Source organism: Salarias fasciatus, unplaced genomic scaffold (assembly GCF_902148845.1).
Source record: "Salarias fasciatus unplaced genomic scaffold, fSalaFa1.1, whole genome shotgun sequence".
NCBI lineage: Eukaryota > Metazoa > Chordata > Actinopteri > Blenniiformes > Blenniidae > Salarias > Salarias fasciatus.
This window is the reverse complement of record NW_021941373.1, coordinates 30806-174984: the sequence shown is the minus strand read 5'-3', so window position 1 is coordinate 174984 and position 144179 is coordinate 30806. Positions and strand designations below refer to the sequence as shown.

The 144179-nt window shown below is 44.9% G+C and overlaps 1 protein-coding gene, 2 long non-coding RNA genes and 3 other non-coding genes across 6 annotated transcripts; 1 reads left to right on the top strand and 5 right to left on the bottom strand.

The window, feature by feature from the left end:
- The first annotated feature begins 35672 nt into the window (after positions 1-35672).
- Positions 35673-35744, top strand: trnaa-ugc (transfer RNA alanine (anticodon UGC)). The gene has a single exon. It is a non-coding gene; the product is annotated as a tRNA-Ala (tRNA).
- Positions 35745-57945: 22201 nt separating this feature from the next.
- LOC115384902 (NLR family CARD domain-containing protein 3-like) lies at positions 57946-64950 on the bottom strand. Its single transcript, XM_030087075.1, has 3 exons — positions 64802-64950; positions 62131-62535; positions 57946-59902 (listed from the first exon to the last, which is right to left on the bottom strand). The coding sequence occupies exons 2-3, from the start codon at positions 62405-62407 to the stop codon at positions 58047-58049; spliced, it is 2133 nt and encodes a 710-aa protein (XP_029942935.1). The 5' UTR covers positions 62408-62535; positions 64802-64950; the 3' UTR covers positions 57946-58046.
- Positions 64951-66407: 1457 nt separating this feature from the next.
- trnae-uuc (transfer RNA glutamic acid (anticodon UUC)) lies at positions 66408-66479 on the bottom strand. Its single transcript has one exon. It is a non-coding gene; the product is annotated as a tRNA-Glu (tRNA).
- A 5801-nt stretch (positions 66480-72280) lies between these two features.
- On the bottom strand, positions 72281-74900 carry LOC115384908 (uncharacterized). Its single transcript, XR_003930981.1, has 3 exons — positions 74852-74900; positions 73100-73273; positions 72281-72797 (listed from the first exon to the last, which is right to left on the bottom strand). It is a non-coding gene; the product is annotated as an uncharacterized LOC115384908 (long non-coding RNA).
- Positions 74901-87808: 12908 nt separating this feature from the next.
- Positions 87809-87880, bottom strand: trnap-cgg (transfer RNA proline (anticodon CGG)). The gene has a single exon. It is a non-coding gene; the product is annotated as a tRNA-Pro (tRNA).
- Positions 87881-94733: 6853 nt separating this feature from the next.
- LOC115384930 (uncharacterized) lies at positions 94734-95345 on the bottom strand. The gene is made up of 3 exons (XR_003931010.1): positions 95286-95345; positions 94920-95210; positions 94734-94787 (listed from the first exon to the last, which is right to left on the bottom strand). It is a non-coding gene; the product is annotated as an uncharacterized LOC115384930 (long non-coding RNA).
- Positions 95346-144179: the final 48834 nt, after the last annotated feature.

The following is a 144179-nucleotide window of genomic DNA, read 5'->3' as shown; positions in this document are numbered from 1 at the left end:
AGTGGATGCAAGATGCTAACTACTCCATGTTAGTTGACGGGAGATGCTAACAACTCCATGTTAGTGGATGACAGATGCTAACTACTCCATGTTAGTGGATGGGAGATGCTAACTACTCCATGTTAGTGGATGGGACATGCTAACTACTCCATGTTAGTGGATGGGAGATGCTAACTACTCCATGTTAGTGGATGGGAGATGCTAACTACTCCATGTTAATGGATGGGAGATGCTAACAATTCCATGTTAGTAGATGAAAGATGCGAACTTCTCAATGTTAGTGGATGGGAGATGCTAACTACTCCATGTTAGTGGATGGGAGATGCTAACTACTCCATGTTAGTTGATGGGAGATGCTAACTACTCCATGTTAGTGGATGGGAGATGCTAACTACTTCAGTTTAGTGGATGGGACATGCTAACAACTCTATGTTAGTGGATGTGAGATGCTAACTACTCAATTAAAGCCGCAAGCGGCATTGGTCGGGACCGAGCCTCCTTGCCGGCCCACGACTGAGACGTCCACCCACTGACATGGGAGTTGTTGGCATCTGTCGTCATCCACTAACATGGAGTAGTTAGCATCTCCCAACCACGAACATTGAGTAGTTAGTATCTCCCATCCACTAACATGGAGTAGTTAGCGTCTGCCATCCACTTACATGGAGTTGTTAGCATCTCCCATCCACTAACATGTAGCTCTTTGCATCTGTCTTCCACTAACATGGAGTCGTTAGCATCTTCCATCCACTAACATGGAGTAGTGAGCATCTCCCATCCACTAACATGGAGTAGTTAGCATCTCCCATCCACTAACATGGAGTACTTAGCATGTCCCATCCACTAACATGGAGTAGTTAGCATCTCCCATCCACTAACATGGAGTAGTTAGCATCTCCCATCCACTAACATGGAGTAGCTAGCATCTCCCATCCACTAACATGGAGTAGTTAGCATCTCCCATCCACTAACATGGAGTAGTTAGCATATCCCATCCACTAACATGGAGTAGTTAGCATCTCCCATCCACTAACATGGAGTAGCTAGCATCTCCCATCCACTAACATGGAGTTCTTAGCATCTCCCATCCACTAACATGGAGCAGTTAGCATCTCCCATCCACTAACATGGAGCTGTTAGCTTCTCCCATCTGCTTTTGAGAGTGACTGAATGAAGGCACTGAGTGTCAGAGTTTGATTGACAGCTGCTGTCAGCTGTGTAACTGCACTGTATGCCCATATATGGTAATTTCAGTTAGAGTGGAGAGAGGCGAAAATAAAAGTTTCTGTTTGGGAAACAACTGGTCCTTGTTCCTTTGCTGTTTGGCATAACTGAACAAAAAATATCTCGTTTGATAGGAAAATCTGTTGTCTTTCACTTGGTGAGGCTTTCAGAGCAGTCACACTTTTAGTTTGGACCCCAGAGGCCTCAGCTTGTGAGAAGCGCAAGATTTTTCCCCATCCGGCTCCATTATAACTGAGAGGCAAAAAAATGCAGAGCGCACACCTTTTCTTACCTGTGAAAACATACATATAACATGGTATTTTCCCCACTTATGTTACATCATCTTGTTCGGGAGAACCTGCTGCAACTTTGCGTGTGCTCGGTTTGTTGATAGGAGTCACGGTTTAGCCGCAGTCGCCACTTGTTCGAGGTGCTGAAAAAAGGCGACCTTTTTCCTTTTTCCCCCATTATAATGGATGAGGGCCGGAGCAAGGCAGGATTTCAGACTTCCAAATTTGAACGCTAATAAAATCCACACCGTTAGACTTTTGACAAAGTTGTTCACAACTTTTGTAGAGAAAATTGTCCTCTTTCACGTCGCGTGACTCTTATGTTTGTACGACAAACGGTCTCGGAGGAGATAATTTTTATGTGAGGAGTGATTTTGAGCAAAATTTTACTTTGAAAGGGAAATAACCGACTTCCTGTTGGATTTAGGTCAGGGGTGTCAGCGTGTGAAATGTAGATCTCAATGAGACGAACGCGTCAACGTTGGTTTGATCTCTCTACGACATTCCTGTGGGCCGTAGCGACTGTTTTAGACGTTTTTTGGGATCTAGGTGGCGCTAGAGAGCAGATGTTGTTTTTTTTTTCCATTTTATAAAATTTTTCGCCGGTCATGATGTGCGTGCCAAATTTGGTGAGTTTTCGTGCATGTTTAGGGGGTCAAATTCGCGTTTACTTGGGCGTAAGTATAATAATAGAGGAGGAGAACGACAAACGAACGAATAACAATAGAGACCTTGCCCTACGGGCAAGGTGGCCTGCGGCCACCTTGCCCTCCGGGGCTCGGTCCCTAATGATAGTGGATGGGAGATGCTAACTACTCAATGATAGTGGATGGGAGATGCTAACTACTCCATGTTAGTGGATGACAGGTGCTAACAGCTACATATTAATGAATGGGACATGCTCACAACTCCATGTTAGTGGATAAGTGATGCTAACAGCTCCATGTTAGTGGATGGGAGCTGCTTACAACTCCATGTTAGTGGATGACAGAAGCTAACAACTGCATGTTAGTGGATGGGAGATGCTAACTACTCCATGTTAGTGGATGGGAGATGCTAACTACTCCATGTTAATGGATGGGAGATGCTAACAATTCCATGTTAGTAGATGAAAGATGCGAACTTCTCAATGTTAGTGGATGGGAGATGCTAACTACTCCATGTTAGTGGATGGGAGATGCTAACTACTCCATGTTAGTTGATGGGAGATGCTAACTACTCCATGTTAGTGGATGGGAGATGCTAACTACTTCAGTTTAGTGGATGGGACATGCTAACAACTCTATGTTAGTGGATGTGAGATGCTAACTACTCAATTAAAGCCGCAAGCGGCATTGGTCGGGACCGAGCCTCCTTGCCGGCCCACGACTGAGACGTCCACCCACTGACATGGGAGTTGTTGGCATCTGTCGTCATCCACTAACATGGAGTAGTTAGCATCTCCCAACCACGAACATTGAGTAGTTAGTATCTCCCATCCACTAACATGGAGTAGTTAGCGTCTGCCATCCACTTACATGGAGTTGTTAGCATCTCCCATCCACTAACATGTAGCTCTTTGCATCTGTCTTCCACTAACATGGAGTCGTTAGCATCTTCCATCCACTAACATGGAGTAGTGAGCATCTCCCATCCACTAACATGGAGTAGTTAGCATCTCCCATCCACTAACATGGAGTACTTAGCATGTCCCATCCACTAACATGGAGTAGTTAGCATCTCCCATCCACTAACATGGAGTAGTTAGCATCTCCCATCCACTAACATGGAGTAGCTAGCATCTCCCATCCACTAACATGGAGTAGTTAGCATCTCCCATCCACTAACATGGAGTAGTTAGCATATCCCATCCACTAACATGGAGTAGTTAGCATCTCCCATCCACTAACATGGAGTAGCTAGCATCTCCCATCCACTAACATGGAGTTCTTAGCATCTCCCATCCACTAACATGGAGCAGTTAGCATCTCCCATCCACTAACATGGAGCTGTTAGCTTCTCCCATCTGCTTTTGAGAGTGACTGAATGAAGGCACTGAGTGTCAGAGTTTGATTGACAGCTGCTGTCAGCTGTGTAACTGCACTGTATGCCCATATATGGTAATTTCAGTTAGAGTGGAGAGAGGCGAAAATAAAAGTTTCTGTTTGGGAAACAACTGGTCCTTGTTCCTTTGCTGTTTGGCATAACTGAACAAAAAATATCTCGTTTGATAGGAAAATCTGTTGTCTTTCACTTGGTGAGGCTTTCAGAGCAGTCACACTTTTAGTTTGGACCCCAGAGGCCTCAGCTTGTGAGAAGCGCAAGATTTTTCCCCATCCGGCTCCATTATAACTGAGAGGCAAAAAAATGCAGAGCGCACACCTTTTCTTACCTGTGAAAACATACATATAACATGGTATTTTCCCCACTTATGTTACATCATCTTGTTCGGGAGAACCTGCTGCAACTTTGCGTGTGCTCGGTTTGTTGATAGGAGTCACGGTTTAGCCGCAGTCGCCACTTGTTCGAGGTGCTGAAAAAAGGCGACCTTTTTCCTTTTTCCCCCATTATAATGGATGAGGGCCGGAGCAAGGCAGGATTTCAGACTTCCAAATTTGAACGCTAATAAAATCCACACCGTTAGACTTTTGACAAAGTTGTTCACAACTTTTGTAGAGAAAATTGTCCTCTTTCACGTCGCGTGACTCTTATGTTTGTACGACAAACGGTCTCGGAGGAGATAATTTTTATGTGAGGAGTGATTTTGAGCAAAATTTTACTTTGAAAGGGAAATAACCGACTTCCTGTTGGATTTAGGTCAGGGGTGTCAGCGTGTGAAATGTAGATCTCAATGAGACGAACGCGTCAACGTTGGTTTGATCTCTCTACGACATTCCTGTGGGCCGTAGCGACTGTTTTAGACGTTTTTTGGGATCTAGGTGGCGCTAGAGAGCAGATGTTGTTTTTTTTTCCATTTTATAAAATTTTTCGCCGGTCATGATGTGCGTGCCAAATTTGGTGAGTTTTCGTGCATGTTTAGGGGGTCAAATTCGCGTTTACTTGGGCGTAAGTATAATAATAGAGGAGGAGAACGACAAACGAACGAATAACAATAGAGACCTTGCCCTACGGGCAAGGTGGCCTGCGGCCACCTTGCCCTCCGGGGCTCGGTCCCTAATGATAGTGGATGGGAGATGCTAACTACTCAATGATAGTGGATGGGAGATGCTAACTACTCCATGTTAGTGGATGACAGGTGCTAACAGCTACATATTAATGAATGGGACATGCTCACAACTCCATGTTAGTGGATAAGTGATGCTAACAGCTCCATGTTAGTGGATGGGAGCTGCTTACAACTCCATGTTAGTGGATGACAGAAGCTAACAACTGCATGTTAGTGGATGGGACATGCTAACAACTCTGTGTTAATGGAAGACAGATTCTAACACCTTCATGTTAGTGGGTGGACGTCTCAGTCGCTGGCCAGCGGGGAGGCTCGGTCCCGACCAATGCCGCTTGCGGCTTTAATTATTATACTAACGCCCAAATAAACACGAATTTGACCCCCTAAACATGCACGAAAACTCACCAAATTTGGCACGCTCATCGTGACCGGCGAAAAATTTTATAAAATACAAAAACGAAAACCATCAGCTCTCTAGCGCCACCTATATCCTGAAAAACGTCTAAAACAGTCGCTACGGCCCGCAGCAATGTCGTACAGAGATCAAACCAACACTCACGCGTTCGTCTCATCGAGATCTAAAATTCACGCGCTCAGACCCCTGACCTAAATTAAACAGGAAGTCCGCTATTTCCCTTTCAAAGTAAAATTTTGCTCAAAATCACTCCTCACGAAAAAATTATCTCCTCCGAGACCGTTTGTCGTACAAACATAACAGTCACGCGACGTGAAAGAGGACAATTTTCTCTACAAAAGTTGTGAACAACTTTGTCAAAAGTCTAACGGTGTGAATTTTATTAGCGTTCAAAGTTGGAAGTCTGAAATCCTGCCTTGCTCCGGCCCTCATCCGTTGTAATGGGGAAAAAAGGAAAAAAGTCGCCTTATTTCAGCACCTCGAACAAGTGGCGACTGCGGCTAAACCGTGACTCCTATCAACAAACCGAGCACACGCAAAGTTCCAGCAGGTTCTCCCAAACAAGATGATGTAACATAAGTGGGGAAAATATCATGTTATATGTACGTTTACACAGGTAAGAAAAGGTGTGCGCTCTGCATTTTTTTTGCTCTCAGTTATAATGGAGCCGGATGGGGAAAAATCTCGCGCTTCTCACAAGCTGAGGCCTCTGGGGTCCAAACTAAAAGTCTGACCTCTCTGAAAGCCTCACCAACTGAAAGACAACAAATTTTCCTATCAAACGTGATATTTTTTGTTCAGTTATGCCAAACAGCAAAGGAACAACGAGCAGTTGTTTCCCCAAAAAACACTTTTATTTTCGCCTCTCTCCACTCTAGCTCACATTACCATATATGGGCATGCATTGCAGTTACACAGCTGACAGCAGCTGTCAATCAAACTCTGACACTCAATGACTTCATTCAGTGACTGTGGAAAGCAGATGGCAAAAGCTAACTACTCCTTGTTAGTGGATGGGAGATGCTAACTACTCCATGTTAGTGGATGGAAGATGCTAACAACTCCATGTTACTGGATGGGAGATGCTAGCTACTCCATGTTAGTGGATGGGAGATGCTAACTACTCCATGTTAGTGGATGGGAGATGCTAGCTACTCCATGTTAGTGGATGGGAGATGCTAACTACTCCATGTTAGTGGATGGGACATGCTAACAACTACTTGTTAGTGGATGGGAGATGCTAAGAGCTCCATGTTAGTGGAAGACAGATGCTAAGAGCTCCATGTTAGTGGATGGGAGATGCTAACTACTCCATGTTAGTGGATGGGAGATGCTAACTACTCCATGTTAGTGGATGGGAGATGCTAACTACTCCATGTTAGTGGATGGGAGATGCTAACAACTCCATGTTAGTGGATGGGAGATGCTAACTACTCCATGTTAGTGGATGGGCGATGCTAACAACTCCATGTTAGTGGATGGGACATGCTAACTACTCCATGTTAGTGGATGGGAGATGCTAACTACTCCATGTTAGTGGATGGCAGATGCTAACAGCTCCATGTTAGTGGATGTGAGATGCTAACAACTCCATGTTAATGGATGGCAGACGCTAACTACTCCATGTTAGTGGATGGGAGATGCTACCAATTCCATGTTAGTGGATGGAACATGCTAACAACTCCATGCTAGTGGATGACAGATGCTAACAGCTACATGTTAGTGGGTGGACGTCTCAGTCGCTGGCCGGCGGGGAGGCTCGGTCCCGACCAATGCCGCTTGCGGCTTTAATTTTGATTAGGTTTTTAAGATCAACTCCTCTCCTCTTGTGAACATGCTGTCTGCTGGAGATAATAACAGAGAGAGGGGTGTTTGGAGAGTGGGCGGGACTTACCGTTAGTCAGTCAGGTCAGCTGGACTGACAGCTGGAGATGTCTGGACTGCTGGATGTTCCCTGACAGGACGGAGTTGCCAGCCTGCTGGGATGTAATCCATCGTGACGGTAAAGAGCAGGGCGGTTCCAGAGGAGGTTGAAGTTGTCGATGAAGTGAATATTGTGAGCTGAGCAGGATTGTTGAAGCCAGGTGTTCAAGCTGAGGAGCCTGGAGAAGTGCTCAACAACCCGGAAGAGCGTTGGGAGGGGGTGTAGATAATTTTTTCAGAACTTTGTAGCAGACTGAAAAGGTCCTTAAAATGCTTTTTGGTGAGCTCGGAGTGTCACCGCGTCGTGTCGTTGGACCCGATGTGAACAATCACCCAGCGAACGGAGGAGGGGGCGGACCGGAGGAGCTCTGGAAGTTTTTCCAGGATGGTGGGGACTGTGGCGCTGGGAAAACACCGTGTGATGGTGTTGAAGAAGCGAATATTCCGCACGATGCTGGCGCCGATGATTTGTGATGTCAGAGGGAAGAGAGGCCGAGGCGGGGACGGGGCAGTGACATGGGTGTCCTGGGCCAGGGAGCGCTCTGCCGGCGCAGCGGTGCCGCTGGTAGCAGCCTCGTCGCTGGGGCGGCATTCCCGGGTCTCCCTGGGGCGGCAGTAGCTCCCAGAATGCCTCTGCACTGCCTCCATAATCAGCCTCCGGCGCGCCGCGGAGGTCGAAGCCCGGGATGATTGCTGCTTCTCCGGGATCGGCGGGACACGCTGCATCTCCAGGGCCGCGGCGGAGCGGCGAGGCTGGGGCCCAACAGGATGGAGGTCCGTAGCGGCGTTGGGCGGCGTGGTTTCCGGGTTGTTAAAATCCTGGCGGCGGGCCATGGATCCACCGGAGGGTGCGGTAGCGGGCCTTCATCATCCACCGTGTCATTGCCATCATGCTGCATCAGGGCAAGGAAGCAGTTGGAGAGGGGTAGTGGAGGTGAAGCCGCGGTGGGCCGAGGCTTGTGGGTGCGACCTCCACTGGTGAAACATGAAGCCAATGCTGAAGCATGGAAAAGTTTTGAAGTTAATGCTTTATTGTCATCATACTGAGCATGATGAAATGAAGAGCCTGGCCTGGCGTTGCTGCATATGCCCAAATTTACATGTAACATATAAGTTTTCTGCACCGGGCATTAAAATCTGTGGAAGGTCCGTGGATCTGCGGACAGACGTGATTTCTGTGAAAAATTCTGTGATTGCAAAATCGCAGATTTCTGGAGGATCTAATTGATAAGTAAGCACATTATAAAACAATAATAAAACATGACAATAATACAACACACAGTGAGTTAAAAATATCTCTGTGGAATCAGGGTGGTTAGTGAGTTAGCAGGTGCAGACAGTGAGGCCAGGTAACAGTGGACATTATCCTGCATACAAGAATCTGATGGTCCAAGAGTAAAACCTGTTTTTCAGCCTGTTAGTCCTGCTCTGATGGGACCTTAATCTCTTCCCTGATGGTGGCAGGCTGAACAGGTACTGACCAGGGTGGGATCTGTCTGCTGTCACTGTTGCTCTGCTCAGGCAGTGTGAGCCGGGGGTTCACAGCCTAGAGTGCACTCCTCACTTGATGTTCTTGAAGGGTGAGGTATAGATTGTAGCTGTCAATATGACTGTATTGATTGTATTAGGGGGAGTGGGGGGGCCAGCACAACATATATACAAATTCACAATACAAAACAATCTTGTCGAGTGTTGTCATGCAACAGAGGACAATCCCAAACCCCAATCTAAACAGAGCCGACAGCCAACACAGACTGACAAAACCAAAATCGATAGCCAACACAAAGACCGACAGAAGCAGAACCGATTTTTTTTTTTTCCTCCCCCCCCCAAAAAAAAACTGAAAGAAACAAAAAGTCGATGAAACAAACAAGTGAACAGACAAGGCCACAACAACAAAAGGAGGTGTAGCAAAGGAAAGAAGTGCAAGGACACCAGATCAGGGCCGGCCCGGGCTTCAGAGGCGCCCTAGGCGAGCCCGAGACGAGCGCCCCTTGGGAGCGTGTTTTTCGAGCAGTCCCGACATTTGTTGAGCGGGGGGGGGTGCGCGCTGAGGAGCGATGCCGAACAATACCGATCAGTGCCGGGCAGCGCCGAGGACGAGGAGCGCGTTGCGTCGGACCGCTGCACACCGGGGCACACGGAACACAGAGCGTCGTGGCGCCCCTTGAACGACCGCGGCGCCCCCCTCGGGACGTGGCGCCCTAGGCGGTCGCCTAGTTCGCCTATGCCTAGAGCCGGCCCTGCACCAGATCACCATTAGTCTAACCCACCACAAGAAGACAAGGTAACTGAGTCCACAGGTAGACTGTAAAGAGTGATTAAAGCTAGGGTAGACAATGTTGTCCAAAAGCACTTTTTGTCATACTGAGTGAAATGCTCCTTGCCCGCTGGGAGAAGCCAATACATTATGTGTACGGAAAAAGGTGCGGAAAAAATCTGACAACTGTAGCGGCTACAGGAGTGTAAAAACTCCGGCCAATCGTAAGGCGCAGACCGCTCTTAAGAAACCAATCAAATCCCTTCGCCGTTCTACCAGCCCCCTGCGCGTTCATTTCAATGGCGTGCACTGGCCCTGGTTCAGAACGCGTGCGTTGCCAAGGAGCTCTCGGCGCTCGCGGCTCGCGTGAAAAATCGAAGGAAGCGGAGCGGCGCGCTGCACTCCTATGCGCGTTGTGTGCGGCAGTCAGAAAGGTTAATAACATTGGAGGCGATCACAAACTCCGTGCGCGTGGCGCTTCCGCGTCCAGTGCGTTCGCTCCCAACGGGAGCTCCTCCAATGGGGTGGGAGCTGGGGGGAGCCTTGGGGAGATGCTACATTCGTGCTACGTGCTAGTTTTTCAAGATCGTCGGCAAATGTGATAGTGATAGTATTCCATGCATATATGAGCTCTGACCCCTGAGAAAGCCAGAAGCAGGCCAGACAGGCCCTCAGAGCCCAGACAGCCGGTGGCCATCACAGAGCACAGATCCGATCCCTCCCCATGTGCTGATCCAGAAAAGGGGCAGAGGAAAGCCCCGGCCAGGAAACCCAGCTTCCCAGCGGCCTGGGCCCCCGGGAGCCAGGCCCGACAGGAGCCGGCCCACCATAGGCACCGGACGCCCGAGGCGGGCAGGGCTGAGAGCCCAGGAGCCAGCCCCCCCCCCACTCGGGCAGAGGGCCATGACCATACCCAGGAGAGCTGGCCGACACAGGCGGCGACCCACCCCAGGCCAGTACCGCCCCCCCCAGTGCTCCAGTCACGTACTCTGAGATCCAGGGCATCACAAGCCCCCGCCCCCGAAGCCCACCCGCCCCTACCCCCTGTTCTCTTCCGCGTCACTCCCCTCCAACCCGACACTCTCACACACACTCACACACATACACACACACACACACACACACACTCACACACACACACACACACACACACACAAACACATACACTCACACACAAACACATACACTCACACACACACTCACACTAACACACACACTCACACACACACACACAAACACATACACTCAAACACACACACACACAACACACACACACACACACAAACACACACTCACACAACACACACTCACACCCACACACTCACACTAACACACAGACTCACACACACACACACAAACACATACACTCACACACACACACACAACACACACACACACACACAAACACACACTCACACACAAACACACACTCACACAACACACACTCACACACACACACACACACATACACTCAAACACACACACACACAACACACACACACACACACAAACACACACTCACACAACACACACTCACACCCACACACTCACACTAACACACAGACTCACACACACACACACACAAACACATACACTCATACACACACACACAACACACACACACACACACACACACACACACACAAACACACACTCACACACAAACACACACTCACACACACACACACACACACATACACTCAAACACACACACACACAACACACACACACACACACACAAACACACACTCACACAACACACACTCACACCCACACAAACATATTTGTATTTCTATCCTTGTGGCGACCTTCCATTGACTCCCATTCATATCTAACTCCTAACCCTGACCCTTATGGTGCGTTCACACCGGACGCGAATAGTGCCGCGATTCGCGTGATCCGCCCCTGGTTGGCTGCGTGTGCATTTTGTGACCCAACAGCGGCTGCCGCTGAATTCGCATCTCTGCTGCCGGCGGTCTGCTTAATTGCTTGATAAAGCCCGACAACGTCGTCGTCGCAAGTCCAGGCGACGTGTCTGGATTCATAATATTTTACAGAGGCGTTCAGAGCATGGTGAATTTCACCATTTACTCCAGGAGCTGCGCCGGGATGAAAGACGCTTTCAGCGGGACGTCTGTCTCTCCCGGTCCGGTTTGACGAGCTGCTGTCCCGCATCGGCGCTCGCATTCCACGGGGGACCCGACCTCTCAGTGAACTCACGGTTTAACCAACAGTAAACACTGTTTCACCACAATCTCTTTACTCAGTTTACCCGGGGACCCGACCTCCTCACTAATCTTCCTCCAAGCAAGCTCCTTTTTATTCCTGTCCCTATAAAAATACGACGAAGGGAGCTCAGGGCGAGCGCAGACCGCTGTGATCAGTTTCTCATCCATTTCTGGTGTTTCCCAGGGGCTCCTGTACGTCATAAATGACGTCATATAGAGCGGCTCTGTGATTGGTTCGCCGCGCGCGAATTTGCTCGAAAGTTCAACATTCCCAACTTTCAGCGGCGCGAGTAGGGCGACGGAGTGGCCGCCGCTCAATTTGCTGAATTCGCACCGCACTATGTAAATCGGCCGCTCTTGCCGCGCTATTCGCGTCCGGTGTGAACGCACCATTACCCTAACCCACACCAAAACAATGCGTAGCCCTAAAGAAATGTTTTTGCACATTTACTTTTTTCAGTAACAACAACATGGTCAAGAAAACAGTGTTTCCCCTCATGGGGACCCAAAAGATGTCCCCACGAGGCAGGTCGTGCCATAATTTCCTATCCTTGTGGAGACATTTGGTCCCAACAAGGATGGAAAAACGTGTACACACTCTCTCTCTCACACACACACACACACACACACAGTCTTGTATTTCTATCCTTGTGGGGACCGTCCATTGACTCCCATTCATGTCTAGCCCCTAACCCTGACCCTTACCCTAACCCTAACCCACACCACAACAAAGCCCAACCCTAAAGAAATGTTTTTGCACTTTTACTTTTTTCAGTAACAACATGGTCAAGAAAACACTGTTTCTCCTACTTAGGACCGGAAAAAGGTCCCCACAAGGCACGTCGTTCCACGTTTTGCTATTCTTGTGGGGACATTTGGCCCCGACAAGGATAGAAATACAAGAACACACACACACACACACATACACGCACACACCTTCCCAACCCCCTCACCCTCACAGCCCCCAACCCACCACCTCCCCATCCCCCCCAGCCCCCCTGTCCCCCACCACCACAACCACCCACACTGATGCCCTGGATTCCAGGGCAGCCACCAGACACCAGGGTGTGCACCGACCCAGGCTCGCGGCCCGAGCTGACTGGCACCCCAAGCCAGGCCGACCCCCTACCCTTATGGAAGGGGACAGCCTCCAGGCACCAGGGCCCCCAGCCACACCCGCACCAGGACACCCCGGCCACCCGGACATGAGCCGGCACCCAGCGACCCAGGCCCCCCGGAGCCCCCGCCCCACGGCCACCAGACAGCCCAAACAACCGACCCCCCCCCCCCAAAAAAAAAAAAAAAAAATCCAAACCAAACATGAAGACAGCCCCCAGAGAAGCAGCCCAAGCCCCGAACCGAAGACAGCAACAACCCCTTTCAGCCATCAGGCCCCCCACCAACAACCGACCCCAGAGTGGAGAGGCCCTCATCTTCCCGTACATTACAGGTTTTTACAATTGCTTAAACACGATTTTGAAAACAGGGCTCTGAATTTCAAAACACTACACACAATTAGCACAACCCCACATACAATATGGTAAACACTTCAGATCCTGTGCAAAATGAAACACTATTGTAAAAAACACATTTATGAAAACCATACTATGTTACCATATGAAACGTACACATTTCATGAGGCTTAGTTCTGTTTGAACCAGTTACACACTGTAGTGTTTAACCTAAAACACTTTTGGCAGTTCTACCTCTGGACCTCTCGGTGAATAGATTACTGTAAGTGAAGTACACAGAGGAAGTGCAAATATACAACATAGTAAATTCAAATTCATCAAAAGATCAAGGCTGCAGACTTTTGAAAATATGATTTAATTTTTTTCATACAGTGGCGGTTCTAGGCGGCCGCCTAGGGCACCATGTACCGGGGGGACGCTGTGGCCGTACAAGGGGCGCCCCGACGCTCCGTGCTCCATGTGAGCACTGCTCTGCGCAGCTCTGACGGTCCTTGTGAGCGCTGCACTTCACTTCTCGGCACCACTCCGCAACTGTCGGCATTGCTCGGTCGACAATGTAGTGGATCTGGTGATCTGCTGCTCACAGAGGCAGCCCCTCCCATACCCGTGAAAACACTCTGTTTTCCCATATTGACGTCACAAGGAGAAGATGGCTCCCCTGAGCCCCCCCCCTTCCGCAGGCCCTCGGCAATCAGCGTTGCCGCTTTTTGTGTCTCCAATTAAGGAAATAAACTTCAACCATCGTCTGAAAGCAACAATCAAGCATAATCAAGAATAATCAGACATTAGAGAGAATTTGTCAATAAGTATGATTGTCTGGGAGATAAAAAATTAAGAGTTCTGCTGGAAAAGCAATATATCATCTGCATAAAGACTTAATTTATGTTCTATATTGTTGTTGGCCAGGATCCCTCTGATGTCTTTATTTTGTCTTATAGCAGCTGCCAGAGCTTCGATAAAGATGGCAAATAGTGAGGGAGAGAGTGGACAGCCCTGTCTGGTTCCTCGCTGCAGACAGAAGCTTGGAGAAGTCTGCTCGTTAGTCTATACACACATTAAAAATGTTGGGTCATTTTATTAACCCAATCGCTGGGTTATGAAATCAGTAACCCAATTTGGGCTATTATGATACATTTGGAGTTATTTATTGCAACTCATGTGTTGGGTTAAAGTCCATCAGACCCAACATGGATTTTTGAACTCAGCACATGGGTTGTTTTGACCACTGTTGGGTTGTCAACGGGTCAAAAGAAATTCAAAATAAATACTTTAAACATTGTTTACAAGTACTTCATTGCATACTGTATTGTTTGCATGACCAAGTATAGATTGAATTTTAAAAGGGTTCGAAAATTAACCGTTTACAAGATATGCATATTGTACTAATTTATCCATATATCAACATGGCCACACGGTGACACTGTGGTTAGCGCTCTTACCTCACAGCAAGATGGTCCTGGGTTCAAGTACCGGCTGGGACTCGGGGCCTTTCTGTAAGGAGTTTCCATGTTCTACCCGTGTGTGCGTGGGTTCCCTCTGGGGACTCCAGCTTCCTCCCACAAATCTAAAGCATGCATGTCAGGTAAATTGGTCACTCTGAATTGCCTCTAGGTGTGAGTGTGCATGGTTGTTTGTCTGTGTCAGCCCTGTCGACCTGTCCAGGGTGTACCCTGCCCTCGCCCACAGCAGCTGGGATCGGCTCCAGCCATCTGCGGCCCTGAAAAAGAAAAGCAGCTTAGAAAATGGATGACTCAACATTTTTTGAAAGATTAAAGTTTAGTTGAATTAACACAGAATTGTAGTTAATTTGACCCAAAATTTGGGCACATTCAACCAGTACATATGGTCAAATTGACCCAGGGCTGAAATTAATTTGATGCAACAGTTGGGTTAAAAATGAGCACAATATTCAACCCAATCTCATGGTAGAATCGACCCCGGACTAAAATTGATTTGACACAATGATTGGATTAAATCCGTGAACCCATCTGTTGGGTTGAAAAGACCAACCCATTTTGTTGGGTAAAAATAACTACTGTTGGGCTGGTCCAATATTGATTAACTGTTGGGTTAAAAAATAAACCAATTTGGGTTGGTTTTTAACCATTCATTTTTTAGGGTGCACATGCAGCTGGGTTATTATATAAGTTTTTAATCCAGTCTATGAAAGACCTTACAAACCCAAATCTGGGTAATATTCCAAATAAAAATTTCCCGTTTACTCAATCGATGGCTTTTTCAGCATCTAAAGAAATAATTATGGATTCTAGATTATGTATTGTAGAGTAATCTATTATATTTGTCATGGGGCGGAGAGCCCCAGTTTACTTTGGTCACAATGGGGAGTTCCTCTGAATAAATAAAACATGCAACACTAGGAGTAAATGTCTCTAAGACTTGATTTATTGATTTCAAAAAATAGATAAAATAATAAAAAAAAAAGAAGTCCTAAAACGGCACCAACTAAAAACCTAAAATCTAATAAATATATCCGGTGCACGTGGGATCCAGCTCAGTGTCCTTGGTGCTCTGCTCCTTTCTGCCGTGGGCATCAGCCGGGTGGACAGGGGCTGGTGGACACCAGCCGGGTGGACAGGGGCTGGTGGACACCCTCCTCCTTCGACGTGTCTCTCTCTGTCTCTCTCTCTCACACGCAGACAGAGACGGGACCTGTATGAGGGGGCAGGGTAGGGCGGCCGTCACTAAAAAGGGGGGGGCAGCGGCAAGCGTCGAGCAACTACGTTTGGCTCGGGGTTGGTTGGGCCAGAGCCACTGTCAGTACACACTGCAGCACACCACACAAAACATCAATCTGTGTACTCCGACCTACAACCACCAACCAAAGCCATGATGGGAAAACTTAGCTCGAAGGAGGGGGTTTGCACTCTCCCCCCCTCCTGTGTTCCCACGACGCTTCCTGCCACTGCCCGGGAAGCTCTCGCTCTTCCTCTCTTCCTCTTTGGTCCACCGTCCCTCTGGTGCCCTCAGGTCTCCGTCTTCTTCGCTCCTGCCCCAGGTCTCTCCGTCTTCTCTCTTCTCGCTGCCACTGGAGTCATGCACATGCCGCCCACACGCACACACCTGTGCCCAATTTACTGATCCCAGGAGGGAGGCGGGGCTCAGCCACATACACTCCAGCCCAGCCCAGCTCTGACACACCCCCCACAGAATCACCCTGTGACATATTAATTAATCTGCACACGTTAGTGGATGAATGTCTACCTTGAATGAACCCTGTTTGGTCAGGATGTATTATGAGAGGGGTTATCTTTTCTATTCTCCTGGACAGGGCTTTTCTTATTATTTTGAGATCTACATTTATTAATGAAATAGGACGATAACTGGACGGAAGTGTGGGGTCTTTCCCTGGTTTAAGTATTAAAGTTAATTTGGCTAGGTTCATAATTGAGGCTACTGTTCGTCTATTTTTTATTTCCATTACCATGTTATGAAAAGTGGGAGCCAACATGGAATTCTGCTGGATAGCCATCTGGACCTGGAGCTTTATTGTTGGGCATATGCTGTAGAGTTTTATGGAGTTCATCCACTGAAAGAGGAGAATCCAACACTATTCTATTTTCATCTTTCAATTTTGGAAGGTTGATATCATTAAAAAAAAAAAAAAATTAATTTCCTCATCTGTTGTGTCTATTTGTGATCGGTATAATCCTTGATAGAAATCTCTAAAACTGTTATTTATCTTGTCTGGGTCATGGCTGATGTTTTCTTCTGGGTCTTTACCAGCTGAAATCGTGTTTTTCTCCTTGTTCGTTTTTAACTGATTCGACTGGTTTATTTTAGTTAAAGGGCAACTTCGGTTTTTTGACATCTGGACCTTATCTATAGGTGTGTCATGCTCATATACTCACTCAGACAAACATCATGAAGCTCGGAGTTCTTCAGAAGTTATTTAGATCCAACCGATGTAGCCGCACTTAGCGGGGGCCACGGCAAGGGAGCTTCCGCGCGGGACATAATCTCTGCAAAGTCGCTCATTTCGGCTGTATTTCTTCATCCATCGCCAGTGTTATCATAAAGTCAGCACGTCTACTGTCTCGGCCCCTGAAAGTCAGACGCCGGGGCACCGTGACAGCCGAGGCCGACTCAAAGTGCCTCTCTGCTGGGGAGAGGAGTTCCGCCACGTTCCCATCTGAGCTAATTGTGGCTAAGTTAGCGAAAACTGTCAGCCGACTCACCTGAAGACGGTAGACGTGCTGACTTTATGATAACACTGGCGATGGATGAAGAAATACAGCCGAAATGAGCGACTTTGCAGAGATTATGTCCCGCGCTGAAGCTACATTGCCGTGGCCCCCGCTAAGTGCGGCTCCATCGTTTGGATCTAAATAACTTCTGAAGGACTCCGAGCTGCATGATGTTTGTCTGAGTGAGTATATGAGCATGGACACACCTCGAAATAAGGTCCAGATGTCAAAAAACCGAAGTTGCCCTTTAACTCCTGGTTCATTATGGTTAACTCCTCATTAACTGGAGACCCAACATGTTGGCTATTTGCTTGGGTTGATCCCTCAGACTTAATTTAAGAGACCAGGTGAGTAGTGCTGATCTCCATCAGGCAAAGTCTGGGTCTAATGGTGGTCAGGTCCAGTCTTTGTCTATAAGGGAGTCAGGTCCAGTCTGGGTCTAATGGGGATCAGGTCCAGTGTGGTTCGAATTGGGGTCAGGTCACATTAGTTTTCAGTTCTAATCATCAAAAAATAAAATAAACACTTGAAATATATCAGTGTGTGTGGAGTGAATGCATACATTAGGCAAGTTCAACTTTTTAACTGGTATTACTGAAATAAATCAACTTTTTATGATATTCTAATTTTTAGATGAGCACATCTGGATGATGAACATCTAGAGCTCAAAGTTCTCCAGGTTCTCTCCTCCAGGTTCTCCTCCAGGTTCTCTCCTCCAGGTTCTCCCCCAGGTTCTCTCCTCCAGGTTCTCCTCCAGGTTCTCTCCTCCAGGTTCTCCTCCAGGTTCTCCTCCAGGTTCTCTCCTCCAGGTTCTCCTCCAGGTTCTCCTCCAGGTTCTCCTCCAGGTTCTCCTCCAGGTTCTCCTCCAGGTTCTCCTCCAGGTTCTCCTCCAGGTCAACATGAAGCCAAAGTGAAGAAGTGAAGCTCTGATGTCCAACAGTCCATCAAAGTGTCCTCTCTCATAGCGTCCTGTCCTCTCTGGTCTCATTACAGTCTTTCGTACTGTGGACTCTCTGATCCTCACTGTGAAGTGATCTTCTCAGCTCTGACCTCTGACCCCTCCCATCTGAAACATCTGGACCTGAGTGAGAACTTCCTGGAGGATTCCTCAGTGAAGATTGTGTGTTCTGGACTGGAGAGTCCAAACTGTCACCTGGAGACTCTGAGGTCAGTTCACTGTCTGAAGGTAGAATCTGTTGGAGGCAAAGGACCGAGAGGAGATCAGGAGGATTCCAGATGTAGTGTGGACAGAGAGTGGACTGAGCTCTGCAGCATGTTGATGAGAGCTCTTCTCCTCCTGGAGGCTTCAGCTGTTTGGACTTTACATTTCTAAACTCGTCCAGTCTGAACCTTCTTCAGCTCTCAGTCACTTCAGCATCAAACTCTGTCCTCTAATCTCACTTCTTTCTCTCTTTATTCAGGTTGGAAGACTGTGATTTGTCAGAGATCAGCTGTTCTTCTCTGGCCTCAGCTCTGAAGTCCAACCCCTCCCTTCAGAAACATCTCAAACATCTGGACCTGAGCGGGAACTCTCTGCAGGATTCAGCAGTTTCTCAGCTGTGTGGTTTTCTGCAGAGTCCACTCTGTGGTCTGCAGACTCTGAGGTCAGACTCCATGTTTGAGTGTGTTTCAGTAAAGTAGTGTTGACACTAAAGGTCAGACATCAGGCTGATCTGAGAGTGATCCACACTGAGGATCTCCAGGAGAAACGGAGCTTCTTCTCTGCTCTTTAGTCCTGTGAAAACATTCTGAAACAATTGTTGAAGGATTTGAGTTCTGGAGAGAAGAGGCTGCAGATAAATATTCACACTTGAACAGCAAACAAAAAGAGAAAAAAAATGAAGTGAAGTTCATATAGAGTGATGGAGTTTTGTCACGGCTGATAATGATCCTGATTATCGGTAGTCAAGGAGGCCGATAACCGACATTTGCAGCTAATATTCATTTGCAGTAAAAGTAACCAGAAAACCTGGATCAGGTCCACCTGACCCTGACTCAGGTCCATCTGATCCTGGACCAGGTCCACCTGACACAGCAGTGGGTCCAGAAGAGGGAAAATTAAAATTGTCTTAGACTAATCATGATCTAGTATTGTAAAAAAAAAAAAACTTGATCAGGGCAGTAAGATTATGTTAGTCTGGAAGTTTCAATATGCTCCAGCTCAGATATTGACCTGTGGACTTTGACTTTGCTGCGTCTTTTAAAGCTTTTATTTTGGCAGTGAAACATGCTGGAATCATGGGACTGACTGTTATTTGAAGCTCTTGAACTTTTCTGTCCTGTCAGCTGTGGTTTGATATCACCAGCAGGGGGCATCATGATGTGTGGTAAAACTGGATTCACCTGTTTATATCAATTTATTTTGTAAAACTATTCCAGTTCAATCCAAATGAGTGTGTTCCTCATCAGTTCAAACCCTGAAATGTACTGATTTTCATTTTATACTGTACTCTTTTATTTAGGGAAAACAGGTATTTTGAAGAAAAACCTGCAGCTCCCACTCGTGTCACAATGCAGGGTGATTCAAGACGCCATCCTGTGTGTCGTTCTATTTGGGTTTCAAATCTAGAATTTGGATGAATTAATGAGCTCAGATGAACTGAATGAACATCTGGAAATGTGCTGCAGTTCACACGAGTAAAAATACATGTTGTGTGAAGGAAGCATTAGAAAGTACATAGTGTTGTTGTTGTTGTGGAATTTTTGGTGAATCAGAGCTAAAGATGACGAGTCAAGGTGTTGATGCTGCACAAGGAGGATTTATTGAGGATTACAGAGGAAGCACACACAAATCAGCTGATTGAGAGCAAGGCTGTTGCTCCGGGGAGAATCCAACCAGAATCTGGCATGACTTCCAGCCACGTCATCTGATATAGCGAGATCTCACGGGACTAACAGACAACGTTTCTCAGAGAAACAAAACAATACAGAGTGGCCTTCACACTGTGTTCTATTTCATCCCTACTGACTGCCAGAGGCGGTGCTTAAAGCACTGGAATGTTCCCTTCACGCATGCGTAGTTCGAGTATGTATACCAACAATGTCACTCGTGACCCCTGGGTGACCCAGGAACTGCTTAAGTTCAGGGCTAAACCCACCACTCGTCTCCTTTTTTCTTCTCGCGTCTGTTCGTGTACACCTGACGGCACGAGCCTGTATGGCGTTGTGATGCACCGTCGCTGGGAGCCTTGTGACCTTCGAGGTCGGAGCTGCTTTGTGCCCTCCAAAGGCTGTGACGTGTTGCGGTCCCATTCATCTGGTTCGGTGGCGCTGCGCGTCGCCTGTAGTGAGAGATTCATTCATACCTCCGAAGGATGGTAAGGTTGCTGAATCTACTATTCCTCATGGTGAGTGCTTGGGGGAGCGGCTGCTCCCCCCCAGGCTTGTTTACATGACGGTCGCGGCCGTTGCAGCGTGGTCGGTGGTAACTTGGGGCGCAGGGACGCTGCTCGCGTTCCTCGCCCGGCTTCAGGAACCGATTGGCTGGTGTGATGCTGTGCTTCTGACTGTTGTGGAGCCGCATTGAGCCCCCCCGCCGTGCGGGACTCGCTGAGACCACCGGCTCGGCTTCTGATTGCGCCGATGAGCGCGGCGCTACAGCGTGCTGGGTGCTCCCGTCCCCGCCGCCGCGGAGCACGGCGCTAGGCTAGGCTGCTAGTCAGTGAGGTATGTTGTGTGTCGGGGGATCAGCCTCCTCTTCCACCGGCCGCTGCGTTCTTCTGATTGTTACATATCAGCTGCTCAGGCAGGTGATGCCGCTGCTACCAGGCGGGCGGGTCCCGCCGTTCCCGCGGCCGCTGCGGTGGCCTCAGTGATAGCATGCGGTTGCTGGTGCGTGTCTGTGTCACGTGCACCCCCGCTCCGACGGGGGACGCCTTTGCTAGCAGGCGGAGGGAGCCGCCCCGCTCCTTCTCCGCTGGTAGCATTCTCTGGCGTCGATATTGTAGTGTGCAGGCAGGGGTGTGTCTCTATTATTTGAGGCCCGCATGCCCCCGCCCCCGCCGGACCTTGGGCATACATGCTACTAGGATGGGGCTGTGCACGCGCCACCCCCTCCCCCCCACACACTAGCCTGCTGTGATTCTACACTAGCCTGCTGTGGTTCTATACTAGCCTGCTGTGTTTCTACACACGTACATGTCTTGGTGCGTTATGCTGGTTGCGGTGTTCTGCTGTTGCGGCGCTTACGCTGGTTGCGGTGTTTCCGCTGTTGCGGCGCTTACTCTGGTTGCGGTGTTTCCGCTGTTGCGGCGCTTACGCTGGTTGCGGTGTTTCCGCTGTTGCGGCGCTTACGCTGGTTGCGGTGTTTCCGCGGTTGCGGCGCTTACGCAACGCCAGGTTACGGCGTTTCCACCAGGTTGCGGTGTTTCCGCAACGCCAGGCTACTGTGTTTCCACAATGCCAGGTTGCATTGTTTCCGCGACGCCAGGTTACGGTGTTCCCCCAGATTGCGGTGTCTCCGCCAGTTGCAGCGCTTCCGCTGGTGCGGTGTTCGGCTATTGCACTGTCTGCACTCTTTGTGCAGTGGACCGCTCCGTGTTCTGCGCGAGCGGCGGTATAGCCTTCTGTTCTTGGAATGCTAAGTAGCGGACGTTGCTGGGCAGCCGGCGTCCAGCCTGCCGCCCTGTCCTTTTTCCCGCACCTGTTGCTCGGTGTGTGGAGCCGCTCCCGCGGGAGCAGCGGGGCAATTGTCCCCCCCCCGCACCCACTTGGTTTGCCGTGCAGGCTGCGTATAAAGCCCCTTCCCTCGGCTTACTGCACCACCGTCCCGGGCACCTGATACTCTGACTAATGGCACCACTGCGGGGCAGTGAGGAGCAGGTGTCCCTGGTCGACTGTTTTTTTCCATTGTGGTGCTGCCTGGCTGTGAGCTTGACACTCTGCGTTTTCCGTGCAGGCGGCGTGTGCCCCCTTCCCTCGGCTTATCGCACTAGCATCTCCTACTCCGGGCGCCCGGTCCTCCGACGGGCTCAGCTGCAGTTGCTGTGCAGGCGGCGTATGCCCCCTTCCGTCAGCTTCTGCGCTGCTATAATTCTGACCGGCTGCGTGCGCGCGGCAGTGCGGTCAGGCAGGAGGAGAGAGAGCAGTCGCCTGGTGGCCGCTCTCTCTGCTGGTCGTGGATGGTGTCTGGTTTGGTTGTGCGGGCGACGTGCGCCGGCTTCCCTCCACCTCCATGGACAGGATATGATATGAGGTGGGAGAGCTGCGTGCTTGACGACGGACGGCTCTCACCACGATGTTGCCTGGGGAGCCCCCCCTACAGGCTGATGATGGCCACGACCACTGTTCCAGTTGTCTTGGTCTTGTTCACCTCACGGAGGCGCTGTTGTACGACCTGTGCATGGCCAGTGGCTACGTCCCCTGGGCGCAGCGGACCGGCTGCCTGGCGCTGGTCTCTTCTGCTGCTGGGGGTGCCCCCCGCCCTCCCCCCTTCTGAGGGCCGGGGGGTGTACTCTGGGTGCTGTGCCTGGCGCGGCTGCGGCTGGCCTGGAGCATATGCCAGATGTGGGGCCGGCTATAGCGTCCCTCAGCTGATCTCGCTACCGTTGTGCTGGCCTATTGCACGCACCCGCCCTGGCTGTCGGGTGGCGCGGTGGCAAATGGTGGAAGGAGCTGTCGAGCTTCCCTTCCTGGATGGCCTGGTGTTCTGCGTTGCTTCGCTGACGGCACCACGCCCCGCTGCTGTTGGGTGGTGCCACTTTGGAGGCTTTTGAATGAGGGAGCTGCTGGGCAGCCGTTCCCTCTCCTCGACGTGGCTTTAGCTGGGACCCTGGCCGGTGGTTAGCGTTTGCTGTGCAGGCGGCGTGGGCTGCCTTCCTTCAGCTTACTGCATCGTTGTTGTGCGCCCCTGGCGGTGGACCTAGTGGCAGCTGATGGAGGGGGGCTGCCGGGGGCAGCCGTCCCTCTCCAGGGTGTGTTTCTGCCAGCTTGCTGGCCGGTGATTGAGGTTGACTGTGCAGGTGACACACTCCTCCTCCCTCTGCTTCTTGTATGCTGCTGTTTCTTCTGGCCTGGTACCGCTCCAACAGCACAGCAACAGTGGTGCCGCTGTGCAGCTGTCCCCTCTCCCACGTATGGCCTCAGCTGGCTTTCCGGGGCTTGATCACGCGGCGTCCGCTGTGCGGGCGGCGTCCGCCCCTCCCCCAGCATGTCACACTGCCGTTGTATCGACTTGTCGCATGCACCCACCATTGCCTGCGGGTGGAACCGCGGGGCAGGCAGACGGTGCAGGCGGCCGCTGAGAACTCCACCTGGGTTAGCTCTCTGAGCTGCTGGCCCGGTGATTTGTGCTGCGCCCCCACCCTGGTGGGTGGCGCTACTGTGGGGGCTGAAGGAGGAGGGGGCTGCTGAGCAGCTGGTCCCCCTCCTGGACGGAGCTCTGTTTGTGCGCGCCTCGCTTGGCTTGTCGGCATGATCTTTGCTGATTGCGGTAGGACTAACGTTGGCTGGCTCTCAGTTAGGGGTTGCATGCGCTGCTTCCCCTGCTGTAGGACCCCGCGGTGGCAGTCGCCACGCGGTGGGTGTTGCTTGGGCGCTGCCAGTGGAAGCACCGTTGTGTTCTTCCGGCTTAGGGGTGCCTGCTTTGGAGCAGGGCACCTCTGGCGAGGGGGTGGGAGCGAGGGGCCACTGCCGTGCCACTGTTCCCTCCCCTGAGCGTAGGGCGGCTACCCCTTGTTGGCCTTGCCGTCGTGCACTGGCTGTGTAGGCGGCATATGCCCCCTTCTGCAGCGTATTGCACTAACCTTATCTCCTGACCCTCTGACCGACACTGTGGGAGTCGGTTCGGCTGTATCCGCCCCTGCCTCATTCCCAGCAGGTGCTGTCTTGTGAGACAGAGGGGAGTGGGGGCCGCCATGTGGCCGCTCCCTCTCCCGGATGTGGCTCCGCTGCTTTGCTGACGCGGTGAGGTTGCATCGGCTGTAAGGGTGGCGTGCGCTTCCTTCCTGCAGCTTATCGCCCTGGCCCCGTCTTGTCCTACCCAGCTGCGCTCCTGGTGTCGGCCTGGAGCCTCTAGCAGGTGATGGCCGTGCGTCACCTTTTCCTAGGCTTGTACGGACCCTGCTTGTGGTGTTACATGGCCAGCTTAGGGCGGTGGCCGCGGTGCCCGCTGGGGGGTCCATTCCCCTACTGGGCCTAGCATCAGCCAGGCTTCGTTGGCAGGCCGTCTGGTATGGCAGGCCTCCCAGTGGCGTTGTGGCCGGTTGGCGTCCTGTCTGGCCGGCCTGCAGGTCATGTGCCTGCAGGGGCCTCAACGCGCTGACGGACTCCCTCTCCTGTTGGGATCCTACACCGGGGGGGGGGTGCCTCCATGGGGGATATGTGCACTGGGGGGTGCTTAGGAGGTGGCCACTTTCCTCCTAACCCCACGAGAGCCGCTGGCCTCTGGGCCACGAGGCGCTCGTGCACTCTTGGCCGCAAGTCCTTCGGTGGACGTTCCCGCCGGCCCCTCTTCTTGGTCGACGCCCATCAGGGTGCTTCAGAGGGGCTCACACGCACGCAGTGCTGCTGGTGGCCCCCTGCTGGCCGGCACGGGCTTGGTTTCCTCTGCTCTGCCGGTTGTTCTGCAGCAGCCCATGGCGCCTTCTCAGCAGGAGGGTTCTGCTGTCTCGGCGCGGTGGCCGGGTGGGGCACCCCCGTCCTCACCGTCTCTGTCTTGCGCCTGGCGACTGAGGGGCCCGACTTGCTGCTCAGCAGCTGTTTGAAGCCTGTTGGGCGAGCCGCCTCGGATGCTAGGGCGCCCTCTACTGGCGGCTGTCTGTTAGTGGTGGAGGTTGGTTGCACGGTGGTGCAACAGCCATGGGGGCAACCCGGTGCCCTGCCCAGTCCCTGCGGTCCTGGACTTTGGCAGTCTTTGGACGTAGCCCAGTCCCCGTTCACCCGGGGGGTGTATGTGGCGGCGGGCCAGCCCGCCATGCATGGTTGCAGGCGGCGCGATTGGGGACCACACTCTGGTGTGGGCTTTATGCAGGGGGGCTCTGAGGATTACCCCCCCTGGGGGCCACGGGCACCCACCTCAGATCTACGTCTGGTGCTGGAGAGCTTGTCAGCCTACCTTTGCACCTCTGGCAGCCGCAGGGCTGCAGTATGTGTTGCGTAGGACAACGTTATGCTGGCCGTTACCACGGCGTAGCGTGTGGCTGCGCGCTCTGTCTATTTGCCTGGCATGCCTCCGGTGGCGCCCGGATGGAGCGGGTGGCGCGCCGGCCAGGGCTCTTGTGTCCAGTCGGAGCTCTGAGAGGCTACATGGATGCTGTGGCAGATGTGCGGACATCTGACCAGTTTGTTGCCCACTACGGTGGCCCGAGTCGGGGCTCTGCTCTTTCCAGGCAGTGCCTGTCCCGCTGGGTTGTGGACGCCATTTGCCGTTCTATCGGGCCGCTGGGCGGCCTCTGTTCAAGGGTGTGCATTGCCACTCCACCAGGGCGGTGTCCACGCCAGGGGTCGCCCTGATGGGGGTGCTCCTGGGCGGGCTATGGGCTTTCGCCGTTGGGACGATGCCTGACACCTTTTCCAGGTCCTCCAGGTTGGCCATGGTGCCTCCGCGTCCACTGCGGTTGGTATTGGGCCCTGCAGAGGCTTTTCAGTCTCTGGGATTCCTCGTGACCAAGTTGGCATATGTCATTCCAGTGCTTTAAGCACCGCCTCTGGCGGTCAGTAGGGATGAAATAGAACGAAAGTTACGAATGTAACTACGGTTCTATGAATCCCGGATGACCGTCAGAGCACTCTGTCACTCGGAATCCTCGTGGTTACGCGAGAAGATTCCGTAGGAGACGAGTGGTGGGTGTAGCCCTGAACTTAAGCAGTTCCTGGGTCACCCAGGGGTCACGAGTGACTTTGTTGGTATACATACTCGAACTACGCATGCGCGAAGGGAACATTCCAGTGCTTTAAGCACCGCCTCTGGCGGTCATCCGGGATTCATAGAACCGTAGTTACATTCGTAACTTTCGTTCCTGAGAACTTGAAAACAAAGCATTATTCCATATCAGTCCCTTCTGTTGTTAAATTTCAATTTAAACAAAACCAGACACAAAATAAATTCGATTTTTAACAATAATCTAACTCACTATCGGAGACAGTAAAGCCAGAGAAAGTAAAACCACTTTTCATTTGCATCACATGTCATTACCAATGTTCTCCATAAACATCAATAAAATCAGTTCCTCCAAGTGCATTGTCATTTTTTTTATTTTATATGTCCTAAGTTACCTATGTTTCAACGACCATTTCCAACTGATCCACTGTCACAAAAACACCAAGCAGCACTCAGTCATGGATGCACAATTTAAACAAACCAGCATACCATGGGACAGTGACAGCTGGAAATACCTTCGTGCCAAACAATCAGTCCTGGTCCAGGCCAATCAACCAGGAGGGCAAAAGACAATCAGTGGTCGCGATGTATCCAATCAAGCTAAACTAAGAAAAGAAAGAAAAACCATTAAAATCAGCAAAAACATTGAACACAATAAAACACTGATCGTCTGGTCATTCTCAAAGTCAGTCACCAATGCCAATGTTAGTTTGTTAGTAAGTTAGTTTGTCAGTCTTCACACAGTCATAGTCAAATTCACCCATATTCAATTGAGCAGATTTTTTCAAGGTGAAAGTAAAACCACAGAGTAATGGCTTCATACCCCGACCTCCCTGCTGACAGCTGACAGCAGCTGTCAATCAAACTCTGACACTGATTGCCTTCATTCAGTGACTGCCAAAAGCAGATGGGAGAAGTTAACAGCTCCATGTTAGTGGATGGGATGCTAACATTTCCATGGAAATGAATGGAAGATACTAACAGCTACATACTTATAGATGATATTATGGCAATTTTATTTAACAAAGAGCATCAGCCGGTGAGTTCATTTTGGTCTCTTTTATTATGCTGTACAGCCAGAGAAGTCACACAGTCAACAGAGTAACAGAGTGAGTTCTGCCCTCGCAGGGGGGTGCAAGTCTCTAATAACTATCTGCCACCTTCACTCCCAGAGGCCTTGACTGCACCCAGCCGCAGGCTGGACACAGGAAGACTCCCACGAGTGCCCGCAGCTGCTACGCCAAGATTATCAGGAAAAGTAAATTCTAGACAAAGCATTCGCAGTTCCCCACATATCTGAGTCTGTGACAGCTATGGTTATTAGGGACAAGGTCTCTGTTGTTTTTCGTCTGTTTCTCCTTCTTGTTGTACATTATTAGGGACCGAGCCTGGAGGGCAGTGGCCTCTTTTGCTTTTCGTCTGTTTCTTAGATATTATTGTTACGCCCCCCCCACCTTTTGTCCCCAAATTTGACCCCCTAAACATGAACGAAAACTCACCAAATTTGGCATGCACATCATGACCGACGAAAAATTTTATAAAATGGAAAAAATAACCCCATCTGCTCTCTAGCACCACATAGAAACAGTAAAATTTTCACTACGGCCCACAGGAATGTCGTAGAGAGATCAAACCAACGTTGACGCGTTCATCTCATCAAGATCTACATTTCACGCAATGACACCCCTGACCTAAATCCAACAGGAAGTCCGCAATTTCGGTTTCAAAGTAAAATTTTGCTCAAAATCACTCCTCATGAAAAAATTATCTCCTCCGAGACTGTTTGTCGTACCGACATAAGAGTCACGCGACGTGATAGAGGACAAATTTCTCTCATGAAAATTGTGAACAACTTTGTCAAAAGTCTCACGGTGTGGATTTTATTAGCGTTCAAATTTTGAAGTTTGAAATCCTGCCTTGCTCCGGCCCTCATCCGTTTTAATGGGGAAAAAATGAAAAAAGTCGCCTTTTTTCAGCACCTCAAACAAGTGACAACTGTGGTTAAACCGTGACTCCTATCAACAAACCGAGCACACATAAATCCTCACCAGGTTCTCCTGAACAAGATGATGTAACATAAGTGGGGAAAATTTCATGATATATGTACGTTTTCACAGGTATGAAAAGGTGTGCGCTCTGCATTTTTTTTGCTCTCAGTTATAATGGAGCCGAATGGGGAAAAATCTTGCGCTTCTCACAAACTGAGGCCTCTGCAGTCCAAACTAAAAGTCTGACTGCTCTGAAAGCCTCACCAACTGAAAAACAACTCATTTTCCTATTAAACGTGATATTTTTTGTTCAGTTTTGCCAAACAGGAAAGGAACAAGGAGCAGTTGTTTCCCAAACAGAAACTTTAATTTTCTCCTCTCGTCACTCTAACTGATATGACCATATATGGGCATACAGTGCAGTTACACAGCTGACAGCAGCTGTCAATCAAACTCTGACACTCAGTGCCTTCATTCAGTGACTGTAAAAAGCAGATGGGAGAAGCTAACAGCTCCATGTTAGTAGATGTGAAATGCTAACAACTCCATGTTAGTGGATGACAGATGCTAACAACTCCATGTTGGTGGATGGGAAATGCTAACAACTCTATGTTATTGGGTGAGAGATGTGAGTGGTGCTAAAAAAAACCTATGTTAATGGATGACAGTTGCTAACAGCTACATGCTAGTACCTGGCATGCTAACATTTCCATGTAACTGAATGGAGTATGCTAACAGCTACATGCTAATAGATGAGATGCTAACATCTTCATTTTAAAGGATGGGAAATGCTAACAGTGCTACAGAACAATGCTAACGGGTGAGAGATGCTAACAGCTAGTTATTATTCCCTCATGGAAACAAACTCAAATTTGACCCTCTAAACATGCACGAAAACTCACCAAATTTGGCATGCACATCCAGACTGGTGAAAAAATTTGATAAAATGGAAAAATTGACCCAAGCTCATCTCTAGCGCCACCTAGAAAAACTAAAATGGTCGCCACGGCCCGCAGGAATGTCGTAGAAAGATCAAACCAACACTCATGCGTTCATCTCATCGAGGTCTAAAAGGTTGCTGGAGTGCAGAAGAACTGACTGTCAAAATAAGAGCCTCAAACCACTTCAAAATAAAAGCCAAAAATTTGCAAAAAATGAAATTTAAAACAAAACACATTGACAATTTTGGGTTAACCAGAGTTAATAACATCATGTACTACCATTCCAAAATAAAAGCCCAAAATTCCTTTAAATTAAAGTCCTTTTACAACAGAAAATGAGGCAAAATCATGAAAATGGATGTTTACAGAGTAGCGAAAGTCCCGGTGACCGGGACTTCGGTCAACAAGGTACGACATCTCAGTCGCGGGCTGCGGGGAGGCTCAGTCCCAACCAATGCCGCTTGCGGCTTTAATTTTCAAATAGACTGTGTGTGTGTGAGTGTGTGGTGATCCAGATGTAGTTTGGACAGAGAGTGGACTGAGCTCTGCAGCATGTTGATGAGAGATCAAACTCTGTCCTCTAATCTCACTTCTTTCTCTCTTTATTTAGCTTGAGGGACTGCAGGATGTCAAAGATCAACCGTTCTTCTGTGGCCTCAGCTCTGAAGTCCAACCCCTCCCTCCAGAAACATCTGGAACATCTGGACCTGAGCAGGAGCCCTCTGCGAGATTCAGCAGTTTCTCAGCTGTGTGGTTTTCTGCAGAGTCCAGTCTGTGGTCTGCAGACTCTGAGGTCAGACTCCATGTTTGAGTGTGTTTCAGTAAAGTAGTGTTGACACTAAAGGTCAGACATCAGGCTGATCTGAGAGTGAGTCACACTGAGGATCTCCAGGAGAAACGGAGCTTCTTCTCTGCTCTTTAGTCCTGTGACTGTGGCAGAGCCGTGTGCAGCTCCACATTTCAAAGTTTGCTAGAAGAAGAAAGGAGCTGCAGTGGATCATTGACTGTGAACCTCTGACACGCTCCATGTTGACCTTCAGCTTTCAAAGCAGCGTAGCGGCTGGGCTCTTCACTCCTCCATGGCAGAACTAAACAGCTGACTGAGCTTCACAGGGTTCCAGTGTGGATTGGAGGATGAAGAGTTGTGAAAGTGTCCAGTCAGTCCAGTGAGGTCTGGATGGGATGTGGTTTCAGAGTTCAGTCAGAGGAGGAGGAGAGTGAACAGGTTGCAGAGCTTCCTCCAGACCATGTGGGGGCAGCACTTGTTCTCAGGCTCCTGGCCTTGATTGGGAGCTCGCCATCAGGAATTTGATCTCATTGCAGAACACCTGGCTGCACGGACCAAACTATTCCTCTGAGAAAGTTCAAGTCAGCATGAAGCTAAGCTAACACCAAGCTAACAGCTGAAAGACAAATGGCTTCAAAACACATTGACCACATGTAAACACATTAACATGTTAGCATTAGCATTGAAGCACATTAGCATGTTGGCATGTTAACACATTAGCATGTCAGCACATTAGTATGTTAGCATTAGCATGTCAACATATTAGCATGTTAGTATTAGCGAATCAGAACATTAGCATGTCAGCATTAGGGTGTTTTTATTAGCATGTCAGCGCATTAGCATGTTGCATGCTTCCAAAAAATTGGAAATGTTAGTATATTAGCATGGCAGCATTGACATGTCAGCATAAGCAGGTCAGCACATTAGCATATTCGGATTAGCATGAGCAATTCAGGATCTTAACATGTCAGTATGTTAGCATTAACATGTTAGCATGTTAACATTAGCATTAGCATATCAGTGCACTAGTATGTTAGCATACCCATGCCAGCAATTTAGCATTTTAGCACATTTACATAAGCATGTCGGCACATTACCATGTTTTATAATAGCATGAGCATGTTCACACAATAACATGTTCGCAAAAGCATGTCGGCACATTACCATGTCAGCAAAAGTAGGTCCTCACATCAACATGATAGCTTCAGCCTGTCGGCAGACTAGCATGTTAGCTTAAGCATATCGGCAGTTCATCATGTTAGCATAAGCATGTCAGTACATTAGCATGTTACCATTAGCATGTCAGCATCAGCATGTGAACACATTAGCATGTTTGCATGAACGTGTCAGGATATTAGCATGTTAGTGCATTACAATTTTACCACAGCATAAGCATGTTAGCACATTATGTTAGCATCAGTGTGTCAGAACAATAGCACATTAGCAAAATCATGTCAAGATATTGGCATGTTAGCATGATCATTTCAGCACATTATTGGACATTACAAGTCACACTGTCATTCTCCAAGAAACTGATGGGGCACCATGGCATTAGCCTTCCTCATGTTAGCATGTTAGCCAACAACAATTAGCACATGGTTCATGACTGAGACTCAGCAGTTAAGGAGAACCATAAAGGATCCACACAGGAGAGCAGGAACCCAGCCCAACACATTAGTCTGGATTAGAAGTTCCAGAACATCCTGAGAACCAGAGAACAAAAGAAGAATCAGCTGCTGCTGCTGCTGCTGGGCTTCTCTCCCTTACACTGAGAGGAATCAGCTAGGTAAGTCCGACGTCACCCACAAGGATACGCCCACTTCCGTGGCCAAACGTGTCTGTGCTCCGTCGGCACAACGTGTAAAACAGTTCAAAACAAACATGTCAGAACATGTAAATCTCTTTACAATTGCATCTTTTGTTTCCGGGAAAACCTAGGAGAGGATTCAAAAGGGATGAGAGCTCTTCTCCTCCTGGAGGCTTCAGCTGTTTGGACTTTACATTTCTAAACTCTTCCAGTCTGAACCTTCTTCAGCTCTCAGTCTCTTCTGCATCAAACTCTGTCCTCTAATCTCACTTCTTTCTCTCTTTATTCAGGTTGGATGACTGCTGTATGTCAGAGATCAGTTGTTCTTCTCTGGTCTCAGCTCTGAAGTCCAACCCCTCCCTCCAGAAACATCTGAAACATCTGGACCTGAGCGGGAACCTTCTGCATGATTCAGGAGTTTCTCAGCTGTGTGGTTTTCTGCAGAGTCCACTCTGTGGTCTGCAGACTCTGAGGTCAGTTGACTGTCTGTTCCTGTTGTAGAAGGAGAAATGTTTGTCAGCAGCTGTGATCTGAGACTCTGATCCTGCAGTGAGAGAGTGGACTGAGCTCAGCAGCAGCTGACTGCTGTGTGTGGACATGAGGAGGAGTGTGAATGTTGTGTGTGATGAAGATCCACAACAACAGAACAGCTCATTGATCAGGACTCAGTAATGTGGAGCTGCTCATTTCTCCATCAATACATCTGATTGGTTCCTCCTCATTGATTCTGCTGCTTTCTCTCTTTATTCAGGTTGTGGGGCTGCAGTTTGTCAACAATCAGCTGTTCTTCTCTGGCCTCAGCTCTGAAGTCCAACCCCTCCCACCTGAAGGCACTCCACCTGGATCACAACGATCTGCGTTATCCAGATGTGCAGCAGCTTGTTGCTCTTCGGTGGAGTCCAGACTGCAGCCTGAAGACTCTGAGGTCAGTAGATGGTTGGAGTGAGTCCATGCTGCTTTCAGCAGGTTTGGACTAAACACAGTCAGTGTGAGAACAAAGATCCAGTGTTTGACTCTCAGTGAGGCTGTGAGAGGAGAACGCTGAGCAGCTTCAGGATTGGACAGCAGAGGACACACAGTCAGCCAATCAGAGGAGCCACAGGCTTGTTGTGTTGGTCTGACAGTGGTGGTCCTTCATGAGCTCTGAGCTGCTGACTGCTGCTCTGAACAGGACTGAAGTCCTCACTGCTTCACACACTCTGACCTCCACCTCTCATCTCTCTGCAGCTGGGAGGGAACAAGCTACTACACCTTCCGGAGAAGGAGGAATTACCATTTATCTGCTGAGAAGAGGAGACTGTGAGTCCTGAAGATCTACTGAGAGCAGAGCTTCTTCCAGCACTGAGTGACAGAGGAAGCAGCAGAAGAGCTGCTGAGTGTCAGTGGTGCAGTGTGAAGAGCTGTGAGAGTCCAGCATGGAACCATGGAGCATCAGTAGATCTTCAGCGTTCAGCCCTGCTGCTCTCCCTCATTTCACCATCCTGAAGGAGATTTATCCAAAGAACCACTCAGAAAACGTTTTCAGATCAACAACATCTGCTGCTTCTGTGAGACTGGTGTAGAAACAACTGTCCAGATGTTCTCCTCATGCTCTCAGATACAATCTGCTTTGATTTTCAAAGTGATTCCAGACTAAATCTCTTCATTTCTGAGTCATGTGACAGAAAACAGGAGAACTTTTGGACTGACTGCAGAAGAAAAAGGATGAATTGTTCAGTCATGTAATTCTCTGCTCGGTGAAGTTTTTCATTCCTCTGAATCACATTTTAAAGTCAGTCCTCAACTTTCAATGATTTCTATTTGTTTTGCAGCTCAGTAAAAATGATCAAACTACTGAGACACAGATCTTAGACACAATCTTTGAAACAGTCCAGATTCATTTGTCCTCTTTGTTCATAAAAACTCTGTTTTGATCAATATTTAGTGAAGCTGGTTTCTTGTTTCTTCTGTTTTCTTCTCATCTTCTCTGAAGCTTAAACTCCTGATTGAAGTGTTGATGTCAGCTGATAGTCAGAGAACTCTTTTCCTGTCTGAGAGCTTTGTTTCATTGGTTTAGAAGGAAACTCAGAGAATTCCCTCCTGACTGGATTGATTAGGGAACATGTTCAATGTTTGTTCTAATAAAGTCTGTTGAACTATTTCTGGTTCCGTCCTCTTTCCACCACCATGCTGCTCACAGCCTCTGAAAACACAACTTTTAGAGAACTGCTGCCGCTGGTCTCCATGGAAACGGAGGAAACAGTCGCAGTCAGCAGTTATTTGGTGTCACAACAGTAAAGAGAGTTTTCCAGTTGTCATCAGGACTCCACAGGTGGAGCAGCAGTGAACCAACAGAGCAGGAAACAGAGTTTCCAGTCAGGCTAGTTTCTCTTTAGTTGATGGTTTATTTGTTGAAAAGCAGAGGATGAAAATGCGGCTCTTCCTGGACTCTCCTGGATCTTTTCTTAGTGGTCTGTCTGCTGCTCTGTTCCTACTTTTATTTCTTCCTGATCTGTTTCCTGCTCTGTTGACAGCTGTGAAGCAGCAGCAGAGCTTCACTTCCTAAATATATTTATTTTGATCCAGTTGATTTGAAAAGATGTGAAATGATGGAAACGGTGAAGATATATCAAAGATGGAGTTCCTATTTAGTAGTTGACAGCTGTTGTTGTCCTCAGCTGTTTCTCTAGATTCAATACCTGGGCATTTCAGAGCAGCAGCAGACACTGTCCTCCCCCCAGGAGGACTCTCCCTCCCCCATGTTGTTCACCGTCCCTCTCTCCTTGGCATTCTGGAGTGTCTGGATCTCCATCCAGTGTTTGGTGATACACAGCAGGACTTTTCCACAGAGCGGCCGTCTCAGCCAGCCAGAGCCAGCCTCAGAGCTGGCTCTGAGGCTTTTCATTTATCCTCATTTTCAGAAAAAAAATGTCCAGACCATAATTTTCACACTGCCTGAGTTCAGCTGGGAGCCAGAGAGAGAAGTGGAGCCCCGGCCTTGGATTGGTCTTCCCCTTATAGACAGTCCCATCAGCCTCCATCCAATCCGTGGCCAGCCTGAACCTCCTGCTTCACACACAGAACATGAGCAGAGAACCCTGACCCAGGAGGGAGGGGGAACACAGAGATACAGAGAGGAGGGGGGCAGATACACAAACACTCTTTAAAACGATCTGGGGTCATAACAGGACATATGACTCAGACCTGCTGGGTGTTTAAGTTATAACATCAGGGTATTTCAATACAACATACATGTATGTATAAATGTATACATTATACATTTCATGTATGAAGAGAGAGTACATAAACTACAAGAGAAACTATGGTCAAAGACATGCTGTTATGAAACATACCATGAAAGAAAGGTGAGAAGTGAAGCAGAACTGGGAGCCGGTTCCACATGGTGGAGCTTGGGGTAAAGTTAAACTCTTGCAATCACTGGGTCTGGGCTGTCTCAATCAATCAATGGATCAGCTGTTTTGATTGATACCCAGTCAGAAACTGTTTGCAGCCGTTGAGTCCAGGTTGTCTCATCAGATCAATGGATCAACAGCGACTGATGTTCAACCCCCTCTGCAGGCTTTCCTCTGCCTCTGGAGCTGCAGCTGTCAGCCAGAGAGCAGATAAAGCAGGAGATCCCAGCAGAGGAGGATCAGGAGCATCTGGAGCCATGGAGCTCTTTGTGGACAAACTTCTCTGTTTTAATGCAATAAAATGAAGTGAAGAACTCTTCCTGCTTCACTGAGCTCCACAAACCTCCATCCTTCACCGAGGAGCGGCGGCATCGGCACCCTGGTTATTTTGCAGACAGTAACCCTGCCGTCGCTATTCAAATGTAGTCACTGACTGATGATGTTTGAAGCCAGGACCTCCTGCTGATGAGACAGGCTCTCTGAGCAGCTGAGCCACAGCGCCTCCTTCAGCATGGTTTTAGTGCTGCACTACCTGGCTGTCAGATGGACCATCAGCCATCAAACCCCCATGAACAGAAACACCTGACCTGGACCAGTGATGGATCCACTTCCATCAATACTGACCTCCAGCAACCAGCCACACTCCACAGTCCAGACTGTCCTGCTGAGAGAGGAACAGGTTCTCAGGAGTTTTCCTCCTGGACTCACTGAGCTGATTCACTTCAGTCAGAATCAGCAGAGCAGCTGGAGGAAACAGGGGATGTAGCTCAGTGGTAGAGTGCCTGCTTTGCATGTAGGAGGTCCTGGGTTCAATCCCCAACATCTCCAAGCTTTATGCCCAGCATCAATATCATCCAGCTCATGAATAGAGGCTGAGAGTTAAAATCCATCTCTAAACAAAGAGCTCTGAACATCCCAGATAAATAGAACACAGAACTGCTGCCAGCAAAACTGTTGTGGAAATCCTTCTGTTGTTGGCATAAAGAATTTCTGAAAAAATAATATTTCCCTCAACAAATCAACGTAGAAGTTGTTGAAATTCCCTTTCCTTGTCTTCTCTGCCATTATTGGGTTTGTTGGGTTTCCGTTTCTTGGTCTGGTTGTGCTGTCGGTTGGGTCTGGCTGTTGTACATGTCCTGCTGTTCAGGTGTCTCCTGTGGAGCCGTGGGGTGTGCTCTCTTCTTCTTGGGACTTCTTCAGCTCATCTCTGAGTTTTGTCCTCTCCTGTTTCAGTGCATCCTCATTGATCTTGAGCCGGTTCACTTTGGCCTCGAGCTGCTGTATGTCTTGCTTCGAGGACTCTTCTTTCTTTTTCATTCTTTTTATCTCAGCCCAGAGTGCAGATGTGCCCCTCTCTTCCTCTGTGGCACTTCTTCTGGGTGATGATGTGTTTGTCTTTGTGGCTGTTGTCTGCCCAGACTGGAGTGAGGTGATTATGTGCTCCAGCTCCACTTGTCTGACCTCCAGCTGTGTGAACTTCTCCCTCAGCTCCAGGAGAAAGTTGGGCTCTGTGGCGGGGGGCTGGTCTTCAGATGCTTCTGGGATGTTTTCAGCAGACAATTGGATGGTCGTTTGATCTGTGGTGGAGGTGTGAGATTTCTTCGCGTGTGCATTCTCTTTGATTTTGGAGTAGTCCTCTTCAATTGGGCTTAGGTTGGCCTGAATCATTACCGTGCCATTCTTGTAAAGGCGTATGGTGGTTTGTTCGTCATCGGGATTTATTTTCAGGGTCCACCCTCCACTGAAACCACCATTAAGAACAGAGGGGTAGTGGTTTTTGAAGGCTGCATGCCAGGCCTGGGGCTGCTCGGTGTGGAAGATAAAGTTTGTTATGCTCCCGGTTTTGGTATAGTCTGCAAAGAGTGTTTATGGGTTGCTCTTCAGGACATCCTCTTTGAATTTCTTCCTTGCAGAGTCATTTGTGCATTTGTCTGGGTACTCTAACTTGGTGGCTTCTGTGTGGAGGTGTTTGGAGTCTGTTGGGCCATTAGCATGTGTCAATTGGCGGGTTGTGGGGCTCATCTCCCATTGTTAGGGTTGGTTTCTGGGTTAGGGGTCTCAGTCTGATATACTGTAGGCTGTTTATACAAGTCTTTTCTCCAGTTTAGAAATGAAACTGGTGCAAATAACATGTCGGGCCGCTTGTCGGGAGTTCAGGCATGACTAAAGGAGATATGCTCTCAGTTCTTGTATATCCACTACAACAATCACTCTCTGGACCTGGTTCTACAAGAAGTTGCACGTGAGGTGAGCCTAGTTGCAGAGGGGTTAAACTTTGTGCAGGGGGTTGCAGGGGTCATTAAAGAATCAGCAAAACGCAAACAAATTTTTGAAACACTTTTTGGCAGTGATGACATTATTGTCAACATTTTAGGACTATGTCCAACAAGATAGTGTGTGCGCACCAAAGCCATTCAGCGCTGCTGCTCAACATGTGCTGTTGTACTAGCCACACTGGGAAGTTTAAAGGATGACAGGAGCATGAGAGGGGATGCAAGGGCCAAAATTGCCAGACTGCATAAACAAGCACTCAAGGGCAGATCTCTTTTCAGCCTCCTCTGCTGCGAAGCCCTTTTTGGACCTTGTGAGTCTGTGGCAAGGAGCCTACAAAGCAAAAAGTCAAGTGCTCTTGGATCCATTGAGTGTGTGAATCTGCTCAAAGTCAGAGTAGGGGCACTGAGAGATGACAACGTGGTGGCTGAAATGGTACACAAGGTGGAAATGTGTGCAGTCCACAATGGTCTGAAGATGCCAGATGCCGAGCCAAGGGTAAACAGAACACCTGCCCGATAACGCCATGCTGCTGATCCTGGAGTGCTGTCACAGACTGCAGGTGAACTCAATTGGAGAGCTGAGTTTTATGAAGCTGTGGATTTGGTACAGTCTGAACTCACCAGGAGATTTGACCAGAGCGGACTGAAAACAGCATCATTCAGGGAGAAGACCATAGTTAATGCAGCAAACAGCCGACTATCAGCAGAACTTGACTCAGAGTCTCTTCAGCTTCCTAAAGAGCTAGACATGAGCCGACTGCACCTTCAGCTCCAGATTTTGGGGGACGTGTTTCAAGGAGCCAGTTCCCCATGTAACACCGTACAAGAGGTTGCCTCACATCTCTCCAACATGCACCCTCTATTTCGAGAAGTCTAGAATCTAATAAAACTCTGCATGTGCCTACCCATCTCTGTTGCTTCTGCGAAGAGAACTTTCTCAACCCTCGGATGTCTGAAAATGTGGCTGCAGAGCAGCATGTCCCAAAAGAGACTGACGCACCTGACCCTGATGCATGTCCATGGAGACATTGTTGTGCAGTTGGACATTCAAGCTATGATGAAAACATTCATTAGTGCCACCCCAGAGTGCAAAAGCACATTTGGAGTGTTATGACCGCAGGCTGCAGCACAAGGTAAGAACACTGCTTGACTATGATTTTGCTGCCGTGCAGTAAGTAGATATGATTTACCAACTGCTGAATTGTATTGAAATATCAGTTTTACTAAGGCTGTATCATGTGATGCCATCATTAATCCTGTTAGGCCTGATCATGTGTTCAGCATGTTTTTTTTTTATTCTGCCACTTAGCAGTCTGCATTTTTGTGATGATTTTAAAGGGGCTGTATCATGCAAAATTCACTTTTTGTATGTTTTAACCTTGTTATATAGTTATGTACTCACCAAAAACACCCCCAAAGCATTTTTTTTCCTTCGTGCCTGTGTGTTTAAGCTTTCCTTACGTTTCAGCTGCTCAGAGAGGCAGCCCCTCCCGCACCTGTGGAAACGCTCTGTTTCCCATGTTCACGTCACACGGAGAAGATGGCTCCCCTGAGCCCCCCTCCTGCAGGCCCTCGGCAATCAGCGTTGCCGCTTTTTTCTAACTCCCTTTTTTTTTTTTCCCCTGTCCTGTTTGGCAGCTGGGGCGTGCAATATTGTATGATTGTAGCCTTTTACTGTCCAAACAGATTTTAATGTTAGCAGCAGGACGAGACTGAATCTCCCTCTGCTGCTGCCTTTAATTAAAGCTGGCATCTGGCATGGCTGCCGGACAGGACCGGGATGGAAACACTCAGAGAGCGAGAGACAGAAGAGAGAAAGATAGAAAGATAAAGAGAGGGAGAAGCGGGGGGGGGAGGGGGTTCACAACCTATGTACAAATTCACAATGCAAAACAGTGTTGTCAGCGCACCACACGCAACCAAGAATCAATCCCAAACCCCAATCTAGTCAACACCAAAACAGAGCCAACAACCAACACAAAAACTGACAGAACCATACATATACATCTTTTTTGTTTTTTTTTTTTTAACCTCCCCTGACTAACCATAGTTGTGAACAGAACAGGCCAGAAAAACAAAAAGAGGTGTAGGGAAGGAAGAAAATGCAAGGACACCACAAACCTTTTTTTTTTTTTTTTTTTGTGAGAATATAGCGAGTAGTAACTAGTAGTAACTAGTAGTAAACTCGGGGCGTGCATCAAGAGAGGGCTACTACAGATCACCATTATTCTAACCACCACAAGAAGACAAGGTAACCCAGTATGTGAGGAGTGATTAAAGATCAGCGTGATCATGCAAATGTGACGGTGATGGCGATGGTGATCATGCATATATGACCTCTGACCCCTGAGAAGGCCAGAAGCAGGCCAGAGAGGCCCTCAGAGCCCAGACAGCCGGCGGTCATCATAGAGCCCAGATCCAGACCGCTCCCCCAGGCAGACGCCCCCACTCCGGTTCAGAAATGGGGCAGAGGAAAGCCCCGGCCGGGGACCCTGGCAGTCCTGGGGCCCGGGCCCCACGGAGCCACGACCGGCAGGAGCCGGTCCATTCCGGGCGCTGGACGCCTGGGGCGGGCACCCCCCAGCGTTCCGGCCTCGTACCCCGAGATCCAGGGCATACCCCCCCCGCCGCGCCCATCCACCCCCCGACCCACCCCTCTCACCCTGTCCTCTCCCACCTCACTCCCCCCCGCCCCAACCCAACACTCACACCCACTCCCTCACACTGACACACACACACACACACACACACACACACACACACACACACACACACACACACACAAAACCACTCATCCCTAAACCAAACATACTCACATTCTGACACACTCACGCACACACGCTAGCAAGCACATACACTCACACTGTCACGCCCCGTGCCCCCCCAGCCTTGTGGGGGCGCTCTGGACTGGTTTTGGTTTTGTTTTCCCCATTTTTACATGCCCTGTCTCTCCTGCTTGTCTGTTCCTCATGTTCTCCTGCCTGGTCTCCTTCCTCGTTAGCGCCCTAATGTGCCTCACCTGTGTCCACCTTATTTAAAGCTTGTAGCCCTCACTTGTCCTTGTCGGTTTGTCTGAGTGTTGTCCGCGTGTTCCATGTCCCTGCCTGCACCTCAGCTCTCGTTCCTGTTTATGGATCCCTTCAATAAACCACCTGAACTCTGCCTACTGCCTGCGCCTGGGTCCTTCCACCCCGCACCCCGTGACACACACACACACACATGCGCACACACACACACAGTCAACTCGACCCCAAACACACTCACATTCCCACGTCATCCAACCGTCATGCCCCGTGGGAGACCCCCCCGGAAGGCAAGTGAACACCGAACCCCACATCCAGGCCCCCTGGCCACCCACAACCGCCGCCCCCACCCCCAAACCCCACCGCCGCAGACAGGCATGCACCCCCCAGAGCCAGCAGCCCCCCAACCCACAGCCAGTCCAAACCCCAGGCAGGTGGGGAAACAGCCCCCCCACCCCCCACCCCCCCGGCCCCCCACCAGAAGGAATCCGGAAGTGGGGGTGCAGAAGAACCCATTGGACCCAGACCCAGGGCCCACCGCCCCCAGGCCCACCGGGGTTCCCCCCACAGGGCACCGCACTCTCTCCTCACATACATATCGCCCACACATATACACCCACACATACAGACATACACACATACTTACAGATACACACCCACACACACATACAAACATGCTCACAGAAACATACCCACACATACATACACACACATACACAATCACACACATATAGATACATATCCAGATACACACCCACACACTGACATACACATACATACCATTCATGCAAAAACATACATACTCACACATACACACCCACACACATACTGTATACACATTCAAGTACACACACACCCACCTTCCTCAACCCCCTAACCCCCACAGCCCACCACCACCACCCCCCTATCTACCCCCATCCACCCCACCCCCCGCCCACCCCACCCAATCCTGTGTTAAATATAACACAGGATTATAATTTGCATGTATTAGCTTTGTCTGAAACCCACTTGGACTCAAGTATTAATAACTGTGCTTTGAATATAGAGGGATATGATTTGTTTAGATCAGATAGAAATTTATATGGTGGAGGTGTGGCATGCTATGTTCAAAGTCACATTCCGGTAAAAATCAGAAATGATCTCAGTGTTCAAGGGGTAGAGGTGTTGTGGCTTCAGTTACAGTTGCCTCATTTAAAACCTGTACTACTTGGGTGCTGTTACAGACCACCAAATGCTACAGCAGGGTATCTTGACCAAATATGTGAAATGTTAGACAACGTATGTGATAGTGAAAATGAAATTTATTTTTTAGGAGATTTAAATATTGATTTCAAAACAAAAAGTTGTACTTTAAAAGAGAAATTATCTTCCTTTATTAAAACTTGTAATTTATCACAAATTGTCAGAAAATACACAAGGATAAATGTGAGAGCTGATGGTACGCACTCAGCTACTTTAATTGATTTAATTTTCACAAATGTTCCAGAATTATGTACTGAGGCTATTTCTATTCCCGTTGGCTTCAGTGACCATAATTTAATTGCGACGGTAAGAACAACAAAGATACCTAAACCTAGTCAAAAATTTATTAGTAAAAGATCTTTCAAACATTTCAATGAGAATAGCTTTGTTTCCGATGTATGTAGCATTAACTGGTCAGTGGTGACACAAGAACAGGACCCAAGTAGAGCAGTGGAGGTTTTTAATAAAATGATGTCACAAGTCATGGACAAACATGCGCCGATAAGGAAGCAAGCTGTGAGGAATATTTCCGCCCCATGGTTAGATCCAGAGCTTAAGGAGTACATGACACAGAGAGACAACACCAAAAAGGAAGCACTTAAGACTGATAATGTTGAACAGTGGAACAATTACCGTAAACTAAGAAATTATGTGACCAAATTGAATAAAAAGAAAAAATACTTATATTATCATAAGAAGATTGAACACGCAAAATGTGATCCTGCAAAAATTTGGGGAACATTGAATGAAATATTAGGAAGGAGAAAATTAACATCTAAATATTTAGAATCAAACGGGGTTTACCTAACAAAACCAAAGGAAATTGCAAATCATTTGAGCCAGTTTTTTAAAAATAAAATTGAGAAATTAAGAAATTGCATGGAGACAGGACAAAGGCAGAACATTTCCTATGAATTAATAAGTAAGTATATTATGAAAGAGAAGGAATGTAAATTCAAGTTTAATCAAGTAACACAAAATTATATTAAAGAATTAATCAAAACAGGTAAGGATAAACCGGCTGGCATTGATAATCTTGAAAGCAAACTTTTGAAAATGGTGGTTGAGGTTATTGACCTGCCAGCTGCTCACATTATTAATTTATGTCTGACTAAATGTTGTTTTCCCACACAATGGAAAACTGCTAAAACAATTCCTCTGATTAAAAATAGTAAAGAACCGTTGTCAGGTAAAAACAGCAGACCGATTAGCTTATTGCCTGTGTTAAGCAAAATCATGGAAAAGGTGGCATATGATCAAATACAAACATACTTTTCAATGAACGGGTTAAATACAATCTATCAGCATGCATATAAAAAGGGTCATTCCACTTCAACTGCACTCACTCAAATTACTGATGATTGGTTAAATGAAATGGATAACAAAAATCTTATAGGAAGTGTATTTTTAGATCTAAGCGCAGCCTTTGATGTGTTAGATCATAATATATTATTGAATAAATTGTGCTGTTATGGATTTGAATCATCAGCTTTAAAATGGATGGGAAGCTATTTAAATAATCGTATGTACAGCGTTTTCTTTAATGGTAGTTATTCTGTGACTGAGGGAATGAGTTGTGGAGTGCCCCAGGGCAGTTGTTTGGGACCCCTTTTATTTTCTATTTTTACAAATGATTTTCCACTTGTATTAAAACATGCAACCATGGCCATATATGCTGATGACACAACACTGTATGCGTCTGCACCTACTGAACAACAACTCAGCAACATCTTAAATGAGGAGTTGGCAACAGTAGCATGCTGGATTCGAAATAATAAGTTAGTAATCAATGCAGAGAAGACTAAATGTATGTTAATTGGATCACAATACATGTTGAAAACAGTTGAAGACAAATTACACTTAAAATTAGAAGAAACTGAAATTGAACAGATAGAAGAAATGAAGTTATTGGGTGTAATTGTAGATTCCAAATTAACATGGACCAGTCATATAAATTACATGTTGCAGAAAATGGGTAGAAGTATGGGCATGATTAGACACTGTAGAAAATGGATTCCACAACATTTGGCCAAACAACTAGTTCAGTCATTAGTACTTTCTCAAATGGATTATGCATCTGTTGTGTGGTCAAACACTAGTGAAAATAATTTGCACAGGTTACAAGTTGCCCAGAATAAAGCAGCACGCATTGTGTTGGGTTGCCCTTACAGAACCAGTGTAACATTAATACACAGTGAGCTTGCCTGGTTGATGGTAAAGAGTCGGCTGAAATATCATTTGTTGACACTAATTAGAAATCTTATTATAACCAAAACACCAGAAATTATTTATGGTAAATTTTCATTCTTTTCTAATGTTCATAATTATGCAACTCGTCAAAGCAGTAATGTGAGAGGCTTGCTCCCTGTGTGTAGAAGCAGTCAAATGCTGCGCACTGTTGTTTATCGGGCCATGGTTGCATGGAATGCATTACCTCTTTTCTTATTGTCGGAAACAAGCAAAATATTATTTCAGAAAAAGTTGAAACTTTTCCTATTTACACAATGATTTGATGAATTTTGTTATTGTATGTATTTTACTTAGCGCTACATGTATGTATTTACATTACATATTTAAAATGAGCTGTATTATATTTTGTATTTGATGTTTTATGTTTTATATTGTGTGTCCATAGAGTTGAAAATAATGGGATCAGGATTGACATTGGGCTTTCATATTCAGTGTGTGTGTGTGTGTGTGTGTGTGTGTGTGTGTGTGCGTGTGTGTGTGCCTATATTATAATAAAATTTATGTAATGAATTTGGAAAGACCCCAGGAAGAATAGCTACTGTGATTTCAGTGGCTAATGGGGATCTTAATAAACTAAACTAAACTAAACCCCCCACCCATCCACCCCAGCAACTTTGGGGAACTGAGGTTTAAGAAATGCTGTGCTGCTCATTCCATATTGTGAGGTGAGAGTATTGAATGATAGAAAGTTGCCGTTTTCAATGATATGTTCAAGCTGTCTGATTCCTTTATTTCTCCACTGAGTGAAGTTGATCATCTTTTTATTTTGCAGGAAGTCCGGGTTGTTCCAGATGGGTGTGAGTTTACACGGGATCAGAGAAGATTTGGTTAGCTTTAGAAATTCCCACCAAGCCATTAAAGAGGAACTGATGTTAATACTTTTAAAACACCAATGGGATTTGATGGTGGGACTGATGAATGGCAGGTCAGAGATGACTAGATCCTCACATAATGCTTGCTCAACATCCAGCCATGGCTCATCTACATTGTTAGGTTTAACCAATTTGGAGATATATTGCAGCTTGCTGGCTATGAAGTAATTACTGAAGTTAGGCAAGTCTAGTCCACCTCTGTCTTTAGTCTGTTGTAGCATATTTAAACTGATACGTGATGGTTTATTCTTCCAGAGAAATTTAGATATGTATGAGTCCAGTGATTTGAACCAGCCAGACGATGGTTTGGTTGGTATCATTGAAAATAAGTAGTTAACCTTAGGTAAAGTCATCATTTTAATGGTGGCAACCCTCCCCATAAGAGATATAGGTAAGCGTCTCCACCGTAAGAGGTCATCCTCTATTGACTTCAGTAACGGAACATAATTTAGTTTTGAAAGTTCTGATATCTTTGGAGAAATGTTTATGCCTAAATATCTAATGTTTCCAGACTGGATTGTAGCATTGGGTATACTTTGTAAATCACAGTTTATAGGCATGGCTGTAGTCTTAGACCAGTTGATAGAATAGTCAGATATTAGTGAAAATTTGTCAATCAGTGTGATTGTCTGGGAGATAGAAGATGGAGAGTTCTGCAGGAAAAGCAATACATCATCTGCATAAAGACTTATTTTATGTTCTATCTTATTGTTGGCCCCAATCCCTCTGATGTCTTTATTTTGTCTTATAGCAGTTGCCAAAGGTTCGATAAAGATGGCAAACAGTGAGGGAGAGAGTGGACAGCCCTGTCTGGTTCCTCGCTGTACACAGAAGCTTGGAGAAGTCTGCTCGTTAGTCTTCACACATGGAGCTGGGTTGTTATATAAGATTTTAATCCAATCTATGAAAGACGTTCCAAACCCAAATTTGGTTAATATTCCAAATAAAATTTTCCAGTTTACTTGATCAAAGGCTTTTTCAGCATCTAAAGAGATAATTATGGATTCTCGATTATGTATTGTAATCTATTATATTAACTAATCTACGCATGTTAGTGGATGAATGTCTACCTTTAATGAACCCTGTTTGGTCAGGATGTATTATGAGAGGGGTTATCTTTTCTATTCTCCTGGATAGGGCTTTGCTGATAATTTTGAGATCTACATTTATTAATGAAATAGGACGATAACTGGATGGAAGTGTGGGGTCTTTCCCTGGTTTAAGTATGGTTTGAGCTTTTTTCTAACTCCAATTACGGAGATAAACTTTAACCATCGTCTGAAAGCAACAATCAAGCAAGAGCAAGAGTCTGAAGGGTCTGCGCTTGGTGAGTTTCTAACAGGAAAAGACGTTTTCGCGTGTCTTTGTGTGTAGAGAAGCTAGAGCTAAAGAGCTAAAGCTAGCCAGCGTATTTGTTTTGAAGCTCTGATTGGCTGAAGTACGCTGTCAGTCAAAGTCCACAGGGGGAGAGGCGGGATTTTCAGTGAAACAGAGTGTTTTCTCTTCCAGGTTTCAGAATTAGCCCCAGAAAATCTTTTATTTCACACAAAATTACTTTAACTTAGCGCCAAAAATAAGCTATTACCATGTTAATGCCATTTCTAGGGTTTGGACGAGCTAAAAAAGCATGATACAGCCCCTTTAATGTATTGTTGATGGTCAGCAACACGGTCTGTTGTTGGATGTGCACTGATTTGCGATCGTTCGTCAACTGAGTTGTCCTCGGTCAGAAGGAACATTCAAAACTCCAGTGGTGCAGTTCAGTCTTTATTGTAGAGTTGAATGGGAGAAGGTAGATGGAGGTGGAGACATATGATGATGAAGGCTATTGCAAGCTTTCAGGTTTGTTGTTTACATTTGTGTGAATCAGTGTGTGTCTGTGTGAATGTGTGTTCATCTGCAGCAGAACAGAAACAACTCTGTGTCCACAAAATGCAGCACAGAAGGACTGCAGTGCCATACAATTCCCCTAGAGGGAGCTCCAACAAAGCAAAAGGGATCTACGCATGGCAAGCTACCACAAATAGCCAGAACAGGCAGATCATGTAAAATATAGTGTATACATGCAGAAAGGGGAACATAAGGGGTTACTCTCAACATATAGTGATACAATGAACACAGGATGGTGCGTTATTGCAGCTACGGCCCATATAAATAAAGAACAGTGGGTAACACGAGGATAACTATTATGGCACACAGGTAATAACGGCAAATACACACTTATATTACAGATCCCAATACTTACATCTTATGGACGCACACAGTACAAGGATACACACGTTAAACACCCGACGCAAAGTGGATGGCCGTCTTTCATTTTGAGGATGCTGTGCACATGTTGACCACCAAAACGAAACCTAAGTGGAGCCACAAAGAACCCAGTGAATTATGGGTAATGTAGTCACTGAGGGCATGGACTTTTAACACAGTCAGCACAAGTGCATCTCATGACGTTGGGCCTGGTAACTGTGTGTGTGTGCGTGTGCGTGTGCACGCCCTCACACTCATTGCATTAAGCCTAGCGCTTGTACATGTTTGTGGGGTGTATTGTACCTTTGCAGTAGCTCATTTTGTATTCTAGTAATTTGACAGTGTTTTACTCAGCTGTAGTTCTACAGGCATTGCACATTCAGTGTCCATCCTGGCTAACTGTGGCCCCACCCCCCATTTTTTTCAGCACCCCCTGTTGAAAATAAGTTCCCTCGGTCATGGAAGACTTTCTCACTATCCACCATGCTGTGAGTCCAGTCTGGAGCAGATGAATCAATAATCATCAATAAATGATGAACTTCTTTTCCAGTATACTCACTCTTACACACACACACACACACACACACACACACACACACACATTCTTCTCTTACATACATATAGTTTTCTCTTACATACATATATTTTCTTTGTACATAAGCATATGCCTATTAGGAGAATGTGTGCATGCGAGAGGGTAAAGTGTGTGTGTGTGTGTGTGTGTGAAAATAAAAACATGTATGTGCAAGAAGGTGTGTGGAAGCGTGACAATATATATGTGCAAGGAGCACATATGCATGTGCAAGAGGATGTGCAAGAAGAATGTGTGTGTGTGTGTGTGTGTGTGTGTGTGTGTGTGTGTGTGTGTGTGTGTGTGTGTGTAAAAAGACAGTGGATGTGTGTGAGAGATAAAAATATATGTGAGAGGGCCAGAATGAATTATGTCTTGTGCAGCCCCTCATAGATACACACACACACCAGTTAAGTCCCTCAAAAGTACGTGGTGCTGTCCAAGGTGCTGAATTCAGATATGAATACAGATACTAGATACTTTTGTGTATTTATGCACCTAAAAATACAATTTATACACTTCTCTCTCTCTCTCTCTCTCTCTCTCTCTCACACACACACACACACACACACACACACACACACACACACACACACACACACACACACACACACACACACACACACACACGCATAAATCAATAACTCAATATCATCTCAGCATCATATCAGCATTGTTATCTTTGTGTTAGCATTGACTTAGCATTATGATGGTAATGTATGGTATTAGCAGCTTTTAGCTCCTTGTTGACTGAACAACAAATCTATTTGAAGACAGCAAGTAAAAGAGAGAAAGAGAGTTTGACTTGTCAATGATTTACCTTTATTAATTTATGATGGAACATTTCAAGAAACACCACAACAATGACACAACAACAAACACCAGATGGAACAAAGAAGAAATCACATCTTTAGTGGAGCTAAACTCCTCCCACCTTCTGATAGACCCCTCCCACCTTCTGATAGGCCCCTCCCACCTTCTGATAGGCCCCTCTCATCTTCTGATCGGCCCCTCCCTCCTTCTGACAGGCTCCTCCTCCTCCCTGCTGTCAGAGACAGAGACTGTCCTTCCTACAGAGGACACAGACTCACTGAAGCACCAGAGAACCAGAGGTTAAATCCAGCAGTCAGAGGTTGAGTAAATGTGGTGTTGAAGGTGTAGAGGTGGCTCAGAGAGTCAGAGGAGACTATGAAGAAGGACAGAGAGCCAGCAGGACAGTCCACATACACTCCTACTCTCCCAGACCATGGGGAGGAGGAGGAGAAGGAGGAGGAGGAGATGATTGTCTTTTTGTCATTGTGACAGACCTTGTACTCTCCATCTTCGCACTCCAGACTCCAGGACTGATGATTCCCTCCAAACCAACACTCATCACTGTCTCCTTTCCTTCTGATTCCTCTGTAACTCACTGATATAGAAACAGCTCCGCTATACTCGACCTCCCAGTAACATCGACCACTCAGATCATTTCTACACAGCAGCTGTCTAAAGTAATCAAATCTGTGAGGATGATCAGGATACGGCTGCTCTTCCTCCACTACTGTCACCTTCCTGTTGTTGTTGGACAGTTTGAGGTTTCTGTGCATTGAGTTTTCATCCAGTTGAAGTTGACAAAAATCTGATGGAGAGAAAAAGAGAAAAGTCCTGATGTGACACGTGATGGATTTGTTGTTTGAGAACTTCCTGACATGTTGTTGATGGAGAGAAAGTTTGATGAGGACACTTTTTGTCAGGCTTCTCTTGTCAGTAATGTTTGAATGAATCCAAAGCTTTGATTGAAAGACAAACGGACAGTGATGAGTCCAACTTACACTTCCTCAGACCAGGTTTGAGCCACTGCTGTCCACCATGGTCCACCCTGCAGGGAGAAAGACAGTCAGAAGGGTTTTCTCTCCAACATGAGTCCTCACTGCTGCTCAACATGAAGCAGAGTATCTGCTCAGAGTATCATAATGAGAGAGAGAGGGAGAGGGAGAGAGGGAGATCATTGACTGTTGACCTTTAACCAGCACTTTCTTTGGTCAGTTGTTATAAGCGTGAACCTTTCTTCAGCTGAAATATTTTTGAAAACACAAGAAAGGAAGGAACAAAACAAAAAAACAAAAAAAAAAACAATTAGTCATGATTATTCACATAATTGTCCAGAGTTAACTCTAGATTAATTACAAATTAATCACACATTTTTGATCTGCTCTAAATATCCTTTTAAGGAAAAATGTTCAGGTTCTTAATCCTCTCATCAGCACGGCAGTGGACCAATATGCCCCTTTAAAGCTGGTGTCCGGAGTTTCCGTTCATTTCCAACGTATGAATCATTTTTCAACAGAGCTTAAATGTGTCAGTCTGGTTCGATACTACAATATAATATTAGCATAAAGCAATATAAAAATTTATTTATGAGCCCTGCCTTTGTCTCATAGACCCCCATGTTATCCAAAAAAGCGCTGGTCAGCGTCAGCCAATAGAATGCGAGCTTCCGCATTCTCGTGCTGTCAGTCAAAGTGTGCGCGCAGCCAGAGAGCACGGCCGCTCACCCAGGCAGAGGAGAGTTAGCAACGCAGCAGCTGCCCCACTTACCTCGGATATATCTACTGTCTGCTGAACATCCACCGTAAACAGCTAAACTTGGAGGATGCTGTAGGACTCAGAGGCTCTCATTTTCACCCCACAGATAATTCGCGTGCACAATTAAAGGGGCGTGGCTTGGCCGCTCATGAAAGCAGAGGGAGGGCGGAAAAAACCTCTCTCTTTCAAAACTCCGGACACGAGCTTTAAGTAAATGCATGTTTACTGTTGTTGCCACAATCCAGATCAATATCAAATACTGTCCAGAACAATCTCCACAGAACCTCAAACATTCTGCAGGCTCAGAAAATAGGCTGGAGGGACATTTGGACCTGAATGGAGCATCATTTAGGAATAATCTGGCCATGTAGTGTCCAACCAGCTACATTTCCAGTTTTCAAACATGTTTCAAGTCAAACTGATGGAGCTCATGGATCAATAACAGACTCCTGAAGCAGCAGGTCCTGTTGGTCAGTAATAGAAGAGAATCACCAGGAGCCTTCGGAAAGAAAAGAATGGCTCAGCTGCCTGATTCCTGTCTGCTCCTCATCCAACCTGTTGGCTCCAAAGACATCAGACACAGAGACGCTGCTTCACACTGCGGCGGCCATCTTGTGGAGGGGCCACCCCGACGTACTATCATGTCTGATTTTTCTAAACCGCTGCTTCTTCTTCTTTTGTTTTGTTGGATCAAAATAATGCCATCTACTGTACAAGAGTGTGCAGTATCACATCATGGACCTCTCAGTTTCCCAAACTACGGTGCATGACGAGGGTCACAAAACGTGCGTGAGTTAATATTGCATCAAATAAGTTAGTGGCATTAATAGGAATTTGAAATAACTGGTTATTATGGTGCTAATTTTGACAGCCCTACTATCAATCCATACTACCCAAAACATGTACACCCACACGCGCTCGCACGCGTGCACACACACGCGCACACACACACACACACACACACACACACACACACACACACACACACACACACACACACACACACACACACAGGTTCGTATTTCTATCCTTGTGGGGACCTTCCATTGATGCCCATTCATGTCTAACTCCTAACCCTAACCCTAACCCTAACCCTAACCCACACCAAAACAAAGCCTAACCCTAAAGAAATGTTTTTGCACTTTTACTTTTGTGTGTGTGTACTCGTATTTCTATCCTTGTGGGGGCCAAAAGTCCCCACAAGGATAGGAAAACCTGGAACGATGTGCCTCGTGGGGACCTTTTTCCGGTCCTAATGAGGAGAAACAGTGTTTTCTTGACCATGTTGTTGTTACTAAAACACACATACACACACACACACACACACACACACACACACACACACACACACACACACACACACACACACACACACACACACACACACACAGTTAACACAGTGAAGTTCAGAAGACATTGGTCCAAATGTGTTAATACTGGAGAAAGAGTCCAGGACTGAAACCTTAGGGTTTGAAAGAAAAATGTGAATGTCATCAGCGTATAACACTATCTTCTGGATGATCTTCACTAAACTAACACTGTGAATGTCCTGACTGGCACTGAAATGTTCTGCCAGTGTTTCTAAGGTAAGGTGAGGACGATAAGGAGGCTTGAGGGCATCATTATCTTATCCCTCAACAGAGTGTGTGTGTGTGTGGGGGGGGGGGGGGGAAGCACATGCCATTGATCAACACTCAAACTTCTAGTGAATGATAGAGAAGTTTGTATTTTATTTACTTATTCATTTTTATCACAAATTCCTTTCCTAATCTGAAGAGGTCAAGGACATCACACATGAAGCTTCAATTAACACTATAAAATATATTTTCTCCATCTCATGATCGAGCTAGTGACCAGCGTTTCATCTATGATGACTGATGTTCAACATTAAACAGGTTTCTCATCCAAGAGTATTTACAACCAGTCTGATCTTCAACTGCTGACATTGTGAAGATCATCTCAGTCTCCATGATGAGCTCCTGTTGTGTGTCCATACCTAAAAGTCTCCAGTGAGCAGTGTGGATCCTCCACTGCTGCTGACAGAAGTTTCACTCCTGAGTCACCTGGATGGTTGTAGCTCAGGTCCAGCTCTTTCAGATGGGAGGACTTGGATCTCACAGCTGAGACCAGAGAAGCACAGCCTTCCTCTGAGACCAGACACCCTGACAGACTGGAGGCACAAACATGGCTGCATCAAGTCAAGAAGGAAGAAGAAAGATCCTCCACATGATCAAGCAGCAGCTGGATCCTGACCTGAGAGCTTCCATTTTACAGTGAGGACTCTCCAGTCCAAGAGACAGACGCTTCACTCCTGAATCCTGCAGGTCGTTGTTACTCAGGTCCAGATGTGTCAGACTGGAGGACTGAGAGCTGAGAACTGAGGACAGAGCTCCACAGCTTCTCTCTGACAGACCACAGCCGCTCAACCTGAAGAAGAAGCAACAACGAAAACCACATCAATGCTTATTATGGGAGGTGATGGGTGACAGGATAAAGACGACAAAGCTGTCATTGATCATGGACAAGATCTCCCACCCCCTGCACTTGAGTATAAGTCCCAAATTCCACTGAATGTGTATATGCTCCGCTCCAGTCCACTCTGGTCTACCTCCATCTTGTATTCTAAGCCCAACACACAACGCATTCATGAACTGTGCTCCGACGAGCCATGGAACCCCAGGAGAGCATGCGCTAGATCAGGGATGGGCAACTGGCGGCCCGTAGGCAGTATGTGGCCCGCACCCTCACTCTGTACAGCCCTTAAATTAATTTTTGAAAATTATAAACATGTGTCTTTTGCTGCACTGTTTCAGTTGTAATGACATACTTTGGCCACCAGGTGGCACCATGAATGGAGACGCCCTTCTTTCCAGCAGCATTCTCCACCAGTGAGGAAAAGAGAGACAGAGCCATGGTGAAGAACGAGGAATAAAGAAAACTCGTTCTAGGCCCAATCCCAATTCTCTGCTTAATCCTCACTCCTCAACCTTGATCCTCAATCTCAAATTAAGTGCCTCCTAAAAACAAGTGTCAAGGAATGTAATGTCACTTGGAAATGGGACAACCCTTAAAGACAGTCGTTGGACCACAGGGGGCAGCTCTGCGCAAGAGGGTAGAAGAAAGCTGGAAGTGGAAGAACAGCAGTAATAATGTTGGTCAATGATCAATAACAACGCCCTTTATAACTGTAAGTAATGCGCCCTACATTAGAAATGTTTAACATTTTGCATGTGTGACCTTGTTAATAAATGCATTCAAATGAATTTTCTTGATTTCTTTCTAATAGCCTTTGTAAATATTATCTGTGATAGAAACAATTACTCCCAAAGTAATATACAAAATGTTTTTTTAATAAAATAACAGCAAAACGAACTATTTAACAAGCATTCTGGGTTATCCTTACCTCCAAGGTAGGTCTCGTAGAATCTCAAAATTAAGGGAGATAACGCCCCTCAGTCTCGCTCCTTTCCTCAACTTGTTTAGGAATGGGACAGCATTTAACTTCACAGGAGCGCACATTTTGAGGAATGAGGAGTAAGATTGAGGATTAAGCAGAGAATTGGGATTTGCCCCGAGACTGAGAAAACCGTGTCTTTCAGGTTAAATGGGAAGCATAATATCGGTTTACAGAATGTAAAGGCAAGCCTATGTGCTTGTTCTGCTGAGAGACCCTATCTGCAATGAAAGGTTTTAATTTACAGTTTTTCACAATTGCTAAAACACTAAACCCCATTGCCTGAACCAAATTCTCAGTGGCCTAAACTCATTTTTCGAATCAAACACTCTTTTGGCATAAACTTAAACACTGTTCAGGTCCTACGCTCAATTTGCAAAACCCATCTGCTCTTTTTTGCAAAACCTTAGACACATTCTCAGTCACTAAACACATTTCACAACATTTTTGCAAAATTGTACTCACTGGCAGCAAAATGTGAACACAACTCCAACACAGCTGTCATCTTTTACACACAACAACTCAAAAATGAACACACATATTTCTAATGATGTGATCAGACCAAGTGCGCACAAAGACAAGATGCTGGAGACCGAATCTCCATGACCATGACCATGCAGTAGTGTGCTTTTGTTATGTATTTATTTTTTGTTATGACTGTGAATTTGGATATCACTTTGACTTAGATGCTTTTTTTTTCCTAAATGCATTTTCAATATGTAAAATAAAAATTTTCTGTGCACTACACACTCTGAAAACTGCTGGTTACTGTAAAAATAACCCACATTGGGTGGAATTGCTGACCCAGCGCTGGGCCCAAAAGGGACCGAGCCAATGCAGGGTTATTTCTACCTAGCTGTTTGGGTTGAAGAGTTGACCCTGATGCTGGGTCAAGATTTACTTTAGATTTACTTTACTGTGAAAATGTAAACCCTTAGAATTCAGATACACGTGCCCTCTGCCATGCAAGGCTGTCAAACCCTCCACTGGAAGCCAGCTGGGGCTCAGTGCAGTTCATTGACATGTAGAGGAAAAGATTTGAAATAACAACCTCACAACTGCTAGACAACCACTCTACCAACTAAGCCACAGCCACACATCCATAGGGAGAGGGATGTCTCATATGTCTTTTCCTTCTTAGCCATTTCAATAATCCTCAGTGAGAACTCAGGACTCCAGTTTTCTGTTGCGTATGTTGTTAGAAGTCTCCAGATGCAAGAAGGAGAAGGAGTTGCAGGAGTGTTCAAATGGTGATTTTGTTCAAATCATCAATTCACTCTGCTGGGTCGACACAATTCATCTAATTTTGGGTAAAAGTGACCAAATTTGCACAAAATCTAGGGCTACCCAGGAAATGTGTTGGGAAAATAACCCAGCAGGTTTAAAAGTGTGGACTGCTTGCTGTGTCCTCAGTTATTTCATGTAGTGTCTAATGAACGATCTGAGGTGAGCATGTTTTTACCTGCTGTGTGTAAGATCTGAACGCATAGTGTGGTTTTGATCACAAGAGAACTGGTTTTGAGGTGATAATTCGGTTTTGACAGAAATGTCTGAGGTTTTTGTGAATGCAGTGTGGATTTTTGGATTTCTGTTTAAGGTTTTGAGAAAATGGATGGAGGTTTCAAGAAATGTGTTTTAGCAATTGTGAAAAACTGTAAGTCACCACTATAATACTCTGCACAAAACAAAGCCTCCCTGCTATTCACCTTTGAGATGGGTTGATTTGTATCTTTTGTGTTTTCAAGGAGAATGTTCAAATGTAAAAGAAAAAATTGTTGTTTAGAAATTTGTAATTGCAATTAATGTTATGTTTTTTGTAGCTCCCTGACGTCTTTGAAAAGGGTTGATTTGTATGTTTTATTCACAAGAGCCCTTATGTAAGTGACTCTTAACCACAGTAAGTGGTTATTTTTTGTTGGCCTCAAACCTTTTGTATTGTCATTTTCAAAGAAATTACAACTTTTATACATGCATTTGAGCATGAAAATGTGAAGTTATTGTACTGTGTGTTGGGCCAAAAAACATATATTATACAAACGTGTAAAATATCAGTATTATCATATCTGGTTAAGTGTGTGGTCTTATGCCACCCTCTGGGAGTGTTGACAAAAAAACGTGGCCCTCTCCATCATTTACGTTGCCCATCCCTGCGCTAGATGTATGAGATCAAGTCATATCACTATGTTTATGATGGTTTGGACTCTTATTTTAAGTTTTGTCATCCAAATTAAAAGTCTAATACCAAAGTACACTGAGCCAGTATGGTAATAAACACTCATTACAAGTATGTAAGGCTGCTTTCATACCAGGAAAGTCCGGGACTCGGCTCTCCTGTGCTGTTGGGGGATGACAGTTTTTACACCTTGACTTGGTTCAGTTTGCCTCCACACTGCACTCTCGAGAGTGGACCGTTGATGGACCAAACACGTGGACAATGTCATGCAATTACAACAGCTGCTCGTTTGGAGCGCTGTCAGTCAAAATGAACGCGGATCACACAGACAGAAGAAGAGATCCGGTTCATCTGATTGGTGGGGACCTAAACCGGAAGTCCCACCCCAGCAGCCGGCTCACGGTTAGTGGCTAAAGTCTAACCACAAACAATCGCAATTTATAATATCTGTCAGTGAGCATCTGCATTTCCTAAGCACTCCATGTCTGGCCACCAGACAGTTTCTAACTCTTTCTTTGTACATCTGCTTCTTCTGACTCACACCATTGGTTTCGTTTATTCTGCTATTCAAATGCATTTGAGCTCCACATGACGTCCTCTCACTGCGGCTGTTGAATACGCCGATGCTCCAATCCAGGAGCTTCAGGGTTGGCCTCAAAGATCTGGATCTGAATTCAGGGGAGCTTTCAAACATGCATAAATGAGGATTTTCCCAGAAATTTTTTGTTTGGTCTAAAATCTGGATTCTACAAGGCTAGTGTGAAAGGGTCCTAGGTTACTTTAACTCAGGGGGTCTCCAAACTGGTCTAGAAAGGGCAACTGTGGCTGCTGGTTTTTGTTCCAACCAGGAAGAAGCACACTAGACTCCACCTATTTCACCAAGTCAACAGGTGGACTCACTTGAGGAAATGCGTGGAGTCTGATGTGCTTGTGTTTAGTTGAAACAAAAACAAGCAGTCACAGCCGCCCTTTCTGGACCGGTTTGGAGACCCCTGCTTTAACTCACCATCCACTTGTAAAACTGACACTATTTGCCCCCACACTCTCCCCTTTTTTCTGTTGGTGTTTTTTTTTAGAAAGGATCACAAAGTATTTTTTGGCTTTCTGCTTCCAAAAGGAGTGTCTCCTCATTCATTGTTGTGCTTGTGAGTGTTCATGAAGTGAATGCAACATGATGTGAGCCCTATGAGGGCATTCAAAATAAAAGAATATTTCTCAATGGGGTACACGAATAATCATACAGTAGTGTTTGAAAAATTTCTATTTGGGATTATTGTCCAAATATGTGGTGCAATAAGTGCATTGCAGATTACATGCAGTTATATGTCTGAACTTTTAATTTAATTTTGTCTTAAAATACAGTAAACATTCTAGATAGACCCTCAATTTTATTTAGAAAGTCTGGATGTTGCTGTAGTTTTTCCCTGTGAGGTACAATTTCATCTGTGGCGCTTGATCCATCAGCGCTCTGACAGATCGGTAAATGGACTTGGTCCATATTTTGGATGTGACGGAGGGGAGCAATGGACTGGCGATGGAGCGGAATGGAGGCCGTGGAAGGGTTCTGATTGATTTCAATAGCAATGTATTTGCTGTGGACGACGGAGCGGACACACATGCAGTGGAATTTGGCCGCAAGAGCCCTGAAAAGTCAATCACCGCCAGGCTTCTTCTCCCAAAGAGAGCTACTGCAGGCCCTTTATTCCTGCTGATATAAGACTCTATACCCAGCTGCTGTAGATGGTGCTGGTCACTGCCAGTAGACCCATGAGCAGTATCGCCAGGCCAATATCTCACTTTATGGACTGTAGGAGCCAGTTAGCACAAGGTCATAAATACGAAACTGATTATTGTCCGGGAGGTGTTGCAGTGGGAGGGATGACGGTTCTGACTGTCATCATGCTGGAAGCTGGCCGGTGCTGTGTGATTGGTTTGGATTTTGTTATGTTGAGAAATAAATGGACGTATCTTTAACTGGCAAGCGATTGCCTCTGTAACTTCATGTAGGTGGTAAGGGTTGTTGGGGCATCAGCCACAATTCTGGTAGAAGCACCTCAGGGGCTTTAAGCGAGGTTTAGTACATATGAATAAGTGAGTATTTTTTTATTTAATTTGTGTGGTCTGCATTGCTTTTTTGTTTGGGGTTCTTTTTTTAATGAGTATTGGTATAAATGTATTTATGATATACATTTATGGGATATTTTGCAGCTGTAAATGAAGTGTTGAATGCAGTTTTGTGCATCTGTGAACAGGATGTTTGTGAAGGAACTTTCATTTATTGACGAATGTACATCCTTTAAACAACCATGCATATAATTTCATTCACATTCCCAAATTAGAACTTTTGTGGCACTTTTTTTTACAGTACAGGAAAAGCTGTTGATGTAAAATAAGACTCTCCTGAGTTATCTGCAAACAATCATTTGAAGCTGCAAAATATTTATGGTGTTGAGCCCATCAAGTTCTCCATATTTGATCATGAAGTACGTACAGAGCTTTGTTGGAGGCTTTGACCACTGGCAGCAGCTTCAGAAGAGCCTCCTCTGAAGCAACGTATTTCTTCAGGTTGAACTCCTTCAGATCTTCTTCTGATGACAGTAAGATGAAGACCACAGCTGACCACTTAGCAGGAGACAGACTAAGGATGGGGAGCATTCCTAATCTCAGGTAGCGTTGGATCTGGCTCACCAGAGAACCATCATTCAGTTCATTCAGACAGTGGAACAGATTGATGCTTCTCTCTGCAGACAGACTCTCACTCAGTTTCTTCTTGATGTACTCGGCTGTTTTCTGATTGGACTGTGAGCTACTTCCTGTCTGTGTCAGCAGACCTCGAAGGAGACTCTGATTGGTCTCCAGTGAAAGACCCAGGAGGAAGCGGAGGAACAAGTCCAGGTGTCCATTTGGACTCTTCAAGGCCTCGTCCACTGCTCTCTGATGGAGATGGTGGAGTTGAGGCTGTGGTGGAGATTGTTGAATGGTTGTTTGTTTCTCTTCCAGCAGGTTGATTCCAGAGTTGATGAAGGTCTGATGGACATGAAGAGCAGCCAGAAACTCCTGAAGGCTCAGATGCATGAAGCAGAACACAGACTTATGGTGGCCCTTCTCCTTTTTAAAGATCTGCGTGAACATTCCTGAGTACACTGAGGCTGCTTTGAGATCAATACCACTCTCTCTCAGGTCAGATGGATAGAAGATCAGGTTTCCTTTCTGCAGCTGATCAAAAGCCAGTTTTTCCAGAGACTCTATCATCTCCCTGCTCTCTGGACTCCAGGCTTCAGCTGTGGCAGGTTCCTCATCATACTTGACATTGTTCATTTCAGCCTGGTCGACCAGGTGACGGATGTACACCTCAGTCAGGTTCTTGGGCAGTTCTCCTTCTTCTCTGCTCTTCAGCTCCTCCTCCAGAACTGTAGCAATGATCCAGCAGAAGACCGGGATGTGGCACATGATGTGGAGGCTTCGGGAGGTCTTGATGTGGGAGATGATCCTGCTGGCCTGCTCCTCCTCTCTGAACCTCCTCCTGAAGTACTCCTCCTTCTGGGGGTCGGTGAACCCTCGGACCTCTGTCACCCTGTCCACACAGTCAGCAGGGATCTGATTGGCTGCTGCAGGTCGTGTGGTGATCCAGAGGTGAGCAGAGGGAAGCAGTTTCCCCCTGATGAGGTTTATCATCAGAACGTCCACTGAGGTGGACTCTGTAGCGTCAGTCAGGATCTCAGCTCGACGGAAGTTCAAAGGAAGTCGATACTCATCCAGACCATCAAAGATGAAGACCACCTGGAAGTCTTCAAAATTGTGGATTCCTGCCTTTTTGGTTTCATTGAAGAAGTGATGAACAAGTCCCACCAAGCTGAACTTCTTCTCCTTCATCACATTCAGCTCTCTGAAGGTGAATGGAAATATGAAGTGGACGTCCTGGTTGTCTTTGTCTTCAGCCCAGTCCAGAGTGAACTTCTGAGTCAGGACTGTTTTCCCAATGCCAGCCACTCCCTTTGTCAGCACTGTTCTGATTGGCTGAGATCTTCCAGGTGGGGCTTTAAAGATGTATCCTGGTCTGATGCTTGTTTCTGCTCTGTCTGCTGTCCTGGATGCTGCTTCAATCTGTCTGACCTCATGTTCCTGGTTGACCTCTGCGGCCCCTCCCTCTGTGATGTGGAGCTCTGTGTAGATCTGGTTCAGAAGGGTCGGCTTTCCTTGTATCGCGACTCCCTCAAACACACACTGGAACCTCTTCTTCAGGTTGGACTTGAGTTCTTTTGAACACTTCTGAGATTTTACTGACAAATGAACCTCTTGCGGATGGTATTCTCCTTTATTTTTTTTCCAAGAGAGGGAGAGAAAAAAAATTGAGTCATGTTGGAACTGCTCTAGAATAAGTTTGGTTTTACGAACACACTTTCTACACACATCACCAGAAACAGATCTTAGCTTTGACATTTGGGTTTGTACAATCACAGATAATCAACTCACAATAGGTGTTCCTTGAGAGGTTTAGTAATGTAGAATCATGAATCATTTTCTCCTGTGTTTGTTTTCTCCTCAGCTCATTGGACTGTGAATGTCAGACTGGGTGCAAAATGTCATCCAGAAACCATAAACTGATTTTCAACATTACAACTGTGGTACTTGATGTTTTTTTTTTCTTGTTTTAGGATAAATTTGGCTTTACTGTCATTCATTGTGATGTAATAGAACTTTCATCGGTGAGCTCTCTCAGCCTTATACGAGGAGGGACCCAAAAGTAACCGGACTTTGGTTATAACTTTTGTTTTTAAATTTTCGCAATTATTTGAAACTGTCACTTCCAATATACTCTCCGAAGGCTTGAATACAACGCTGCACCCGAGATTTTCACTGTTCAGAAGAGTTGCCAAAACCGAGCGTAACTGTGCCTTTAAGATAGAACTTCGATTCCCCCCCGCCCCGCCCCGATGCCTGCCTTACCGTTCCGCCGCTGCTCCAGTTTCATCTTTGACAACAAAAAGCAGTCGCCTGGGGCCAGATCAGGTGGATATAGCGGTGGGGAGGCTGACTGGTCACTGTTTTAGTCAAAAAACTGTTTTACGCACGACAGTTCGTGCTATTTCTGTGCATAACGGGGCGTCCTGTGGTCTGCTGTCTGCTATGATGCGGCCATTTCCGGGTGCCTTCGTCTCACTGCTTCTAATAACCACCTGAGGATGATCTGTCTGGATCTCTACAATACTCCCATCAGATCTGCAGTGTCATCAAAAGTCCTGCGTGGATCTACCAGGACGTCTTCTTCAGTTTTTGTGATGTTTTCCTCTGTTCTGGAAGTGGATTGTTGTCCTCTGCGTGCCTGGTCTTCCTGATGTAATCTAATTACTCTAAAAGGGCCCAAACCACTCAGACACCCGAAGAATCCTTCTTAAAAAATGTCTGCAACATGGTGAGTGTTTCTGCCGCTGTTTTTCCCAATAAAGAACAAAATGTTTTGACAGAGCGCATATCAGTGGATATCCGCCATCTTGAAAAATCAAAGAGCAGGGTGTAACTCTGTCAACATAAACAATGACTGTCAGCTGACCGCATCATGGGGGAAGACCAAACCTGGCACAGTTATGCATGAAGTTATCTTGTAGCGACATCTAGCGGCCAAAGTCGGAACTTCATTGTATTTTTTTATTAATAGAATTAGTCCAGAAAGTTTTGGGTCCCCCCTTGTAAATAAGAATTTTATCCTGGCGAAACCCGGAAGAAGAAGTCGCCTTTTCTTAGCACGGTCTGGGTCCTGATCTGCCAATCAAATTTCGAGGTGAGGAGGGGCAGGCTTAGCACAGGCAAAGCCAGCCCCCAGCTTCCTCTACAAAGAGTGTAGTGCGAGCTGCCCGAGTGCTGCAGCAAACAAACACGTCTTGCGCTGCTTTGACAAGTGACTGTGTGAAGCTATCAGGCTGGAGCTCCGTGTCCAAAGACACTGAAAAACTGGTGGACAGAGAGAGCAGACTCTGTCTGGAGGGATGAGAAGGTCTGCCGACAGACGTGAAAGTAACTAATCGCTCGGGCGCAGCCCCCGCGATTCAGGAACAGAAAAAAAGTCAAATTAAACTTTGATACCAAATAAAAACAGACTGACAATGTATGAGCCGCATTTTCTGTCAATAATTTGTAATAAAGGGTTAGATAAACTGTCTGGAGCAATGGATATTCGGATTGCAAAATTATTCGCCAAATGTCATCAATCTCGTGCACGCACACGGAGGAGGTGCCGGAGAGGAAGAGGGAGGGACTGTGTGAGAGTGGCGCGAAGAAAGGGGCTTGGTTTATAGTTCAAATCCAGAGAATCAGGTAGTGTAGCTTTACCTGCAAAGATCTGTGGTGTTTTGTGACAGAGAGACTGTAAGGTCATGGATGATTTTTTCAACTAAGTATTAACAAGAGAAAAAAAATAACCAGTGTAAAAGCAGAAGACAGCTTGTCATTATTGGAGTTTTTTTCCTGAAATTATTCATCTCTGTTATTTCATGTTGTGCAAATTTGAGTTATCACACCAAGTTTCAATGTTTCCAGGACTTACCTCCAGGTTTTGAGATGTTTTTGGAGTGTTTCTCCCACATACCCTTCATCTGCATTTTCTCTAAAATCGTTTCAGTGACTTCAAGAGTACGATCGCTGTAGGTGTCGAGTATCTTATCCACTGTGTCCTCCCTGTCCAATGTCTCCAGGTCACTCTTTGGGATTGGTTTGAACCCTTCAAGGACTCCATGGTGCCACAAATACCACTTGAAATTTTTAAAATCTTCACCTCCCAAGTCTTTCAAAATTCCTAGGAGGACTTCTGGATCCGAGCTCATCTTTGACCTTGTGAAGAGTCTGACTGATCTCACTGTTCCTTCACTCTGTGTTCATAGAATCCCAGGAAAATCCACGGTGAGGAGCTGATCGGTTTGACTCAGGTGAGATGACACTGAAATGCGTGACTCTGAAAAACACAAAACAAGAATCCTCATGAGCTCAATGTTGATCATTCTGCTGTTTCAGGTTTAATTTATTCAAAGATAATGAGTGGGGAGGTGTTCCAGGCATGTCCCATCGGGAGGAGACCCCAGGAAACACCAAGGACACGCTGGAGAGATTATGTCTCTCAGCTGGCCTGGGAACGCCTTGGGATCCTCCCAGAAGAGCTGGAGGAAGTGTCTGGAGACAGGAAGTCTGGGCATCTCTGCTGAGACTGCTGCCCCCATGACCCGGTCCTGGATAGGTGGTGGAAGATGGATGTATGGATGGAGTTCATTTATCTGGAACTACTGATTTTATCAAATCATTACCCTTTGTATCTGTGTGTGTGTGTGTGTGTGTGTGTGTGTGTGTGTGTGTGTGTTCTCGTATTTCTATCCTTGTTGGGGCCAAATGTCCCCACAAGGATAGCAAAACGTGGAACGACGTGCCTTGTGGGGACCTTTTTCTGGTCCTAAGTAGGAGAAACAGTGTTTTCTTGACCATGTTGTTGTTACTGAAAAAAGTAAAAGTGCAAAAACATTTCTTTAGGGTTAGGCTTTGTTGTGGTGTGGGTTAGGGTTAGGGTAAGGGTTAGGGTTAGGGGCTAGACATGAATGGGAGTCAATGGACGGTCCCCACGAGGATAGAAATACGAGACTGTGTGTGTGTGTGTGTGTGTGTGTGTGTGTGTGTGTGTGTGTGTGTGTGTGTGTGTGTGTCTGTGTTCATGTGTACCTTTGAAGGATCAAGTCAAAATAAGTTGAATTTTGGTCTAAATATCAATTGAAAAAGTGAAAAAGAGCAAAGGAGCTGTCAGTTTCAAAAGTTTCAAAAGAGACACTGAAAAGTCTTCTGCTGGAAGATTCTTACCTTTAAAGCGATACTTCAACATTTTGGCAAATTGGCCCATCTAGGGCAATTCAGTAGTCATTTAGAACAGCATACTTACTTTTTTTGTGAGGGCGAGCTGTTGTTTATTCAGCGGTGCGTCTGAGGAGAGCTTCACGGCGGACATAATGGAAGTGGACGGTACAGTTGCTTTCCCTCGTCAAACTCATCAAATACACAATCCAACAACCCCAAAACACACTTTGGTGGACACGTTATAATCCGCACATTCACTACGCTGTGAAACACCAACAAATAATATTGTAGCATTACGACATTGAAGCAAATATTGGGAACTACTTTTTCTTTTGAGATCACTACGCCCAGACGCCATGTTTAGTAAGTAGTTCCGTCTTAGCAATCTTCGCAAAAAAACGCTCAATCTCGTAATTTTGCATTAATATTTCACAGCGTAGTGAATGTGGGGATTATAACGTGTCCACCAAAGTGTGTTTTGGGGTTGTTGGATTGTGTTGGATTGATGAGTTTGACGAGGGAAGCTACTGTACCATCCACTTCCATTATGTCCGCCATGAAGCTCTCCTCAGACGCACCGCTGAATAAACAACAGCTCGCCCTCACAAAAAAAGTAAGTATGCTGTTCTAAATGACTACCGAATTGCCCTAGATGGGCCAATTTGCCAAAATGTTGAAGTATCGCTTTAATGGCAAAATGGGTTTTTCATCTTTCACAGAAATCATGTGTCCTGCAGAGAGGTGGAGGGAGGGGAACGGAGAGAGGAAACAGGAAGTGAGCTCAGTCTGTTTCTCAACAGAAGTCGACGTGACTTCAACATGGTCTCACTTCTGCTTCTCACCACAAACCAAAGCAGACGAACAGACACAGAGTTCACACAACACATCAACTCTCTCAGCTGAAGCTGTGCAGTTCTTCACAGAACTTCATATATCTACTGACAAGACTTATATTTGATGGAATATCTACAGTTTCTCACTTGGGGGATGAATAAAACTGACATAATTGAATCTATTCTAATCTGGTTTGCTCTCACCTCATCGATATGAATCCTCATTTTCATAACAACAGCAGTGAAGGTTCAAAAGCTGTCAGACAGTTTCTTGTTAGTTGTTTCATGTGAACTATGATCCATTATTACAGTGTATGGAAACACAGTGTGAATGAGAACTGTCTGAATGTGTTTCTGTTGATGTGTGTGTGGGAGCAGCACATCCAGCAGCAGCTACAATGCAGCCTTCTCATTCCCCTCCACCCCAGGTCCCCACAGGTGTCCATAATGTAGGCTGGACAGACACACAGACACACAGCCAGCAGCCACACAGTCAGATCCAGTCCAACACAGCATTGTGAAAGCTTTGTTGTAGCTGACAGAGATTCTCACCTGATCAACTCTCTTCACATCTTCTTCCAGAAACTTTTGGAGAGAAGAAGCTGCTCTCCGTCCCTCCTCAGTCCTTCTGTCTGTCTCTGCTTGATGTGAGGATGCCGTCTCACTGCCTCAACCCACGCTCAGGGTTGAAACGTCACACTATTTCCTGTTCCATGCCAAAATGCGCCCACCTCCCTAAAAAGCAGCCCAACTCTCAACCTCTGCAGGAACAGTTAAAACTGTAAAACGATGATGTGAGCACTGAAGAATACAATATAAACAGACGACTGCTCTGAATAAACAAAGGAAAGAGGCAACAACTGGTTCAGCACAAACAGCATAATCCGACAACTGTGTGTGTGAAGAGAGGAGGAGGGGGGAGAGCCGAGAGAGAAAACAGGAAGTGAGCTCAGTCTGTTTCTCAACAGAAGTCGACGTGACTTCAACATGGTCTCATTTCTGCTTCTCACCACAAACCACAGCAGACGAACAGACACAGAGTTCACACAACACATCAACTCTCTCAGCTGAAGCTGGACTCTGTTCCAGTCACACCATGTGACTCCACTCATCACTGGCTCTGCTGCAGGAGGTGCTGACCTGAGGTCAGTACCTCAGTGGTGCTGTAGCCCCAGGTGGTCCTGGTGAGCCTGGGACCACTGAAGACTAAATGAGGCTGAATCAGTCATTTTTTTCAGTTCATAGTGGAGGAATGAGGCACCCTCTCGAGCGCAGCAGCTTAAAACACCTTTCCCTGTCACGAAGACAAAGATTCAAATATGAGACATAGAGTACATGAAGGAGCGAGCAAAGTCAGGGAACTGGGAAAAAGCAACATGGGTATCTGGTATGTTTCTGACAAAAGGGATGAAGTGATGTCTGCTTGAGGTTTAATCTCAACGCGTGCGTGCGTGTGTGTGCGTGTGTGTGTGTGTGGGTGGGTGGTGAGGAGGGGTTGAGTGTGTTTGTGTGTTTGACACAGTATACCTGGTAAATGTATTTGTTTGTTGCTTGAGCACCAACAACAACACTTTGTTTAATTGTTACGCAATGTGTATGCACGTTTGTGTGTGTGTGTGTGTGTGTGTGTGTGTGTGTGTGTGTGTGTGTGTGTGTGTGTGTGTTTCAAGCCAAATAAAAAGCCTTGCAACTGCATTAATTTGTTGCTTCAGCACCACGGAAAGCACCATGTTTTCTGACACTAATTGACTTTGTTCATTTGTCAGTTTGCAGTGTGTGTGTGTGTGTGTGTGTGTGTCTTCCTGTGTGTGTTTGAATCTCCTCCATGGCTCAGTCAGAAGCTTGGGCTACATACAGAAGGCTCTTCAGAGTATTCGAGACAGAACATCAGAGAAGCCTCTAGAAAACCGAGAGGATTGGCCAGGAGGATCAGTTCTCCAACACCGGCATCATGGAGGAGGCCAACATTTCCACCATCGCTGCAACAGTCACCCAAAATCAGCTGAGATGGATTGTCCATGTGGCTCCAATGACTGACTCTCAGCTCTCAAAACAAGTCCATTCCCAGCTTGTTAAGCATGTTTGATGGATCAGCAGGACCCTCAGGTTTGACTGTCAGAGACAAGATTTAAACCTCAACAATCCCAAGAAAGGAGCTTTCCCTTACTGGGAGTTGAACCCAGGACACCTGGGTGAAAACCAGGGATCCTAACCACTAGACCATATGGGAGACTGAGGGACCAGGACACTCCAGCTCTGTTTGGTCCAGTCTGGACCAGATCTAGTTTCAGTCAGGTGAGAAAACTCCCCCAGACTCTGTCCTGGACCACCAGGTGAACTCTGGTCCAGCTGAAGATGAGGGTCAGTCTGTCAGTTTCTGCAGTTTGTGGCTCCTGACTTGATTAAAGCAGGAAGACCAGATGAGCAGCAGGAGTCTCCCTGAGTGGATCTGCTCATCAATCAGGGTCTGAAATAATCAATAGAAATGTGATCCAGAGAAATCAGACCTGTCATTCAGCTGTTTGTTCTGAATCCAGCTCTCACTGGACTGCAGCCTCCATCATCTGTGATCAGGAACTCAGTGGAGCTCTGCAGGTTATATTCATCTGTTACCATGGAAACATCATTAAAGCAGGACTAAAACTGGCTTCAGTACACATCTGAAGCTGAACTTCTAACAGAGAATCATCACACTTCATTTCCAAAGATGACATGACCCCTGACCTCTGACCCCTGACCCTGGAGCCAGCAGTCCTCTGAATGGATCCAGATCCAGGCTCAGTCTGTGTTTCTGCTCCATTCTGACCACACTGCCCTGGTTCTGGTTCTACTCAGATATAATGTGATGTGGTGGACGTCAGTCCTCTTCCTTTGTTCTTGATGACAGTCAGGATCCTTTCTTACTAACCTGACATTCTGCAGCAGTCAGACTGACAGTAAGATGAAATCAAACAAAGCAGAAACCAAAGTGTCCTGCTCAACTCTCCCTGACCTGCATGCAGCTCTCATTGTTCACTGCTGAGCTGATTTCAGGAGAACTTCTCCAGCTGTCCTGCAGAGGGAGCTGTTTCAACACTTTGACCTGGAGGCCAGCCTCACTGAGCACATGGATGTTGCTCTCTACTTCAGAACTTGTGTTTGTCTTGTGTACCATGGCGAAGGTCATCACTGCACAGTGCAGCACCCTCAAGGACCAGGTTATTCCAAGATCCTGTGTGGAAAATACCTCCTCATGTTTGTCATGTTCCACTTGAGCCTCTTCTTTTGGCCTCCAGGGGCCCGTTTCCCTTTAATGTACTTCATGCTGCAGGTTCACTGTAGCCTTCATGTCATTCAGACTTGTTTGTCTCGTTAAAACTCAAGTTTCATGTCGTGTTGTTATGACGACTCCACCCACACCAAGTCAGTACTGAGTGGAGTAAGGCTGAGAAGGAACCAGTGGAGAAGGACTGATAGAGCTGTCCATGGTGCTGAAGTCTCAACTTCATCTCACACACACACTCATGCAACATGTTGAAATAGTATGTTTTTGGCTGATTCCAAAAAAGTGTGTGTTCTTCAATACAGACATAATACTCACATGGACACACCATCAGTCCAACAGCAGCATTCTTCCATTTCACATCTGGGTATAAACAACACAATGAATCATTATCATTCCACTGCAGTCCTTCTGTCTCTCCTACATACCACTGAAACTTCTCACCAACATGAATCCCTGAACACAACATACCTACTGAATTAATGCTGTGGGATTATGCTCAAGTGAAAAACCAAAACAATTTAGATGTGACACAGAGAGATATAGGAGCTAATTATTGAAAACAATGTTAGGGTTATAAACTATTTAACCACAGCTCTATACAACACCATCATTAGAAATATAAAAACGTCACGGGGAAACCGTGCTGAGACTATTTCAAACTATCAAGAAAGATCAACAAAAGAGACACAAATCATCAAGAAACACAGCTGATTAGTCTGCTTTGAGATCAGGCTGGACTGGACAACTTCATCTGCTCAATGATGTGAAGAGATCAGATCTGAACAGCATTTGGCAGCGAGTGGCTGCAGGACAATATTTACATCCAAGCAGGTCACTTCTCCCTGGAGTCCATTTGGAGGAACAACAAGGACACGGCTGGCAGACACATAAACCCACGAAATATATACAAATATATCAATATTGACTATTTGATCAGTATTTCGATGAAATGAGAAAAACTAACAGCAACCAGCAGAGCAACAGCTTTGTTGAGAAAGATGAAATATTGAATGCTGAAAGAAAAAAAACTCCAGATCAAATCCATAAAGTGAGTGGATTCTACACCTTAAAAAACAAATGGTAAAAAGCAACCCAAATTGGTTTATTTTTTAACCCAAGAGTTAATCAATATTGGACCAGCCCAACAGTAGTTACTTTTACCCAACAAAATGGGTTGGTCTATTAACCCAACAGATGGGTTCACAGATTTAATCCAATCATTGGGTCAAATCAGTTTTAGTCTGGGTTGATTCTACCACATGATTGGGTTGAATATTGTGCTCATTTTTAACCCAACTGTTGCATCAAATTAATTTCAGCCCTGGGTCAATTTTACCATATATATTGGTTGAATGTGCCCAAATTCTGGGTGAAATTAACTACAATTCTGTGTTAATTCAACTAAACACATTGGCTTAGTCTTCCAAAAATTTTGATTCATACGACATATCCCCCTTCTCAGCCTCACTGGTAGTGTCCAATAGAAGGGACAGGCTCTTACAGTTGGTACCAGCTTGGCCACAGGAGTTGCTGGTAGGTGCCACAATGCAAGGATCAACTACCTTCAGAGCTCCACTCCAGATTTTTCTGTAGGGGGGTATCCCTCAGCCTTTGTCACTCCCATGACGGCCACAATGGTGCTATTTTACCCATTGGTGGGGGTTGCAACATGCAGACAGGAGTCAAACCAACAACCTCCCGATTGTAAGACGACTGCACTCCCCACTAAACCACAGCCGTCCTGACAGCTGTCAATGCAAACGTTATATATAGTTTAGCTAGTGAGCTACACACATTAGCTAGCTATTTGGTTAATGCTAACTGCATGGAGGACGCTCGCTCAGCATATTTTTCTGTGGATGACATTACATGATGACATGCTTATTTACATTACAAATCTAATTCATATAACATGACGCTGCACAGTTGTGTGAATTAGACATGTAATGTAAATAAGAACAACCCTGTACTGCAACAGAGAGCCAGAGGAACACTTCTGCTCTTCTGTGTTGCAGAAGAACAGAAGTGACACACGGACCCATTGACAACCCAACAGTGGTCAAAACAACCCATGTGCTGAGTTTAAAAATCTATGTTGGGTCTGATGGACTCGAACCCAACACAAGAGATGCAATAAATAACTCCAAATGTATCATAATAGCCCAAATTGGGTTACTGATTTCATAACCCAGCGATTGGGTTAACAAAATGACCCAACATTTTTTAGTGTGTATGAAGATAAACTGTGTATTTGTCTCGAGAGAAGCATTGTGTAAATTACAATACAGAGATTTCTCCACTCTTTAGTTTGTAATGTGGTTCATCATTTAATCTGTTTAAAAACAATTTTAAAGATTTGGTGATGTTTTGAAAATCAAACTGAAGTCATTATTCTACAAAGACATTGATGGAACAGATTGGTGTGAAGTCTGTCTAAAGTCACCAGAACAAACAACAAACACAAGATGTCATTGATGACAGTAGAAATGTGTGATGAGAGCAAACACAACTCCATTAAACTCCAGCATGTCTGCTCACACCCCGGATGGATGTAATAAATGTATAAAGTGTCATGCGGCTCCAAACTGGGACCGTGCCAGGTGTGTGTGTGCACGTCCTCAGCTCCGAAGCACTGGGGGCCGTCCTGACGCTTTTGTTCGCTGTCCATGGTGCTGAAGTATCACCCTGTTACAGTGACTTTGTTTATTGTGTTTCTGTTGGCGTCTCTGCTGTGGAAAATAAACTCTCCTGACTGATGTACGAGCAGAAAGTGTTTTTTGACAAACATGACTCAGTCTGAAAGTTTCCTTCTTCTGAATGTGCAAGACAAACTTAAAGCCTTCCTCCATTCCTGACCTCTGTGTTGGAGGAATTGCTTCACCCTGAGCCGGTGTTTCAGCCACAGAGGAGGATCAGCAGGAGACGAGGAAGTGGGACACTCTCAGGTGAGTTGGATTTGAATAATGAACTGTGATTTAGTATCTGGAGTAGACCATAATCACCAGGACTTGGTTTCCTGATAGCAGTGACTATTTCCTGTTTCCCTGGAGTCTGAGTGGCTCCATCAGCTGATGCTGTCCTGCTGGAAATGGAGGAGGCGGGGCAGGGGAGATGGTGTTGATTCAGACAACCTCCTTCATCCAGACGTGACATCTCAGTTGGCCAAGAAGGACAAAAAGTCCCGATAGCTCCTCTTAACGCCCAGTCACTGCCTCCAAAAACTTTCTCCCTCTGTGACTTCTTTTACTCCCCTGAGCTGGATGTGACGTTTCTGACACAGACGTGGCTGCATGAAGGTGAACTGGTCCCCTGCTGGAACTCTGTCCTCAGGACTGTGGCTTCTTCAGCTCTCCCAGCATGCCATTGGACTCATTTAGGATGCTTTTTAGTCCTTGTGTACAGTTTGAAGTGGTTGAGGTCAAACTGACCATCATTCAAGTCATCATGACAAATGTTTTCATTTCCTTTGGTCAGGATGTGGTCACTGACATCCATCATAATGGGGAGAGCTGCTGCTACTCTTTAAACAGGAACTCCATCTTTGATTTCTCTTCACTGTTTCCATCATTTCACATCTTTTCAAATCAACTGGATCAAAATAAATATGTTTAATTCCACTCGAGGGAGCTGGAGAAGCACTGTTTGAGAATCCCAGCTTTCAGGAAAAGGCCCAATATAATCCAATCCTCTGTGATCCAGCGAAAGAAAACCAGGTCCAGAAAGCCTCAGATCCAGAAGCAGGTCAACAGAAGCTTCTGGAATGATTCAGTGTGTGTTGAAGACTCAGGCTGTGGCTTTACTTTCCAAAGTGTGGTCACTAACTGGATCTTTCTCTGTTCAGATGAGTCGCAGCTGTTTGGAAATGACTTGAAGCTGCTCACTAAAAGACTTTCTGAATGTCAGAATGTGTGGAGAAGATGCTGAGGTGACGCTCCTGCTCTGCTTGGAATCTGGGAGGAGGAACAACTGGCCTCGAGAAGATGTGTGGAGTTCCACTAACAGCCTCTCAGTCCAACAGGAGGCTGTGGAAAGATATTGATGAGCTGAGCCCAGGAAGTGATCAGTACTGATCAGCTCTGCTGCTGCTTCACAGCTGTCAACAGATCAGGAAACAGATCAGGAAGAAAGTAGGAACAGAGCAGCAGACAGACCACTAAGAAAAGATCCAGGAGAGTCCAGGAAGAGCCGCATTTTCATCCTCTGCTTTTCAACAAATAAACCATCAACTAAAGAGAAACTAGCCTGACTGGAAACTCTGTTTCCTGCTCTGTTGGTTCACTGCTGCTCCACCTGTGGAGTCCTGATGACAACTGGAAAACTCTCTTTACTGTTGTGACACCAAATAACTGCTGACTGCGGCTGTTTCCTCCCGTTTCCATGGAGACCAGTGGCAGCAGTTTTCTAAAGGTTGTGTTTTCAGAGGCTGTGAGCAGCGTGGTGGTGGAAAGAGGACGGAACAAGAAACAGTTCAACAGACTTTATTAGAACAAACATTGAACATGTTCCCAAATCAATCCAGTCAGGAGGGAATTCTGTGTTTCCTTCTAAACCAATGAAACAAAGCTCTCAAACAGGAAAAGAGTTCTCTGACTATCAGCTGACATCAAGACTTCAATCAGGAATTTAAGCTTCAGAGAAGATGAGAAGAAAACAGAAGAAACAAGAAACCAGCTTCACTAAATATTGATCAAAATGGAGTTTTTATGAACAAAGAGGACAAATGAATCTGAACTGTTTCAAAGATTGTGTCTAAGATCTGTGTCTCAGTAGTTTGATCATTTTTACTGAGCTGCTAAACAATTAGAAATCACTGAAAGTTGAGGATTGACTTTAAAATGTGATTGAGAGGAATGAAAAACTTCACCAAGTAGAGAATTACATGACTGAACAATTCATCATTTTTCTTCTGCAGTCAGTCCAAAAGTTCTCCTGTTTTCTGTCACACGACTCAGAAATGAAGAGATTTAGTCTGGAATCACTTTGAAAATCAAAGCAGATTGTATCTGAGAGCATGAGGAGAACATCTGGACAGCTGTTTCTACACCAGTCTCACAGAAGCAGCAGATGTTGTTGATCTGAAAACGTTTTCTGAGTGGTTCCTTGGATAAATCTCCTTCAGGATGGTGAAATGAGGGAGAGCAGCAGGGCTGAACGCTGAAGATCTCCTGATGCTCCATGGTTCCATGCTGGACTCTCACAGCTCTTCACACTGCACCACTGACACTCAGCAGCTCTTCTGCTGCTTCCTCTGTCACTCAAAGCCTGATGAAGTTCCTCTCCCACCTGCAGAGAGATGAGAGGTGGAGGTCAGAGTGTGTGAAGCAGTGAGGACTTCAGTCCTGTTCAGAGCAGCAGTCAGCAGCTCAGAGCTCATGAAGGACCACCACTGTCAGACCAACACAACGAGCCTGTGGCTCCTCTGATTGGCTGACTGTGTGTCCTCTGCTGTCCAATCCTGAAGCTGCTCAGCGTTCTCCTCTCACAGCCTCACTGACAGTCAAACACTGGATCTTTGTTCTCACACTGACTGTGTTTAGTCCAAACCTGCTGGAAGCAGCATGGACTCACTCCAACCATCTACTGACCTCAGAGTCTGCAGGCTGCAGTCTGGACTCTGCTGGAGAGCAACCAGCTGCTGCACATCTGGAGCTTGCAGCTGGTTGTAATCCAGGTGGAGCTCCTTCAGGTGGGAGGGGTTGGACTTCAGAGCTGAGGCCAGAGAAGAACAGCTGATCTTTGACAAACTGCAGTCCTCCAACCTGAATAAAGAGAGAAAGCAGCAGAATCAATGAGGAGGAACCAATCAGATGTATTGATGGAGAAATGAGCAGCTCCACATTACTGAGTCCTGATCAATGAGCTGTTCTGTTGTTGTGGATCTTCATCACACACAACATTCACACTCCTCCTCATGTCCACACACAGCAGTCAGCTGCTGCTGAGCTCAGTCCACTCTCTCACTGCAGGATCAGAGTCTCAGATCACAGCTGCTGACAAACATTTCTCCTTCTACAACAGGAACAGACAGTCAACTGACCTCAGAGTCTGCAGACCACAGAGTGGACTCTGCAGAAAACCACACAGCTGAGAAACTCCTGAATCCTGCAGAGGGTTACAGCTCAGGTCCAGATGTTCCAGATGTTTCTGGAGGGAGGGGTTGGACTTCAGAGCTGAGGCCAGAGAAGAACAGCTGATCTCTGACAAACTGCAGCCCCTCAGCCTGAATAAAGAGAGAAAGAAGTGAGATTAGAGGACAGAGTTTACACACACACACACACACACACACACACGCTCAGTCTTGTATTTCTATCCTCGTGGGGACCGTCCATTGACTCCCATTCATGTCTAGCCCATAACCCTAACCCACACCACAACAAAGCCTAACCCTAAAGAAATGTTTTTGCACTTTTACTTTTTTCAGTAACAACAACATGGTCAAGAAAACACTGTTTCTCCTACTTAGGACCGGAAAAAGGTCCCACAAGGCACCTCGTTCCACGTTTTGCTATCCTTGTGGGGACATTTGGCCCCAACAAGGATAGAAATACGAGAACGCACACACACACACACACACACACACACACACACACACACACACACACACACACACACACACACACACACACACACACACACACACACACACACCATTTTCTTTCATTGTAAATGCTTGAACCTGCTGTTCCAGTGTGAGTGTTTATCTGCAGCCTCTTCTCTCCAGAACTCAAATCCTTCAACATTTGTTTGTGAATCTTTTCTAACTCTGGTTGTAAATGTGAGCTGAAATGAGGAGTTAATCCTCTTTAGATGAGACTGATCAGACTGATCCTTGGTGTCCATTTCTTCTTCTTCAGAAGGTTGGAGCTCCCAGGAAGTGAAAGAAGAACTGGGCTTCCTCTCCTCCCTGATTTGACCTTTGACCTTTAGGAGAGCTGAACTGATGTGAAGACCAAACAGAAGCAGAGCCCAGTGGAGGACATGTCAACAGCCAGGCTTACTGGACAGAAAGCCAACAAGCTGCTGAGAGTCTGGAGCTCCAGCTGGGAGATCAGTGACAGCTGGATCCAGGAGAGATCAGCCTGCTTTGAAAGCTGAAGGTCAACATGGAGCGTGTCAGAGGTTCACAGTCAATGATCCACTGCAGCTCCTTTCTTCTTCTAGAAGCTTTGAAATGTGGAGCTGCACACGGCTCTGCCACAGTCACAGGACTAAAGAGCAGAGAAGAAGCTCCGTTTCTCCTGGAGATCCTCAGTGTGGATCACTCTCAGATCAGCCTGATGTCTGACCTTTAGTGTCAACACTACTTTACTGAAACACACTCAAACATGGAGTCTGACCTCAGAGTCTGCAGACCACAGAGTGGACTCTGCAGAAAACCACACAGCTGAGAAACTCCTGAATCCTGCGGGTCGTTCCAGCTCAGGTCCAGATGTTCCAGATGTTTCTGGAGGGAGGGGTTGGACTTCAGAGCTGAGGCCAGAGAAGAACAGCTGATCTCTGACAACCTGCAGCTCTCCAACCTGAATAAAGAGAGAAAGCAGCAGAATCAATGAGGAGGAACCAATCAGATGTATTGATGGAGAAATGAGCAGCTCCACATTACTGAGTCCTGATCAATGAGCTGTTCTGTTGTTGTGGATCTTCATCACACACAACATTCACACTCCTTGATGTGGAATAATGCTTTGTTTTCAAAGTTCTCAGGAACACAGTGTGAAGGCCGCTCTGTTTTGTCTGAAGTCACTTGGAAACAGCGTCTGCTCGTCTGGTGAGATCTAGCTATATGACCTGGCATGGCCGGAAGTCCTGCCAGAGTCGGGTTGGATTCTCCCCGGAGCAACAGCCTTGCTCTCAATCAGCTGATGTGTGTGTGCTTCCTCTGCAATCCTCAATAAATCCTCCTTGTGCAGCGTCAACACCTGGACTCGTCATCTTTGGCTCTGATTCACCAAAAATTCCACAACAGTTTGGGGCTCGTCCGGGATCTAAATACAACATAAACGAGGTGAGTGCAAATGTTTCCTCTGTTAAATATTTAACTCAGGAAGTAATGCCTTACCTGTGGGGATGTTTGACTAAATAAAAGAACTATTTCATAGTTGATTGGAATTGTAAAAGCAAATTTCTAAACATAAAGAGCCAAAGATGTCCCTAAATTTTTGATTGATTCTTCTCAATCAATTGCTAATGATTAGTAACAATTGGGTTGTAATAATAATTTAATTCTAACTTGGAACTGTGGCTGAGAGAGCTTTGGAAGAGTTTCTAGACTTGGAGTCTGGACGGCCCTGGGGGCCACTGGCGTGGAAGGGCTGAGTCCCTGAAGCGACTTTGTTTTCACTCGGATTGGATCCGATCCGAGATTGACGCACCGCAGAGCTTGGGGGGTATTATGGGATGGCCTCTTCACCAGGGCGGGCCTGGTGCATGTAACAGAAGGGTTGATGATTTCCCTAACGGGCTGACCTGCACTGTTGAACTGTGGGTGGTGTCGCGTGTGGAAGTTTCTACTGGTGAAACTTTTTGAAAACCTGGTGAGTGTGATTCTGCAGGTCACCTCACGACTCTGACTCTCTCTTTCACGATAAAAAAGGGGGTAAATAAAGAAGAAGGTCATGATGCTGGGAGGTTGTTTAGGTTTGTAGAGGACATGTGTTGCTGTTTGTGTTGCTGTTTGTGTGCAGTTATTGTTTGTGCTAACCGTTTGGTAAACACCAAAGTGTTAAACATAGGAAAAGAAGAGACAGGAAGTAGAACAGCACGGCGTGGTCTGATCCCATTGAAAGTTTTCAGCAACTATTCGATAAGTTCACACCGGTCGGGGTGGTCGGCAGGACCAAGATATTGGAATGTTTAGAAGAGTCACAATCTACGGCCCGAGCGATGATTTTGGCTGGTTACGCAGACAACCGAGTGATCTGAGAACACCGAGAGAGTTAAAGTTTACTTTGATGCATGGTGGTTTTGATTTGCTGGTTCTGTGTAAAACACGGATTGTGACTCCTCACTCGTGCCACAAAACCGAAGAGAAGCGTAAGGATAGAAATGCTGAAGGGAGAGAGGCAGGCAAAGAGAGAGAGAAAGAAATAGAGAGAGACAGAGAGAGAGACAGAGGTAGAGAGCGATAGAGAGAGAGACAGGACAGAGAGAGAGACAGAACAGAGAGAGAGAGAGACAAAACAGAGAGAGAGAGAGAGAGAGAGAGAGACAGAAGAGAGAGAGACAGGGTGAGAGAGAGAGAGAGAAAGACAGAGCGGCAGAGTGAAGTGGAGAGATGAAGGGTTTGATGAACAGGGAGGAAGAACAGGAAGTTAAGAAAAATAAGCAGGGTTTTAACCAAAGGGAAGGTTTTCAACCTGTTTGTTTTGTTTCCTGTTTTTTACATGTTTAAAATAAGGAATCCATCAATGAGTCAACAAAGTTGCTTGTTGAACATGTAATCTACTCCACTATTTTTAACCTCAAGTCTACTGTGGACACCCAAGATTTGAATTTATATTCAAATCTTTCAATCTAATAGCCTGTCTGATCACGACGGGGTTGATTAATCTATGATGTGATTGATGATTGGTTCTCTGAGAGAGATTCACTCTGCAATCTTAAAAATTTGATTAATCTAAAAACTGAATTCATCTGCAGCTTAAACCAAAATAAAGAAAAACAGTAACTGTTTTCTAAGGAGAGGGAATTCATTTAATAGAAATAGATTCCTGCTTATATCTACATTTGGTCACAAGACAAGCTGTCTTGGCAGTTTTTCATTATTCTTCTGAGGAACAAACTTTGAATGCAGTATTTTATCAGAAGAATCAAATAGAATGTCTGCTACTGACAACACAAATCATCCATTGGTTAAAAGTAACAATACTTTGAGCAGTTTGTCTAGAGACATGCTTTGCACTCATAAGTATTTTCTGACACTGGTACTTTTACGGGTCATTGAGCATTAATCAATGTAGCAGTATTTGTACTTCAGTGCTACATTTTCAGAAACCTCCACCTCTGGAAATTTGTCAAAGTAAGTTTCTTTTCTTTTCCATCTTCAGTAGGTGGGCAGAGGCCAGGAGAGCCACCTGTGAACCGTTTCCTGGATAGTGCTGTAGAGCATGTGATTCAGGCCTGTTTGAGAGAAAACTGATTTCTCCAAGACTGCCAGCTGCGTGCAGGGTCAGAGGTCACTGCTTGAACCATTGACAGGTTTGAGGATGGTTCCCTGAGGACAAACTCTCAGGATGATTATTCATGATTGTGTTAAAGAGAAAAGACAACCTGAATTTGAGGCTATCAATTTTTTTGACAAAACTGTTAACCCGCATAGCATCTGTTTTTTTTTAAAAAAAACAAGCTGAACATGGAGTTCAACTTGTTGGGATTGCAACATAAAAAACTCATAAATTTCCAGTTTATTTTAAACCCTCCAAAGTGAGCTGAAGAAAGCAGTTCTTTCAGTGATTCTTATCAGACTGCTGAGGAGCCGAGGACCCTGAACAGAAAACAATCCAGAGAAAATATCAGCACTAGTGAGAGAATGGAGACGAAGGTCCACCAGTCACACTGTTTGATAGACAAATATGATAATATACGAATATGTTTTTCTCTCTTGAGTGTTTGTTTTGTTATAAAGTCCTGTACAGGCACTCGCCGCTCCGATCCACAGCCCCGATCCTCACGGCCAGCTGCACTGCACCGACCAGCCAGGAGGGGGAGCTCTGTCAGCGGCGGGAAGTGCAGACACACACGCACACGCACACGCACACGCACACGCACACGCACACGCACACACACACACACACACACACACACACACACACACACAGGAGTGACGAAACTCAGATTTTAGCGAGAAAATCGTTTTTTCTATGATGATGACATGTGTGGTGATTCTCTGTTCTTCTGTTCTGCTGAGACTTTCCATACAGGAGGGGAGACGACGTGACTGCGAAAGCAGTGGACGCATTGTTGGAGACGGCTGCTCCTGGTGGCTGCTGGGAGGAGGCTGTGGAGGCGCTGGGTTTGATTACGACGTGAAAACATCAGACGTGAAAACATCAGACGTGATAACGGCGTCCCGCAACGTGATGAAAACTATGAGGCAGCATGACCGCGACAAGGTCAGGCCATGAACACACACACTGGGGGGAAGAGAGATTAGACTTTAAAAAGTTTTAAATTCCTTACTTTTTTAGCCTTTGAATGAATTATGTGTTTTGTTTGTTTTGTAAGTCACTAGGAAGATATCAGTGGGTCGTCAGGCTGAACAGTCCTGATCAGACTGAACCAGAGGCCGCAGGATCCTCCATGATGGTCACTTCTCCCCCACATCACTGTAGCCTGAACACAGGGGGCGGGGCTTCTAGTTTTAGTGAAATGGGTTTAATTATCAACCGATTGCTCAGTTGGGTGAAGAATTAAAGTGAATTAATTAAATGAATTTGTTTCAATACAGTTTCAATGAAATAACTTGGAGGTCACATTCCGGGTTTTAAACTGAGGGAAGGGGGAGACAGAAGCAACAGGTTTATCTCGACCTTCCCCTTCGACATAACAAAACTAGCATGACAATGTTTTTACATGACTGTGCTACAAGAATTTGTTACTGTCTATGAATCTACATTCCTAACTTTGAAATCTACTGAAATGAATTACATTTGCACCTTTATTTGATTTAGTTGGAGAATTTGTGGACTAACTATAAAGAGATTACTCAGATTTAGCATCGACTAAACCTCACAGAATCACACGGGAGCTAAATGTCAAACTGATACAGATAGACAATAGAATGTTTGTCCAGAAGTCATGGGAGGTATTGAATGTTTTATGAAGTCATTGAATGATTCAGTGATGTTTAGTACCGAGTCTTTTTACACCAAGATGAAGAGGACCTGATGGGTGGACATTTTTCCAAGATTTTATAGAAATCAACTGAACTGTACTATCTTCTACTTCAAAATCTGCTGATGTTAAAATCATTTTGTCTTTTGGACCTCTGACTCATGCTACTGTCCAGTCGTTGACCTGTCTGACCTGTCTGCTGCATTATTTTCACTCAGATTGGATCCTGAAAGGCAATATTTGCCTGCATTCACCTAAAAAGGTAAATAATGCTTCACATTTGGCCCAGGACTTTGTCTCTGGTCTGGGAGTTTGTGCATCGGCAGTGAGGGGATCTGGATCTGGACCTGTCAGGTGGAACTCTGATACAGTATGAGGTTGATGTTTTCGCACCAAAAGGTTGAAGGAAGCTTGAAGAGCCTGACACTGTTCTACTCCTGAACCGTCTTCCTGAGGGAGGCCGCCGAGCATCCTGAGCCCAGCTGCAGCTGAAAGTGACGTTCCTTGGACACGTTCTGGAGGAGAGGATCTGGAGGAGAAGAACCGGTCCTGGTCTTCGGGAAGACCTGAACTGTGGTCTAATCTGCCGCTACAGACTAAGAGAAGAGACATCGTCTTTTCTAGGTCTGGCAGAAGGCTGTCGTCACTGGATTTTTGGTTTGCAGCTGTAGACTCTGTGTTCAAAACAACCACACAAGGATGTTTCTGCAGGACTGGAACAGAGACCAGGTCACAGGAGGGTCAACATCTGGAAGAAGACTAAACATCAGCCTCTGGTCTGAGATTACCTGGCTACGGACCGCCCTGTCATCTCTATTCCAAGAGAAGGGACGGTTCTCTACAGATATTCTGGTTCAGATCATGGATCACGGTTTCACCCTGATGCTTGTTTCTCTTGCAGACTCCAGACTGGGTTCCTGGGCTCCTAAATAGTCTGTGAGCAGCTGATGTTCCAGCAGAGATTATCACTGCAGCAGGTTTTGGTTCGGGGCGACGGATGCGTAGTACATGCGTCACATTCTGCTGCTGGTGAATAAAGCACAGAGTGCCTGTCAGCAGGGGGGTCGGGGTGTGAAGCCATGTTCTGTGGTTTTACTTTTACCTTTGAAATATCTGCTCAATTGAATATGGGTGAATGTGATTGTGACTGTGTTACGGCTGACAAACTAACTTACTAACAAACTAACATTGACATTGATGACTGACTTTGAGAATGACCAGATGTTAAGTGTTTTATTGTTGTTCAATGTTTTGGCTGATTTTAAGGGTTTTTCTTTCTTTTCTTAGTTTATCTTGATTGAACACATCGCGGCCACTGATTGTCTTCTGCCTTCCTGGTTGATCGGCCTGGACCAGGATTGATTGTTTGGCATGAAGGTATTTGCAGCTGTCACTGTCCCATGGTGCTGGTTTGTTTAAATTGTGCATCATGACTGAGAGCTGCTTGGTGTTTTTGTGACAGTGGGTCAGTTGGAAATGGTCGTTGAAACATAGGTAACTTAGGACATATGAAATAAAAATGACGATGCACTTGGAGGAACTGATCTTATTGATGTTTATGGAGAACATTAATATTGATGTGTGATGCAAATGAAAAGTGGTTTTACTTTGTCTGGCTTTACTGTCTCCGATAGTGAGTTAGATTATTGTTAAAATTCGAATTTATTTTGTGTCTGGTTTTGTTTAAATTGAAATTTAACAACAGGAGGGATTGATGTGGAATAATGCTTTGTTTTCAAAGTTCTCGGGAACACAGTGTGAAGGCTGCTCTGTTTTGTCTGAAGTCACTTGGAAACAGCGTCTGCTAGTCTCGTGAGATCTAGCTATATGAGATGGCGTGGCCGGAAGTCATGCCAGAGTCGGGTTGGATTCTCCCCGGAGCAACAGCCTTGCTCTCAATCAGCTGATTTGTGTGTGCTTCCTCTGCAATCCTCAATAAATCCTCCTTGTGCAGCGTCAACACCTTGACTCGTCATCTTTGGCTCTGATTCACCAAAAATTCCACAACAGTGTGTGTGTGTGTGTGTGTGTGTTCCATGACAGGCAGATGAAGGACTGTAGAATGTGTTCAGCCAGGTCACATCCTCCCTGAAGGTCCTGACTTTAAATGTTATTCATGAGGACAGCAGGGACATTACGCTGAGGAGACAGAGTTGAGAAGCAGGAGAGAAGGTGTGAGCTCTGTCACAACCAGCTGGAGAGCTGCAGGAGCACAGGAAGTGACAACGAGGCTTCAGACGTGACAGGAAGCTGAAGTGACGGAGGACGTCACAGTAATGTGGACAACACGTCTTTCCCAAACAGTTAGTGTTTGTCTCAGAACATAACTGTTCTGCAGTCCTGAGGAAGAACGAGGACAATGAAGACGGTCTGGTCAGTGGAGCATGGAGCAGTCATGTCAGTTTAACAGACTGAAACATTTCCTCAGGTTGTGAAATTTGATGAGGAAATGTGTACGCACATCGCAGACTGCAGGAATTCTTCTCACTGGGAGATTTAACAACATCGTCAATGGAAGCAATTTTCACTTCTGACTTCAGGCACTTCAATGAAAAAGGGATTTACAGACATGAACCTGCTCTCTAGCTGGAGACCAACAACCAGAGACAAAGACCAAGAGGTTTTCCACTCTGCCCACCAGATGAGAGCTGCTTTAATATGGCCCATAATCCTCTGCTGCCTGCTGAACCAACACTCTCTGACTCTCTCAGTGTTACGACCCGAGGAGTCAAACATATTCTTCAGGGACACAGGACAAAACAATGATCAGGGTTCAATTATTTATTGAATATTCTCCACAGAGTCGGCGTCTTCGTGTGGTGAGTTGACGGAGCTCTGGGGGAAAAGGAACCCTCATCACCCGGGGCCCGAAAGTTACATCAAAATGAAACAACGTATCAAACAAAGGAGGCCCAGATGCGCCAGCCAAACTGAAGAAAAAGACGAGTTCACAGCCCAGCTGCTATGCAGCCGTCGAAGCTGATCCCTCGTCCAAACTAAAGACAAAACCCCAACTAAACCCGATCAAAGAAAGGCGAAAACGGGACGGCTGGTCACACCTGGACGGAAAAGACAGCGATCCAAAAGAAGGAAAAAACCGGAAAAAAGGGAACACAAAGCCGGCTGGTGGGCTAGCATGCCCTGCAGCAACATGCCTGCCTGTCGGAGCCGGAGTCCAAGGCGCGCCGGCGAGCGCACCTGGCGACAGGTGTAACGAGGTGGGTGAGCGAGCGAGCGAGAGAGAGAGAGAGAGAGACCGAACGACCCGACCAGGAGCGCCGCCTCCACGCTGCTATTTATAGCGCGGCGGCGCGACTCGCTCCAATCAAAACCGAACAAAAAAGAAAAAGATAATTACTTCATAAAAGTAAGAAAACACAAAACAGGATAAATATTCCCTAAATATCTGAAAGGAAAGGAAACGAGAAACTGTCCGTACAAAAAAAACCACCATGTGCTCGCAGCACATCACACTCAGCCTGGTCTTCATGCAGGCTGGTGGCGGGATGGATGAAGCACCGAGCCCAGGAACCCGGTTGACTCTTAGCCAGCTAACAGCCACCTGGACAGTTCTGGAGTGCCCCCGAGCAACAGCTCTAACCACCTGCTGCACAAAAACAACTGACTGAAACAACAAAAGGCTCCATGTGGACATTAGTGGCCCTCATTGCTGGAACCTGCAGGAAGATGGTTCCCAATGGACTAACAGCCCTCAGCCAGTCAGCAGAGCAGGAAACAACCTCCTCAGCAGGACACACACCTACACAAGTCCTCCAGTCTGAGACAGGAACTGTGGGAAACACCGGCCTTTCACTCTGAACCTGCTCACACACAACACGGGGTCAGAGGGGCGGAGCCTATCCTCCACTGCTTCCAACCAGCCACACACACACACTGCTGAGCTGGTAGTGTGTTTGTTCATACACACATATCTATATTATCCAGAGCAGCTCAACACACACCTGCTGCTTCACACACACGGTCCACCTGGCCTCAGCAGCCGGTCTGAAGCTCCTGATGGTCACACGCCTCCTGGGAGAGTGAAGCACATGGCATCAGGACCACAGCCAGCAGTGTCCTCAAAGAGAAGCTGAAGAACCAGCAGCTCTCTACCATGTGGCGACCCGGTGGAGCAGTGTGCTGCTCTGCTACAAGGCTCTGAGCAGCAGCTGCAGTCTGGGGGCCCTGCTCCAACCCCAAGTCCACAAGTTCAAGCCACAGCTTGAGAACCAGCTCTTCACTCTGCTGCTGATCAGCCTGACCTGGTGACGGCGTCTCAGGTTCAAACCCTGGACCAGGTGTGTGTTTCCCTTCTGTGGGAAGTGTGTGATTCAGTGTTAGAGAGCAGTGAATGAGTTCATGAACAATCAGCTGATCAGTGTGAGGAGTGAACAAACCAGAGATTTCCCTCTGAAACATTAAAACATTGTCTTCTCTGTCATGTCAGATGATGTCCTGCTTTCTAAAAGTCTCCGGCCCTTGAGGATCTCTGGTCCTCCTTCACTGTGGACCCAGCCGGACTGTCCAGACCTCCAGAGAGCTGGCCCACACTGAGGCTGCCAAGTCTATCAGCTCAGCATCTCTGGTCCTGGAGGGAGGCTGCTGGAGGCTCCCTCCTGGCTAAACCTGGTCCCAGTGGACCCTCTGAGCCTGGATTCAGCACCAGGAGACACTGTGCCTTCAGAGCAGAGTTTTGTCTCCTCAACATGTTGATCAGCTGCTTTTTGGAAGAAAAACCTTCCAGAGAAGAAAACTACAAGACAGCTGTAGAGTAAAAGCCAAAGAGCTGCTGATCATCACCTGCAAAGGATCTGCTGAAGGATTTACCTTTGTTCAACTGCTTCTCAGCTGAAATGTCTCACTTTGTTTGGACTGAGAACTAAATCAAAAGTTCCTCCAGAAGAAGAGGCTCCTGGATCTAGTAGCTCTGATGCAGGATGAGTGAACTGCATCTGGAAGAACAGGGTGAGGAGGGATCTCCGCTCACTTCTCTCAACACTCTTCTGTTTGACACACTAAAACATGAGTGAAGCTTTCCACTAAAATCCTGCTTTCATTGATGGAAAGAGGACTTGAAGCTCTTTGAGTCTGGTTTTCCAGGATGGGAATTGTTCTGTATGACTGAAAGCTCATCAAGGCTCTTTAAGCTCACTGAGAAAAAATGCTCTGAAACATCAGAAATGTGAGACCATAGTGCTCTATTTTCATTTGATTCATTTCTTTTTAACTCCAGAAGAATCCTGTTTGCTCTGTTTAACTCCTGACACCATAAAGACCTTAGAAATAAAATGGTTCAATGGTATTTCAGTGTTTTCAGTGAGTTCATATCAATGTAAATGATGGTGAGATGAGCATCGTATCGACTGCAGGCTGGAGAATCCAGTGGAATTCGTCTGGTGACAGACTTTGTGATCTGGGCAAACATGGTGTGGTGATCCAGAAATATGGACATCATGTCATCTGCTGATGAAGCTGGGATTTACTCCCCTAATGTCAATATAAAGAGCTCTGATATGGACAGAGGACCCAGACCTGATCCTCCAGACACAATGAGAGCTGCTGATCAGAAGAAGACAGGAACCAGGTAGAGACTCCCTGCTTCCTCCTGGACGCTCTTTCTATTGAGGAGGCTGATCTGAACAGTTGCTGAGAGCATCAAGTTCCTACCAGCACCCTGGATCCCAGCAGGACGGAGGAGACCAAGGGGCTGGAGGACATGAAGACCAGGATGGGGGCAGTGGAGATCCAGGGCCTGAGGAGAGGAGGATGATGATGAAGAGCAGGACTGACTGGAGGAACAGTCTCAACAAGATTCACTCCCTGCTCCACATCTACTGATTCACTCTCACATTTCTCTCAGCACCAACATATGAAGCTCATATCAAACCATTTCACATTTTCACAGCATTTCTTCACATTTCTCTTCATCCTGACTGAATCTAGTCTGTAGATCCTGATAAAGCAGTTTACTGAGGCCAGCAGCAGCATCAACACACTAAATATACAACACTGCTTCACTTTAACCTCCCTGCAGCCTGATTTAAGGCTGGAAACAGCTTCACCAGCTCACTGCTTTCATTCTCAAGGTCAACACGTGCTAATTAGCTGTTAGCATGCAGCTAGCTCACCGGAAGTCCTCCAGAAACGTGGCTTTGAAGGAGCTGCAGCTCCGTGGCTGTGGTTCAGCTTCTCCAGCAGCTTCCAGCAATATTTCCACCTTATCAGGACTTATTTTCTCCTCCAATCCAAGAGCTTCACTTTCTTCCTCTGGCAGCAGGACGCTGCTCGCGGGGGTTTCGGATTAACTGGTCTCCGTGTTAACTGGTGCCCCACTTCCTGTAGCGTCTCTGCTGCTGCTAAAAGCAGATGTTAAAAACCGACAGGAATCAATCCGGAGCTTCCTGGAAAACTCACTTTAACCGCTCTGAACACAAAGTTTAAAGAGTTGGACCTTTACTGAGTCTGGATCCTTGTTGGACCAGCACGTGTCAGACCAGGACTGGCATCAACTGCAGCTGCAGCTTCTTCTTCTACTGACTTCCGGCAGGCTGGACGCTGGATCAGCGGAATGCTGCCCCCACCTGGTCACTGTTCATACTGAGAGGTTGGGGGAAGAAGAAACTTTACAACTGCCTGATCTAATGGCGAGTTCAGCCCAGACAGAAATATCCTCTTTAAAGAAAACGAATGAAGCCGAGGCCTGAAAGCTCTTTAAAGTCCCGCTCCAGTCCTCTTTTGGAGCTGTTTTAAAGTGTCCTCAGGAGTCTTTACATTGTGACCAGGAAGTTTTTAGCCAACATCACTAAACCTGAGTCATTTTCCAGCCTCTGTATCTGCAGAGCTCTAGAGATCATTAACTATTTGCTGCTGGGTGAAGACCGGCTGTGGGGGGACTGTCCCCCAGTGTCCAGACTGAAGGCTGTGAGGGGACTGTCCCCCAGTGTCCAGACTGAAGGCTGTGGGGGGGACTGTCCCCCAGTGTCCAGACTGAAGGCTGTGGGGGGACTGTCCCCCAGTGTCCAGACTGAAGGCTGTGGGGGGACTGTCCCCCAGTGTCCAGCCTGAAGGCTGTAGGTGGACTGTCCCCCAGTGTGTGGACAGTGTTGTCCCCATGTCCGTCCACAGAGCTGTGGTCTCCCGTTGTCCTGGACTCCTCCAGCGTCTCCACTGCTTCTCCTCTGTTGATCAGCAGCTGGTGAGCATCACTCCAGTCAGCAAAGCCGTCCTCTGCAGAGCAATAAAGACTAACGTGGCGTCTGCAGAGGGACGTTCCAGCTGTTTTAAAACAGCTGCATTAGAGTCAAAACAGCTTCACTCGTCCTCCGGTTCCTTTTGTATGTGAATGGGGAGGGAGGGGGGGGGGGCACCGGGGGACACCTGGGACACCTGGGCATACGTCATGTGGAAGCGCTGGCTTTATTGTTGTATTCCGAATTTCAGAATTCCGCTCGAGGGCGACCGAAGTTACGCACTATAGTTTTGACAACTCAGAGCACACAGGTTTTTTGTGTTTAAATGAGGCAGTTTTCTTTGTAAAGAGCTGTTAGAGTTTCCTCATTACAGTTCACAGTAGCAACAGTCCAGCTTGGTGGTCTGTCCAGACGAATGTCCAATCCTCCCATTGTTAACAGTGAACCCAGAGCCTTCCACCAACACACACCTACAGCAACCAGACACACAACACAATCCAAAGCTCTGACAGTGAAGGTGAAGATCTGCTTCTCAGGAGTTTTCCTCACTGACTGTATGACTAATCCTACAATAATGAAACAGGGGATGCAGCTCAGTGGTTTAGCATGTATGAGGTCCTGGGATCAATCCCCAGCATCTCCAGCTTTATGTCAGTGTCTGACTGTAAAACCTCAGCAGAGGAACTCACTCCAGCTCAGCATCAACTCTTCCAGCTCTCCACTGACAGTCATTCAGCAGCAGAGCTCTGGAGAAGATCAGTCTTCATTCTGGTTCTCAGGAAGCAGGAACCCAGGTCAACAATGACTTCAGACCAGTGGCTCTCACCTCTCATCTTCTCAAACCACTGGAGACACATTTTACTGTTCCAGCTGGGTCAGAGGGAAAGAGGTTGGTGTGTCTAACACTGGAGCCAGTTCAGCAGAGAGATCCCAGAGCTGCTCTATAGAATCTAGAAGGGATCATTATCCAGTCATCATCATGGGCCAGGAAGTCTTGGAGCTCCCTAAAAACTCTCTCCATCCATCCTGTTTCCTCCAGAACTCACTGCCATGGAGGAGAACTTTCCTGATGACAGCTCCGATCATGTGAAGGTTCTGTCTTGCTGGAAGGATCCTCTGGGATGTTCAGAGCTCTTTGTTTTGAGATTGATTTTATCTCACAACCACCAAGAGACACTCAGCCTCCATCAATGTGCTTGATGATATTGATGTTCGACCTGAAGCTTGGAGATGCTGGGGGTTGATCCCAGGAGGACGGGGATGGTAATAGAAGGGCTCGTCCGGGAATTGAACCCAGGACCTCTCACACCCGAAGTGAGAATCATACTCCTAGACCAACGAGCCGACAAGTTCAAGAAGCAAAAGGACTGAACTGATTGTCATAAATCAGGCAGGTGATCCAGACTCCTGACAGCCTGGACAGAGCTCAATGAATGACGACCTCCTGACTAAAGGACATGAAAACAGTCATGATGACCCTGAGTTCATGTTGGCACCAAACTACTTTTGGTTTCTAATGAATGAAAGAAGCTCATCCACCAGTTGATAGTATCTCAGTTTGTCAGGAGCCTCTATGTTCAGTAGAAATGTTCTCTCAGTTGATGGAATCAGGCAGAGGTTTCCTGACCAGCTGGCTCTGGGTGGAGCCCGGAGAAGCTGCCTGCAGAACTTCAGCCAGATGCTGCAGAAGCTGCAGACTGCTCTCAACAGGAAGTGGAGTCCTCTTTAACACCAGGCTCACTGTTTGGCACAAAGCCGTTTCCCACACAGGAGTGAAGTTTCTGAGACTCACTCATTTCTGCCAGAGAGTATTTTAAGTCTTTGGTCACATGGAGTCTCAGATTTTTTTAATTTTTGAACCAAAATACTGGTAATCCTGGTTCCCATGACTGGATGTTCTATAAACTTCATGGTGTTCATAACCAGATGGACTCCAGGAAGAATTATCAGTCAGATTGATTTTCTGATTCATGATGAGAAAAGAAGTTCTCTGTTGAGGAGTTCCAGCTTCTTTTATCCACTTGACAGCAAAGTGAGAGCAGGGCTTCACTCTGCTGACATGAGAGCAGCATCAGAAAGGATCCTGACCGTTATCAAGAACACAGAAAGAGGACTGACGTCCAGCACCTCACATTAGATCTGAGTAGAACCAGAACCAGGGCAGTGTGGTCAGAATGGAGCAGAAACACAGACTGAGCCTGGATCTGGATCCATTCAGAGGACTGCTGGCTCCAGGGTCAGGGGTCAGGGGTCAGGGGTCATGTCATCTGTGGAAATGAAGTGTGATGATTCTCTATTAGAAGTTCAGCTTCAGATGTGTATTGAAGCCAGCTTTAGTCCTGCTTTAATGATGTTTCCATGGTAACAGATGAATATAACCTGCAGAGCTCCACTGAGTTCCTGATCACAGATGATGGAGGCTGCAGTCCAGTGAGAGCTGGATTCAGAACAAACAGCTGAATGACAGGTCTGATTTCTCTGGATCACATTTCTATTGATTATTTCAGACCCTGATTGATGAGCAGATCCACTCAGGGAGACTCCTGCTGCTCATCTGGTCTTCCTGCTGTAATCAAGTCAGGAGCCGCAAACTGCAGAAACTGACAGACTGACCCTCATCTTCAGCTGGACCAGAGTTCACCTGGTGGTCCAGAACAGAGTCTGGGGGAGTTTTCTCACCTGACTGAAACTAATTCTGGTCCAGACTGGACCAAACAGGGCTGGAGTGTCCTGGTCCCTCAGTCTCCCATATGGTCTAGTGGTTAGGATCCCTGGTTTTCACCAGGGTTCAACTTCTGGTATGGGAAAGCTGCTTTCTTGGGATTATTGAAGTTCAGATCTCATCTCTGTGGTGGTCATCAAACCTGAAAGTCCTGCTGATCTGTCACACACTCTTAATTTACTCCATGCTGCATGCTGCAGGTTGACTGTAGCCTTCATGTCATTTAGAGTTCTTTGTCTCATAAAAACTCAAGTTTCATGTTGCGTTATGTCGACTCCACCCACACCAAGTTGGTACTGAGCTGAGGCTGAGAAGGAACCGGTGGAACAGGGCTGATAGAGCTGTCCATGGTGCTGAAGTATCAACTTCATCCGCTGAAATGATGTGAAGACATCAGATCTGAACAGCATTTGGCAGCAAGTGGCTGCAGGACAATATTTACATCCAAACAGGTTACTTCTCCCTGGAGTCCATTTAGGAAGAACAACAAGGACACGGCTGGCAGACACATGTGATATGGACCCACTAAATATATATCAACATATCAGTATTGGCTATTTGATCAGTATCTCAATAAAATGAGAAAAACTAATTGCAACCAGCAGAACAACAGCTTTGTTGAGAAAGCTGAAAGAATATACGAAGAAAGGGAAAACTCCAGATCACATCCATAAAGAGTGGATTCTATGAAGGTAAAGTGAATATTTGTCTCTGGAGAAGCATTGTGTAAACTACAATACAGAGATTTCTCCATTCTAAAGTTGTTATTGAGGTTCATCCTTTGATCTGTTTCAGAAACTATTTTAAAGATTTGGTGATGTTTTGAAAATTAAACTGAAGTCATTATTCAATGCAGAGCATCGTGTTTATGGTCAGATGTAACGACTTTCAAGAGCAACTTGCACCGTAAAAAAAAACAAAAAACCTCCATCTGTGCATGACCAGATGTGTCTGTGACATTATCTACATGGCCACTAGGAGGCGCTTGGTTTGAACCCTAACTCTTGGTGATCATTTGGGGCATGACTTAAGGAGCACTGTGGTGGTTTTCTCAGGAGGACAGTCTCTTAAAATCAGCTCCCGTCTCTCCTGTACTGACACATGAAGAGGTTCAGTAATGGAACCACTGCTGAATATCTGACAAGCTGAACCATGAAGTTCATCCACAAGCAGTGACCATGAATCAAAAACCACTGAACAGACTCTGGAGGACTCCTGGGACAGTAGGGTTACCTGGAAAGACCATGACAGCTTTATAATAAACACACTGACTAATATGTGTGTCAATAGAACGCTACACTGCCACAAAGGATTGAACTAATTCAGATTGACAGTTAAAACTGTGTTTTCATGAAGACACACTCAAGATAAAACACAAAGTCAGAACTGGTGAAGATAATGGTAATTAATAAACCTTTCCAGACAGTTGATGGAGAAACAAGGTGAAAAACAGGCAGGGAGCTGCTGGAATAATGAAAGGATGACGGTGGTTTCTTCTTTCAGAGAGTTATCAATACAGCCCAGAAAATCATGGGCTGCTCTCTGCCCAGTCTGGAGGACATCGCCTGCTCTCGCCACCTCAGCAGAGCTGACAACATTATCAAGGACTCTTCCCACCAAGGCCACCACCTTTTTGACCTGCTGCCCTCCAGGCAGACGCTACAGGTCCCACAAAACAAAGACGAACAGGCTCAGAGACAGTTTCTTCCCCAGAGCCATCGCCACCTTCAATAAGCACAAAAAACTGTGAACCCCCCAAAAATGCTCCTCAACCTGTGCAATACTCGGGTTTACTACTACTCACTCAACTGTGAATAAACCTGTGCAATACTTAAACCACTTTCCTGTTTATAGAAAATCTTTTTATTCTTATTCTTGCACAAATGTCGCTGCTCACCCTATTGTTTTTTTAAATTATTTTTTTAATTTTATATACTTAAATTATTCTTAGATATTTAGCCATAGAGAGCCACATCTAATTTCGTTGTTTCACAATGTTCAGTTTGTTGTATACAATGACAATAAATACTATTCTATTCTATTCTATTCTATTCTATTCTATTCTATTCTATCTCATATGCATCATTTAAGAAAGACATTTTCAGATACTTGAAGTTGAAAAGCGACATATCCTCTAAATTCAAACAGATCATGTGTCTGCCACCTCAAACTAAACTTGAGGAAACAATAAACACAAACGAAGGAAGAGGTCAGTGCTCCCAATGCTGTAATGTTTTCATGGATTACTGCCCTGATTCAACATCAGATCAATGAAAAGCCTGGAGAATGGACCTTCAATAAGACAATGATGCGACATATTGGTGTCGTGTGCCGTAGTGTGGGTTGTACTGGAGGCTCAGGGCCGAAGAAACGTCTCTCACTTCTGAAGAAGAAACCTGATTCCAAGAACCTTCTTTGGTCTCACTCAGAGAAGTAACACCACTCCACTGGAGGTTTGAAATTTTCACAGGATCTTTATTCACTCAAAGGATTACAGGTTATAATTCAAAATTGGTAAAAAGGTAAAATAGCAATAAATGAAGAAATGGAGAACTGTGGAGGATGCAAAGCAGCTGGCACAAGATCGCAAGCACTGGAAAAATCTGGTCGACTCACCGCACTGGGACGGGATACCCTGACCCTCGCTGGAACCTCAACTCTTACATGTCTCAAATTTAAGACGTGTTATTTGAATATGGTGAATTCAGGTGAGTGGTTTTTAGATTTTTCTGCTCATAATAATCTGTTTTTAGTCTGAATTTAGTGTCTGGCTGACATCTACCTTGGAGGTATACTTTCTGCAGATTTCAGGAAACTTTCAAAGATCTTTTCTCTGCCAATTCAGAAAGGGAAAATTGACAGCATATCACCCAAAGAGCTCGGGGGGGGGGGGGGGGGGGGGGGGGGGGGGGGGGGGGGGCGTCTCTGAGTGAGAGCAAGCACCACCCACCGGAAAACAGGGTCTACTGATACAGTCCGGTCCCATGGACACATCCTGTGATGCTGTGCACCTTTTTCGTTACCAAGGAAACCAACCACAGCCTCAGGTCTCAAAAAAAAAAAAAAAAAAAAGAGAGAAAAAGAGAGGAAAAGAAAACACATGCACACAGCGCACATCAGATACACATGTGAGTCCTTCAGGCCCAGATCCAACCACTCAGGATGAAATACAAACTGGTCCGGTTCCATACGGTTCAACTCCTGCTGCAAACCACATCCTGCCTCACCTTGGTGCTGAAAAAGCTAATAAGCTGGATTACAATCACAAAAATATCTCCTCAGTTAAACACAGTCAGCCTGAGTGGAGCAGATGATAATATATGATTAGATGAGCATCCATGATATGACTTAAAAACATAAATGAAAACGGAGTCAAAAGTGTAAAAAGGGAGATTAAAAAAGGACATCCACCGTGGTCCAGTATATGGCAAAACAACACTTTTTTTTCACCACAGTTCACAAAAGGAAAAGGAACCTTGTTCCACTGTCTGTAGGAACGTGATCAGATTCATCATTTCTGGAAAAAGCTCATAAAAAGCATCTTGTCTTCACAGCAGGAAGGTTCAGAGGACCGACTTCATTCCTCCACTGCACTCCGCTCAGCGTCCGCCCGGTCTGCCGGTCTGCCCCCTGCTGGCCTGCAGAGACATGACGACACAGGAGTGAGGAGAGTCTGGCTCCACCCAGAGCTCCAGAGCATCAGCAGAGAGGAGAACACAGTGGCGACTGCTGTAAGACTGCAAGGGAAGCTCAACTTCCCCTAAAATGTCAAAAAATAAGTGGTCCAATATTTACTGTTGTGTGAACATTTCACTGACTAAATATGCGCTACAACACGTTCATCTTTCGTTCAGAATCAGCTACGTATCTCAGGTAGTTGACTCGGCTTTTTTCTCACTCCTCCTCGCAGCGGCACGGCGCTTTAAACAGCCGGATGCTGAGCGTCCATGCGGAAGCCAGAGTGGGTTGTTCTGCTGCAGTGAAACTGGACGCTCATTGGATAAAAAGCTGGGCTGGTCCCGCCCACGGACGTTCAGCGTCTCTGGGGGTCTATGGAGCAGTGTGCTGGCCTGGACGCTGAGCTTCTGCGTGGTGATTGGATGATCTGTGTGAAGCTTGATTGACAGCGAAATGAGCAAATCAGCGGTCTTGAAGTAAAAAAAATGCACCAAAGTGCTTCTGAAGTTTTTCATTCTGTTGTTCTGAGTTGATTCGGAGGCTTTGCTGATCCCTGGAGACTTTGTGTTTGTGAAAAACGACTAGCGTTGTGTTTGGAGACTCGTTTAGGTCACTCTGTGGTTTCTGTCCTCGACTAGCAGCTGTGGAGCTTCTCCCCTTCTCTCACACAGCTCCAGCCTCCAGCAGCTCCAGCTGCTCGCTAGCTGCACACAGCGGCAGACAATGTGAATGTTGTGGACCGGATTTTGGCGAAGCCATTTGATAGTCTTCCTTACGAAGAGAAAATTGGTGTTAAACTGCATAACAGATCAACTCCTAAGACTGAGCTGGTGCCGAAAGGTGGGGAAAAGTAACAGGTCCTTTCAGCTGTCCTGGTCTGACCAGGTGAGCTGCTGACTGGAAGCGCTGTCACCAATAAAATGTACTGCTGGCCATGCCTCTGGATGAAACTATCTCAGGGAGGTGTTGTCTGGTCACAAGTGGGCTTTGAGGATCTGTCTAACTTTGACAGGGCATACAAAAGGCATGGAAGCTAAAAGAATTTACATACAAAAAACAGATTACACATATTACAATGTATGCTGAAAATGAGCTTCCCCTCTTTGGAAGACCAGCAGCCGCCACTGGGAGAACAGTACCTTAAAGTACAGCCACAGCGCCCCCTGCACCAGCAGCAGAGACAGCGGCACCACCACCCATCTGACGATCACAGCTGTTGGATCTGAACACACAGAGAACAATCAGCGTCTGTCTGAGGACTGCTGGGAGTGAGACCATCAGAGTCCTCCATCTGGGCTCCACCACTGCTCCATCCCTCCTGAAGGACCCAGAGACACTGAAACTGCTCCACCTGGGGAAGCTGTCCCCCCGACCCCACCTGGATAGGATATATGATGGCCTCCACCCCTACACGGTTACCTCCACCTTCCAAACAAAACTGATCTGAAACAAAACTGTAAAACCCACACATGTCCTCTGAAGGGTGGAGTAAAGGAGGAGTCAGCTTCTTCTTACCGAACACAGACAGAGACAGCAGGCGGCTCTCTGAGGAGAAGTTGTGTCCAAAAACGTGGAGGTGATAAACACAGCTGTAGTTTCCCCGGTGGGCGGGCTCTGCGGCAGGAAACAGGAAGTGTGCAGAGTGATTGACGGCCGGCTGGGTGGAGTTGGAGGAGGTTTTGGAGGAGGTGAAGGTGAGCTGGAAGGAGCCTCCTGGGTACTGTGGCTGGATGGAGCAGCTGATGGTGAAGGTGGAGCCCCAGACCACCTGGAGCCCCTGCTGCTGGGCCTCAGAGACCCCGAGCATGGAGGAGGAGGAGGACACGGAGAGGACTGGATGGAGCAGCAGGTCTGGAACACACACACACACACACACACACACACACACACACACACACACACACACACACACACACACACACACACACACACACACAGGTCATTGACTGTGGAGAGTGAGGAACACACCACTGATGAACTTACCTGAGCAGGAGAGATTACTGCTGGAGTGATACTCATAGAAAAATGAACACTTCATGAAATCAGATCCAGACTGAAAGCAGCCGTCCCAGATCATCACTGTAAGTGTGTAGTTGACTGAACGTGTCTCATCTGCAGACACGGCAGAGCCGCAGTGAAGATGTGAACAAAAAACAGCTGCTTTCTCCAAAGACCACTGTTCGATATATGTTGGTCTCCAAACTCCAGACCTTCTGATCTGCAGAGAACCTGCACAGCGACTGTTTTGTCCCACCAACCTGGTTTCAGGAAACCCTGAACGAAGAGAAGAGAGAGAGGATGGCGTGAGAGTGAAGAGAAGAGCAGTGGAAGCTGCAGCTCCTCTTCTACCTGAGCAGGTGAGTCCAGCAGCTTTACCAGGTGAGCAGCTGCTTCTAGCTGAGCCTGAGCTTCTACAGTCCAGCAGAGCAGACTCATGGCCTCCACACTGGAACTCTGGGCTCCACCTGGGAGTCTGCATGTCTCCATAGAGCGCCCCCTGCAGGACTGAAGGAGCCCCGCAGCCCAGCTCCTGACACACCACCTGTGCATCCTGCAGGTCCAGGTCTGCTTCACACACTGAGGACCAGGTCTGGTCAGACAGGTTAGTCTTCACCTGCAGTCTGCCTGAACAGCGACTGGATCCATTCAGCAGCCGCACCGAATCTGAACACCAAGGTTGGGGAGGAACGCAGTACATGTGACACAGTTACAAAAATAGGATACAAAAGCAGTGTAACTGTAATTCTTTACCATACATCAAACATTTGTAATCTCATTACAGGTATATCTGATAAAAACATGGATTACTGATCAGGATTACACTGTAAAATCAGATTATCAGATATAAACCTTTACCTTCTGAACACTTTGAGTCTATTTGGAAGTCTCTATTATCAGTGGTTCTCAAGATTTTATATATTTTTCTTTTTTGGGGGGGTCTGACTGATGCCGCCAACAGATGTGTCAAGTATTGGCAAGTGACACAAATATCTTCTTCAGATCATCAGTTGTCACCTTGCACTGGGCCAAACACTGGACAGAGCATCTCATAAATGATTCTTTGAACATCTTTCTCCCAGTTCTGATTGGAACCATGGGAGCATTGCTTGGACCAATTCTTTGGTACCGTTTGTGAACAAGTTGTACATGCACAACAATCATTCTATTTTTCATAGAGAGCAATGTTCAACTCTCATCACAATATCATGCTTGACTTCAAGATACTTCTGATGGACATCTCTCTTTCCTCTGATGTCATAGTACATCATCAGTCTTCATACATGTTATCGGTTGATGGTGGAGGAAACCCATCCAGACACAGGGAGGAACATGCTAACTCCACACAGAGAGGCCTGCACAGTCTGGGGATTGAACCCATGACCCTCTTGCTGTGAAGCAAGAGCACTAACCACTCATCCACTGTGCTGCCTGGGTAACTTTTCTTGGGGTCAAAAGTTCTAGTATTCAACATTGTTGACATGATTCTGCAAAGAAAGCATATCTGAGCAAAGGAGTGTTTCATATCTGAAATGGTCAAAACAGGAAAGTTGAACAGTTATAAACATTAAACATACTACTATATACATTCCTTAGGCACTGTTGTGTTATGTCTAGAGTCATTTTATTGAGTAGATATGCCTGCAGTGTCTGTTATTTGTCAATCTAAGCACCAAAATCATAGGAAAATCTTGACTTTCCCCAAAAACTGGGGTTGGTGCTGCATTACCTTGACTAACGTCATATGACCTTGACTTTCAACTCACTTTAAAATATCATAAATGGAATCAGCACTCCAAAAAACCCAATCAATCAATTTTTAAGTCAAAACTAAATATATTGTTGGATTGCATAATGGACTGGGTATGCGAAAAGGGCCCTTTTTGACAATATCCCAAACAAATGAAAAGAACCAACCGAAATGTCAAACTGAGACAACTTTACTTGGTTGTTTCTGTATCAGGAGTAGGGGTGGGACTCAATTAAAAAAAATTAATCTAATTAATCAGGGCCTCTGTAATTAATTAATCTCAATTAATCACATATCGATATTTGACCCGAGATCAGTGAGAACCTTTCTTTTTCTAATGGATTTTGGTATAGTGAATCAATACAGTGATACATAAGCTTAAAGGTTGTATAGAACATCTTTATTACTAACAAAAATGAATTAAAGCTAAAAAATGGCATTACTAAGCTGCAGCAGCCTTGTTTATATCATGATCAAAAAAAATAAAATAAAAATTAATCAACTCTGGAGGTTGTAAAATCAATATTACTTTAGCCAATCAATAACGAGGTAGCCCCGTTATCTATTGGTTTTCTAACGTGTCAATCAACCTCTCTACATTTTTAGCGTAACTGTCATGCTCCTACGCACTTTACGTACCCCCCTCCTGTTGTCGGCACAACACTCCCCCGTGCGCTCCACCCCACTCCCCCCATGCTAAGCTCTGCTGCCGCAATCAACACCTTTTCACCTGTAGACTTGAGACAATTTTTCTTAATCATAGCTACAACATGCTGCCATTTGGCGAAAATGTATGTTTAATCTTAAAACAAGACTTGTATGAAAAAGTCCGGAGAGTGAGAGGAGGGGGGGGGGGTTTGTTCACGTCTGCAGGCTGCAGCGCACAGACAGACCCGCTGTGAGCTCCGAGCGTGAGTCTGCTCCAGTCCTGCAGCTCCACACAAACCTCCCCGTCCTCCTCTGATCCACCCGAGAGCAGGGACGGCTCAGGGACAGGATTTGGCGCAAGTACAGGATTTTACTCATATTCGCTGTGTTTTGTGTTGTTCAAAAGGACACGTTGGTAGCTATGTGTTAGCGCTATGATGCTAAGTTGCTACATGCTACTTGCTACTTTCTACGTAAGGAGGAGGCGGTCCTCTGGAGAGAGCAGGGGAGGAGGGGGTGTAGGTCACGCATGCGCAGCATTTCAAAAAGAACTAACTGTCCCTGGATTTCTCCCTCCGTGGAAAATCCTCTATACAACCTTTAAGCAACAAAACACTGCTCATTTTTTCAGCAAGGAAGGAGGAATTCAACCAAGACAAACAAACCAATACACATTGATGAGTGCAACTTTTGATGGGCTGAGCGAGGGTCCTTGAAGCAGTTGGAGTGACGTCCTCTTCCACTCTAGCTGTATGCGAGGCTTGCGTGTTGGCCGCTGCTGCGACAGGCTTAGCATTCAGATGATACAGCAGGCTCGATGTGCTGCGATGGTATGCAAATTCTTTGCTGCATAATGTGCATAATAAAAGCTTTGGTTTATCGCGCTGCCATCCGCTGACTTTTTAAATCTAAATTTTCTGTGCACGAGACCAAGCAGTGTGCTGTCATCTGGAGCAGTGTTGCCAACTCCCCAGCAAAGAAAGTCGCTATTGGCTGTCCTAAAAGTCGCCAGAAGTCGCTAGATGAGGTCGTTACCTAATTTGCAATTTGCATGTAATTGTAATGGAAGCTGTAGGAGAGAGGAATAAAGCAAAATGTGAGTTAAAAAAAACACCCTAAATATGTTTAGAACTACAAATGAACTTTCTTCTGTTGATTCTTGGTTTGTCAGCAAGTGAGCAGTGGCGGATTTGTGCATGGTGGATTCATTTGAAGTGTGGAGGAGTGGTGTGGGTCTGCTCTCTGCTCTGACTGCAGCAGGGGGCACTGCTGAGACTGGCCGCCTGTGAGTGCTTTGGGACGGGGGAGGGGCTCACGCAGCACCGCAGCTCATTGATGACAGCAGCTGCAGAACGAGACGTCCTGTCACGTCTCCAGAGCACCAGAAAAAGTCGCTAAATGTGTTGCTATTCGCTTTTGACAAAAAAAGTCGCCAGGAGGCTTTGGAAAGTAGCCAGATTTAACGAGAAAGTCACCAAGTTGGCAACAGTGGTCGGGAGCGGTTTCGTTGTTGTGTCACAGCGAAATATGTCCGGGTGAAACTCGTCCGGTGACAAACGTTCTGCGACAATTTGCGATATTTTTTTTATCGCGTTAAAATTTCTGTAATTAATTAATCGTAACTAACGCGTTAAAGTCACAGCCTTAATCAGGAGGGTATTTGGCATATGAAACCACATGTCTTATGAGGGGGACCCAGATTAGCCCACCCCATAGCCATAGATATATAAGAGTAGAGATCATAGATATATAAAGAGCAGACATCATAGATATATAAAGAGAAGAGGCCATAGATATGTAAAGAGTAGAGGCCCATAGATATATAAAGAGTAGAGGCCATAGATATACAAGAGTAGAGGTCATAGATACAGTATATAAAGAGTAGAGGTCATAGATATCATAAGAGTAGAGGTTACAGATATATAAAGAGTAGAGTCCATAGATATATAAAGAGTAGAGGTCATAGATATATAAGAGTAGAGGTCATAGATATATAAAGAGTAGAGGTCATAGATATATAAAGAGTAGAGATCATAGATATATAAGAGTAGAGGTCATAGATATAAGAGTAGAGGTTACAGATATATAAAGAGTAGAGTCCATAAATATATATAAAGAGTAGAGTCCATAGATATATAAAGAGTAGAGGCCATAGATATATAAGAGTAGAGGTCATAGATATATAAAGAGTAGAGGTCATAGATATCATAAGAGTAGAGGTTACAGATATATAAAGAGTAGAGTCCATAGATATATAAAGAGTAGAGGTCATAGATATATAAGAGTAGAGGTAATAGATATATAAAGAGTAGAGGTCATAGATATATAAAGAGTAGAGGTCACAGATATATAAGAGTAGAGGTCATAGATATCATAAGAGCAGAGGTCATAGATATCATAAGAGCAGAGGTTACAAATATATAAAGAGTAGAGTCCATAGATATATAAAGAGTAGAGGTCATAGATATATAAGAGTAGAGGTAATAGATATATAGAGTAGAGGTCATAGATATATAAGAGTAGAGGTCATAGATATATAAAGAGTAGAGGCCATAGATATGTAAAGAGTAGAGGCCCAAAGATATATAAAGAGTAGAGGTCATAGATATATAAAGACAAGACATCATAGATATATAAAGAGTAGAGGCCATAGATATGTAAAGAGTAGAGGCCCAAAGATATATAAAGAGTAGAGGCCATAGATATATAGGGGTAGAGGTCATAGATTTATAAAGAGTAGAGGTCATAGATATCATAAGAGTAGAGGTTACAGATATATAAAGAGTAGAGTCCATAGATATATAAAGAGTAGAGGTCATAGATACAGTATATAAGAGTAGAGGTAATAGATATATAAAGAGTAGAGGTCATAGATATATAAAGAGTAGAGGTCATAGATATATGAGTAGAGGTCATAGATATATAAAGAGTAGAGGTCATAGATATCATAAGAGTAGAGGTTACAGATATAACGAGTAGAGTCCATAGATATATAAAGAGTAGAGGCCATAGATATATAAGAGTAGAGGTCATAGATACAGTATATAAAGAGTAGAGGTCATAGATATCATAAGAGTAGAGGTTACAGATATATAAAGAGTAGAGTCCATAGATATATAAAGAGTAGAGGTCATAGATATATAAGAGTAGAGATCATAGATATATAAGAGTAGAGGTCATAGATATATAAAGAGTAGAGGTCATAGATATAAGAGTAGAGGTTACAGATATATAAAGAGTAGAGTCCATAAATATATATAAAGAGTAGAGTCCATAGATATATAAAGAGTAGAGGCCATAGATATATAAGAGTAGAGGTCATAGATATATAAAGAGTAGAGGTCATAGATATCATAAGAGTAGAGGTTACAGATATATAAAGAGTAGAGTCCATAGATATATAAAGAGTAGAGGTCATAGATATATAAGAGTAGAGGTAATAGATATATAAAGAGTAGAGGTCATAGATATATAAAGAGTAGAGGTCACAGATATATAAGAGTAGAGGTCATAGATATCATAAGAGCAGAGGTCATAGATATCATAAGAGCAGAGGTTACAAATATATAACGAGTAGAGTCCATAGATATATAAAGAGTAGAGGTCATAGATATATAAGAGTAGAGGTAATAGATATATAAAGAGTAGAGGTCATAGATATATAAGAGTAGAGGTCATAGATATATAAAGAGTAGAGGCCATAGATATGTAAAGAGTAGAGGCCCAAAGATATATAAAGAGTAGAGGTCATAGATATATAAGAGTAGAGGTCATAGATATATAAAGAGCAGACATCATAGATATATAAAGAGTAGAGGCCATAGATATGTAAAGAGTAGAGGCCCAAAGATATATAAACAGTAGAGGCCCAAAGATATATAAAGAGTAGAGGCCATAGATATATAGGGGTAGAGGTCATAGATTTATAAAGAGTAGAGGTCATAGATATCATAAGAGTAGAGGTTACAGATATATAAAGAGTAGAGTCCATAGATATATAAAGAGTAGAGGTCATAGATACAGTATATAAGAGTAGAGGTAATAGATATATAAAGAGTAGAGGTCATAGATATATAAAGAGTAGAGGTCATAGATATATAAGAGTAGAGGTCATAGATATATAAAGAGTAGAGGTCATAGATATAAGAGTAGAGGTGACAGATATATAAAGAGTAGAGTCCATAGATATATAAAGAGTAGAGGCCATAGATATATAAGAGTAGAGGTAATAGATATATAAAGAGAAGAGGTCATAGATATATAAAGAGTAGAGGTCATAGATATATAAGAGTAGAGGTCATAGATATATAAAGAGTAGAGGTCATAGATATCATAAGAGTAGAGGTTACAGATATATAAAGAGTAGAGTCCATAGATATATAAAGAGTAGAGGTCATAGATATATAAGAGTAGAGGTCAAAGATATATAAAGAGCAGACATCATAGATATATAAAGAGTAGAGGCCATAGATATGTAAAGAGTAGAGGCCCAAAGATATATAAAGAGTAGAGGTCATAGATATATAAGAGTAGAGGTCATAGATATATAAAGAGCAGACATCATAGATATATAAAGAGTAGAGGCCATAGATATGTAAAGAGTAGAGGCCCAAAGATATATAAAGAGTAGAGGCCATAGATATATAAGAGTAGAGGTCATAGATTTATAAAGAGTAGAGGTCATAGATATCATAAGAGTAGAGGTTACAGATATATAAAGAGTAGAGTCCATAGATATATAAAGAGTAGAGGTCATAGATACAGTATATAAGAGTAGAGGTCATAGATATATAAAGAGTAGAGGTCATAGATATATAAAGAGTAGAGGTCATAGATATATAAGAGTAGAGGTCATAGATATAAAGAGTAGAGGTCATAGATATCATAAGAGTAGAGGTTACAGATATATAAAGAGTAGAGTCCATAGATATATAAAGAGTAGAGGCCATAGATATATAAGAGTAGAGGTCATAGATACAGTATATAAAGAGTAGAGGTCATAGATATCATAAGAGTAGAGGTTACAGATATATAAAGAGTAGAGTCCATAGATATATAAAGAGTAGAGGTCATAGATATATAAGAGTAGAGATCATAGATATATAAGAGTAGAGGTCATAGATATATAAAGAGTAGAGGTCATAGATATAAGAGTAGAGGTTACAGATATATAAAGAGTAGAGTCCATAAATATATATAAAGAGTAGAGTCCATAGATATATAAAGAGTAGAGGCCATAGATATATAAGAGTAGAGGTCATAGATATATAAAGAGTAGAGGTCATAGATATCATAAGAGTAGAGGTTACAGATATATAAAGAGTAGAGTCCATAGATATATAAAGAGTAGAGGTCATAGATATATAAGAGTAGAGGTAATAGATATATAAAGAGTAGAGTCCATAGATATATAAAGAGTAGAGGTCATAGATATATAAGAGTAGAGGTAATAGATATATAAAGAGAAGAGGTCATAGATATATAAAGAGTAGAGGTCATAGATGTATAAGAGTAGAGGTCATAGATATATAAAGAGTAGAGGTCATAGATATCATAAGAGTAGAGGTTACAGATATATAAAGAGTAGAGTCCATAGATATATAAAGACTAGAGGTCATAGATATATAAGAGTAGAGGTAATAGATATATAAAGAGCAGACATCATAGATATATAAAGAGTAGAGGCCATAGATATGTAAAGAGTAGAGGCCATAGATATATGAGTAGAGGTCATAGATATATAAGAGTAGAGGTCATAGATATATAAAGAGTAGAGGTCATAGATATCATAAGAGTAGAGGTTACAGATATATAAAGAGTAGAGTCCATAGATACATAAAGAGTAGAGGTCATAGATATATAAGAGTAGAGGTAATAGATATATAAAGAGTAGAGGTCATAGATATATGAGTAGAGGTAATAGATATATAAAGAGTTTTTTTTTTTTTTTTCATTTTTCATTTATTTTGTTCATTTCAGGCAATTGCTGTACAATAATGCACAGGGTAAAGGAAAGGAAACAAATTAACAAAAACAATAAACAAAGTAACAAATGATGGAATAACAGAAGATTTCATTATGCCTGAAAAGGAGTGGGAAGAAGAAAACTTATTTAATCCCACCCCCAATTATCCTTAACATAATATAGTCAGAAAAAAAAATAAAAAAAATTCTCACTTCCGTAGTTGTATTTACACATGGAAACTAATAACTCATTGATTTGGATCTACATAACGAAAAATTTGAAACAAGGTGGCGTTACCATTGGTAACTGATAACATATACAGACTTGTATACAAGTATACCAACAGTGGAAATGAACAGTATACCCGGATTATTAAAGAAACAACAAAACACACTCAGTAATGTTAATGTGAATTCAAGACCTATATTCTATATACTGCAACCAAACTGTACGTTTATATTGGAGTTTGAATCTATGAACATTGTGGCATTGCTTATGTTGAGTGTCCAGGTTGTTCCACAACTTAACCCCACATACCGATACACAAAAACGTTTACGGGTAGATTTTGTTTTTGGTATTTTGAAATTTCCATACCCTCTTAAATTATGAACTGTCTCTTTTAATTTGAAAAACTTCTGTATATTATTTGGCAATGTTTTATTAAATGCTTTATGCAGAATAATTAGTGTGTTATATTTCACAAGATCATTGAATTTTAATAACTTAGACAGAATAAAAAGATTGTGAGTATGTTCTAAATAACTAACCTTGTGTATGATCCGCACAGCTCGTTTCTGCAGTATGACTAGGGGATATATTGTGCACTGGTAAGTGTTCCCCCACACCTCCACACAATATGTGAGGTATGGGAGTACCAGCGTGCAATACAGAGTACAGAGGGCATGTGCATCAAGGCATTGTTTTACTTTATTTATAATATAGAGGCTTTTGGATATTTTTGCTTTTATATGTTTAATATGTGCTTTCCAAGTTAATTTATTATCAATTACAATACCTAAAAATTTATTCTCGCAAACATTTTCAATTTCAGTACCTTCAATAACTATTTGCTGAAATGACTTTGTTGTAGAATTACCAAACATCATTACTTTAGTTTTACCTATATTTAGAGACAGTTTATTTATATCCATCCAGGTTTTTATTTTATTGAGTTCCATGTTCACAGTTTTTACAAGCTCATTGTAATCATTACTACTATAGAATATGGTCGTGTCATCCGCAAAAAGAATGAGTTTTAGGGACTGAGATACGTTAAAAATGTCATTGATATACACATTAAATAGTTTCGGCCCTAAGACGGATCCCTGGGGGACACCACAAACAATGCCAAGTTGCTCGGATACATGCTTCCCCATTTTTACAAACTGTACCCTTCCTGTCAAATAGCTTTTAATCCAGTCCCCAGCTACACCTCTAACCCCGTATTTTTCCAGTTTATTTACTAAGATGAAGTGATTGATTGTGTCGAATGCTTTTTTGAGATCAATGAAGACACTGACTGCAATTTTTTTCTGATCCAGTGCAGTAGTAATTTCTTCAGTGGCTTCCATTAGAGCCATTGAGGTAGTTCGCTTGGCTCTAAAACCATACTGACCATCATTTGTTATGTTTCTCTAGGAACTTATCAAGTCGAGAGTCAAAGAGTTTTTCAAGAATTTTAGAAAATTGTGGCAATAGTGAAATCGGTCTATAATTTGTGAAACAGTGTTTGTTACCATTTTTGAATACCGGAATTACTTTTGCGATTTTCATTTTGTCTGGGAAACGGCCAGACTGAAATGATAAATTACAAATATAAGTGAACGGTTTTGCAATATTGAAAATTACGTTTTTTACTAAGAACATGTCAATATTGTGATAGTCGGTAGAGAACTTATTTTTACATTTCAGTACTGTATTTATAACCTCCTGCTCATCTGTTGCCAAGAGAAACAGTGACGATGGATTGTTCTTAATAAGGTTTAATTCATTCGTTCCATGATTTGAAATTGTGGCAGCCAACTCAGGGCCAACATTTACAAAAAAATTATTGAAGCTGTTTACTATATTAATCATGTTGTGATTTCTACCATTTTTGTCAATGAAGTAATCCGGATATGTTGACTTAGAGGAACCACTTTTGATTAAACCATTAAGAACATTCCAAGTTTCTTTTATATTGCTTTTGCTTTCGTTTAATTTTTTTCTGTAGTATAGCTGTTTGCTTGTTCTTATGACGTCAGTTAGTTTGTTTTTGTACAACTTATATTTTTGTTCCGCTTCTTTTGCTTTTGATTTAATAAATAATTTATAGAGGTTATTCTTCTTTTTACAAGCATTGATTATCCCTTTTGTAAGCCAAGGTCTAAGTTTATGTTTTGCCCTTGAATAGAATTCTTTTACTGGGCAGTTTTTATCATATAAGGAAATGAATATATCTAGGAACTTACTATAAGCATTGTCCACATCCGTTTCTCCATATACAGCACTCCAATCCTGTCGGGCTAAACTGTTGTTCAGGTTGTTGATTGTTTCGTCATTTCTTATTCGTTTAGAGATAACTTCTATGGGGTGTTTTATATTCTTAAAGTCACAGTCATACAGAGTAAAAACAGGTAGATGAACAGAGATATCAGATATAAACAGGCCACTAGTTGTTTGATTTAACATGATATTAGTGAATATGTTGTCAATAATTGTGGCGCTGTGAGATGTGATTCTGCTCGGTTTTGTTATTGATGGGTATAAAGACAAGCTGTACACTGTGTCAATGAAGTCCTCCATGTTATTTTGTTTAGTCGGGTTTAGCAAATCTATGTTGAAATCACCACATATAAATAGTGTTTTTTGATTCACAGGTGAAAATAGCTTTTCCATCCATTCGCTGAAAATCTCAATACTTGTACCTGGTGTTCGATATACACAGCTCACAAACACATTTTTCTTTTTTTCATGATAAATTTCCACAGTTAAACATTCCATTATTCCATGTACAGCCAATGTCATACTTTTAACTACATCAAATTTAATTGACTGGTGAATAAAAAAAGCAACTCCACCCCTAGTTTTATCTTCTCTGTTTAGATATGTTAGTTCATAACCTTCAAGTGTTAAATTTATTCCCCTTTCATTACTGAACCAAGTTTCAGAAATTGCAATAATACTGAAGGGATGAGTGAAACCCTGCAAGAAGTCTTTGATAGAGTCAAACTTTGCATACAAACTTTGGCTATTAAAATGTGTAATTGACAGTCTGCCTTCCGATTTTACATTTTCATACTGCTCTTGAGTGAAATAATAAATGTGTTTACCATAGAAGAAAGGAAATGATCAGGGTCTATGTCTGCAACTGTGTTATGTTCTTGAAATTCACACGTTTCCAGTTCCAATTGTTGATGACATAGGATTCTCTGTAATGAGTCTATGTCCATAGCATTTGTTGATGAAGTCATTGCATCAGGTGTATTGTTCATGATAGCGTGGGGAGAGACATGTTACCTTAATAGTTATTGGTGCATTGAAGTCAGTTGAACTTATCCAAATCGTCCATGTTTCTCACCACCAACACTTTGGCTTCCTCAGGACTCCCGTTTAGTTTAATGAATATTTTACAGTTCGTTACCCAAGTGTGTTTAATTTTTCCTTGTTTCTTAAGTTGCCTTGCTTTCCTTGAGATTTCTGCATTCCTTCTTGTTAAGTGTTCATTTATGAAGACGTCAGTCCCTTTGAGTTTGCGTCCTTGTTTCAGAAGTGCAGTCTTGTTTTTTCAATTTGTAAATCTCATGATCACAGCTGGTGGTCTCAGGTTCCTCATGGGCAGTGGGTGACAGGCTTCGATGTCCTCTGGATTCATCTCTATCCCCTTGGTTTCGAGGTAGGATACGACCTGTTGCTCCACTGAGATCGACTCCAGCTCGCTGGGCTCCCCGCCGCTGCTGTTGTCTGCGGCCACCGCACGCGCATAGGAGCGCGGCTTGATCTTAATGCCGGTGATGACAACATCATTGATGCGGGTGTATTGCTCCAGCTCGTCCACTCGCCGCTCGAGTTCCTCGATACGCCGGTCTTTCTCGGTGTTAAGGAGGCGTAGTTGTTTCACCTCCTCCTCCAGCAGCCTCAGTAGCTTCTCCTGCTGCACTTTGACAGCTGTTACGTTCCCACTTAAAGAATCCAGGGAGTTTTTTATTTCCTCGAACTCCTCCGGGGTCGGGCTTTTCTTCGTCCCCATTTTCTCGCCACTGCATCCAGATACGGAGGTAAAATTCGCTCTTTAACCAGTTTTGTGTGCTAGCTCTGCTGCGCTAGCACACCCCCCTCACTCCTCTGAACCAGGAAGTGACTCCCAACCAGGAAGTGACCACTTCCTGGAACGAACTCCTGTCTAAGAGTAGAGGTCATAGATATATAAGAGTAGAGGTCATAGATATATAAAGAGCAGACATCATAGATATATAAAGAGTAGAGGCCATAGATATGTAAAGAGTAGAGGCCATAGATATATGAGTAGAGGTTACAGATATATAAAGAGTAGAGGCCATAGATATATAAAGAGTGGAGGCCATAGATATATAAAGAGTGGAGGCCATAGATATGTAAAGAGTAGAGGCCATAGATATATGAGTAGAGGTCATAGATATATAAAGAGTATAGGCCATAGATATCATAAGAGTAGAGGTTACAGATATATAAAGAGTAGAGGTCATAGATATATAAAGAGAAGATACTATAGCTATATAGCGAGCCGTGATGGGAGTAACTGTTATTTTGTCTTCACTGGTTTGGTTAATTTCTTCAAACAGAAATGACCTTTTCAAACCTCTAAGATCATTTGGCGAAACAGTCTGACAGTTCAGCACAACACCAGATTAATGTAGCATTTCCTGTTTGTCACTTTTTTGGTCAAGTGTTCATTTATTTCATTAATCATGTGTTTAGTTTTATAATAAAAAACTGAACATGCACCTTAAAGTTCCAGTAAGTGGGGACCCAGATTCTTTGACACATTTAAAGGTGCATTAGAGAGTTTAAAACAATAAAAATATGAATGTGTGACATGAATATGTCACAAATATTCAGTGATGTGTAGAATGTCCTGACATATTCATTGCAAGTACCGCTAACAGCGCGAACTTGTCACTTGAATAGTTACAGTGCCGGTCCGGCAATTTGTATTTCTTGGGGAAATTTGAGAGGATGTGACGTAATGCGTCTCCCGCTGGCCTGACTCGCTTAGCTTCCGTTTTGTCCGCCATTACTCTGCCAGATGCTTAGCGAGCAACAACTGAGCAGTACTGAAGATGGATCTTCCAGAAAGTAAGAAAAGACCGGCTTCTAGCACTGCCACAGCTCCAGCACAGACCCACCAGGCAGAGGAACCTTAAAGGTTACTGCAGCGCTGCTAACAGAGCGAGGAAGGAGGCTGACCAAAAGTTACTTCAGTTGAAGCCATTCTTGTGAATCAATCACCTCTTCTGCATGCTGAGGCTGCTAATGCAGGTTTTTTCCCCTCTTCCGTGCACGTACATGGACGCAAGCCACAGGCACCAGCGTTTCACTGAGCTGCAGTTACGCCCAAGGCCTGAAGGGGCCGCTGTTTCACATGAAACATGCAAACTCCTTAATGCACCTTTAAACACATTTGTTTTCTGAAGTAATGCAAAAGTTATTTTACCAAGTAATTAGTGATCTTCAAAATATTATAACTCCTTTACTTTATTGAAGGAGTAACTAGTAACTATAACTACTGTGTTTGAATCTGCCAAATCTTCAGTGGTACTACTGGGCGGCTCAAATACGAGCCTCAATGTTCTATTTTGACAGGAATCATCCGCCAGTTTGGGTTCTAATGGAAACACATCTCCTAAATATTCCTCCAAACCTTTATATGTATTCGGCTAATAAACGCAAACTTCTTAAAAACACTAAAAAGCCATTTCTCAGAAACGCGTCACCAGTTTGGCATACTTCTCTCGCATATTTGGGAGAGGTTGCTGAACTTTCCCAGTTCTCCTCAATCTATGGCAATGATGATTTTGTTCCTGGCAGAGCAGACTTGGGATTTCAAATCTGGGCATCGCAAAGATGTCAGACTTATATGATGAAAACGAAACCCTTATGTCTTTTGAACAGTTGAAAGCAAAATACAATATTCCTATAAAACATTATTTAAATACCTGCAGCTTAGAAGTTTCCTTCTTTCCAGACAGAAAAACAATCTGACACTCCCAACTTTAACTCCTCTTGAAGACTGTGCTTTGAGGGGGTTACACTCTAAAGCAGGGGTCACTAACTGGCGGACCGCAGTCCGGATCCGGACCCAGACGCCATCCAATACGGACCCGGACTTATATTGAGCGGAGCGCAGCACGGCGTGCTGAGTAGTACGGCGTGCGGCACGCGGATCGGTGCGGCGGCGCGCAGAACGGTGCGGCACGGTGCCTGCATGCGGTGCCCGTCCATGCTTCACATGTCCGCGTAGGTGCGCGTTGCACGTTGGTCCGCGTGACGTAAAAATCGTCATGAATTCCTGTCCGCTAGGGTCCCGCGGAGCGATCCACGGACGTCTGCGCAACTGCCAGATTTTGAGACCGCGTTGCGCGCAGCTCGTGGCGGTGTACGCATGCGCCAGAGCGTTACAGCAAACCAAACATGACGGTAAAAGTGAAAGTAGACGGAGCTCCAGCCTGATGGCTCCACTTAAAGACACCAAAAGAGTGAAAAACTGGTGGAAAGAGAGAGAGAGACTCTGTCTGGAGGGAGGAGAAGGTCTGCAGACAGAAGTGAAAAAGTAACTAATCGCTCCGGCGCCGCCCCCGCGATTCAGAAACAGGAAAAAAAAGCTAAATAAACTTTAATACTTAATGATAATGTACTGACAATGTAAGTGCTTAATTTTCTCTAAATAATCTGTAATAAAGAAGCAGATAAACAGTCTGTAGTGCCGGAAAAGCTTCGAGGCTGCGTGGGTCAGTGTTCCTGCATTGAACGTTGCACACAGCTGAGCTCAAAATGTAGTCTGGGAGAAATATGGGAGAAAGCGCGTGCGCATCGGTGGTGCGCGGACACTCCAAAGCGGACACTCCAAAGCGGACACTCCAAAGCGGACACTCCAAAGCGGACACTCCAAAGCGGACACTCCAAAGCAGACACTCCAAAGCAGACACTCCAAAGCGGACACTCCAAAGCGGACGCAGAAACGCGTACATGTGAAGCATGGACCAGCCTATGGGTTGGGGAGGCGCGGTGCCTGCATGCTGCGTTGGGATCCGTGAGTGGGGTGTGGGGTGCTGGATGCCCCCCCCCCCCCCCCCCCCCCCCCCCCCCCTCCCCCTCCTTTAATTCTGGGCCCCCCCAACCCTGGGCCCGGCACAACAGACCCGTTTGTCCCCCGCTGTCGGCGGGCCTGGAGCCCAGTATGATCAGTCCACCAGAATCCTGACAGTCACTGCCCGCCCAGCAACATGCAAATGAATGTTCCCTCAGAGTTGCTTGGATTTTGGGGCACCACAAAAAACCATTTAGTGAGGGGAGGTTGTCAAGGAGTGCATGAATTCATTTGATTTGATAGTCAGCTATTGATGACATGCAGACGCTCATAGAACTACTAGGTTACATCAGCATATATCACACTAATTCAGTTAGACATTATGATGTTCCGGACCTTTGCTTTAACAAAATGTCCCTGACCGGACCTCTGTGAATTTTAGTTGCATACCCCTGCTCTAAAGCCCAGGTTTCAGTTCTGTATCGGATCTTTGTAAGCAAATCCAAAGAATCATCTACTCAATCTCTTCAAGCATGGAGACAGGATTTATCTGAAGGAGTAACGGGGGAAGAATGGTCACAAGCTGGCTTATTAGCTCAGACCCAATCTATTCATACAAATTCAAAATTGTTACAATTTAAATGGTTGAGCAGGTTATACATGACACCTGTTAAACTACACCGATTTAACCCCTGCATACCCGATTTCTGTGTGAAATGTGGGGATCAGAAAGGCACACTTTTTCACTGCATGTGGGAGTGTCAGCATGTTTTATCTTTCTGGGGAAACGTGTGAAATCTTGTGAGTGAAATTATAGGCAGGAAAATTCTTCTATTTCCTAAAACGTGCAGGGTTGGGGAGTAACGGATTACATGTAACGGCGTTACGTAATCAGGATACAAAAAAATTGTAAATGTAATCCGTTACAGTAGGCGCAAAAAATATGTAATCTCATTACAGTTACTTCTGATAAAAACACGGATTACTGAGCGGGATTACTTTTGAAAATCAGACGGAATATACCAGCAACACCAGACGTCCGCGCCGTATACAGACATTGTGACACTTTACAGCACTTTACGGCACAAACCGCCATATTGTAGATCTATAAACAATAAACATCGTAGATATATAAATGATAGACGCCGCATCGACCGCTGTCTTGGAGCAACCTCCCACTCTACTACCTTTAACGCGCTCTTCTACGTTTAACCGTGAATGAAACATCCCGCAATGCCGTGGATTTTACCCCCTGCTGCTGGAGTCATGGCTGCTCCAGAGAGAGAAACTCATTCTTTGGCTGGAAACGGAGACATTTTGTATCTAAGTCAGACGAGACCAGAACTTCTCTTTAGAAATTAAATTCTGCCTCCCAGCCGTGAAAATGCTCTCAACATCCAGGAACTCATCAAACCTGAAGACACATCTACAGATATGAAACACACCTGAACTCACAGTGAAGCTAAAGTGTTGTTAGCCTGCTAGCCTGTCAGTAACCTGCTAACCTGTCAGTAACCTTCTAACCTGTCAGTAACCTGCTAACCTGTCAGTAACCTGCTAACCTGTCAGTAACCTGCTGCTGAGAACCACAGCCTCACCAGGCTGAACTCAGAAGAATCTGATGGAGGCAGTAATATCTTCAGCCTGGATGGAGGATTTACTGGAGACTGCATGTTTCCTTCTGTCACTGAGGAATGAATCAACTCTGAACTCTTGAAAAACTACTTTGCATGGCCGACCTGAACACAAACCCTGCTCCTCACTGCAGCAGTGCAGCTACACAGCAGACTGAGGATAGAATATAAATGTGTGTTAACACTGTCAATGTGGCTCCTGGTGCTGCTGGACTGTAGAACGACTGGAGAAAACAGCCTGAACTGATGGTTCTGATCCTGAGTCAGAAAGAAAGGAAGTCAGATTCTCAGTAGGTTTAGAGGTTAAAGGTCATGTTGTTGGTATTAATTGGGGCTGAACACAGAGTTCAGCAGAGTTCAGAACACTCAGAGCATTTAGTGTTTTCTGTGGAGAGTTGTTGTCAATACACTGTGAGGACGACACATTGTATTTGTCTTTATCTCTTATGTTTGCTGGTGAAGTAATCTAAAAGTAACTAAAAGTAATCTGGTACGTTACTTTTTAATTGAAGTAATTAAAGTAAGTTACTGATTACATTTTTTGACAAGTAACTTGTAATTGTACTGGATTACAATTTAAAAGTAACCCTCCCAACCCTGAAAATGTGTCTGTTGAATTAATATATATCCAAAAGAAGTTGTAGTTTCTAAAAAAGTGAAATCTTTGCTCAGTATATGTTTACTCGAGGCTAAAAGGTGTATCGCTTTGTCATGGAAATCAGAGACTGTTTGTCCAGCTTCACGGTGGCTGAAGGGACTGACTTTCTATCTTACTTTGGAAAAAATAAGCTACACAGCAAAGAACAGACTTGAAAAGTTTCAGGAAATATGGAGTATTTTCTATAAATTTCTTGAGAAAAATAACATATCTGTTGATGGCTGGATGGATGACTGCTGATTTTCTTTGATTGGTTTTTCTGTTCTAAATGAGCAACGTCCTTCCATTATAGTTTCTAATGTCATTACTGTTATTTCATCCGGTTATTAGAAATGAGGTGCCTCACTGTGTGTGCGCGTTTTTTTGTTTGTTTGTTTGTTTTGTTTTGTTTTTGCTGTTTTGTCTGTTTTTTGTATGTTCTGTTAAAATAACAAAAAAATAATAAAAACAAGTTTGAAAAAAAAAAAAAAACTATAACTACTGACTTTTTTAAAGTAACTTGCCCATTTGACATCCCAGTTTGCAATGCAGGACTGTGCTGTGCTCTGTGTACAAGTTGAAAATGTGCTGGTTGTTGTTTTGGTGGGGTGTTGTTGTACAATGTACACACTGTTTGATGAGGATGTGGTGCTTGATTGTTTGTGATTGATTGTTTGATTGAAAAAAAAAAAAAAAAAAAAAAAGTAACCTTCCCAACACTGATGAAGAGTGGGACTGTTGGTCCGGACTGCATTAGAACTGACTGTTCTTCCTCGTGGCCACCAGGGGGCGCAGCAAACCAAAGCAGCCCAGCAGTGAATGTATGAAGAGCAGCTGCTTCCAGCTGATCCAGCTCCTGGACAGTTCACCTGTATGGAGCACAGCTCCTCCTTCAGGGACTGCTTCCTGGACGCTTGTCCACACTGACCACAGCAACAACCGCTGCTGGGAGCAACTGAGGCTGAGCACAGAGCTCAGCAGGTAATCACATTACTCAGAGTATTCTGTGTTTGTGGAGAGTGAGAGTTGTCAGAACACTGAGTGGATGACACACTGTGTTTGTCCTTGTATTTATTTCTGTTTACTGGTCTAAAACTAATGTAAACTACTCTGCTACATAACTTTGTCTTCACTCTTTCAGTAGTTAGAGGAAGTTACTGACTACATTTTATACAGGTAACTTGTAACTGTACCGGATTACATTTTTAACGTAACCCTCCAAACCCTGAACACATAACAGAATATCAACCAGGGAAAACAGTAGAACCTCAGAGGAAACAGTAGAACCTCATATGAATCAGGAAAAGCTCAGGGGAAAAATAGAAGCTCAGAGAAATCAATAGATCCTCACAGGAAACAGCAGAAGCTCGAAGTAAACAGTCAAAACTGAGAGGAAAGAGTAGAAACTCATACAAGACGATAGAAACTCAGAGTTATTGATAGAAACTCAGGAAACAGTAGAACTCAGCTCAGCTCCAGCAGTTGAGGTATTTTCATCCTCAGATCTTTGTGGATTTGACTTTTTTTTCTGACAACATGATTTTGTTGGAGACCAATCAGCTGATCTCTGGTTTGAGGAACAAACTGAAGCAGCAGAGAAGCAGCAGGAAATTAATCTGCTGTTAAACCAGGAAGGAAAGATTCATTTTTTAAAGTCAGCAAAACATACCTGAGCAGGTGAGTTTCAGGGTGCGAGAGCAGATCCATGATGCCACACAGCTCCACAGATCAGATCCAGATTGAACACAGTCTGAGTTGATTATCCACATAGATTGAATTGGCACACCAGTTGGTTGGATAGAAACAACAGAGCCACAGTTCAGATGTTCACAGATGAGAGCTGCTGTCTTCAGAGAGAAGCCATAGCCCCCCACAGGTCTCTGTTCACCAAGAACTTTCAGCTCCAGACTTCCTGCACAGCGACTGGCTCCTCCCACCAACCTGAACTCATCCCCCCCTGAACCCAGAGCAGAGAGAGAAGAGAGAGGATGGAGTGAGAGTGAAGAGAAGAGCAGTGGAAGCTGCAGCTCCTCTTCTACCTGAGCAGGTGAGTCCAGCAGCTTTACCAGGTGAGCAGCTGCTTCTAGCTGAGCCTGAGCTTCTACAGTCCAGCAGAGCAGACTCATGGCCTCCACACTGGAACTCTGGGCTCCACCTGGGAGTCTGCACGTCTCCATAGAGCGCCCCCTGCAGGACCAAAGGAGGCCCACAGCCCAGCTCCCGACACACCACCTGTGCATCCTGAAGGTCCAGGTCTGCTTCACACACTGAGGACCAGGTCTGGTCAGACGGGTTAGTCTTCACCTGCAGTCTGCCTGAACAGCGACTGGATCCATTCAGCAGCTGCACCCCGTCTGAACACAGGACAGCAGGTCACTGCAGCTACAGCCTCAAGAAACATTGTACCTACAACCAGAAACACTGTAGCTACACTCTCACAGGACAGAAGACAGGATCACAACACAAAACATGTTTTCACAACAGTTTTTTCCTGACAGTGAAACTGAAGACAACTGAGATGGAAACATCTCACACACACACACACACACACACACACACATACTGCCTTATGTCCTCTTTGGGGGCGCACATCAAAATACCCTACTTTTGGGAACACCACTTTCTGAATGGTTTAGAGAGATGCCGGTAAGTGTAATGTATCACCGGGAACACCCAGATGATGAAAATCACCTGGGATTTTAGTTTAAAACAACTTTTGTCCAACTTGAATTTTTACCTTGAGATTGGGGACAAATAATTTTAATGTCCATTTTGAGGACTTCAACTGTACACAGATACACAAACTCATAAAAGTCACTTTTAGGTGCCTCAAATTCCTTTGGGGACAAAAGTCCATAAAAGTAATTCTAGCATGTATTTTTGTTATGTTTGAGTTATGAGAATATTCAACCATCAAATTCAGTCTCAACACTGCTCCTGAGTAGCTCTTGGCATCTACAGAAATGCACTAACTTTTTTCTTATTTAACTTTTTCAATAGAAACCAAAACAACTGAAGGACAATGGCTTAAGTAATGGCCAGTCCTTGCCATATTAGCAATTTTTATGTTGTAAGGACTATTAACAACAGTTGAGCCTCAGGTCATCTGATCGGAACCTTCTGAGAGTTCCCCATGCTTGTTTTAAAACCAGGGGTGAATACTCTTTTACATCCACTGTGCCGCGCCTCTGGAACGAGCTTCCTCCGGACCTGCTCCCTGGACTCAGTGGATGCTTTCAAGGAACTCTTAAAAACATATCTGTTTCAGAAGGCATTCTAGACCCCCGGTCAGCGCTGTCTCGGCAGTAACACATACTCTAATCTCCTTGTTTTTATGTACTGTGTAATGTCTTTGACCTCTTTGTGATTTTTACACTGTGAAGCACTTTGTGACGGATGATCTGTGAAAAGCGCCTTATAAATAAATTTTACTTACTGACTTACTTGAGATTCAATAAAATTCTACAGGAAACACTTTGTTCTAAATAAGATTTAGACTGAATATCTTAGCCACATTGGAACCAGAATCAAATTTGCATGAAAATAAACATCACCCAACAAACTAAGGTATGCTGTCAAAATGTGTTTTACTGAAACAATGTGTGAACATCAAAGCTCAGAACAACAATTTATGTGGTTCCAAACATATAGGTAGCGTGTAACAAGTCTATTTCTTCCAAAAGATAACGATGAGCTGATGAATTACTGAAAACTAACAAAAACTGGCTCTTATTTCTGTGGGTAGAAACATATAAGTAAGAGGTAAGAAGTCAATTTATTTCAAAAGAGAAAAGGATGATTTGATGAATGATCTGTAAAGTATCAAATACTGGCTCTTATTGTTTAGCACAAGCCTTTTTCTTCATAGCAGTGATTCGATTTCTGACATAATTTTTTACACCAGTCCAGTTGCAGTCTCTCAGTGTGTCGGGCTCTGCCCTGATACACTGCAGACAGTCCATCTTGCGTGGTACCTTGCAAGTATGTATGAAGTCCATCATGTGTCTTTCCACAGCACGTACCTCAGTGTCATCCCACTTACGTTTAGAGTTGTCTCTTCTAAGATGGATCTGTGAAATCTCTATAAAGAAAAGTGAAAAGGTGATGTCAAGTTACAGAACAGGCTGTTTCTGAGCCTGCTTTCCGATATGCACTTGAACAGCAGGGTAAATCCGCTCATTTCACGATAAGCAGACCACACTCAAACTCAACCGTTTCAGAAGGCATTTTCTAAAAAAAATGTGATGTGGCAAGACAGGGAGGAAATGATTATACTTAAATAACCAAATACAGCATCAAGAGTATGTTACAGTTAAATGGCAGTGATGATGCATTTCTCATGAGATATTAGCCATGGCGTACATCTAACCTTAATTATACTAACATACACACATCCATACCTTCAGGGTCAATCTCAATGTCGTCAAGGGCCTGGCCTTTACACTGTGAGAGGGTCCCCTTCTCCACTGTCAAAAGCACTTTGCCCAGTTTGGCAAGCTGTTGTGTTCCCTGTGGCAGGCAGTAATACAAAGCAAACATGATATTCTCTTCAAGTACAATAACAAAACTTTCCGTAATGTTAAACGAATTATTAAAGGAATACTCTGAAGATTTTGGACCCACGCCCTATCCCGATCATTGACAAAGTGAGATAAGCTCATAAATACCTTTTTTGTGTCCGTTTGTCCAGTGCCTGGCTAACAGCTGTTAGCATCGTAGTTAACTTAGCTCAACTACGGCAGGTGAAGAGGAGACAGAGCCGGACTGAGAAAGTGGACAAAATCCTCCTTCCAGTGGTCCAGGGGACGGCGTATTAGCACGTGAAGTAAATCCGAATGGTTATAAAGCATTTTAAAAGATGTGCTTTTTTTTCAATTAGTTAAAATAATGTTTTGATCCACACAGACCTGCACATGCGCAGTGCTCTGCGGAAGGATATACCGGAGCACAGCAGTGGCAGCATAGACTCAGCCGCTGTGCGCCTGGTATATCCTTCCACAGCGCACTATGCTTGTGCAGATCTGTGTGTATCAAAACGCTATTTTAAGGGATTGAAAAGAAAACACGTCTTTTAAGAAGTTTTATAACCATTCGGATTTACTTCACGTGCTAATACGCCATCCCCTGGACCACCGGAAGGAGGATTTTGTCCACTTTCTCAGTCTGGCTCTGTCTCTTCTTCACCTGCCGTAGTTGAGCTAAGCTAACTACGATACTAACAGCTGTTAGCCAGGCACTGGACGAACGGACACAAAAAAGGTATTTATGAGCTTATCTAACTCTGTAAATGATCGGGATAGGGCGTGGGTCCAAAATCTTCGGAGTATTCCTTTAAAAGTCTAAATTTTGATAATGCCCTACTCTAATGTGTAAAAGTCAGCAAGTCATAAAAGAAGGCACAGTATCCAGTCTCTTTTATTCTGTATTTCTATAGCTGATGTAGCTATAAACACACATTGCATGAAGTGAGGAAGCTGCATTGCATTTACAGCCTTGATTTTCAAAACCATGCATCTGCCAAAACACTTTGGTGGACACGTTATAATCTGCACATTCACTACGCTGTGAAATATTAATGCAAAATTACCAGATTGAGTTGTTTATGCGAAGATTGCTAAGACGGAACTACTTACTAAATACGGCATCTGGACACAGTGATTTCAAAAGAAAAAGTAGTTCCCAGTATTTGCTTCAGTGTCGTAACGCTCCAATATCATTTGTGGGTGTTCCACAGCGTAGTGAATGTGCAGATTATAACGTGTCCACTAAAGTGTTTTGGGGTTGTTGGATTTTGTATTTGATGAGTTTGACGAGGGGAAGCAAAAATACCATTCACTTCCATTGTGTCCTTCCTGAAAACCCTCCCCGACTCACCTCTGAATAAACAATAGCTCGCCCTCACAAAAAAAGTAAGTATGCTGTTCAAAATGATGAAGGAATTGCGCTAAATGGGCCAATTTGCCAAAATGTTGAAGTATCCCTTTAACGTTTGAACTTAGGTGTGTGAGGATGAAGGCGGCTTCATTTTTGTCAAGTCTGGGAACATTTTACCTGCTCAGTGTTAACAGATGTTGAACCAAGTTAAATTTAGTTTCGTTGGTCAGTCTAACCATACTTTTGGGGTCGTTCAGAATACACACACACTTGCTACCCAAACCTAATTGGGGAAGGCTGTTAGATGAAACCTTTAGACACCAGTTTGAGAATCAAGCTATACTTTTGGGGTCATTCAAAACACACACACACTTGCTACTTGAACCTAATTGGGGACGTCCCGTTAGATGAAACCTTTACACACCAGTTTGTCACTCCAACCAAACTTGTAGTGTGGTAACTAACAGACAGAGTGATCACAATAGCAGACATGAGAAGTACTTATACACACAGCCTACTTGGACTGAATTAAGACTGTGCTGGGAGGTCATTTATACTCACTGACCCACTATATACATAACACAGACAACCAATACTGTCCAATCTCTAAGAGATTAAGTCATGTATTATAATCTGGCTCCTACCTGAGATTTGTCACTCTCATCCACAGTCTGCTCGCTGACTTCAGGTGATGACATCTGCTGGAAACAGAAACAAGACACAATTTAAGAAACCAAAAACACTTAACGCTTGTACTTAGGTGTGTGAGGATGGAGGCGGCTCCATTTATGTCAAGCCTGGGAACATTTTACCTGCTCAGTGTTAACAGATGTTGAACCAAGTTAAACTTAGTTTCGTTGGTCAGTCTAACCATACTTTTGGGGTCATTAAGAACACACACACACTTGCTACCCAAAGCTAATTGGGGACGGCTGTTAGATGAAACCTTTAGACACCAGTTTGAGAGTCGAGCTATACTTTTGGGGTCGTTCATAGCACACACACACACTTGCTACTTGAACCTAATTGGGGACGTCCCGTTAGATGAAACCTTAACACACCAGTTTGTCAGTCCAACCAAACTTGTAGTGTGGTAACTAACAGACAGAGTGATCACAACAGCAGACATGAGAAGTACTTGTAGACATAGCCGACTTGGACTGATTTAAGACTGTGCTGGGAGGTCATTTATACTCACTGACCCACTATATACATAACACAGACAACCAATATTGTCCAATCTCTAAGAGATTAAAGGATAAGTTTGGTTTAAACAGTTTTCACGTTGTTGATGGAATGAAGTACAACAATATACTCACTCAGAAGTCTTTTCTGATCCCAACAGTGCTTTGGGAGAAAGTTAGATCCAAAATCGAGCGGCGCACATCCCTATACTGTTAGCAGGTAGAGCATGTGTAGCGCCGCTCACTAAACAACTTCAATAATCCAAAAACTCATTAGTTTCACCAATATTTCATCATGGTCCGCTCACGCCACTCCTCCATGACAGCCTGGTGTTGCCAGATATGTCATATATGCAGATATATGTTCGATTTGAATGTACTACTTGGCGTCCATGTGTATCTAGACACCTACATCTAGATATCTATGTCTATATGTCTTGGCGGTAGTGTGAGGAGAGCTACGGAAGCCGCAGTGTTGTTGTATGTGTGTTTTTTCGACTGCCAGTGCTAATGCTGCTTTTGCTTAAGAGAAAATCATTCAAAGTTCTCGTCCACAACAACTTCATCCGACAGATATTCATCCATTTTACACTACACTGGAAAAAAAGCACCGCGTGCAGCCTCAGGTTGCCCCGGAAACAATGAGTCGTACTACACATGCGTGCGGTGCCGTAAACAAAGCTTTCAGTTCAGAGGTCAACAAAACAACAAAAACATTAATCTTTGTAATATGCTTGAAAGAAGTCCAGAGTTGTTTGGCTTCGTGAGGATGTATATTCCAAGAGCACGGATCAGAAACATGCGTTCGGATCGGCAGTCGAAAAAACACACACAAAACAAAACTGGGGCTTCCGTAGCTCTTGTCACACTACCGCCTAGACATATACACATAGATATCTAGCTGTAGGTGTATAGATACATGTGGACACCTAGTAGTACATTCAAATCAAACATATCTGCATATATGACATATCTCGCGACACCGGGCTGTCATGGAGAAGAGGCTGAGTGGACCATGATGAAATATTGGTGAAACTAACAAGTTTTTGGATGATTAAAGCCATTTTGCTAGCGGCACAATACATGCCCCATCTGCTAACAGTATAGGGATGTGCACTGCTCGATTTTGGATCTAACTTTCTCCCAAAGCACTGCTCGGATCAGAAAAGCCTTCTGGGTGAGAATATTGTTGTACTTCATTCCATGAACAACATGCAAACTGTTCAAACCGAACCTATCCTTTAAGTCATGTATTATAATCTGGCTCCTACCTGAGATCTGTCACTCTCATCCACAGTCTGCTCACTGATTTCAGGTGATGACATCTGCTAGAAACAGAAACAAGACACAATTTAAGAAACCAACAACACTTAACGTTTGTACTTAGGTGTGTGAGGATGGAGGTGGCTCCGTTTATGCCAAGCCTGGGAACATTTTACCTGCTCAGTGTTAACAGATGTTGAACCAAGTTAAATTTAGTTTCGCTGGTCAGTCTAACCATACTTTTGGGGTCATTAAGAACACACACACACTTGCTACCCAAAGCCAATTGGGGACGGCTGTTAGATGAAACCTTTAGACACCAGTTTGAGAGTTGAGCTATACTTTTGGGGTCGTTCAAAGCACACACACACACTTGCTACTTGAACCTAATTGGGGACGTCCCGTTAGATGAAACCTTAACACACCAGTTTGTCAGTCCAACCAAACTTGTAGTGTGGTAACTAACAGACAGAGTGATCACAACAGCAGACATGAGAAGTAGGGGTGTAACGGTACACAAAAGCCACGGTACGGTACGTACCTCGGTGTAAGGGTCACGGTTCGGTACGTTTTTCGGTACAGTGGGGAAAAAGTAAAGAAAGCTCACAAATGTACCAGAACATTTTTCCCAAGCTTTCCCATGCAACACATTATTGGCCCAGTTTACATGGTGTTTTTTCAATCCGATTGTAAACAATAGTATTAAACGCGAGTGTATTCATGTACAGCATACAAAGCATCCACGATGAATCCTCGTTTACAAGGACCCTGTGACATGCGCACAAAGTCTCACGAGGAACTTGCAGGTCTTCCTCTCTGCAGCAGCAGTCCTCAGCGCCAAGCAGAGAGTCTTTATCTGCCGATATCTGCTCAAATAATGTCCCAAAATCTCCATGATATGCTGCTGAAGGAGCGGCTGCTCCCCTGACCGCAGCACCGCCGTGCGGAGCAACACGTCTCGGTGTGAGCTCTGCGCTGCATGCCGATGTTTCGAATTAACTGGTGCCCGTGTTAACTTGTGACCAATAATGACTGAAACATCTAGTCGTTCTGGCGAACGTCGGTTATCGACAGTTACAGTGAGTGTATACGTTTAAAGTCTTTTGTGAGTCTTACTTTAACAACTGCTGTAATCAGCATGTGTTTACACAGACCTCCGCCGTCATTCGTTAACACGGGAACCAGTTAATCCATAACACCAGCCGGCGATCGCTCCTATTCTGCTATGGAGCTCTTTATACAACTCGCTGTTGCGCGATTTGGTTCCATCTCGCCTCTCCAATGTTTTTTTATGTCGGGGTTTTGTATTAAAAAAGTGTTTTTCCACCACCTCTCTGCTGGTTTTTTGACTGTACTGCTTCCCGTTTACTGGCACGTCACATGTCACTCCGTATGAGGGAACGCACGCGGAACAAATACTCTCCCGTTTAATCCGCTCCGCCACACGCTGCAGCTCTCATTCCGCTTGTACTTTCTTCTTTGTTTGTTCATGTTTGGACCTGCTTGTTCTACTTCTTCTTCTTCTGTGATAATGGTGGTTGCCGGCAGCTTTTAGGCTCATTACCGCCATCTAAGGTTGGAATTTTTTTTTTTTTTTTACTCACTGGTGTATTCGTCGTGTGATTGTGTGTGCCGAACCGTGACCCCCGTACCGTGACGGTACGGGACGAATACAAATACCGTTACACTCCTAATGAGAAGTACTTATACACACAGCCTACTTGGACTGATTTTAGACTGTGCTGGGACGTCAATTCATACTCACTGAACCACTATATACAACACAGACAACCAATACTGTCCAATCTCTGAGAGATTAAGTCATGTATTATAATCTGGCTCCTACCTGAGATCTGTCACTCTCATCCACAGTCTGCTCGCTGACTTCAGGTGATGACATCTGCTGGAAACAGAAACAAGACACAGTTTAAAAAACCAACAAGACTTAAAGGGAACATATTGTGCTATTTGTCAGTCACGTCATATTGGTCTTAGAAGCCCAAAAACATAGTATTTAATTTTGTTCGCCCCAAATTCATCCTTTGTTCGGAGTTTGAGCAGTCTAAAAAGTCGCTCTGACGAGCCCTCCTCAGAACAGGCTCTTTCTCAGCCTGCTTCCCGGTATGCACTTGAACGCATCTGTCCACCCCCACTCTCACACACATGCATGGTGGGGGCACAGTCAGGAGGAGGAGTTAAATCTCCTTATTTAATGCCCGAGTTTGAGTTTGGTCCGTTTATCCTGAAATAAGTAAATGAATGTTTTCATTTATAGATCCTCTTCAAAATCTGATGATGTGCAGTCCTGGAACACAATTTTTAATTTAATGTTTTGAACAATGTGTTTTCATTACAATACACTAAACACATTATCTTATATCAAAGTTTAAACTTTAACTGATTGAAAATCTCAGTGCAAATCTGTGTCAATGCAATCAGCAAAATCTACTCACTCTTCAATGAGTCATCCCCTTCTTCAAAGACTATCATTAGTTTTTATCATAAATTGTAAAGGCATTCACAAAAAAAAGTTCACCAAGACCTGGACTAATCTGTGTAGCGCACCCCTCAACTCACCTGCCCCCAAAACTAATTAGCAGAGGTGGGACCAAGTCACTGATTTGCAAGTCACAAGTCAGTCTCAAGTCTTTTCAATCAAGTCCCGAGTCAAGTCTCAAGTCGAGACTAATAAGTCTCAAGTCAAGTCACAAGTCTTATACTTTCAGTTTCGAGTCTTCTCAAGTGATTTAAACAACAAAGCAATGACGCATCGAATGTAGACAGTTTATATATACTTTTAAAATCTATAATCATTAAAACAAACTCATTGTGTGTATGTGTTTGAGAGAGTGAAAGTGTGTGTATGTGTTTGAGACAGTGAAAGTGTGTGTATGTGTTTGAGAGAGTGAAACAGTACATGAACAGGGTTGTGTATTTTCTGTTATTTAAGGTAAATATGAAGTTTAATGAAACTTCTCAACCATGGGCGGTTTTTGCTGTGGGGCATGTGAGCAACTGCTCAGAACATTCAATGAATCAGGTGCAGGATGGGACTTGGGGGAGCTCCAGCTGTATAGACAGGTTCACTATATGTTGTCCTACAGCAGGGGTGTCCAACCTTTTTTGGGCCAAGAGCTACTTTTCAAGTAGTACCAGAAGGTAACGCGATACTTGTTCTAAAATAAGTGATTCCAAAATAAAATCTGTATCGTGTTTTTTCCGTAATATTCTATTTTCTTTACTTCCTCTGGTAGAAAACAGAACAAACAACGTGATGTAGTGATTATATGCATTAGAAGAATGAACAGTTTTGTACTTTGTCACTGCAGGAAAGTCAAACGGCTCCAAAATTAAATGAAACAGCTCTATGAACGGAGGGGCTCTGTGTTCTCAAATTGGGCAGGTTTTTGCCAAGTCAAGCTTCTTTTTTGAACATGTTGGACGGGTTGATGAAATGATTGTGTTTATGACGTGTTCTTTTATTACACAAGTACAGTTTTAATATGCATTTCTTAACCGAGATGGCCGTTTGGGCTGCTTTCTATTGAGTTAAACGGGTTTCATATTGTTTACAGGGGAGAGCGACAGATCTGTCAACCTCCTCCAGCGGACTGCAGAGACACTGCAGGCGGTGATGCGGTGATTCCGTTCCGTAGGTGGAACGCAGCCGTTTCGCAGCCGGACCCCATCCAGTGTGCATCAGGCATGATTGTCATTCATGGAGAGTGCTGCATGCGCACACACGCACTCGCTCGCTAACGTGTGCACACACTTGTTGCTTTCTTCTTTTTTTAACCGCACAAACTTTTTTTTTTTCCCCCTGCACCTCGCGGTCTACCTGGGGACACTCGATCGCGATCTACTGGTTGGGCACCCCTGTCCTACAGTATACAGTGCCCACGGGGGGGGGGGGGGGGGGGGGGGACTGCACTGCTGCATAGAGCACAATCCGTGTCAGTGGCCACGGTTACATGGAAGTTCAGAATTATTTAATTCCAAATTACATTTATTAGCTTGGCATTTACATGGGAAAGACAAAGGATTAAATCCACTTTAATGCCGAGGGTTGAAGCGATCTGCCTGGACAGTGGGCAGATGTGACATACCCCCATCTACCCATCTCAAACAACAAGTTTTGTTTATGATCATCAAACGTTGTTTGTGTGTGCGTTTGACAGCCTCCTCCAGTTGCCTTATATCGCTGTTAAATCGTGGGTGCTCGTTGGTGATTCTAATCTGGCTTGTATTTACGCTAATAAAGATAAGTGTCACTATGTGTTCTTTTTTTCTGCATCAAAATTACTAAATCGCTCAACAGAGTCATTTGATCCCAAGCAGTGCTTTGCACGGTTTGAAAATTGACTAAAGGCTGGTCCATGCTTCACATGTACGCGTTTCCGCGTCCGCTTTGGAAGGTCCGCGCACCACTGATGTGGACGCGCTTTCTCCCATGCTACATTTTGAGCTCAGCTGTGCGCGTCTCATGCAGGCGTGGTGATCCACGCAGCCTCGACAAGCTTTTCCGGCTCTACAGACTGTTTATCTGCTCCTTTATTACGGATTATTTAGAGAAAATTAAGCACATACATTGCCAGTACATTATCTTTAAATATTAAAGTTTATTTAGCCTTTTTTTTTCTGTTTCTGAATCGCGGGGGCGGCGCCGGAGCGATTACTTACTTTTTCACTTCTGTCTGCGGACCTTCTCCTCCCTCCAGACAGTCTCTCTCTCTTTCCACGAGTTTTTCACTCTTTCGGTGTCTTTAAGTGGAGCCATCAGGCTGGAGCTCCGTCTACTTTCACTTTTACCGTCATGTTTTGTTTGCTATGGCGCTCTGGCACAGGCGCACACTTCCGTGACCTGCGCGCAATGCGCAACGCGGTCTCAAATTCTGGCTGCTGCGCGGACGTCCGCGGATCGGTCCGCACGGACCCTAGCGGACAGGAATTCATGACGATTTTTACGTCACGCGGACCAACGCACACCCACGCGGACATGTGAAGCATGGACGGGCCTTAAAGGGCTATCACAGTGTCAAAATCAGCTTACTTCACCTGCCACAAACTGATTCATGCCTCTAGTATTATACATAGAGGGATATTTTGCCCCAAAATAAGTTAATATAACACAGCAGAGTCAGATTTACCACATTTGAACACAACCAGTACTTTTTACTACTGGGAACATGACTAAAGGGCCATCACAGTGTAAAAATCTGCTTTTTTGCTTACCAAAAAATTATTCATGTCTCTAGTATTGTATGTAGATGGATATTTTGCTAATTACATGTATTGATGGCATGATACCAAGTCATTTTTTGCAAAGAATATGCAGGTCTGTGAAGTAAAAGGGGGATGAAACACCAACAAGCCTATTTGACAGCGAGATAAGGCAACTGTACAGACAGGAGGTTATCAAACACACACACAAAAACATCATTCAATGATCATAAACAAACTGGTTGTTTGAGACTGATGAAGACTTTCACAGAGTCACAGAAGCTGCACTTTTCAGCTGTGTGCGCTCCTGCGGACCAGAAATCAGTTTCTGGCAGAAATCAACACTTGTCTTATCGGCACTGAGGAGCAGCGTCTCGCCCTGCCGTCACTCTGCGTCCCCACCGCCCGACCTGGGCTACGGCGAGCGGTGGGGTTTAATGTTAGCTCAATGTAAAGTGCATGCTGTACATAATAAACCACTTTATTGCAGAATGCAGTACATCCAGTCGTGTCATGCATGCACGCGCACATCACATACACACGTTCTCAGAGAGAGAGAGAGAGAGAGAGAGAGAGAGAGAGAGAGAGCGAGAGCGAGCACTGCAGAGCGTCAATTAGCATACCTTTTTTTAAAAAAAAAAATCTGTTTGGTTGAAAGCAGAAAGTCAGATCAACTCAGAAGGCTCAAGCCCAAGTAAAGACTCGAGTCTCAAGTGGAAGTCGAGTCAGACTGAGTCCACATCTCTGCTAATTAGTGCACCTGCGTCTGTCACTCACGTTAGCCTCGTTAGCATCAGGGCTAAAAGGTCCGACCATCTGCACCAATTCATCAGAAACCCGGAAGCGGCACGTTTTCACTACACAACTGGATGGTGGCACACAGCACAAAACCCTGCTTTTCCAATAAAAAGTTTTGCCTACCTTTAAAGGTGACTCCATCAGGCGTCCTGCTGTCGTTCCCTCCAACACTGACTGACGCGCATGCGCAGAGCTGCCAGGAAGACACGCTTCCTGTCGGGAGTGGGGGATGGGCTGTGGTGTCCGATTAAATGAGTGTTTCACACTTTAGTCAATGGTGACTATTATTTATTGTGCAAGTCACCTGAGTACACACCTTGTAATAATTAATTGCTTAATAAAACAATTATTATTAGGAAATAGGTAGCAGCAGTATTCATTTCAACTACATTCACAAATACTGTTCACCTAAAATGCAGTATTGTTTACAATTTTCATAATACTGAAACTGATCCAGCAGTGCTATATACACTGTATGGCATGTTTATAATTAGTTCCTAAGTTGTTTATTAGAACAGTGATCAAAGCAGTTGGCTAGATTTGTAATATAGAGGTCAATAAAAATGTGTCTCACTTCCATTAACCTTTGGTTAAATCAAGATTAGAGTACTTCTGCTGAGGAAAGACAAAAACGAAGGATGCATGGTTTGAAAACTTATTACCTCTATCCCAGAACATTTTGATCCATGTGAATCTCTCCAAACCTTAGTGACCTGTTTCACATCAACAACAGCTTTTTTTTTTTTTCCCACATCAACCACAGCTTTTTTTTTTCCCACATCAACCACAGCGAATAAGCTCTTCACATTTAGGTATAAAATGATCTATTTCTATACACTACATCTAGATTGAGTTTTTTGAGTTTTGAGGCTTTATTGCTGTCAGTCATACAGTGTGCATCTTTAATTTTTTGGTTCTCTCAAATTAATACTACTGACATATGACGTGTTTCCACCTACCCCACTCTACTAGACTCGACTCTGCCCCGCTGTACTTGACTCGGTTTTGTGGTGTCTCCACTGGCCTTGTTTGTCTCCATGGATACTGTTCTCAGTGGGCAGGGAAATCAGATGGTAAACATTCCGCCCCTCAGCAGACATAAACAAGCTGAACGAAGGACATAGGCCGTCATGTGTCTTTCTGCTGTTTTGGCGCTTTTCATTGTAAGAAGAGAGTCATAAAATGTTACAAACAGTGAGAAATAATGTGAAAGAAAAGTAGGGAAGAGTCTGGGAGGCCCTGCAGCGGAATCAAGCTGAAGATGAGATGTTAAGAGCTGTGAGGAGATGACTGCTCAGGGTGAGTTACCAATCTGCAACTGCAGTTATTAAGACAAGTTTGTGATTTAAATTGTTTTATTTGCGTTATTCTAGCGATCAGGTCACAATATGCAAACAGTCCTTAAAGCAACACAGTCAGTGATTAACATTAGATTCAGTAATTAAAGTGCATTTCTGTTCTGTACTTTTGTCGGCAGCTCAGAGGAGTTTTAAGGGAACATATTTTTCAGTCATATCATATAGGTCTCAGAAGCCCAAAAACATAGTATTTAAGTTTGTTCACCCCAAATTCATCCTTTGTTCGGAGTTTCAGTGGTCTAAAAAGTGGCTCTGAGGAGCCCTCCTCAGAACAGGCTGTTTCTGAGCCTGCCTCCAGGTATGCACTTGAACGTGTCTGTCCACGCCTACTCTCACACACACACACACATGGTGCGGGCACAGTCAGGGGGAGGAGTTGAACCCGCTTATTTCAGGATAAGCGGACCAAACTCAAACTTGACCATTTCAGCTTCCGTTTCATTTTCACAAAATGTGGTGCAGCAACACACGGTGGAAACAGACACTTTTCACATTTGAACGTCATAATGAGGCTACGGCGACACATAATACTATAAGAAACTCTTCACAAAGTGAAAAAAGCGTATGCCCCCTTTAAATGCCGAGATCAAATTTCAGATCCACGGTTGAACATCTATTTAGTGCAAACAACAACCCCAGGAAAAGTAATAAGAATTTGAAACGACACTCACGGAGTGACGTCGTTGAAGCTGAAAATGCGTGTCCAGACCACGCCACGGATTCCAATTGACTTTCAGTGGAGACTGAAAGTCTCCACACGCAATTTCAGCATATTGCGTGACAGGAGCACGTAATCTGGGACCCTCTGGTACTAACAATGCATGCTCATTTCATGCATTTCTGTGGGATCAGGTTGGAAAACACAGAGGTGAGGTGAGGTAACCCTAATCGGGATTCCCCCAGAGGATGAAAACAACGCATTGAGTTAGAGACAGAAAACTTCAGATTATATCTTGGGAATGCCGCCCCATCCCCCATGTGAAATATCAGCCCTCTGGGACCCCCCCCCCCCCCGGGTTGTGCCGAGACCAAAGGTCAAAGGTCAGAGGTCAACCTCAACAGGACTCTGCCACACTTTCGGCGAGGGAGATGAAACGCTAGATCCTGCATGGGGGCTGCCAGGACATCCACTGTGTGAATTTTCAGCTCTCTAGAAGATTTTACTGAAAAAAATCCATCAGTTTCCACTTGCACAGTGAGAGGCCCGAACTGCAGCCTGATAGACAGGAGAATGCCTCAACGCTTTGAGCTAGGGAGCTGAAAATCTAGATCCTGAATGAGGGCTGCCAGGACATCCATTGTGTTTATCAGCCCTCTGGGACCCTCCTAACCCCAAAGGTCAAAGGTCAACGTGGCTAGAACTCCCTCAACGCTTTGAGCTAGAAACTTAAGATTATGCCTCGGGAATGCCACCCCATCCCCTGTGTGAAATCTCAGTCCTCCAGCCCCACCGGAAGCCTTTCTAGGGAGCTGGAAGGAGCAGATTTCAAAAACACCTTAACGGAGTATATTTTGTGCGCCGTTTTTGAAATACTCCGCCAAACGAGCTCAAACCAGCATGAAATCACCCTCTCCACACCGCGCTCATGTGTGCCGGCTGTGGTGGTTACAGCTCAAACGGAAGTACCCATAAAAAGCAAATTTCGATATTTTGCGTTTTCACGTTTTTATTTTCTAAAAAAAAATGGTGATAGGTGGGGGGCTGAAACCTTCAGGGATTCCTTGTTGTCCCATCACACATCTATGGTGCGATTTTCAGCCCTCCGGGACATGTAGAAATATGCATATGAGGCAAATGCTAGCATTTTGTGGCTAAAAAAGAAGCTAATTTAGCTGTTTCCATTAATAGCTCCCAAACAGTGATAGCTAGCTGGCTCAAACCTTCACACCTGGTCTGTGGAGACCTTACACATCCGTGGGCATGGGTCAGCCCCGCCCACCTTGTAGAAATACTGCACAAAGTGGGCGTGAGCTGTGATTAGCTGTTCGCTGCTAATCCCAACTTCCAGCTTGAATAACTCCTAAACGGTTGAGGCTAGGGAGATGGGGGTTGGATGTGTGTGTCCCTGAGGGGGTCCCTGACATCTCTGTGAGAGGCGATCCCCCTAGCACCTGAGGAACATGTGCAGTTAATGGATTTAGCCGTTAGCTGCCATTACCGACTTCGGCGGTGAATAACTCTGAAAGGGGCGGGGCTAGGGAGATGGGGGTGCAATATGTGTCTCCCGGGGTGGGGGGTCCTTGACACCTGTGTGCGATCTCATCCCTCTAGCACCTGCGGACCGTTGCCCTTTGACCTACGCCGCACGTTTCATTGAATAGCTCTGAAAGTGGCGGTGAATAACTCTGAAAGGGACTTGGATGAGGCTTCAATATGTGTCTCCTGCCCAAAGGGTCCCACCACAGCTTGCACACACAAATGGGGTGTAGAGACAGTGATTCCCTTCTGCTTTGAGCTATCTTGGTGCAGTATTTTAAAAGTTATGAGCAAAAGATGCTCCATTAAGCAATTTTTGGAATTTCCCGTGAGAACGGACTCAGAAGACCCCCCGAAAGGGATCCACTGTGGCTAGACGGCAGCAATTTGACAGAGGGAATATGGACACATGTAAAACTAACAAAATGTGAATTTCACCTTCCTAGGTGAAAGTGTGGAGGAGTTTTGATGAGGTTGACCTTTGACCTGTGGCCTTCGCATCATTCCAGTGTGTCCCAGAGGGCTGAAATTACACACAGAGGATGTACCAGTAGCCATGAAACATAATCTAGAGCTCCAAGCGTGGAAGAGTTTCCCTGTAATAAGAGTACAGAATGGGAAAGCAAATTCACAAGTGGAAACAACTGAACTTTTTCAGAAAAAAAACATCAGAAGGAGCTGAAATTTCAGATGTAGTAGTAGCTCTGAAACATAATCTAGAGTTTGAAGATCCCAGACGGAGGCGTTCCCCCTTTTTTCACAGCTCGATGCCTTGACCTCTGTCTGAGGACCCCGTTTCAGCGTCCTTCAACCTGCCGTAATTCGGCAACGGAAGCCCAGAGAAAGGCAGGGTCAACGGTGTTGTGCAGGGCAGGAGGGGCTCTACCGGGCGGTGTGGAAACTCGGTCTTGGGTCGGGACCCCCCAGGCCCAAAAAAGGGGGGCGTGAGGTGAAACCCTTTCACCCACTTGATTTCCTGAGCCGGGGTCAGACACCGGTTTTAAATTTTGGAGCCACGCCCTAAAAAAGAGCACTGTTAGAAAAGCTCGGGTCACCCTGAACGAGAATCCACCCGACTCGGCCCCGTGGGGCATAAGGGGGTGGAGCTAGAGGGACGTAAATTTTGGGAAAAGGTCTTACGTTTGGGACCGTAGCTCCGTCCCCTACTTTTCAAACACAAAATGTAGCCCAAAATAAAGACTTCAATTTCAGGACTTCCCCATCTCTGCCTCTCCCCCTCTTATGCTCCTGACATGAATGCACATAAGGATGAGCGTCTGAACATATCCTTTTTGGTCCTGTGTCAACCATGTCGAATTAAAAAAAAAAACTGTTGTTTCTCTATCGGTGTTGGCATCATCGCTCTCCCATAGCTAACTTCTTTTATCTACTCTACTTCCCCACACCCTCTTCAAGTGCAGGGATGCAAACCCCCAGTACCTCTCGTCAGTGACTGGCTGGTTGTTGCAGCCTCGGCTGTTCAAACAGACTGAATTTTTTCAGAGCATATTCAGAGGACAGTCAGCTAGCAGATTGTAAGATGTTTGCTGTAGGTGACCAGCTTAGAAACTGCATGACAGGACTTAGAATACCTTCAATTTTGGGAAGGTTATAGATAGGCACAGGTTCGTGATGGAGGGGTAATGCAAATAAACAAGATGATGTATCAGTCAGGACACAGTGAAGGGGAGATGAGGATGGTGTACTGAATTTGTTGAGATTATCACAAGGGGGGTCACAGCAAGGCTACGAAACAAAGGAAGGAACAAAACAAGGAAATATGATGAAGTCTTTGGCTAATGAAGACAGATTGTGGTGTGCTGTGTGTCTCAAAAGTCAAAATATTAGATTCTGACAGTGTGAGGTAGAATAAGTAGACAACTGAGACATAAAAAAGAGCCTGTTGATATTTGAGAGAAATAATTGTTGTGTACAAGTAAATTTACCAAATTAATCATGCACATAAAAGGTTTACAGTTTGCAAAGAAAATTGTTCTTTAAGTTTTTTTTAGTTGCGATGTCACACTGAAGTTGCAGTTCTGTATTGGTGAGACAATGTTTACGAAACGAGTCTTAAGACGTTTTCAAGAAGAAGATGTGTATATGCATTCACAAGGGTGGTGGGGCTTGAAAATATTTTTAACTACAAAGGGGGGGCCACAAGAAAAAGTTTAGGAACCACTGACATAGCTAATGTTGCCAAACCGGCTTCAAGTGATTGCAACTTGAAAGTTTGCAAAAAGAATCAGGTTTCTCAATATTACAAAGTGTGACTCACAACTGTACTTAAAGGTATACTGGTGGATTCTCTGCCGATTTCGTACAACATGGCCGATTTGCCATTTTTGGAGCACTGCGCATGCGAGGCTCCCTCCGCATGAGGACTGTGGGAGCGCGCACGTCAGCCGCATGTCAGTTTGTTTACATCTGCGCGGCTGGAGCATCGTCTTTCCGCATAGGATTAAAACACATTTGTAATCATGTCGGACTCTTCTTCAAATCATACATAAGAATACGATCCGTAAAGTAGTGTCTTACGTGTTTATGCAACAGAAACACATTTGAATGGGATAATAAGCATGTTACCTGTCCAGCAGAAACTTCCCCATGTCGTGATCAGTCCTAAATCCTGTTTGTGCTTTGAATGTCCGCCACCTCGTAAAGGAATCTCCGAGTAAAACACACGTTTTGTCCTTCTTTTCTATGGCCTTTCTTCTATCCTCTGCCATCTCAAACAATGTTCTTTTTTGTGGCTGGCCATCTTCGGAGGTGTTCGCGGGAGGAACAAGCCGCTTCTGCGACTTCTGCTTCTGCGATGGTCGCTCCCGCTGCATGCCACTTCCTAAACAATGCTCTGCGCATGCGCGGCTCGAAACAAGAGCGCACACAGAGGAGGCGACTCGCCATGATACGTCATCACGCAAACGCGTTCCCACATTGATTGGCATTATGACTGTCCAATCATAAGTTGGAACCATACAATTCTGATTGGTTCTAAGGATCCTCCAGTATACCTTTAACTTTAAGCAAGTTAGGTTTATTTAAAGTTAAGCAAATCCATTGACTTGAGCAGATAGCACTGGTATACGCATGCTACTGCAGTGCCAGCTACATTTCTAGCTATGGATAGCAGTAGATGAAAATGTATTATTTAAATATATTATATTATATATATATATATATATATATATATATATATATATATATATATATATATATATATATATATATATATATCAGTCAAACTTTATTTTTGCTAAATTATCATTTACTGTGTATCCGTTCTATTACCCTACCTTTGGGGTCGTGCAGTACCACACACATCCATTAGGGGCAATGTAGAGTTATACACAGATTGGGGGGGGGGGTCCACACACACACACAAAATATCTGAAAAAAACTATTTTTGGGGACAATGGAGATTTTAAGGAAGAAACCCATTTTAGAGCATTCTGAATGCAACTGCAATGCAATCTAATTGGGGACCGTGGTTTTGGTCCCCAAAGGCAATGGTGTCCCCAATCAACTGGTGTGTGAGCTGATGAAAATCCCCAATTTGGACATAAGTAAGAACACACACACACACACACACACACACACACACACACACACACACACACACACACACACACACACTTTCATCTGGTCCTCTTGTTGTTTTGTGTCTATTCTTTATTTCTCTCCTGCTGAGTCTTTATTTGATTCTCCTTTTGATAAATGAATCAGTTTTTTTAACTTGACTCCACAGAAACATGACAGCCTGTGTGTCTGAGCTGCTGGTTCATGTGAACAGATGGAAAATAAAAGCCTTGAATCTTTCCTGACTGATCCATCCTGATGTCATGTTAGAAGCTTTCTGTCTGAACTCACCATGTGGAGAACATGCAGTTAATGAAACCTCACTGGTCTTACCTGAGCACCTGAGATTAATGGAAGAGGAAGAACCAACGGACCAGAAGCAATTCTTCAAATCTGACAGAGGCTCTGAACATTGAGGGTTGACACTCCACACAGATCTTCTTGAGGACTCAGATGTTGTATTGATGGAAACAACAGAGCCACAGTCCAGACGTTCACAGACTGCAGTTAATAACTTCAGGTTCCAGTCATAGTCGTCCACTGGTCTCCATTCTCCGAGGAGTTTCAGCTCCAGTCCACCTGAACAGCCAGAGCTTCCTCCCACCAACCTGACCTCACCATCAGCCTCTGAGCAAAGAGCACAAAGTCAGCAAGAACAAGATTCTCTTTCTGTCTTCATCTCTGAGGACTGTCTTTACCAGCTGGACGGTTTCTGTCTTCCAGATGGACTCCTGAGGGGAGACAGAGACAGAGTTCAGGACTCATCAGGTTTCAGTGATTCTCACTTCCCATCATGCAGCTTGAGTTCAGAGTCGACATTCCAGTGAAATATGTTTGATCTGAAGATGAGCTGAAAGTAAGAAGAGTCCAGCTCAGGTCAGGAGCATCCGGACTGGGCCAGCAGAGGTCAAAGGTCGAGAATTAGATTATTTCTCAAAGCAAACCAAACAAACTGAGTCTGACCTGAAGTCTTACAGTGTGGGACAGAAAACTCCACATTTCAGTTTGGAATTGACACCGAGGCTCCGTTTTCACCACTTGTCAAGAGGAAACTCATCGTTGTTGTTTGTGTTTGTTGTTGTCGTCTGTCTCCTGAGCAGAGCAGAAGCCCTGTCCACCCGGCCGTGCTGTGCATGTGCAGCAGCAGAGTTTCCCCAGTCCACCAGGAGACGCTGTCTCCTTTCCTGTCCTCTACCAGGAGACACAGCCCAGTGTTTTCAACAACTTCCACCCTGGAGGCCATTTCCAAAAACTGCTGTTTTCAGAGACTCCGAGCATCGTTGTCATGGAAACAGAAACCCCAAAACACAACTCGACTAGTGTTTTATTCATGAATGCAAAACTTTTCCAAAACTAAAACTCCAGAACGATTTGTGTCCTCTTGAAACGCTGTTGTATAAACGGGACCAGAGAAACTAAATCTGGGAATACGTCTGAAAACCAAGACGTGGTTCAGCTCTCAGGCAGGTTTTGGAGTCACAGCAGGTTCGTTGTGTGCTGGTTTTAGGGTTTTTCTCAGGACTGGGATGGTATCGACGTGACGATCAGCTGTCTGTCTCTGCAAACTGGTAAATTCCCAAAAGAGATGAAAACGGCTGGAGTCATTCCACTGGACAGAACTGGAGACACCAGATCAATAAAACAGGCCAGTTTCTTTACTCCCAGTTTTCCAGAACACCAGAAAAAGTTTTCACTGGATGAATCTACTGACAAACACAAGCTGCTGTGTGGAAGTCACCATGGATCCAGATCACAGAGATCCACATCACTGCATGAACAGAGTCCATGGAGAGAACCAGCAGCTCCACACACACAGAGAATGAAGCAGTTCTAGAATTAGGGCGACCAGATGTCCCGCTTTGTGCCAGACAATCCCACATTTTAAATACTTAAATACTAATTGTATTTCGGGCAAGTCAGGACAATACTCCAAAAAATATACCACTTTTATTTTCTAAAAGAGTCGGAGTAGAGCATAATTTACCACATACACATACTTTTAAAGTTAGATGGGGAAATAATAAACGGAAAAGATTCTGTCCTTCAGTTCAAGGGAACTGTGGAACAAACTGGGAAGACACCTCAAGGAATGTTCAAATAGGAAATTATTTAAAAAGGTAATGAAACAAACAACCTTTGAAAAATACACTAAGGAGAATGATTTTAGTTTATCAAAAAGGAAGTGTGTTATTAACTGTACTGAGAATATAACTGTGTTATAATGAAGGCTGTAATGACTTTAAAGAGTTTCAGTGAGGAGGGGTGGGAGACAATAAGTTTTACTTCATCCCACTCCCTTTCCAGCTGATATAAATGTGCTTTGTTCTTGTATTGTGTTGATTTGGATTGTAATGAATTTTTGTTTCCTGCTGAGCACTTCCAATGAAATTCTGCTCGAAACAAAATAAACAAACAAACAATACTTTTCACACGTCCCGCATATTGAGATAATGCCCCTCATTGACAGCAGCACTTGATTTTTTGAAACGCAGTCTCACTGAGGCTATAATGTGGCGCTGATCAAACAGCTGTGGTCTGTGGTCGGGACAGAGCCGTCCTCAGGGGGCGGGGCTAGCTCTGGGGTCATCTGTCAATCAAGCCAGACGTGGGTGTGCACCCACTGCCCGACCCGCCCCGGTGCCTGACCCCCCCCCCCCCCCCCGCTGCCTGACCCCGCCCCGCTGATCGACCCCGCCCCGCTGCCTGACCCCGCCCTGCTGCCCCGACTCCGCCCAGCCACAAACAACAACAGCGTGACTTCGGCTGCAGCAGCAGACATGGAGGAAAAAGATGATGCAGCTACAACAAAGAGTGGGAAACTATTTCCTCCTCCTGGTCAGACCAGTGCAGGGCGACTGCACCAGAGTGTTCTGTGATGCTCGTCAGAGCAATGTTTCTCTTGGAGGTCAATATGATGTGAGACACCAACAGTCCGAGATGCACAAAAAACGTGTGGCTCAAAAGAACAGTTCCCGTTCCATGAATACGTTCCTGCTGAAACCCAAACAACTGGAACAGATAAAGTGACAGCAGCTGAACTAACGAGCGTCTGACAGGATGTACAACACTCTGTTCATACAGGTCAGAACTCTGGCAGTGAGCTGCAGGACATCTTATCTGAATATGAGCTTCAGTATTGTTCTATCAGAGCAAACACTTTAATAGTGTGGTGTTTGTGTTTTATATCTTTTTGTGCCTTCAGTACCACAATGTGGCGCTGCACAGTAAATAACAGGTTGATACATCATTTAAAAAGCATTTGGTAGAGCTCTAATCAGTCTGCTGTTCTGAACTGCAGGAGTGAGGTGAGCTCCTTGCAGCATTGTTTTGTTCAGATTGTTGGGTTTGATTTGTTGAGCCTGGAGGTGAATGGAGCTTCTTCAGGAGCCTCATCTTGTACTGGAATATGTGGTTCATTATTGTTCAGAACAAACACTTTAATGTTGTGGTGTTTGGAGTTGAGCAAAGGTTTTGTTGTTATCTTACATGACCCTGGGAAAGTTGCATTAAAAAACATATCATATACTTGAGCAGAATACAGTTAGGTTTTTTTTTAATGAATTACTGAAGACAACCACAACATCTCGGTGTCCCACATCGTCCCACTCAGATATCGTCTCTGTCCCACATGTGGTAAACTGGGATCTGGTCACCCAAGAGTTCACTGATCTGAAAAAAAGCATTGGACTCAATAAATCATGAAATATTCATCAATAAACTGGAGTCCTGCTGTCAGGGGCGTGGCTTCACACTGGAGGAAAAGTTACTGAAGCAACAGACAACAGTTTGTCACAACAGGAGATTTTCAGTCTTCATGCTTGGACATTGCTTGTGGTGTCCACCAGGGGTCAGTATTGGGACCAAAACTCTTGATTCCAGACATGACAGTTGTTCTCAGTCACTCTGGTTCATTCCTCACGTCACTTTTTAACTTTGCACAGCAGTTAATGCATTTCTCAAAACAACGAGTAGAAAAAGTTAAACCGAGTAGAAAACCTGCCAAAACGTGTGTCTTGCTCCAAACGGACAGTTCATTCCTCAAAAGCAGGTTTTCCTGCTGCTTATCAGAGCACATCAGCCTTCACAGGGCCCAGCCACCTTCACTGCTTCACCCTGCAGACTCCATTACCCATACTGCCCTGGGCTTCATGTCTGGTTCAAGCTGCCTGCAGTAAACATGGCAGTCCAGCCACAGCGTGTGGAACCGGAGCTCTTCAGCTCAGAAAATACAATGAAAGCAGCTGAGGACTGTCCACAAGCAGTGGACACTTGTTAGAAGGAAGAGAAACTGCTGCTGTGATGAGAACAAATGACTGAATGTTGAGGAGGCTGAACTGACTGCTGAGCAGCAGGAAACAGTCCTGAGAGAAATGCTCCAAAGCCACTGAGAAAAGCTGTCATGAAGGAGGTAAAACCTGTAAAACACTGCAGTTTATCTAGTTTTCTGATGACACAGATATTTTCTGTCCAGGGAGAATTTAGAGCAGCTCTCAGAGGAAACCAACTCAGAACTGAACACATTCAAGAAGAGCTTTGATTCAAACAAACTCTCAGTAAATTCTGTAGTTTGGAAGTCATGAGGGGAATATAGAGACTCTAAAGTTCTGACAGAAGGTGTAGAAGCAGACAGAGCTCCAGAAATCAAGTTTCTGAGGGTGAAAATCAACAAGAAGATCTGCTGGAAACCTCCCATCAAACATGCTGAATCCAAAACATCCACAAGTCTTCAGTCCTCAGCAAAGCAGAATCCTTCCTGAACAGCAGAGCTCTCCAGATGAGATCCTGTTCCCTGATACTGTCGTACTGGAACCACTGCCTGGAGGTTTGGACTTTCAGGACCACTGATGTCTCCCTTCTAGTGTGGAGCAGTAAAACTCCCAGATGGAGGAGAATTCCCAGCAGAGAGCAGCAGAGTCCTACCTGAGCTCCACAGCAGCAGCAGCAGCAGCTTCAGCTCCATGTTCCAGGTCGACCACGTCTCTCTGAGTCTCTCTGAGTCTCTCTGAGTCTCTCTGAGTCTCTCTGAGTCTCTCCACCAACTGTCCCCAGCATTTATCAGCCACTAGCTGGAGCTGGAGGTGGAGCTTCCACATTCACCCACATCCTGTCTGCAGGCCTTTCACCAGACGCTAAAGAGTCTTGCTGTCACAGACTCACATGGGAAACATTTTCTTTTTCTTCCATCACTTTCTGGAGGCTTTACATCTATTTGTTGTCATTTGCATCAGTTTGTTGGACTAGACCTGTTAAAAAAAAATCCTTATCTCAGATTTTTATTCAGTACAGCCTGATTCCCGTCCTCCAAGCTCTAAAATGACTAAATCTACCAGTTCCATGTTGCTGGGACCGTGGTTCTGCTGCCACAGGAGCCATGAAGTTGTAATGTTGACGTATTGGTGAAATCGCTTAAAAACTAGCACATGTGGTTCTATTTTTCTTAAAAAACACAGCTATTATTGTTATGGCACAACAGGTGGAACCAACTGAAAGCTTATAAAATGTCCTTTCACATGACACCAAGCACATACACAGCCAGAGGATCTGAAGTCCTCCATATCACTTAGGTATGTACATGATGTGGCTTTGGTAAAGGTGGGAGGGAATAGGCGCCATGTTGACAAGCTAAACATTCCACTTCATTTCTCCTGAGCTGCTGTTGTGGCAGAGTTGTAAACACATCGAGGCAGTGGCGGATTACTGCGGACTTTTGAGCGAAAACAAAACAGGATTCTGTATTGCAGAAAGTGCAAGGGGAAGTGTTGTTGATGGATGTTGATCCATACTTGAGCGCAAGCACAGAATTTACCCGGAACGAGGAGAAATGGCCTGACATCAGCTACTGAGACATCGTTCATTACCTGGTCTACTCGCTAAACCCTCTGCATGCTGTGACAGCGGAAACTGCGAAATGCAGCGGTTTCATATCGGCTGTGTGAACATCAAGGAAACCCCAGAGGGTAAATGTTTCTGTCCAGAATGCAGAGGTAGTGGGTGAAAGAGTGGCTAAAAGCAGCTCATGACATGACACCTCCTGTGCTGCTTCACACCTGCTAGAGGTGTTGCTGAAGTCTGGTGTGACTCAGTTGTGGTGGTCACTGATCTGTAGGTGTTGTTTTGAAGTTATCTGGCCTTTTGTTTGTTTTTCTATAAAATTTTGGAGGTGTGTTTTGATGTCTACTCAGCTTGTTGAAACATTTTACATCTACTGAAGTGGTTGTGACAAAATCCATACCAACATATATTGGTACACACAGAAACATTTACAGTTCAAAGGGCACAGCGGGGTCATGATGTTTGTCAGTGCACAGCACAGGTGCAGTTTTGTCCATTAGAGTTTTATTATTGACATCCTTGGTCAGTGGATAGCCTGTAGGTAGAGGTCCACCAAGGATTCTTTATCGCTGGCGTACACATCCTATCACACGTTCTACATGAATGTGAACTCCAGCATCCTGCATGCCAGTGATCAGGACGCCAGTGAGATCGGTCTGACACTCTGGACCAGTTTCCTCCTCTTCTGGCTGCAGCTTGTAGCTCTGCTCCTCCATTGTTTCAACAACAGAGGAGAAGTTATGATGCCAACTTTAAACTGATGGTGATCAACGCAGCAGAGTCATCAAACTACTGCCAAGCCGCCAGGAGGTCTGGTGGAGCAGAGCCTCGTTCTTATTGGAGAGCACAGAAAAAACACTACAGATGCTAACGCTATGAGAAAAGCTTTCCGTGGTCCTGAGAGACGCTTCAGAGAGACTGATAGAAGGGTGAGGGAATACGTCTCTGAGAAACGGAAAGACGGAATGTCCACCACCAGAGCCTGATTCAGCTGAAGGACCTGGAAAGTTATTTACATCATTTATGCAGTTTGGACCTCATGAGGTTCTTATTTGTTTCTTATTTTGAGAGACAGAATATATTTTTTTATTCAATACTGTAGCAATATTGTTTCATTTTATATCTCGTGAAATGTTATCTCAGTGGTGAGTTTTTGAGTTTATAATAATTGTATAATAAAAAGTTGTTTAATGAGTGACCTTACTGTCTTCAGCATTTTTTTTTTTTTTTTCACAAAATGATCTTTGACTCTGGCAGGACTTCCGGCCATGCCAGGTCATATAGCTGGATCTCACCAGACTAGCAGACGCTGTTTCCAAGTGACTTCAGACAAAACAGAGCGGCCTTCACACTGAGTTCCTGAGAACTTTGAAAACAAAGCATTATTCCACATCAATCCCTCCTGTTGTTCAATTTCAATTTAAACAAAACCAGACACAAAATAAATTAGAATTTTAATAAAAATCTAACTCACTACCGGAGACAGTAAAGCCAGAGAAAGTAAAACCACTTTTCATTTGCATCACACGTCAATATTAATGTTCTCCATAAACATCAATAAGATCAGTTCCTCCAAGTGCATCGTCATTTTTATTTTATATGTCCTCAGTTACCGATGTTTCAACGACCATTTCCAACTGATCCACTGTCACAAAAACACCAAGCAGCTCTCAGTCATGATGAACAATTTAAAGAAACCAGCACCATGGGACAGTGACAGCTGGAAATACCTTCATGCCAAACAATCAGTCCTGGTCCAGGCCGATCAACCAGGAAGGCAGAAGACAATCAGTGGCCGCGATGTGTCCAATCAAGATAAACTAGGAAAAGAAAGAAAAACCATTAAAATCAGCAAAAACATTGAACACAACAATAAAACACTGAACATCTGGTCGTTCTCAAAGTCAGTCATCAATGTCAATGTTAGTTTGTTAGTAAGTTAGTTTGTCAGTCTTCACACAGTCATAGTCACATTCATCCATATTGTTTGCTTGGTTAATTTGTTTCTTTTGTTTAAAACACACAAAAACAAAAAAAGATGAAAATACATCAATGTTATCAGTTTAGACACAAAACAAACGAAAGAAAAGGAGCAGAAAGAACAATCTCATTCAACTATATTCAGTTGAGCAGATATTTTCAAAGTAAAAGTAAACCCACAGAGCAGCGGCTTCACGCCCCGACCGCCCTGCAGACAGGCACTCTGTGCTTTACGCCTGGTTCACACAGGACGGTGAGGTGCTGCGCGGGGCCGCGCACCGAGTTCCCTGTTAACCTATCTGACGGTTCACACAGGAGGCACGGGGAAGCGCTGCGTGCGTAGCGGCTCGCGCCGTGGACCGCGGTGCTCCGCTCCTCTGTTTTCTCCGCCAGCCGTGCGCACCATGGAGCGCCAGTTGTAAAGCTGGACAGAGCAGATCGCACCTCACAGGAGGTCGGGAACCGAAAATACGAGAGAATACGGTTAATTTTCAAATTAAAATGAAGTAAAATAACAAATTATGTTGCTTTTTGGTTTTCCTTTTCAGACAAACACACACACAGGGCGAGAGAGAGAGAGAGAGAGAGAGAGAGAGAGAGAGAGAGAGAGAGAGAGAGAAAGAGAGAGATGAGACACAGGAGGGGGTGGGAGAGGCAGGCTCTCCACAGGTTACCAAAAGTGCCATCAGGTCATTTAGAAGGTGGCCGCTGTCCAGGCGCAGTTCACCAACAAGATGATGGAAAACACCGTGCTGCTTCCTTCTTTTATTGCTTGGATGAAGCCACAGTCGGAGCCTGTGCAGCAACAGGTAGAGAGCCAGGACTCTCCTCCTCTCCACAATCGCACGCACTGGGCAAAATAATGACAAAATAAAACGTTTAGTGTTTAAAAAATGAATAGTAGCCCTCAAACCCAAAGAAATTGGTCCGTTTATACACTTTACTACGATAGAGACAACAGCCTTGAGAAGGCGACACAAACAGTGGAGTAAACGGACTCCACAGTTCATTCGGATTTGACCCTAATCTAAAACATTATTGGGATACGTGCACATGCTGCCAATATTTCATTTAAATATTGATTTACCCATGTTTAAAGCGCTCGTAAATGTGGAAAACTGAAAGAAGGCGGAAACAGCCGATCACTGCCGGGCTCAGTCGATGTCTGACCGGCGCGCAGAGCGCAGCAGAAATGGCTTCCTGTGTGAACAGCCAAGCGCTTGGCGTCCTGTGTGAACCAGGAGTTATTCACCAGCAGCAGAATGTGACACATGTACCATGCATCCGTCATAGTCCTGTGTGCAAAGCGCTGGTCAGTTTACGTTCACGTGCTGAGAAACATTGAACCCCGGACATTTCCTTGAATTTAAAAACCCGCCTGGACGCCCCGGACAGGACGTAGAAAGAGGACATGTCCAGGTGAAAGAGACTGAACAATAATCTGAGATAAGGATTTTTTTTTTTTTTTTTTAACAGGTCTATTTTTGGACTTTTATGTTTGTTGGAGTTTTAACTCTGGATGTTTGACCAGGTTGAGAAAGTTTTTTAGCCGTATTGAGCAAGAAGGGATTTCCTGAGAAACAGACTTGTATAATCAGATCTGGTTGAGGTCTTGTTCTATTTGTCTGTTTTGCTTTGTTTTGGTCTTGTTTTATGGTGCTATAAAGCATTCTGGCCACAGGCCAGACTGTTTTTAAATGAGCTCGAGAAATAAACCTGATGGAGACATTTGATCACAAAACTGAATTTAACTTTGAATTTGAAGACGTGAGATGCAGTCAAATGAAACTGACAGGAACATGTTTTTACCTGCATTTGTTAAACTGTGAGTTTCACAGTGCTGACCACATGAAGGTGTGACTGGTTCTCTTAACAGGTGAAGACAGGAAGGAAGCTGAGGGCAGAACCACAGCTTGTGAAATCCTGTTTGTTGTGAGCATCAGTTTTCAGCCTGCAGAAGATGCGTCAACACCGAAACCTTTTTTTTTCCCTTCATTTAAGTCAGACTGCTTTAAACTGAGAGAATATCTCTAATTATATATCTCTAATTCTGTCATGGAA

What these genes read in the sequence shown, in the direction of transcription:
- LOC115384902 (XM_030087075.1), bottom strand. Translation starts at nt 62,407, where the DNA reads ATGAGCTCGGATCCAGAAGTCCTCCTAGGAATTTTGAAAGACTTGGGA. An exon ending in AAACATCTCAAAACCTGGAG is followed by an intron (nt 59,903 to 62,130) that starts GTAAGTCCTGGA and finishes AAAAAAATAAAG; the next exon opens with GAGAATACCATCCGCAAGAG.